At 43.0% G+C, this 144,179-nt stretch overlaps 1 long non-coding RNA gene across 1 annotated transcript; it reads right to left on the bottom strand.

Annotated features, from left to right (window-relative positions):
• Positions 1-71,120: 71,120 nt before the first annotated feature.
• Positions 71,121-125,186, bottom strand: LOC137547053 (uncharacterized). The gene is made up of 3 exons (XR_011026447.1): positions 125,101-125,186; positions 118,300-118,610; positions 71,121-71,418 (listed from the first exon to the last, which is right to left on the bottom strand). It is a non-coding gene; the product is annotated as an uncharacterized lncRNA (long non-coding RNA).
• Positions 125,187-144,179: the final 18,993 nt, after the last annotated feature.

Below are 144,179 nucleotides of genomic sequence, written 5' to 3'. Positions count from 1 at the left end.
TTCGCATGTTCATCAAAACTACTCAAGAATTGATTATTTTTTAGTCCAGCAGGATACTATATTGTCAGTGACAGACATAAAAATAGGACAAATTACGTTTTCGGACCACGCACCGATGATAGTAACTATATTAGTAGGAAAAAAACCTATTGTAAGTAAACAATGGAGATTAGATGTCTCCCTGTTAGACAGCACAGATCATATGCAACAGGTTGGGAACGTTATTAAAGACTTTATAGAGTTGAATGAAAAATCTGTCTCCTCGTATGGTATCCTGTGGGACACTCTAAAATGCGTTATTAGAGGAACCTTGATTAGTATTAAAAGTAAAATGAACAAAGAAAAAAATAACAAGATTAATAATCTATTAACATTGCTTCAACAAGCAGAATGTGAACATAAAAAATGTGCAACTATTAAAACTTTATCAATAGTGACTGAACTTAGAACAGAACTTAATGGCCTTTTGGATAGTAAATGTTCACTAGAACACAAAAAACTAAAGAAGCAATATATGTTGGGGAAAAATAAATCGGGGAAAGTCTTGGCAGACCTCCTGAAAGATAAAGGGAAATCTAGTTTTATTCATCACGTAATTGATAAAAAAGGCACAATATTACATGACACTAAACAGATTTCAAGAGAATTTTTTAAGTTCTATAACGAACTATATAATATGGATGAATCAAATTTGTTAAACCCCAAAGATTTTTTGGACAAAATAAAACTCCCAAAGATAAGCTTGAAAGATAAAATAGAACTGGAATCCCCGATCTCCCTGGCCGAATTCTGCAGGACTGTAGGGGAACTGCCCAAAAAAAAATGTCCGGGCCCTGACGGATTTAATGCCGAGTTTTATCAATCATTTACGGATATTTTAGCACCGCTATTTTGTAAACTTGTGAATAATAACGAAAACTGTACAGTTTTTTCCAATGAATCAAACCGAGCAACTATTACGCTGATTCCGAAAGGGGATAAACAGAACCCAAGCTGTGCGCAATTTAGGCCAATTTCTCTCATAAATTGTGATGTAAAAATCTACGCTAAAATATTATCAAATAGATTAAATAAAATAAATGGTAATCTCCTGGGGAATCAACAATCAGGTTTTATTAAAAACAAACAAACCAAGGACAATATATATACCGCAATTAATTTGATTCAAAAATGTAGAGTAAGAAGGGAAGGGGCAGTGGTGATCGCAGTTGATGCCGAAAAGGCATTCGATCGCATCTCAAGAGGTTTTGTCTTTGCAGTCCTGGAGGAATTCGGACTGGGACCAATATTTATTGGGAACATAAGGAAGCTGTATAGTAACCAAAGTGCAGGTGTTAAGGTAAATAATCAGACCAGTGACACATTTTCTATCTCCAATGGGGTTAGACAGGGATGTCCCCTGTCCCCCACACTATTTAATCTTGGCATTGAAACAATTATCCAAACCATTCAACAAGATAATGAAATTAGAGGCATAAAAACGAAACAAGGCGAAATGAAGATATTGGCTTATGCCGATGATCTACTTTTGACCTTGACGGATCCACTCAGCTCGACTATAAAATGTCGAGATAAGTTTAATCTTTTTGCAAAATACTCAAACTTTAAATTGAATAAAGAGAAAACTGAAATATTAAATATAGGTTGCTCTAGGAAACTCATAGTAGAGATAAAACAAACTAGTGAATTTAGATGTAATAATTGCTCGATTAAATATTTAGGCATTAATCTTACCAGTAACCCGGATTTACTTTTTAAGAGTAATTTTTCAAAAATAATGGACGAAAGTAAAAAAAAATTGAGATCCTGGGACCGCCCATGTTTCAATGTAATTGGTAGGATCGGCATCATTAAAATGCTGATCCTCCCCAAACTTATTTTTTTGTTGCAGAGTTTACCGATAGCCATCCCTACTGCATGGTTCCAGAACTGGCACAAGATATTCCAGAATTTTATTTGGAGCAATACTAAGCGTAGAATAAACTACAAATTGACCATGAAGAGAAAATATCAGGGCGGACTGGCTGCCCCAAATTTATATAATTACTATAAAAGCGTACACCTGACAAGAATCCTAGAATGGAAAATAGAGATTACCTCCGATACAAATAATAGGATTTGGCCACGGCTGGAGGAGGAGGAATCTGACTTGGATCTTGTATTTACCTGGATTCCTAAAAACATTAAAAAGGTATATAACTTATCGTCCCATCCACTGATTAAACCAACTCTAAAGTCATTGCTCTGGATAATTAAAAAATGGCAGGAGAATACGGGGTTATCTCCCCTGACAACCTTGCGAGATAATCCAGACTTTCCCCCAGGTCTTGACCCAGCCTGGTTTGGCAAACATAATATAAGTCGGGAAACACGCTTTATTGATATTAGGGGTAGCCGTGTTCTGGGAATTAAATCGATTTTTGAAGATAATAATGAGATCAGTTTATGGGGCTCTGCTCAGATTCACAGTTTTACTCGAAAATGGATTTCACTGTGTGCCCAAAGGGTGGAACTTAATAATTTTGAAAAACATCTTTATCTGGGGAAAAAAATGAATAAATCAATCTCTAGTCTATATTCAGATATCTGTGCTGCGGATCATGGCCAGGATCTCCCGGCGTATTGTAAGAAATGGGAAAGAGAGCTGGGGTTTAGTCTGGAAGGGTCTTGGCCACAAATATGGGCAAATAATTTTAAAATTCAAGATCCAAGGCTACAATTGATACAATTTAAAACAATTGGTAGATGGTATATCACACCACTCCGTATTAGCAAATTTGCAAGACGCAGGGTGTTGTGCTGGAGATGTGGACAGGGGGATGGAGATACCCTACACATGTGGTGGGGGTGCCCGATAGTCAAAAAATTCTGGGATGATATTTGCCTTCTGGCTGAGAGATTACTAAAAGAAAAATTTGAGCTTACACTAGAAGAAGCAATCTTTAGTTACATAGACACAAAAAAGAAAAGAAAAAAAGAAAGTCCCGGATGCTTATTGATCAAAGAATATGGCACAATAGTGGCCAAAAGCATTATTGTTAATAACTGGAAAAATTCGACCATTTTGGATATAAGGGAATGGTTTGTTGGGATGGATGAATTGTGTAAGAATGTGGGGCTGGGACACGCAGGCAATCTTGAAGAAGTGTGGAGAAGCCTCACAACTAACCTTAGTTAGATTACTTGAAGGAGAGTGATGGGGGAGAGGAGAGGGGCATGTGTAAGAGGGTGTGGTTGTATGTGTGTAGGATGTGTCTTTGAGAAAGATAGTTAAAATACCAGGCTCAGCAGCAGTCGTTTATTGGTGAGGTAGGGTGTGAAAAGAAAGACCTATGAGGCTTGTATATAGCTACTACCAAACTATGATGATCACACAATTCAGTTTAGGGGCATGGCAAGAAAGGAATGTTGCCAATGCCACATATAACTGATTACTCATGAATTTGGGTCTGTGTGCTGAGTTTGGAAAAAAAAAAAAAAAAAACCACATACATTGTGTACATAACACAAACTGCACTACTTGCACAACGCCAATTACATATTTTACCTCACTGTGTGTGCAGATCAATTTTGCTGTTTTTTCCTAACTCTGCCCAAAGGTGAGGTCAGGTTAAGGCTGGGGTCAAGGAAGGTGACAGACTAGGTGGTGTACGATGGACAAGTTGAGGTCAAAGCAGGCAGAGTAAGATCCGGGCATAGTCAGGACAGGCATAGTCCAGACAACTAACAACCACTGAGCATGTTTACAGTAACATAGCAAAATGATGCTAATAAGTTGCATACCCAAGATATTGAGGTGTTTACAATTTAGGGTAAAGGTCACGACTAAAATTAACACATAACATAGAAAGACAAGAAAAGGATAACCTCAAATATGAATAAATCAATGTCTGACCATAAATGTTTCAATTAAGGGAACTTCATGATTAAACTAAATTAGAATCAAAATAGGGAGAGGGAAAGGAACTTTGATATAGATGTTCGCAATCAAAATCAATAATATATACAACTTACCATACAACACATTTGTATGGAGAGTTGTATATATTATTGATTATGATTGTGAACACCCGTATCTGAATCCCTTTCCCTCTGCATTTTGTTTTTCATTGCTTTTAATCATGGATTAGTTTTATATTAAAGTCCCCTTAATTGAAGCACGTATGGTTGGACATTGATTCATTTATATGTGGGCTCATATTTTTATGGTCTTTCTATGTTAGGCATAGTCGAGACAGGCAGAATTTGGCAACAGGATTAACAGAAGCATATGCGGATTGCAAGCAGGTCAGATTTGCAGAAAAAAACTCAGGCACCAAGGAGCGTCAATTCTATGAGGCCTATTTAACCTTCTTGCCCCCTTCCCTTTGAGCATGAGGCACACTCAGCTGCAGAAGACATTTACCACTGGAAATTCTGCTGCACATGTCATCTGCCAGAACGCAATGTAAAACCCATATGCATGTGTTCATCTGTACTTGGCCGTGCAATGCATTTCACTTGCAAAGACACGCCTTTGGCCATTGGAACAGGTAATATAACGTCACCACAAGGAAGCTGAAAATATTCCCAATATAACTTTACCTCAACGTTGGCAAAAACATGCTGCACTTGACTGGTTAATCGCTCAGGCGTGCACCACCTCTACCCGGCTATTATTTCTAAAAATATAAACAGTCCTGGAAGCATAGCTAAAAGTCCTTGGAGGTGGTCTTTTTAGAAAAATAACAAGAAAGCCTCTGAGCTGAGGCCTTCTTGTTTTAGCCAGACCTCAGAGAAGGGGCAGAAAGCCTTTAGAGGGACTTTAAAATAAAAAATAAAAAAGAGCTAGTCCTCAGAGTGCAGAATAGCACTCTTGGAGAGAGTCAAAAGGAAAGTTCTTCCTAAAAAAAAATAGTCAAGCTTTTGTGCAGAGGTGACAAGCTTTGACTGGACCCCTGGCTGTGTGATACTCCTGTTGTTTATTGCCCGAGGAAGCGGGGCTACGCGAACATGTTGCCAAATGTTTACAGGAGTTTGTGTATAAATTATTGCAATGACTAACAGCATCGTGTCTGCTTTGGGTGGATTGGCCCACCACCGCCTCCCAAACATTTTAAACGATTTTATCAAATTTTATCCTTTTGGCGCCTCTGTACTTGTCTACAAATTAAGATATCCACCCCTGGTGGAGGGGTGTTACACCCTCTTTTCCTCCTATCCACAGAGAGTGACAACTTAGTCCTGAGTGGGGACAGGCTCAAACTCCTCACCTGCCTCTACAGTGGTTGCCTTTGTGGTAACCCTGGTTTGTAAGTATAAATACTTATGATTCATATATTCTCTTAATTTCCAATACATACTACACTATATTGGGCTCTCGGTTTTCTGTTCTACTTTCTACAAAATAAGCCATGCTTCAAAACACAGGCAGGAAAATTGTGAAGGGTATATATATCTACACACACGCAAACACTCAAACAGCCTACATATCAGCCCTTGTATGGAACAACCAACCAATCTTTAAAAATCTAGAGTTTATTTTAAAATGTTAATAAAAAAAAGAACATAAACATAGTTAAAAACATGCGTAACTTATCATTTTATATAATGCGCCTTGACCAGTATTTGTTTCTTGGCAGAAAAATTAGTGTTACATATGTATATGGGGGCCCATTTTCCCACAGGCCCCCACCAAACTGCTTGTGGCTTGGCACTGGGGATGTAACAAATTACAGGACCTAAATATCAACTGTATGCATTCTTGCCAAATCTAATGGAACAAGCACATGTATTTCATAAATATGGGCACAATTTCACTTATATGATACAATTTAAAATTCAATGCTTGGTGTGATTTGCCTACTTACAATAGAAGGTACTTGCAATAATAAAGCTTTAAGTGAACAGCTGTGGTTACCCACAATGCACCGTTTCTGAATATGCAATTTTTTTCAGAAAATACAGAAGGCTACATTTTCTATCCACTCTTTTGATATGTGATCCAGTAGACCTCCATTCTGCTGCTTATAAAAAAAGCCATTACATTTTTGTACTTCTAATAAAAAATGCAATTTTTGCAATGGGTTGGACGCAGTAGCTTGTTCTCTAATAGAGCATAGAAGTAGTTACACTGCAGATTGTATGAGAGATATCTTGCTCCCCCACCTGTTTCAGCGTTCTGTATGTTTATTTTTGTGTGCACTTCCTTTAAAGGAAATCCCTGCTATTGCCTACTACTTTTCTGTGCAAACGCGTACTGTAAACGAAGTGTCCGGATCTCTCCTGTAGCATGTTCTGTCGCTTGCAGTGGAGCTGCAACTGGGCAGTTCTGGCTTGTCTGCTTGCATTCGGTTGCACATTCGCAGTGAGTCTTATTGTCATTTGCAATCACTCTGCAGCTCAGAGCAGTTCAGGATGCTGCTGTCAGGATTCTTCCTATGGTTTGCTGCAGTTGAGCTGCAGCCAGACAGCCCTGGATTTCCTACATGCATGTTGTTGCATAGTACTGCATGCATTTGTTATGGTAGTTTTTCAGCTAGCAAATGGCAGTCAAGCTAGCTCAGGATTGAATGATTACCATTCAGCTGTGTGGAAATTTGCATACCTGCATCCATTAGCTGATGCCGGCATAAAAGTCTGCCTCCCATTTCAGACTCTGCCCAACATAGCGGTCAGTGCGCTGGTCTGCTGGGCACTTTGTTACTTTGTAATAGATCTCTTATTATAGTTCTATGCAACCTTATTACTTGTGCTTTAGCTAGTTTCTTGATAAATATATATGCAGACTTGCTAATATACTGTATACTTATCCGTTAGTTGAGCCGTTTGTTATTTTTCTGTATTATTGTTTATTGCCTTGTTTCCATGCCTGATGGACGTTTGCTGCATCCGCGGTGGGTCAGTGAAGTCCACTATCCTGATAGCTTGGATTCTGCCATCACCACGTTGGTGACTGGTAGTATTCCTGCTACTCTAGTTTCTGGGAATGAAACTATAGGCTGCGGATGCTATTAGTAACGTTCTTTCCTGTAGTCTTGCCTGTGTGGATGCTTGCTGGTGACTGGTTGTTAACCTGCTTGCTCTGCTTCTGTGGACGTGACTGTAAGCTGCGGTTGCTACTAGTTACGCTCCAATCTATAGTCCTGTCTTGTACCTGTCCGAATGCTTGCTATCGCTAAGGCAGTGAAACATCGCACTGCGCTGCCATTGTGTCTTATTTGTAGCGATATCAGAAGCCCAGAGCTGCAGTTGCCCTAAGCAACCTGTGTAGCTTCTTCCATTATTCAGCCACTAGCCTTGTTGCTCTGGGTGGTCAGAAAGTATAACCCCCACGCATCACACTAAGCACATCAGTGTTAAAAAATAAAAGTGAAAATGGGAAACCTTACAGATCAAAACCCCTTTACGTGCACCAATACATAAAAGAAAGATTCATGTAAAATATTGACTTCACTGCTCATGTTGTTTCCTTATATGGTTCCAATCGACATTCCTAAGCTTTATTATTATTATTTTGTCTTTGGCTGATCTGAAATGCTGAAAGGTTGATGAACATGCTGAGAAAGAGTTTTGCGGAGGATTTGGCCCAAACTGTTAGTTAAAAATGCCCAGAAATCAAGTGAGACTGGAAATTCAGGACACCAGTCAGTACATCAAGTCCTGTTACTTCAATGTTCAGGACTTCGTGGAAACACAATGGAAGGGTTACAAGCTACACTAAACAGTGTACCCCATACTGATTAAGGCTATTAGTGGATCTATGACATTAAAGGAACTCTACCAAACCATGTGTTTGGTACATGACAATGTACAAATAATGTCTAAGTAGCTGTGTAAACATGTTCCTACTTTTCATGTTAAACATCAGAGGCAAAGCTTTAATTCATTGTGTGTAGATTTTAGCTGTCTTTGGAATGTCTCATTTGCAGAGGTATGAATCTGTAAGATTCTCTGCAACCTGACATGTTATAAACAGTGTAATATTGTAGCAGATTACCTGACAGGCTTTTGTTTTCATATATCAGGTGTCACACACACAAATACAGATTTCATCTGCTCTCTGTGAGAGAAAGCTATGCCTGTCTCTGACTGAGCTCTCTGCACACTGAGGCCTGGTGCACACCAAAAACCGCTAGCAGATCCGCAAAATGCTAGCAGATTTTGAAACGCTTTTTCTTCTTTTTCTGTAGCGTTTCAGCTAGCATTTTGCGGTTTTGTGAAGCGTTTTTGGTGTAGTAGATTTCATGTATTGTGACAGTAAAGCTGTTACTGAACAGCTACTGTAACAAAAAACGCCTGGCAAACCGCTCTGAAGTGCCGTTTTTCAGAGCGGTTTGCGTTTTTCCTATACTTAACATTGAGGCAGAAACGCATCCGCAATCCAAAATCTGCAGCAGCCCGGGAGTATGCGTTTCTGCAAAACGCCTCCCGCTCTGGTGTGCACCAGCCCATTGAAATACATTACCCTAGCGGATCCGCACCCGCAAGCCGATCGCAAACCGCAGCAGAACCGCTCTGGTGTGCACTAGGCCATAGAGCTTGATTCACAAAAGGGTGCTAAGTGTTAGCACGCCAGTGAAAAGCCACTTTGCATCTGCTAACATGCTTTGCACATGCTAACTAGGGTGCTTAGTAGTTAGCACATGCAAACTACTAAGCACCATAGTTAGCACATGAAAACTACTTAGCACCGTAGATAGCACATGCAAACTACTTAGCACAGTAGTTAGCACATGCAAACTACTTAGCACAGTAGTTAGCACATGCAAACTACATAGCACCCTAGTTAGCACGTGCAAACTACTTAGCACCCTAGTTAGCACGGTGCTAAGTAGTAGTTTGCATGTGCTAACTATGGTGCTAAGTAGTTTGCATGTGCTTACTACGGTGCTAAGTTTGCATGTGCTAACTACAGTGCTAAGTAGTTTGCATGTGCTAATTACTTAGCACCCTAGTTAGCACGTCCAAAGCTTTTAGGTGTGCTAACTATGTTAGCACCCATTTGTGAATCAAGCCCATAGAGTTAATGATGCACTGTGAAGGGAATCCCCCCTCCCCTCATGGCTGAGTCTGCTGTCAGAATTTCAGCAGACTGTCCTCAGAAAAGTGTGAAAGGAGTTAGATAACAGTAAGCACAGAGATAAGGGTTCAGATGTATACACCAACGCTTAGCAGAACTTTCCAAACATTTCCTATCTCAATTGAAAAAAACATATCAATCAATAGTGTCCCTTTAGGCTGGTTTCACACCAGGACGTTGCGTTTTAGGGGACGTTATGGTCGCATAACGTGCCCCTAACGCAACGCCTGGTGCTCTCTGCTGTGGACGTCAAAGTGAGCTGCATTGTGCAGCTCACTCTGGCGTCCGTGATGCCGTGATGCGTACTCTTGGACGCATGCGGCATCACGTGGTCCCGCCCAGCCAATCGCCGCACAGAGCGGCTGCTCCAGGAAGTAAACACTGCACGTCACTGAGTGCAGTGAATATTAATTAGCCATGTGCCTGGCCGCTCTCCGCTCCTCCCCAACGTTACTGAGCATGTGCAAGCAGTCTAACTTATAAAGTACTGCATGCAGTACGTTGTCTTATGGCGCAGCGTTACTAAGTAACGCAACGTGGGCACTGTGAACAGCCCATTGATTTTTCACTGCTGTGCGGTGGGGTGCGTTACAGGCTGCTCTAACGTGCGCCTGTAACGTCCCACTGTGAAACCAGCCTTAATGTAGATTATATGTATATATGTATATTACATTACTTTATTTTGCTACATTTCTCATCCATGCTCAAAGTCTGTGACATTTTTTTAAGTCAGTTTATACCTTTTAGAATAATACATTAAATGTTTGAGATCGATTGATAAATAGACCTCCCAATCAGATTTATTAATGTTGTACAGAAAGATAAAGTTACTAAGCAGCCACATTGTAACGAAGATGCATTGTATATGTCAACATCTTTGAAAAGACTGGAATATGAAATTAAAGCTAAATTAATTTGGCACAGATTAAATTAAAACAAAATTGATACAATTGAAACCATACACATATTTGATAATCATGTTACAGAATATGCTGCATTAAACATATGCTGCTTATATTCTCGCACTTTAATATATCTGAGATGTCACATTCAGAACAGTTATAATTGTTATAAAGTATTTTTCCGGTGGATGCTTTTAACTAACCGCAAGCAACTAGAGACAGTGTGTAGCATATTTGGTGATTATAGCATGTATGGGCTTTGCAATTAACTACTAAATTCAGCACCACTTACTTCAACGCAATTCCCAAAACCGTTTTGTAAAAAATTCACTGAGCCATCAGAAGGTCGAGGAAATTCTTGTGACACTGCCAGAAGCATAGTAAACATAAGAAACATGGCAGCAATCGCTCACTAGTAACTGCTTGCCGACCGTGTCACGCAGATGGGCATGGCTGCAGCGGCAGCCCCAGGACCGCCTAACGCCGATCGGCGTAAAGTCCTGGGGCTTCGTTTTGCAGGAGATTGCACGCAGGCTGCGCACACATCTCCTGCTTGGCAGGCGATTGCCGCTCGGAGACTGTTAGACAGCGAAACTGCCATCTAATTAGCATGTACAGCGCTGCGATCTACAGCAGCGCTGTACTGGGGACAGCCGTGTCACACGGCTGTCCCCTCCAGAGGCTCAGGGGTGATCGGCTGTCATAGGCTTAAGCCTATGACAACTGATCACGGGGATTGGCTGGCGGGGGTAGAGAGGGAGGGGGGAGTACATAAATTATAAAAAATACTCTTTTTTTTTATTATAAAATATAGAAATAATTATTGACAAAAAAATAAACATTGGGGGAGCGATCAGACCCCACCAGCAGAGAGCTCTGTTGGTGGAGAGAAAAAGGGGTTGGGGGAATCAATTGTGTGCTGTGTTGTGTGGCTCTGCAGCTTGGCCTTGAAGTTGCAGTGGCCTATTTTACAAAAAATGGCCTGGTCTTTGGAATGGTTAAGTTGGTCCATGACGTGCGCAATCACAGCAGCTTTTAGTGCTGGACTCATGTCATGGAATCTGAACTAGTTTAAGGAATACTATCAATACCCAAGTGTTATAAAATGACAATGTACAAATAATGTACCTGTTTAAACAATTTCCTATTTTTCATATTAAATATCAGAGGCAAAAGCTTTAACTACTTAGTCCTCCTTGACGTATAAATACGTCAAGGACGACATGTGCGCTCCCACGGCCGATCGCGCACGTGCACGCGCTCCCAGCCTCGGATTCGTTAGCCCAGGAATCAATTAATCGGGCCATGGTGCCCAATCACTGATTCCTCTCCCCTGCAGAAAAAGCTTCAGCTTGTCTCGGAAGCTTCGCTTTTTCTGACTCCTATGTCCCTCTAAGCGTACATTGTACACTTAGAGTTACATCATGTAAATAAACTCAAGGTGACCAAAAAGTAAAACTACATCTAAAAGTACATAAAAAATTAAAATACACATATATTTCCCCAAATCAAACACTATTTACATCCCACCCTCCCAAAAATACCCACATAAAATGTTTAATAATAATAAAAAAAAAACATTACAATAAAAAAAAAAACATAAATATTTACCTAAGGGTCTAAACTTTTTAAATATCTATGTAAAGATGAATTTATTTTTTTTTATAAGCTTGTAAATCGTGATGGATGCAAAGCGGAAAAAATGCTCTTTTATTTTTAAATAAAATATTGTCGCCATGCATTGTGATAGGGACATAATTTAAACTGTGAAATAATCCGGACAATGGGCAAATACAATACATGGGTTTTAATTATGGAGGCATGTATTATTTTAAAACTACAATGGCCGAAAACTGAGAAATAATGAATTTTTACATTTTTTTTCTTATTCTTACTGTTAAAAAGCATTTACAGTAAGGTAGCTCTTAGCAAAATGTAACCCCCAAAGAAAGCCTAATTGGTGGTGAAAAAAACAAGATATAGATCAGTTCATTGTGATAAGTAGTGATAAAGTTATAGGCTAATGAATGGGAGGTGAACATTGCTCGGATGCATAAAGTGAAAACAACTGAGGGCTTAAGTGGAAAATTCTTTGTGCATAGGATTTAGCTCTATTGGGGCAAATCATTCACAAAGGGGTGGTCTGTTTCAATGCACAGCCAGTGTTGTTTTTTGCATATCAGACTACAGAGTATTTTTCCTTGAAAGCCAAATAAATATGGAAAAGCTGTGCTGCCATAGACAATTACACGTTTAAAACAAGTTTCTCTTGCAGACAGCTCAGAAACATGCAGCTTCTTCTGAGAGCTTTCTCCCACACACAGTTACACACAGAATTAACTACACTGTGAGGGAAACTCTCCTCCCCTCATTAAAGGGACTCCGAGCAGTGCAGTAACTATAGAAAGATGCATACCATTTTGAAGCTCTCTTTCTCCTCTTTCCAATGATATATAAACCGCCACCCTACACCTTTTAGTTTTCTCTATTTTCGCGAAATCACAGCCGCCATCTTGAATTCCTTGTTCAGCATTGTATTCCACAGGACGACACTTTCCCTAGTGTCGGCAGCTCCATTCAGCACAATGCAATGAAATACAAGGAACCCAGGGGTATATAATTACAAACATCATGCTGGTAGGTGTGAGTATATAATTAATTAGTTGTGGGTATGCTTAACCTCCCTGGCGTTCTATTAAAATCGCCAGGGAGGCTGCGGGAGGGTTTTTTTTAAATTAAAAAAAAAGTATTTCATGCAGCCAACTGAAAGTTGGCTGCATGAAAGCCCACTAGAGGGCGCTCCGGAAGCGTACTTTCGATCGCCTCCGGCAATCGAAAGTAACAAGATAGGCCGCAATGAGCGGCCTATCTTGTTTCGCTTTCCTCGTCGCCATGGCGACGAGCGGAGTGACGTCATGGACGTCAGTCGACGTCCTGACGTCAGAGCCGCCCGATCCAGCCCCTAGCGCCGGCCGGAACTGTTTGTTCCGGCTGCGCTGGGCTCGGGCGGCTGGGGGGACCCTCTTTCGCCGCTGCACGCGGCGGATCGCCGCGGAGCGGCGGCGATCGGGCAGCACACGCGGCTGGCAAAGTGCCGGCTGCGTGTGCTGCTTTTTTCAGACTGCAAATCGGCCCAGCAGGGCCTGAGCGGCGACCTCCGGCGGCATACCCCGAGCTCAGCTCGGGATTACCGCCATGGAGGTTAAAGGCATGCCCACAGGCACTGCTCGGATTCCCTTTAAAGAGGAGCTGTTAGGTATAAGGTCTCAGAGAAAAAAAACACATATATCAGTAGCTAAATATTGGCTGTACTTACATTACATATGCATTTCACTGTCCACGTTTGGATTTCACAGAATTTTTATATAGTATTTGCAGAGAATGATGCTCCTGACAGCTCATGGCAGGTTACATGTTTGTATGTCTCCTATGAAGCCAATTGTGTTCTGTCATGTCCTCCCTGCTTCCTGATGATTCGACTCACAAAAAAGATCCTAATGGACAACACTACTGTGCAGTGAATATTGATTAGCCATGTGGCTAGGAACAATAGCGGACTCATGCAGTATACTCTAACGGAACACATGCCGTGATTTTTCAGTGCTGTGAGCTGGGCTGAGTTACAAGCTGCTGTAACTTGAGCCTGTAACTTCTCACTAGCAGCCGAGGGGAGGACCCAAGGTGGGAAGAAGCAGCCCCAGAATGCTTTGCAGTATGTTATGCGGCCTCTCGTACTTTTAAGAGCTTGGGAATAACAGCCTTGCTGTTCAGCACACATCAAAAGTAAGAGAGATTTTTAACTTCAGTATTGGCTTTTTGGCTTCCTTCTAAACTGTTTAACACAGGAGAATAGAGGTTTAAATTAGCTTTTGCAGCCTGACAGTTACTCTTTAACTCTCCTGTCAGAAATGAGCAGACAGCACTGTCAGTTCAGAGTGAAAGGAATTTGTTACAGTAAACAAAATAGATAAGCAAATGAAATGTATACATCATTATTTACCAGCACTTCAGGAACTCTTTCTAACTCAGGTTAAAAAAACACATGTTAATCCATAGTATGCCTTTAAGTAAATTAGTAGACAATGGTACTACAATCAATAATGCAGTATAATAAGGGTACAGGTATATTGGAAGTTTGTATGTACAGATAAGATCACTATCTTAAAGGGGAACTGAAGAGAGAGGTATATGGAGGCTGCCATGTTTATTTCCTTTTAAGCAATGCCAGTTGCCCTGCTGCTCCTCTGCCTCTAATACTATTAGCCATAGCCCCTGAACAAGCATGCAGCAGATCAGGTGTTTCAGACTTTAAAGTCAGATCTGACAAGACTAGCTGCATGCTCGTTTCTGGTGTTATTCAGATACTACTGCAGTGAAATAGACCGGCAGGGCTGCCAGGCAACTGGTATTGATTAAAAGGAAATAAATATGGCAGCCTCCGTATACCTCTTACTTCAGTTCCCCTTTAACATTCCATGGCCCATATGCAATTAACTGTATCTCCTGATTTTTTTTCTAGGTGATAATTTTTCATCTTCTCTTTAAAACAACTTTCCAGCCCATTTCTATTGAAAAAGTTCCAAAAAGTTGGTGGAAAAAGAGCTATCAAATTATTTTGAGTATTTTCTTGCTTGGTGGTGATTTAAAAGGAATCTGATTGATACGGTGTGAAAATATCACCTCGGAGAAAACTCAGGAAAAAACATAAATTGCATATGGGCCCATGGGTCTGATCTAATTCACTTTTTCTTCTAAGTTTTCTCCTCTGTGATATTTTCACAAATCATCAATAAAATGCCTTTTTAGCCACCAGCACCAAAAAAATACTCAGAATATTTTTGACGGTACTTTTCACTAAATTTTTGGTACTTTTTCAATTGCAGAGTGCTGGAAAATTTTTTTAAGAAAAAATGAAAAATGATCTCGTGGGAGAAACCTAAGGAGAAAAAAGTGATTTGAATCGGACCCCATGGACCATATACAATTATTTTTTTCTCCTGAGTTATTTTCTAGGAGATAATTTTCATATTCTCTTTAAAATAACTTTTTAAGCATTTTACCATTGAAAAAGTTACTAAAAGGTGTGAAAAATAACTATAAAAAATATTTTTAGTATTTTCTTGCTTGCTGGGGGTTTAAAAGGCAGTTAAGGGCAAGGTGTCATAAAAAAGTGAGTTGCATATGGGCCCATATGTCTGCTTGTTGTAACGTTCTACTAATGTGCGACAACTGAATTCATCATTTATTCAATAAGTTCATAGGTACGTGGTTCTGTATCATGCCTGAAGAAGACACTTAAAGTTTCAAAAGCTTGCAAGAAAACTATGTACAGTTAGTCATTAAAGCAAATCTGAAGCGAAAATAAACTTATGAGATAATGAATTGCATGTGTAGTATGGATAATAAATAGAACATAGCAGCAAAAAAGTCTCATATTTTTATTTTTAATTATATAGCTATATTTATTAAGTTGCATCAGACTATCACAGTTGAAGTTTAGAATCCCCACTCTGTGTTTTGAACTTTACTGCAGTAAAACCTTATCTCTCAAGCTGTTTGTCACTGTTTCTTGGTTGGACTCCTCCAAAGGACCGGCACCACACGATCAGTCATTGTCGTCATTCTGCACATGCTTTAACCATTTCAGCCGCGGGGATTTTTCACCTTATGCATCAGAGCAATTTTCACCTCCAATTCATTCGCTAATAACTTTATCACTACTAATCACAATTTATTGATCTATATCTTTTCTGCCACTAATTAGGCTTTCTTTGGGTGGTACATTTTGCTAAGAATTATTTTTTTATAAATGCATTTTAACAGGATTAATAAAAAAAAATGGAAAAAAATCATTATTTCTCAGTTTTCGACCATTATAGTTTTAAAATAATCCATGCTACCCTAATTAAAACCTATGTATTTTATTTGCCCGTTTGTCTCGGTTATGACACCATTTAAATGTTGTCCCTATCACAATGTATGGCGCCAATATTTTATTTGGAAATAAAAGTGCATTTTTTCCATTTTGCATCCATCACTATTTACAAGCTTATAATTTAAAAAATGTTCGTAGTTTACCCCCTTCAAATGCATATTTAAAAAGTTCAGACCCTTAGGTAACTATTTATGTCTTTTTTTTCCATAAAAAAAATTATTTGGGTAATATTTTGGTGTGGGAAATAAACAGTCGATTTTTAATGTTATTATATGTGTAAATTGTTATGTAAAAAATATGTAGATGTAGTTTTACTATTTGGCCACAAGATAGCCACACTGTAACGATTGGTGTCAGCAACAGCTTTTCTGATTACTGGTGATCTGCAGTATCACCACTAATACAGATGCTATATCTGATTATATGGTGATCTGCAGAATCACCAATAATGCTGATATAGCGTCACCAAGGTACTGGATATGTGTAGGGTGTTTGGTGCAACAGTAATAAAAAGAGCACAGGCAAAAGATCAGGATCCCCTGAGGAGCAGGATACTCTGACTGCATCAATGTAATTCACAAGAATGATTCAGATACTACTGCAGCCGAGGATCTCAAATGTTCGGAGAACACGGTCTGCAAGGAGATTGAATCACCTGAGTGAGGGAGGTGATTCAGACCTTACTGCAGAAGTATATTCCCGAGGAGCAGGAATAACAAGAACCCCTCAGCCTGGGCTAGACCCAGTGCTCAGGGTAGAGTAGTCAGGCAGGCAGATTCTGTAACACACGGACAGAGGCAGTACAGGAGCAAGAGGCAAGATCAGAGTAGTTTCACAGGCAGAGTTCGGCAACTAGATCAGATAGGCAACGGCACAGAATCAGAAGACAGGAGAGTAGTCAGGCAAGCAAGAGGTCATAACATATAATACAGTTCAATAGTACTTTAAGCTATCAAGGAATCTGACTAAGTGTGGATCCCCAGCTCCTGCTGGTTCTAGCACACTGTGGGATCTGACTCAGGTCTGAGAGCTAACACATATAGTATTCGCAACAGCAGACAAGGATCAACTGACAGGCAGGGTCTATATATACTTGGAGCACTCCTTAGCTCCACCCCAATCACTCAACCAATCAGAAGGGCGGCTGGAGTCAGCTGACTGGCTGGTCAGCTGACTGCCCTTCTACTTGCACAAAGGTCCTGTCGCCTTGCGCGCGCGCGTGACCCTCAGCCTCTGTGTGGCAGAGAGTCTATGCACAATGTCAGAATGTGAATGTGTGTTAAAGGCTGCCGGCTGGGTTGTGGGAACCGCCGCCCTGTCGCCGGCGGTGTCCCTGCTGCCCTGCGACACAGGCGCTGTGCTGGCAAATGACTGTGCGGTGGAAACCGCCGGCTGAGATGCAGAGACCGCCGCCATGTTGCTTACCGCGGCGGCAGTACTTCTGCTAGCCCTTACACACACCTTGAGTTTTTTTTTTCCTCCTTGTGCTTCTCGCTAACCAGAAGCACAAGGGGGGCATGGAAAATTTTACGTGCTGAAAGACTGAAGCCTCTTGTAAGAGCACTTGGGTTTTTCTGCTGGGGACACAGATCGGTGATCGGGAACCATGTTCCCGTTCACTGATCCCAGGGCTACCGGGGACATCACGGGAGTACGGGGGCACGCCCGCGATTGCGCATGGGAGCGCGCTGAAGTGCGGCACCACAGCAGAGCAGCCGCCCGGACGTGAGCTTCACGTCCGGGCAGCAGAAATGGTTAATAAAAGTAATTGAGCTTTAATACTGATCGTGTGGTGCCGGTCCCTTGGAGGAGTTTAAGTGTTGGTGACCCCTTGGTACAGGGGTGAGGACCCAGGCACACCTCATCATTTACGCCCTTGGGTGCCCCTGGACTTTTCATTCTTATACTGTTTCTTGGTTGGTTAAGCTCTTCAGAAAACAAGACTGAGTTTGCCCAAGTTGTTCAAAAAGCTCAGAGAAGCTCTCTTCTATAGATAAAAAACACACGTTTTTTTTTACTCTCCCTGTACTGGAAAAAAACATGAGACTCTTTTCTTTGCCACTAATGTTCTACTTATTATCTGCTCTACACAATCAATTCATTATCTTATTAAGTTTATTTTCAGATTTGCTTTAAAGGTATCACCTGAATCAAGAGTCCTTCTCATTAAGAACACAAAAGCTACTAAAACCTCAATTACCATGGTCTCTGTAATTCTATCCCCCAAAGCATAGCTGAAACAGCTACCTGTAAAGATAAGTAAAGGAGAAAGGACATGACCCTGTATTGCAATATGGGCAATGCGAATGGTTTAGGGATTGGAATTATCAGCACTGTTGCATTTTCTCAAGCTCAGTTAGAAACAATGGGAAGCATAAGGCTGGTGGCTGAAAGAATCTACAGAAAGTGAACTGGAAAATGACTGGCACAGTGGAATCACATTCACAGCAATCATGGAATGCCACATAGGCTTGAGCTTTGAACTGGCCATATCAAATGTCAAAAGTCAGTTCAGAAAAGTGTGGCATGTGTTTAATTTTTATTCACTCTAGGCAGACAGTTTTCTTCAACTAGTTTTTGAGGTTGGAAACACTGGAAAAGAGCAAAATGTGAAACTTACACTTTCAGAAACAACTCAATAAAGCTCAAAGGAAGTGAAACAAGGAATGGAAGAACAGTAAATGTTGGTGTTGCTGGCATATAAATGGTTGATGAAACACCTCAGATGGAACTCAAATAGGTCTTTTTGTTCTTTTTATCTTTACCCTGACCGTCTTTAACTTTATCAGATTTCTGTGATGTATTGTAATTATGTACATATTAATACTCCCACCAATTGGGACTAGTACCACCAAAGAAGCAAAAGAATGCTATTTATTAGCAATGAAACGGCTAAATATGTTGGTAATCTATATGTAAAGTTAACATGCGTAGAAGCCAGGAGTAGCAGTTTATTTGCTAGCCTACTCTATAGTCCATTCAGGAAACTAAAAATCAACGGAAAGTAACCAAACTACATAATTGTACATATTTGCCTGCTGTCTTTTTTTTTTTTTTTTTTTCTTTCGAAAACAGCTTAGCTTAACCTTGCCCATGCCAGACCATAATTCAGGCTTCATTGAAAGACTCCATATGTCCGGCTAGTGATTGCATCATAGTTCGAAAATGTATCTATTTTTATTATCATCAAGTAAACCAAATTAATATCGTAAAATACTTTTCTAGGGCTTGGAATGCTGTAAACCCCAAAACAAAACTACCTAAATTACCCTCCCACTTATCCCCCCCTCCCCTCTCGATCATTCACACCCGTTTTAGACTAAACATACAAACCAGATTCAAAAACCAAATTTGCCATTCATCCCTTGTCCTTTCATCCCTCCCCCCCCCCCCCCCCCTCATTCAATCCACAATCTACTCATTTGCCTGCTGTCTTTTGAGCTAAAAAAGAAAACACAATTCCCAGTCTCAGACTGCAAATCCAATAGTGGTTCTGAGAATAACACATGACTGGATTTTTAAAGAATTCTATAAGCTACTGTTCTAACCCTACTACTTCAATAAAAGTTGGTTAAAATTCAATCTGTTATGCCTAATCACAGAATCATAATTGTGCACTACAGATCAAAAAATAATTTAAAAAAAGGACCGCAAAATATTCTACAAAAGAACTGGAACTGTACACACTGTAAGTAATTCTTGAGCCAAGGGCTAAAGCCTCATACACACTTGAGGCATATCGTCCTACGAGGATTGGAACAGGCAACATTACAGGGTCAAGGGTGTATAGACGCACCATTAACCTATAATATAGGCTAGCAACGTGTTCAGCACAGGAGCGACATCATGTGGCTGGCTGGGTAAGTAGGGGGTGGCTTTGCACACCCTGGATTCATGACAGAGGTGGTTGTTATTGGCCGCCTAGACCAAGTTTCATCTAGGGTGTATCTGGGGCTTAAGTGTTGTATGTTTATGTCTATTTACCAAAGGTGTTAAACCCCTGGGTGGAGGAAATTGAGTATGTGATGACTTATTGCTTTCTGTACTGTACATGCAGTATAAGTACTGCATCAATCTTATGGCATTGCAGTGATGTCAGATTCATTCCCTGTCTACTGTCCTTGTCAGAAAAATTAGAAAGCCACAGCATAATGTATGACCTTGCTTTTTCCCTGGATGTGTTAGTTTGTCTTGGGTCTATATATGTGATTTACCATTTTCCTCGTTATTTGTCACCTGCAAATATTTTTAATAACACTTTTTAACTTGTTTTTTACTTGTTTTGTCATTAAATTGCAATTAACTACTTCACAACCACAGTTTTTTCCCCTTAAAAACCAGAGATATTTTCACACCACAATCTATTCATTTACCAATACCTTGATTGTTACTCATCACATCAAAATGATCTTCTGTATATCTTGTTTTATTCACCAAAAATTAGGCTTTCTTTGGGTGGTACTTTTTGCTAAGAATTATTTTATTTTATATGCATTTTAAAGGGAATGATAAGAAAAAAAAGGAAACAAAAATCATTATTTATTATTAGTTTTCAGCCATTATAGTTTTAAAATAAAATGTGCCTTGATACATAAACCGCATACGTTTAATTTGCCCATTTGTCCCATTTTTTATTACACCATTTAAATTGTGCCCCTACTACAAAGGTGTATTTTTTTTCTGTTTAGTGATTTTTAATACTTTATCACTAATTACAAGCCATTATTTGCAAAATTAACAGTAATATACCCTCATGACATACATATTAAATCATACGTTCAGGCAGATTAAAAAATCAAAATCCACTTACCTGGGGCTTCCTCCAGCCCCTGGCAGCCGTCCTCTGCACTCACCGCAGCTCCAGTGGCTCCCGGTGTCCTCCACTGCAGAAACCAACCTCGCCAGGTCGGCTTCTGGGTTGCCTCTTGGTCTGGCCGACATCATCAGGACTGTACTGCACAGGCTGACATCGGTCAGGCCACATGACCCACATGGTGGGGCGCACAAGAAGCCGACCCAGAAGCCGACCTGGCAAGGTCGGCTTCTGCAGCTGAGGACACCGGGAGCCACCGGAGTTGCGGTGATGGCACAGGACAGGTGCCAGGAGCTGGAGGAAGCACCAGGAAAGTGCATTTTGATTTTTTAATCTGCCTGGACGTATTCTTTAAGAAGTTAATAGGGTAAGTATTTTTTTGTTTGTTTTAAAGGTGTCATTTTTTTTACAGGTGTTTTATTTGGTATCTATAGAGTAGGGGTGTAAGGAGTTTAAATTTAGTAAAAATGTATGTATGTAAATGTAATTTATGTATGTTTTGATGTGTTAACATGCATTTTACGTTTTGGCCACAAGATAGTGCTTCACCTAACTTCCATGTTCTATTAAAAGTGTACAGAAGTACTGTTTACATTCTGTGTACATTTAATAGAACATGGAAGTTAGGAAGTCAGTCCTTCAACAAATACATGCTTCCCATTAGGCTTCAAATACAGACTAAGGGCTTGTGCATACCAGAGAGGTTTTGAAAACGCTAGCGATTTGAAAACCGCTTGGGTAATGTATTTCAATGGGATGGTGCACACCAGAGTGGTTCGTTTTTTCCACAAACGCAAACTCGGGAGCTGCAGCATTTTTTTAGATTTCTGAGGCATTTCTGCCTCAATGTTAAGGTATAGGAAAGTGGAAAACCGCTCTGAAAAACGCTAGATCAGAGCAGTTTTCTAGGTGTTTTTGTTACAGAAGCTGTTCAGTAACAGCTTTACTGTAACAATATATGTAATATGCTACACAAAAATGCTCCAAAAAACGCTAGGCATGTTTAGAAAAATTCTCTAAACATGCCTAGAATCATTCTTAAAATCTGCTTCAAAAACCTCTGGCGTTTTGCGGATCTGCTAGAGGTTTTTGGTGTGCACTGGCCGGCGAGCAGTATTCTGTGAACATCCACTGTTCGCATTTGCGGTGAACAGTGAACATTTGGCGTGTTCGATTCGCCCCCTATACATTAACATTGAGTGAAACTTTGACCCTTTACCTGACAGTCAGCAAACACATAGCAACCAATCAGCTACCCCCTCCCCCCATCTGGACCCCCACCCCCTTATCAAAAAGCAGTTGCGGTGGCCATATTGGATTAATTCTCTGCTGGCTGCTGACTGTTAGTGAAAGCAGGGTCAGACTTGCTGCAGATAGGTAGGTCTAGCTAGGCCTGTGTTCTCGTTCCTCACTTGCTGTGAAAGCATCCCAAACAGCCCTTTTGAGGGCTAGCACATCTGTCTCCTGTGTTGATTTATTTTGTGTGTGACACTCCACAGCCCACTGACACCCAGAGCTGTGTACACACTACTGCTGTTGCCTCATTAAGTTGCAGGTACAGAACCACTCTCCAGTGCATTATTATTTCACTATACTCTGATAGTACTATTGCATTTCTCTGTGTGAGACACTCCACAGCCTACTGACACCCAGAGCCACGCATAATGTGATTTCTGCCCTTTAAGGATTAAAACCAGAGTTTGCACCAACTAATTTTTGGTGGGATTTTTGGCATGGATCCCCCTGACATGCCCCTGTCCAGGTGTTAGACCCCTTGAAACAACTTTTTCATCACTTTTGTGGCCAGAAGCAGTCTTTACAGGTTTTGAAATTTGCCTGCCCATTGAAGTCTATAGCGGTTTGCCAGATTTGCTTGTTCGTGAACATTTGCGAAAGTTTGCATTCGCCACTTGTGAACGGAAAATTCTATGTTCGCGACATCTCTAATGACAGCTGAATAGTGATAGATAAACATGTTTTTGCAACGTTTGCTTTCATTCTTTACTTTAACCTGCCATTTTTTTACCCTTCAACCTTAAGTCAGGTGGGACAGTTCAACCAATTAAGCATTTTTGCCACACAGAGAGCACAGAACCAATTCAAAGTGTAAAAAAAACATATGTGTGCTGAGTGCTAAAGACTGAGCATGTGCAAGATGTGACATCATATGTGTGAGACTTTGAAGCCAAAATGTCAGCCGTGACTATTTGTGCAATATTATTGGCAGCAGTAAGAGAATAGGCCTGGAAATAAAGTAGAAAATGAATGCTTGTGTGTGTTATACACAATAAGGGAAAGTTTAATGGGTAACGTAATTATACATAAATTAGAATCTGCATGTGAGCTAAAGGCATGTTTGGAAATTCAACCTTAATTATGGGTCTGAGAACTTTTTTTCTGTGCCATTGCAAAAGTAGCTATACACCGCTTAATTAAGAGATACTCAAACTGTTTTGGGACAGTAATCAGTGGTAGGCATGACCACAAGGTCATAACTGATGTGGCAGCCTTTGTACTTTTGTCAAAACTCCTAATTATGGACCTAGCACTGATTTCCTGTCCTTTCTTCTGTACATCTTTGGTGTGCAGCATTTGGAGTCCTGCCAGTAGTCCAAGTGTTGCTGTGCATTTTGTTCAATGCATACATTGTTAGTGGCCACCCTGAAACGTTAACCACCTTAGCGGTACTGACAAGCTCAGCTCGTCCATTACCGCCGCAGTGGATATCTCCGGCCCCTGTGGGCCGATTTTGATAATTTTTTTAAAATACACGCAGCTAGCACTTTTCTAGCTGCGTGTGGGGTCCGATCGCAGCTGCTCCAAGGCAATTCGGTGTAAGGGAGCCCCCCCCACCCAGACCCCTTGCACAGCCTGGCAAATCAGTGCCAGGCTGCGCTATGGGGCTGGATCGGACACCCCCCGGCGCCATGACGCAATGACGTCATCCCGATCGTCGCCATGGTGACGAGGGAAGCCAAGCAGAAAATCCCATTTACAACTGCATTTTCTGCTTGCTGTAAAAGGCGACGGTGATCGGACTAGATGGGCAGATGCGCCATCTAGTGGTGAATCATGTAGCTAACTTTCAGTTAGCTACAATGATTCAGAAATTTTTTTTTGAAAAAAAACTGTCCGCACGCCACCCTGCCGATTTTAATGTAACGCCAGGGTGGTTAAAGAGTCTTGCGCAATGTCTCCCTACTGAATAGAGTATGGCTCCAACCTGGATTCAGAGCTTATATTGTCAGGAATTTTGTATTGCTGTCTGTGTCACTGCTAAGCTTTCACACTAAAGCTAAAATGAGTTTTAAAAATTGTATTCTGGAAATGTGTGTGAAATTGAGGTGCATGGGGAGATATCTGTGTGTTTTTTCTCCTACAGGCCTGAAAGCACTTGAGAGCTGCAGCCACTAATGCACACATAGTAAGGCCATCCTGGAGCTCTGCCAAAGCCTCCTGACTGAAATAAGACTAGCTCCAACCACGATTCAAACCCTGGTCTCCTATGCCTAAGGTGATGTCTTTAACAAGGACACTATTTAGCCCTTGCTCATTTGCAGCACAGAAAGGGGTGGTGTTAGTCTGTGGGTGGGTGAACAGTGGTGGGTGGTGTAGCTTTCTAGAGGCATAGACTGTAGGGGAAGATGGGAGTTATTGACATCATAAGCAGATGTATTCTAGGTGTCCACTATATAATGAGCTTAAATATATGTACCATCAGAGCTGGGACAAGGTCCTCCAGTACCCAAGGCTGAGACACCAAAGTGCGCCCCTTCATCCCTCCCACCCCAGCTGTCACACACTGATTGCTATTAGACTAAGAGGGCCACAGGGCCCACAACACCCCAAACACCTTAATATCTAATTATCTGGCTTGCAGACACTGCTATGTATCCTCTTTTCTTATTTATTTCTGCTTCAAACACAATTAGGAATGACAGCTGTATTAATTGTGCGCCCCCTCCTACACTGCGCCCTGAGGCTGGAGCCTCTCTAGCCTATGCCTCGGCCCGGCCCTGTGTACCATATATGGATATGTAATATTAACAGCCCAAGCTTATGACAAGTCTGTATAAAAATAAGATTTTCCATTCTAAACATCATTATAGGGATCTACATTTACTATTTGGTTTAGCCATTCAATCATTTGTGTGTCGTTGAATAGTGAATAATCAGGAGACAGTTTAATAAATCCCTATTTGCTCAGTTTCCAATGTGACTGGCACTGACACCAACCACTGGCTGTTTTACATGGCTCTTACAGCAGAGACTGGATTAAAGCAGAGAATGGCTAGTAAATCTTCCTTTTAAAAACTGTAACAACTTCTGGATTTCATCAGTTTTAGGGGCGGTGGAAAAGTGTCTGCGTGTCTAGCATTGTAAAGTGGCTTGTGGTTTCATCCCAAGTACACAAACCCTGTATGCTCTATAAAATGTGCACCTGGCATGTAACCACAGACATCTTCCCACTCTGCTTTCTAACCAGCCGCACACTTACTCCAAATAGCAGTGATTGCGAAGCTATGTAAGATTAAAGGAAATCACACTGTGAATGGGAAACAAAAAGCCATTTGCATGTCATTAAATAAAACTGCACATGGCAAAAGGACGCAGTATCAATCCTCGATAAATGGAAGCGTGCTTGTAAGCAGCATAGCTTTTTATCACTTCTTTTTCACATTGTATGGTTGGATGCTTGCAAGTGAGACTTTTGTACCAAATTAAATTCACACAGATAAAAGGAATGGCATTGCTGCTCCCGGGATGAGACGTGAATGAGTTATGAAATGATGATTGTAGCGCGAAGCTTCTGGGAAAGAAGAGAGGCAGTAGATCTTACAATGTAAACCTAATCACAGAAATGGGACAGTACTGCTTCCAGCACTGCCACGCTGATATATCCACTGTGAGATAAAATAAAAGAGACTGCCACAGAAACAAGAGAATGCGTCCATAAATGAAAAACTCTCCATCCAAATGTGTTACATATAAGTTTTGAGGTCTGTTAACCACTTCAGGACCACAGGCTTTACCCCCCCCCCCCCTAAAGTTCAGGCCATTTTTTACAAAATAGGCCACTGCAGATATAAAGGATACCAAAGTGACATGTGACATGATGAGATAGACATGTGTATGGACAGTGCCTAGCACACAAATAACTATGTTGTGTTCTTTTTTTTCTTTCTCTGCCTGAAAGAGTTAAATATCAGGTATGTAAGTGACTCAGTCCTGACTCAGAAAGGAAGTGACTACAGTGTGGCCCTCACTGATAAGAAATTCCCCTTTTTACCTCTTTCTTGCTTTCAGAAGCCATTTTCTGCTAGGAAAGTGTTTTATAGTTGGAATTTCTTATTAGTGAGGGTCACACTGTAGTCACTTCCTGTCTGAGTCAGGACTGAGTCAGAGGCAGAGAAAGAAAAAAACAGGAACACAGCATGGTTATATGAGCGCTAGGCGCTGTACATACACATGTTTATCTTATCATGTCACATGTCACTTTGGGTATCCTTAAAGGCCTCACTGCAGTGCCATACAACTCAGCACACAAGTGATTACCCTGCCCCCCCCCCCCCGTTTCTGCCCATCAACAGAGATTTCTGCTGGTGGAGTCTGATCGCTCACCCAATGTTTATTTATTTTTATACACGTGTTTTTGTTTATTTTTTAAATAAATTCTTCTATATTTTTTACTATTTTTTTCCCTTGCCTCCCTCCCTCCCTCCCACGATCAGCCAAGACAGTGATCATCTGTCACATGACAGCGGATCGCTCCCGAGTGTCTCAGTGGGACAGCCATGTCACACCGTTGTCCCCAGTACAGTGCTGCCTTAGATCGCAGCGCTGTACAGTGTTATTAGACGGTGGTTTTGCCGTCCAACAGTCTCCTAGCAGCGATCGGCGCTGGGAGACTGATGGCGGAGCTCCATCATCCAAGCGGAGATGCACGCACACCGGCGCGCACAATCTCCTTCAAATCATCGCCCCAGGACTTTACGCCGATCTGGATTAGGCGGTCCTGGGGCTGGTGCTATATCCACACCCATTGGCGTGATGCAGTCGCCTACAGGTTAAAGGACCACTAACATGAAAAAATGTAATATGGTAATTGAGCAAACAATGAAAATTCTGTTCATTCATAAAAGTAGTTTTGATTTGGAAAGCTACCAAGCATCTTTTTACATATGATGGCATTTCATGGGGCAGAAAACTGTGACATTTTGTGTCAGAGAATGGCTGTGGGCACACTCAGATCTGTCTCCATGGGAGGGGCTCTCCATTACCCATGCTGAGTGCTAGTACCTGCCTGGCTAGTGCATGGGAGCAGTTGACAGGCTGTGAATTCACCACCTTCAGCCTTACATGTGAAAGAGGCCTTTGCCTATGCAGGAAGGATCACATACCTAGATTAACACTATAGCAATCAGCTGTTTATCTATAGTGAACATTTCTCCAGTAGACTTCAGTTCAAACTGCTGTTTGTGGACATGGGTATGAGTCATTTGGTTTCTATTTTGTTTTGAAAATTAGGGATGCTCACCGCGTTCCGCAGAATTCATTTTTCTGCGATTCCGGATGGAATTTGGTGGTTCGGTTCTGTCGCATCGGAACGGAATTGCCATAGCGCTATAGCGGACATTCCGCGGAACGATGCGTAATTCCAGCGGAATGTGGAATTTTGTAAGCCAATCACAAGGAAGCCCCTAGAAGAAATTTAAAGTGAAAACAACAGGATTTCTTCATGAAAATAGGAATTTCTGCACCAATCAGAGGCTTATAAAAACCACCCAAACGGATTTCTGCATGAAAATCGAAATTATTTCAGCACCAATTACAGTGTTAACAAAAAACAATCAATCCTTTGTTAGCAACCAGCTCCCTAGCTATCTCACCTATCCCAACCATTTTGTATAGGTCCCATAACTTACACGACACCTCCTGCGGCGCAAAAACCACCGCCATGGGACCACCGCCTGGTCCCAAAGCTTACACGACACTTCCTGCGGTGCCACAACCACCACCATGGGACCAACACCAGGTCCCAAAGCATACGGGACACCTACTGCGGCGCCAAAACCACCGCCATGGAACCACCGCCAGGTCCCATAGCTTACGCAGCACCTCCTGCGGCGCCAAAACCACCGCCATGGGACCACCAGTAGGTTCCAAAGCTTATGCGACACCTCCTGCGGTGCCAAAACGACCACCATGGGACCACCGCTAGGTCCCAGGGCTTAAGCGACACCTCCTGCGGCGCCAAAATGACCGCCATGGGACCACCGCTAGGTCCCATGGCTTAAGCGACACCTTCTGTGGTGCCAAAACGACTGCCATGGGACCACCGTTATTTCCCATGGCTTAAGCAACACCTCTTGCTGCAAAAAAAAAAAAAAATTAGAGAAAAAAAAAATCAAAAAACAAAAATGTACCGGGGGAACAGCCACTAGGTCCCATGGGCTACCATTTAGCATAAACAAGGTTTCATTTGCGATTACTTAAATTTTTCCACCAAAATTCCACGGAAATGTAATGGCGACGGAATTTAGCGCTGGCGGAATTCCGCAATTCCGGCGGAACGGAATTTGCTCATTCCGATCATCCCTATTGAAAATGATATACATATGCTTTTTTGTCAGTTTCTACATTATGCACTTGTTTACACATATTGATAAAGTAGAGCACACAGCTTAAATATGTCAGCTTCTTTTCTTTTTTTTGGGGAGGTGGGCAGTTGCTTTGCATACATGTCAGTTTGCCGAGTCGAATGACAGCTCACCCTGCTGCTGGTGAAATTCCAGAGGGTGTTAATTGCTATTACCCCTCCGATTCTTAGCAACTTGGTGGGAGAACTAATTTGGGGTCAGGCAATCACTGGAACACCAAATTATGGCAATGCAGGCCATGCACTAAAGCATCGTGGCTATAGCAGCAATGCCCAATTCAGGCGCTATGCGGCGTGTGCTGTGCGCCAAGAAACCCCGCCTTGAATTACATTCTGCAATCCTTCAGACTTATTCAGCTGTGATTGCCATAACATCCAGTGAGATACCCATAGGGCTCGTTTCCACCATAGCGAATCCGCATGCGGCGCCGACATGCGGATTCGCTTGGTACATTGAAGTGGCTGGGGCTTTTTCCATATGTGCGGCGTGCGGGAGCGATTTGGCGGTGGGCCAAATCTGCACGACGGGACCCACAGAATTCGCCTGCGTCGGGAATGCATGCGAATCGCCGCTAATGTATTTAATAGGAAAACCGCATGCGTTTTTTACATGCGTTTTTACCCGCGATTTGCGTGCGATTTCGCACCTTTTTCAATGTTATTTTGCCCTGGCAGAGTCATGGTTAATTTCGCATGGCACCCTGCCATGCGAAATTGCACGCGAAATCGCGGGTAAAAACACATGCGGAAACGTATCCGCATGCATTTTTACAAGTGTCGGGATGCCGGCGAAATCGCGTCGCAACAGTGGAAACGGGCCCTTATATTTAGGAACCATGAATTGCTGCAGTCCTCTGAACACCAGAAGCTGTGTACAGCCTGCACTGGGCTAGTGGGCATCTCATGGCTTGTTTGGAAGATTTTTAAGCCCTGCAATATTATTGACCATTCATTTTATATCTCATAATATTTTTTTTATTAAAAAAAGTAAGAAAGAAATGTAGCTTCCACCTCTTGAGCCCTGTTAGCCTGCTAGCTACCATGTAAACTAGGTAGCCAGGAAGGAGTAGCCAACAGGCAATACCAAACCATGACTTTGAGTTACCTTACAGAGGGAAAATCACAAAATGAGAACAAATACAGTAATCACTCTTGCCTTGGTAAATAGATGAAAGAGGTATTTTGTGACCTTTTACCTTTTCATCACAAAGAGTTAACAGAAAAACACAGATCTGAAAAAGTTTAATACAACAAATTTTAGCATTTTAAAAAGTATATTATTAAAGTGCAGTGTTGTACTAATTGAACACTGACCAATAGCCAAGAGCTCTGTCATTAATAGGGATGAGCTTTTCAAAGCAGAACACTGTTCTGAAAGAATCAGATAAGAACTCATTTTTTAAGCACAGCGGATTATGGCAGGGAGGGGTTAATCTTTAACTCTGCCTCCATGCGCAGCCCTCCATGCGCTGCCCTCCATGGTGTGATCCAGCTCTCCAGCTGCTTCCTCCTTCTGGCTGTGAAGGAGGAAGTATTGATAGCTGCAGTGCACAATGGTGGGCAGGGCATGGAGGCTGCATCAAAGGTAAGTTAATCCCTCCTTACTACCATTCACTGTGCTTAAAATTCAAGTTCTGATCCAATTAATTTGGAATAGTGTTCTGCTCCGGAATGCTCATCCCTAGTCATTAACATAATAACATATTTCACACAATAACATATTTCACGCTGGTCCAATTGCTCTGGATCATTGGGAACACTCAGTAGTGCAGGCAATTAGTGCAGTAAATGTGATAACTTTACATATGCTGTAACGTGCAATGAATATTTTATATTGTTTGCAACTTTATTGCACTTTGTATTAGCAAACCGCAAGCACTGTTGGTACATTTGGTCAATCTATTAAAAAGGGACATTTGCTAAAACTATGTTTCTTAGCTACAGAAGAACAGGAGGATAGAACCAGGGCCGGATTTGTACTCTTTACCGCCCAAGGCCGCTGTCAACAGCCGCCCCCCTTTAGTAAAGGTAGCCTGATGACCGCCTCCAGTATAGGTAGCCAGATGACTCCTCCCCTGTTTCCCTCTAGTATAGGTAGCCAGATGACTCCCTTAATACCTCCTTTTCCCACTTCCCCCCTTTCAGTATAGGTAGACAGCTTGCCTTCACACCACAGCAGCCATCAGTGACACTCATTTCTCAGCTCGTCTCCAATGCGAAGCTTCCTCTTCCCCTCTGCCTCCAACTCTGCCCAAGTCCATAGCCGCCCGCCACAATGCAAACGTGCACACAGAGCAAGGTGGCCGCTGCACAGGCGGCTAGTAGCACAATACCATGGACAGGTGCTCACTTGTTCTCCCTGCATTCCAACATTTGCAAGTTTTCAAATGCTGCATAAGTTCAGCGTGCTGCTTTGGTGCCCTTGCTCCAGTGGTGCCCTAGTCCATGGCCTGGGCGGCCTTGGCCTAAATCCGGCCCTGGATAGAACACATATACTTGCTGTCAAGATTTGATGAGCTTTCTTAAAGAACAATTGAGGTGATGTGGTATAATGAGATAGACATGTGTGTATAAAGGGCAAAACACAGAAATGACCGTGCTGTGTTCCTTTTTTTCTTTCTCTGAAAGAGTTAAACATCAGGTATGAAAGTGACAGTTTCTGTCTGGGTTAGGACTGGGTCAGACTATAACCCTCACTGTAACCCTCACTGATAAGGAATTACAGCCATAGAACACTTTCCTGTCAGAAAATGGCGTCTGAGAGCAAAACAGAGATAAAAGGGTCAATAGTTCATAGATTTGTGCTCTGGCATACTTCAATACATGTGTCATTGAGCAGAGACAATGAAACAGTACAAATGTAAAAATTAGATTTAACTATAAAATAAAACTGTGGGATATCTAAAAAAGTCATTTTTGGGAGAAGGAGAATAGATGCAATTGTTTATCTCATCAATTAATGTTCCCCTCGGATGTCCTTTAAGCACAAGACATTCTGGATATTAATACCAATAGTTCGGCAAGTTAGACATATTTTATATTTCTTTCACAGTATATATATTGATGTCTATCTGGAGTTTAGATTTAAATTTCTTCGTAAAGTTTGCAGCAAAAAAAGAAAAATAAATCTGTAAAAATGATTTTAGAAATAAGCAAACTACAGTGTACTTACAGAATATTATTTTAATGTATGCTTGAATGTGCACAAGTGAGTTTCCAACTATACAGTAAAAAATGATCTGTAGGTTGTATAACATTCTTCAGCATGAGGCTAAGTTTCCAAAATGTTGCTTCTACAGGACACACATGATTGTTAAGGTGTAAAATTACCATTAATATATAACACAAAAGTAATTTTGAAGTTTAAGGGACCGCGTCACGCCGACAGGCGTGCACACGGCGCCAGCCCCAGGACCGCCTAACGCCAATCGGCGTAAAGTCCTTGGGACGTGGTTTGCAGAAGATCCCGCGCGCTGATGTGTGGGCATCTCCGCTTGGATGACGTAGCTCCGCTCCGCCTTCAGTCTTCCAGGGGCTTCGGAGACTGTTAGTCTATTTACTTAGTACAGCACTGCGATCTATGGCATCGATGTACTGGGGACAGCCGTGTGACACGGCTGACCCCCTGGGCGACAGGGAAGCAATCCGCTGTCATAGGCTAAAGCCTATGACAGCCGATCGCGCTGATTGGCTCGTGGGGGACTATAAAAATACAAAAAAAAACGTAAAATGTATTATGAAAATAAAGATGCAAATATTTGTAAAGAAAAAAAAAATAAACAATGGGGAGCAATCACAGCCCACCAACAGATAGCTCTGTTGGTGGGCAGAAAGGGGGGGGGTATCACTTGTGTGCTGAGTTGTACGGCCCTGCAGCGAGGCCTTAAAGCTGCAGTGGCCTATTAAGTGAAAAATGGTCTGGCCTGGTCTTTAGGGGGCATTAAGCCTGTGGTCCTCAAGAGGTTAAAACCTTGAAAAATTGTATTCCATTTCCATTTACAATCACCTTTGAAATTTGTCAGGAAGTTCCCTGCTTTGCAACTATGGCAGTTGTTTAGTAAACAGAACACAGTATTGGGTATGCCACTAAGGAAGATTTGTATTGCTTTTTATCCCCCTAAGTTAGCAATCTATAGCTGTCCCCACTAAAGTTATCTGTCTATAGACACTATAGTATAGGTGCCTCCCAGCCCCTGAACTTCCCCCTGCAGAAATCCCTAGCGCAATTACTCACCAAGCCTCTTACCCGCGGCAATTGCAGCAGCTCCGATCGCTGCATCCCCGCTGCTCACAGCCCTGGTCTTCTCTGTATAGAGCATCTGACGTCATGACGTTGATGATGTCATGAAGCCGGCTACCGATGCTCCATACAGTGAAGACCACGGCTGTGTACGATCGGAGCTGCTGCGATCACCGCAGATGAGAGGCTGGGTGAGTTATTCTGCTGGGGATTTCTGCTATAGTATCTATAGATAGATACTTTTAGTGGGGACAGCTATTGATCGCTAATGTAGTCTGGGGACACCTATACCTTGCTAATCTATACCTGACTACCTATTTTGGTGGCACATATACCTGGCAACCTATACTGGGGGGGGGGGGCTATACCTGGATACCTTTATTGGTGGCACCTCTACTTAGCTACCTATACTGGAGCACCTATACATGGCTACCTTTACTGTGACACCTATACCTGTCTATTTATATTGGTGACACATATACCTGGCTACCTACACTGGGGGAACCTATACCTGGATAACTTTACTTTTGGTGGCACTTATACCTAGCTGCCTATATTGGTGGCACATATAATTGGCTACCTATACTAGGGAGATCTATACATGGATAACTTTATTGGAGACACCTATACCTGGTACTTAGCTATCTATACTAGAGGATGTATACATGGCTACCTTTACAGTGGCACCTATACCTGGCTACCTATATTGGGGGCACATATACTGTCTACCTATACTGGGACTCCTATACTGGGACTCCTATACCTGGATACCTATATTGGTGGCACCTATACCTGGCTACCTATATTGGGGCACCTATACTTGGCTACCTATACTGGGGGACCTATACCTAGCTACCTATACTGGGGAGACCTTTACCTGGCTACCTATACTGGGGGCACCTATAGCTGGCTAACCTGTACTGGGGCACCTATAACTGGCTTACCTATACTGGGGCACCTATAGCTGGCTAAACTATACTGGGGGCACCTATACTTGGCTAACTATAATGGGGGCACTTATACTCACTATTGGTGTGCTGATCCCTTGCTGTGTACCTCCGATAGTGACGTGTTCCCCGGCAATCAGTGTTGATGATGCCAGCTCATGCAGTGTCATCAACATCCAGCGGCAAACTAATCTGGGCACCAGATGGGCACCACACGGTGGGCGACACAGAACAGGCTATGTATAAATGCACACACCAGAGTACATTTATCCACTGGGGGACCATGGTAAGGTGGCAGACGCAACCGATTCCAGAGAGATTTCATACATCAGTATGGGCAGCTGACAGATCTCTCTCTAATTAGATATGATTAGAGAGAGATTTGTCTCTTTGTTGTATATGCCCATCATTGCTATGTATGGCCACCTTTACATTTGTATTAGTGCAGGTTGAGCAGCTGTAGCTCGGAAATGTAAATGATCAGAGATTTTGGGGATTCATTTTGAAATCAAGTTTTGATTTGATTTTGTGTTTTCATGCTTTAATTATACTTATAATATATACTAGACCCTTGCTTGACACATTTTGGTAAGTTACAGGCAAAAAAAGTTATGAAAATTAATTGGATCACTTTTTGCACAGAATTCCAGCAGCAACTGAATGCCAGGGAGGTTAAACATGGATACTGGCACAAAATACAGAATCAGTAATTACAGTGACAAATATAACATGATGGATAAAATGTATAACAAATTGCAAGATACAAAATGAATAACAAATTCCTAGACACAAAAGAGTGAGAGATGCCGCCCTTGGGGGGGGGCAACAAGAGGTGGGGTAGTATGCAGTATTCATACAGGCAGTGCGTTTAAAGAGAAACTGAAGTCTCCTGAAAATCATCTTTTTATTTAAAAAAAAGGAAGACTGAGAGGGGCTGGGGAGAGGCGGCGGTCTAGGCTGACAGACGCACTGAGAGGCAGAGCTGCAGCTCATAGCTCTGCCTCTCACGGAAACGCTGCCCGGATTGTCCCTCGGGGAGTTTGGGGGGATTTAGTTAGATTACAGCAGCGGGGATGCGGCGCTTTAGGTAGGGCTAACATGTTAAACACATTTTTTAAATAAAAAGATGATTTTCAGGAGACTTCAGAGTCTCTTTAAAGGTTATTAAGGTTAGTAAGGAGTACTACTTGGTCTAAGTTAAAGCACATGCTTGTCAGAAAAATTTAGTTTTGAGGGAGTGTTTAAAGATTTCAAAGGTTGGAGAGTGATGAATGTGTTGTGGAAGGGCATTCCAGAGGAGGGATGAAGGACGTGAGAAGTCTTGTGTACGTGGATGCGAGGAGGTGATTCTCGAGGAAGACAAAAGAAGGTCATGTGCAGATCATCATCTGAGATTGCGGTTGTTTTGGTATCTGGAAACAAGTGAGGAAATGTATAGGGGAGAGATATTTTGGAGAGCTTTGTAGGTTAGGGTTAAGAGTTTAAAATGAAACAACTTGCTATTGCTAATTGGCAGCTAATGAAAATCTTGGCAGAGAGGAGCAGCAAAAGAAAGAGCGAGAAGAGAGATGAATGAGATGAGCAGCTGAGTTCAGTACAGATTGGAGCAGTGCCAGTTGGTTAGTTGGTAGTCCACAAATAAGTATATTACAATAGTTCAAACAAGATATTTTAAGAGCATGTACTAACAATTTAGTTGTGTCCATAGTGAGAAAATGTCAGATGAGAGAGATGTTTTTGAGTTGGAGATGACAAGAGCTGTTTAAGGAGTGAATGTGAGGAATAAATGAGAGAGAAGTCAAATATTACCGGCTAAGCAATGTGCTTTGAGAACTGAAGTGGTGTTGTGTATGTATTTATATACTGTAAGTATATGGTATATATTGTCAAACAAATATAATAATAATTCTGTAACAATTGAGGAATTCTCTCCGTGATCAGCGCACAAGACGTGCGCTGACACTGCGGAAATCCTCCACAAGCGTATAATTTGAGGGAACCCAGCAAAAGGTGCAACGCACCTGTAGAGGGAATTTCCTGTCGGCAGGTGGAGCTGTGGAGTGCAGAGGAACAGCTCCTCTTCCCTGCCACAGACGCCAGACAGGAATTGTACGAAGGGAAGAAACGCAGGGCAAGATAGCCCTGAAAGAGAGAGATCAAAGCGACAGAGGTTATGTGTGTCCACCAATCTAGTCGCCACCCTGCGACGATGAACACACAACCATGAAGATCAGGTGAGAAGGCAATCGCCAGAGATGACGATTGCTAACAGCGACACAATACCGAATAAGCACAGATGAGGAATGTATGTATGTCCACCAATCTAGCCGCCAACCTGCGACGGCGGACACACAACAGAGGAAACCAAGTGAGAACGCAATCGCAAGAGAAGTGATTGCGAAAGAGAATGAGCACAGGGACAGAATGCATGTATGTGCCCCAATCTAGTCACCAACCCGCAACGGTGCACACACAACAGCAGAAACGAAGTAGGAATGCAATCGCGAGGGAGGTGATTGCCAGAGGTGACACAAGGCTTAAGCAAGACAGGGCATGAGAGTAGCAAAGGCACAGCAATCATACAAAGAGAAGATTAGGAAAATAACAAACGCTAACTAAATGCGGACACCGCACTCATTCGCAACAGCGAACGCGTTTACTGCGCGGTCTCTGCGTGTTAAGCACAACAGAGACAAGCACGCCTAACTAACCACCGACAGACAAACATGAAACAGAGGACGCGAGCGCTTGCTTAACTGTTACCTCACCGAGCCTCCAGCAAGCGTTTGTATCAGACAAGACAGATACACGAAAACAGGAATAAGTGAGAGATACGATCCACTGCTCTTTCCGCCAGAGCAAGTGCGATCCCAGTATAGCAAGTGAGCTTAGCAGGATCCACTGCTCTTTCCGTCAGAGCAAGTGCGATCCAAGTACAGCAAGAGAGTTGAAGATCAGAAGGATCCACAGTCACTTCTGCTAGAGGCTAGTGTGATCCAAGCACGACAGACAGACAGAACAGGCAATACAAATAATACAATCCTGACTGCTATAGCAAGGATGCCTAGCGCAGTCCCAGGAATTACTCTAAGCTAATCTTCAAACAATAAGCATGGCTGACACTCCAGGAGTGTTTCACAGGATAAACCCTTATGACCAGCGAAGTACTGTGGAATCACATAGTATATATAGAGCCAGCCTACAAAGGATGTGGCTAGGCAATTTGCATGCCAAACGTATTCAAATTCCTCAGCAGCAGCAAGCTGCAAAACTGACAAAAGGTCTCTTTTCCAGAGACCTGCAGAATGCAGACCTGAACAGAGGTCAAAAAGCTGCCTGCCTGCGCAGGCAGCTGAGCGGATCATTACAGTACCCCCCCCCCCCCCCCCCCCTCTAGGGTCGGATTCCAGACGACCCTCTAAACTGATATTTGCAAAAGACTCTAACTGAAGACTCATGAAGGTCGGGACAGCCCAACAAGGCCCAATTCCAGAGTCAGCCCACCCGAAACCGACCTCATCGGAAGGAGAAGCCACCGAAACATGCCCATCAGTACCACAAGTCTCAGTGTAACACCCATCAGGACTGTGAATGCCAGAGAAGAAGCCATCGACACCCACCGAGCCATGCCCATCACCTTCCAGGGACCGTCCAAAAATACCAAACCTGCCACAATACCCATTCGAAGTGTCCCTTTCCACAAATCACCCACTGCTGATCTCATCCAAGGTACCAGGAAATATTTCTCCCAGGATCTCCCAGAACACTTTGAAGCTCCGCAGAGATCCCAGGAGGGCAGAACGATCACCAGGCTCACACAGAGAACTATCAAGAACCCCTATGGAACCAATGACAATTCCGGATTCAGAATTACCAGGACAAGCCTCAAGATCAGGGCTTTAAGGGACCACCTCTGGGCATGCAGGCAGGCAGGCAGGCAGGCAACATCAGAACAAGTTTCCACTGAGGAAGCATCTGAGCAGGCTGGCAACCGAGACACACTTGGGCTTTCTGGGTCACAGAACACATCGGGGTACACTAGCCCAAGGGGAACCTCAGGACACGTCGAGGAACTGCCAACCTCAGAGTCCGTCACGACAAGACCAAAACCAGAACCGGGCAGAGAATCATCACGACCAGTGGTCACAAACACTAGACTTTCAAAAGAAGGTTTGGACTCAAACCTAGAAATTTCTGTGACTGTACTGGTATCTAACCCACATTCATCATTGACTACACAAGACTGAAGCTCCTCAAGAGCTGCAACAGTAGTCAGCACAACAGCAAGTTTTCTATGAAGGGTTCTGAACTATCCATGTTACAGGGCTGAACATTAAATACCTCCTGCAGGCAGGGCAGATGTCCCAGGAATGGTTCCACCATAAGCTGAGACTGAATTTCATCATCATGAGCGAGATGTACAGGAATATTTACTGGAACACACACTGACTCCCTAATTTCAATCTCACTGCACCCAGAATTCTGCGTAGCAGTCAAACTAGCTTGCAACTCCAAAACTGCAGAAAAGCAGGTGAGAATAGTAGCAATACCTAGACGAGCCTCTAGGGACACTGCAGGAGATTCTAAGCAAGGCCATATTGACTCATCCAGAGTACAGGGTGCAGAATCAGCAATTTCCTCAGAGCAAGAAAGGGACTCACAACTGTCAGTGCAAGTGGAAATCATGTTTTCATTCATGGTACAGGGCAGGTTCAAAGAAAGCTTCTCTGGACAAGGCAAAGAAGCTTCAGCATCAGATTCGCAAAACCGAAGCGCTGTCTCACTCTTAGATTTGGCTAACAATGACGAATCCGAGGAGTCAGAACGCAAAACTTGCGAATCCAAAATCGCTTTAGGTTGTGAAACTGACGCTTCCATAGCGCAAACTCCCGGAGCAGACTGTAAGGCGTTAAGGACAGAAACACTGGAGCAACTGTCACCAGGCAACAGGTAGAGTTGGGCCGAACGGTTCGCCGGCGAACGTGGTTCGCGCGAACTTAGGTGGTTCGCGTGCGGGTGTCGCACGCGAACGTTTTGCGGCAAAAGTTCGCAAAAAATCGGTTCGCCCCATAATGCACCTGAGGGTCAACTTTGACCCTCTACATCACAGTCAGCAGGCCCAGTGTAGCCAATTAGGCTACACTAGCCCCTGGAGCCCCACCCCCCCTTATATAAGGCAGGCAGCGGCGGCCGTTATGGCCACTCGTGTGCCTGCATTAGTGAGAGTAGGGCGAGCTGCTGCAGTCTCTCATAGGGAAAGATTAGTTAGGCTTAACTTCTTCCTGGCTGCATACCTGTTCTGTTCAGTGAGCCCTCAGCCCACTGCATACCTGTACTGTGATCCTGCCACTGCATACCTGTTCAGTGATCCTGCCACTGCATACCTGTTCATTGATCCTGCCACTGCATACCTGTTCAGTGATCCTGCCAGTGCATACCTGTTCATTGATCCTGCCACTGCATACCTGTTCAGTGATCCTGCCAGTGCATACCTGTTCATTGATCCTGCCACTGCATACCTGTTCAGTGATCCTGCCAGTGCATACCTGTTCATTGATCCTGCCACTGCATACCTGTTCAGTGATCCTGCCAGTGCATACCTGTTCATTGATCCTGCCACTGCATACCTGTTCAGTGATCCTGCCAGTGCATACCTGTTCATTGATCCTGCCACTGCATACCTGTTCAGTGATCCTGCCACTGCATACCTGTTCATTGATCCTGCCACTGCATACCTGTTCAGTGATCCTGCCAGTGCATACCTGTTCATTGATCCTGCCACTGCATACCTGTTCAGTGATCCTGCCAGTGCATACCTGTTCATTGATCCTGCCACTGCATACCTGTTCAGTGATCCTGCCAGTGCATACCTGTTCATTGATCCTGCCACTGCATACCTGTTCAGTGATCCTGCCAGTGCATACCTGTTCATTGATCCTGCCACTGCATACCTGTTCAGTGAACCCGCCACTGCATACCTGTTCTGTTCAGTGAACAGTTTGGTGTGTCAGTGTGAAGCAGTACCTTAATTACACTACCTGATTGATGTATACACCTGCAAGATGTTTTAAAGCACTTTAGGCCTGTCATTTAGCATTCAATGTGATTTCTGCCCTTAAAACGCTGCTTTGCGTCAAATCCAGATTTTTCCCGGGGACTTTTGGCATCTATCCCACTCCGCCATGCCCCCCTCCAGGTGTTAGACCCCTTGAAACATCTTTTCCATCACTTTTGTGGCCAGCATAATTTTTTTTTTTTTCAAAGTTCGCATCCCCATTGAAGTCTATTGCGGTTCGCGAACTTTAACGCGAACCGAACCTTCCGCGAAAGTTCGCGAACCCGGTTCGCGAACCTAAAATCGGAGGTTCGGCCCAACTCTAGCAACAGGCCCTTACAGGTGTGAACAGGGTGAGACAAAGACTCATTTGCAGAAGAAATAGCGACAACATCAGGAGAAACTTTATTAGACATATTCATTTTACTTTTGATGCTGCATAATTTAGGAATTTTCCCCATATCAGGATCACAGATGGAAGATCTTAAAGATCTGTTTCTAAATGACAAGGGGTCCCACACATCTTTGAGAAAACTGGCACATTCATGCTGATCACAATCTGCAGGAACATCCGAGAAACAGGCATTAGATCTCATAGATTCAAACTGCACACAGTCAGGAGAGAATATTTCAGGATTCGCACAGGAATCAACCACAGTGGTACACCCATTCATTTCAGATCGCACAATGTCAAGACTCACATGCTTTACCCCAGAAAGGCAGGAACAATCATCCGACAATGATGTCTCTTTATTGGAATCAATTGATTGGTGTGTATGCAATTCATCCAAAATCGTCTGCCACACAAACATCACTGGATCCACAAAACATTTGTTACACTCATCAGAATCTATCAAAGTGTACACGGAATTTATACCAGCGTTTAGCGTCTCTGCGCTTTCTGCGATATAGAAATCGCAAAATGCCTTCCAATCCATCTCGAATTCCTCAACCACAGCTCCAATATCCCAGGGAGCAAATGGAGGCTCAAACAGCCCGATATCTAAGTAGCTCTCATACGGGTTTGGGTCAGGTACATGCATAGACTTTCTTACTCCTTTAATATAGAAAATAATTCTGCCTATTAAAGGATCCACAAAAGCTTTAGTTTTTACCTTTTCAGCAACTTTGCATGTCTGCTGTTTAAGGGCAAGAGAGGTTTCAAAACAGTTCTCTTGCATCTGCTTAAAACCTGGAGCAGAAACATTGAACTGATTGTCATACTGAATGGATTTGCACATTTCAGACTTGACAGAAATAACCTCCTTATTTGTAGTTGCTAGAGGCAACAAACTTCTTGGCTGAAAAACCGAATCAGCAGCTTGGCCTGCAAGCACCAACTCATTAACATATGGTAATGATAGAGAGGTGTTGCATAAACTAATCTGATCAGCATCTTGCACTGCAGGAAAAAACTCATCTCTGGTTTCAGAGTCCAGCATCTTAAACCTCTTAAAGACACAGGACCCATATTCGACCAAATCGTACAAATCGGAAATTCCCTCTACACTGGGAATTTCGGTTTGGCTGGTCATACTGTAACGATTGAGGAATTCTCTCCGTGAACAGCGCACAAGACGTGCGCTGACACTGCGGAAATCCTCCACAAGCGTATAATTTGAGGGAACCCAGCAAAAGGTGCAACGCACCTGTAGAGGGAAATTCCTGTTGGCAGGTGGAGCTGTGGAGTGCAGCTCCTCTGCCCTGCCACAGACGCCAGACAGGAATTGTACGAAGGGAAGAAACGCAGGGCAAGATAGCCCTGAAAGAGAGAGATCAAAGCGACAGAGGGTATGTGTGTCCACCAATCTAGTCGCCACCCTGCGACGATGAATACACAACCATGAAGATCAGGTGAGAAGGCAATCGCCAGAGATGGCGATTGCTAACAGCGACACAAGACCGAATAAGCACAGATGAGGAATGTATGTATGTCCACCAATCTAGCCGCCAACCTGCGACGGTGGACACACAACAGAGGAAACCAAGTGACAACGCAATCGCAAGAGAAGCGATTGCAAAAGAGAATGAGCACAGGGACAGAATGTATGTATGTGCCCCAATCTAGTCACCAACCCACGACGGTGCACACACAACAGCAGAAACGAAGTAGGAATGCAATCGCGAGGGAGGTGATTGCCAGAGGTGACACAAGGCTTAAGCAAGACAGGGCATGAGAGTAGCAAAGGCAAAGCAATCATACAAAGAGAAGATAAGGAAAATAACAAACGCTAACTAAACGCGAACACCGCACTCATTCGCAACAGCGAACGCGTTTACTGCGTGGTCTCCGCATGTTAAGCACAACAGAGACAAGCACGCCTAACTAATCACCGACAGACAAACATGAAACAGAGGACATGAGTGCTTGCTTAACGGTTACCTCACTGAGCCTCCAGCAAGCGTTTGTATCAGACAAGACAGATACACGAAAACAGGAATAAGTGAGAGATACGATCCACTGCTCTTTCCGCCAGAGCAAGTGCGATCCTAGTATAGCAAGAGAGCTTAGCAGGATCCACTGCTCTTTCCGTCAGAGCAAGTGCGATCCAAGTACAGCAAGAGAGTTGAAGATCAGAAGGATCCACAGCCGCTACTGCTAGTGACTAGTGTGATCCAAGCACGACAGACAGACAGAACAGGCAATACAAATAATACAATCCTGACTGCTCTAGCAAGGATGCCTAGCGCAGTCCCAGGAATTACTCTAAGCTAATCTTCAAACAATAAGCATGGCTGACACTCCAGGAGTGTTTCACAGGACAAACCCTTATGACCAACGAAGTACTGTGGAATCACATAGTATATATAGAGCCAGCCTACAAAGGATGTGGCTAGGCAATTTGCATGACAAACGTATGCAAATTCCTCAGCAGCAGCAAGCTGCAAAACTGACAAAAAAGGTCTCTTTTCCAGAGACCTGCAGAATGCAGACCTGAACAGTGGTCAAAAAGCTGCCTGCCTGCGCAGGCAGCTGAGCGGATCATTACAAATTCCCTCTCTGTTTCACATGTTTGCAATATCTAAAAAATATTGCTAAAGTCTTAATCCACTTTTTAGTCGCTGGTTTCCCTTTTGATGTCGGGAAGTTATCATGCAGTGCTGGGTAGATGAGATTTATACAATTCATCACAGACAGGAAAATAATAAATATGGCAAATGAGACTATGTTACTCAATGGGAAAAAAAATCACTTTTACTTAATTATTTTGGTTGCTATATTTTAGTCACAGCCATTTTCCCATCAAAAATGCAGTTTTCCATTTTGAGAAAACATTAGTGAAAATACAGTGTATTTTCGGAATATGGTCATAGAAAACCAATTTTTCTTTCAGGTGCGAAAATGAGTTATATTACAGCAAAAGCAAAAATTTGAAAAATCAGAAACTTATTACAAAATGATTATCGATGGCATTTTCCGTTCAAGATTCAAATTTGTATGTTTTCGCAAACATGAATGCGGAAAAAATATTGGCATTTACACTTATCACTGGTTATTACCCATACACAGGAAAGGCCCTTAAAGCCATTGGGCCTCTGTGGGAGAACTAATAGTGCGTAATATCTTTCTAAGCAAAACTACTGTGCCAGAGACAGAGTGCATACAGAAATGCAGTCTGCTGTTCTTCTATCAGATTAAATGCTTGTTTTCTTTTTTTCTTTTAGGGAATTCCAAGACAAGTTTTCTCCAGTTTTTTTTTTTATTATCTTGTTTGTGCCCATACAGGCTTTCTTCCAGTTTTTTTTATTACTATTATCTTGTTTGTGCCCATAACTATGAGGGTTACTTTCTATGTCATAAAATACATTTAAGAGAACATTGCACAATGTTATTGAAGTGATCAGTTAATAGCAGTTCAGGGCAATATAACTCACATTCTTCCAACTGATGAGTGCCAGAAATGTTATTTATTACCTTTTGGCCTTATGATTGTCAGGCACTAGTGTGCTTTCCAAATACAATGATTAAATGTGATTTTCATTAGACATGTGCCCATGCATACAGTTCAAAACATGCACAGAGATTCAGAGGTTGTGGTTTGCTAAGAACCTTCAAGAAAAACACACAGGAACACCAGGATATAGTAGAGTATGGGTACTACTACTCACAAAAGTTCCTAGCCAGCAACCACTGTCAGCTCAAGATGGGAATGCCCATTCCCACTCAGGTATGTGGATGATCACGCTCACAAAAATAAACCAACAGTTGTAAAGACACTGGATAATTGATGAACAAAGGGGGGGGGGGGGGAGTGGGGGAGGGATAAAAACATAAAATAATGAAAAACAGTTCAAAAGTAGGTACGAAATTTCTTAACGTCAAAGATGACTCCAGCACTTAGAGCTACTAATTGATTATATAACCTGATGAAGTGGAGTTAAAGTGAATGGGAACCGCATTTAAAAAAATGAGACAGATACTGACCCAAGGAGAGGGAAGGCTCTGGGTCCTATAGAGCCTTCCCACTCCTCTCCTGGTCCCCTCGTTCCAGTGCTGGCTCGCCCAGTAGCAGTATTTGACTAATTTAGTCAAATACTGCTTTACCTGGCCGAAGCAGGCTTCAGAAGTCTTCAGGGAGCCCAAGTGCTCCTGATGAAGGGCGGCAATGTACTGCACCTGCGCAAGCACGCTCTCTTGCACACTCACGCCTGTGCAGTATGGAGCCGCACGTCTTCGGAAGGACACGGCTCTTGAAGACTTCCAAATACCCTTTCGACGGGGGATTGAAATGGGGAGGAGCCAGCACAGGATAGAGAGCACCGAGAGAGGAGTCTATACAACCCAGAGCCTTCCCTCTCCTTAGGTATTTGCTTCATTTTAAAAAAAATGCGGTTCCCATTCACTTTAAGGCCCATAAAATGTGCCACCTTTGTGCAATAAATTGTTTTTTTGAATCATAACCCTTGTCATATTTATCAGTGAATGATCTCTTACCTGTTTTTAATTACTTTATATTTTTTATAGTCCAACTTTCTTCCTTTGATGCACAGAGATGCTAAACCTTTTGCTATCAAAATTGGTATTTTTTTCAAAAGGTTTTAATGTCTTTATTTCTTGCTATTGTACTTAAAGTGACACTGAAGCAAAAAAAAAAAAAAAAATTATGATATAATGAACTGTATGTTTTTATTGGGCATAATTAATAGAACTTTTGTCACAAAGAAAAGAGTCTCATATTTTTATTGTCAGATATATTGCATTATTCTGTCATATTTTCAATTTTCAAAACCACACTATGTATTTTAAACTATAAATCAGAGCAGAGCTAATGACCCTTTGGACTTCCCTGCATTTTTGTTGCTGAATAGAGACAGTCCACAAAATTTCATTTTTCCACTTTCTGGGCCAGATTTTGTGATTCTACTCCAGAATCTAGGAATATGGAACTCACAATTTCTCTACCTTTTTGTTTGTTTGTTTTTTTGCATTGACATGTACCATGCTGCTGACTTTCAGAGTTAATTGCAAAGTCGTCCAACATCATCAAACTTGCTATAGAAGTCAAGGCCACTTGTGGGACAATGAAGCATATTTACAAAACACGGGTAAAATTAACCTGTGCACGGCACACAGAAATTTTACCTGCATTTTTGCAACTGATGTAGTGCATTTTACACATATAACACAACTTGCGTTATCTAGGTAAAATGTAATTGCTACAGGGGCGCTTCTAGCCATCTTGGCACTCCAGGCGAGAAAACCTGTGGTGCCCCCCCCCCCCATGGTGCCCCGACACGCTCCCCCATCCTTCCCCTTGTGGTGCCTCCCTATGAAAATAATCGTGATGCGGCTGCGTTTCACTGGAAAATAATCGTAATTCAGCTGCCGCCCTGCTCTGCATGCCACAGACCCCACGGGCTGAGTCCTAGGTTTGAACATTGGTTAGGGCAAAATCTGCATGGAGTTACTATCTTCCCCAGGAATTCATTTAGGCCCTTCATATTCCCCAACATCCCTAAAACACACTAAGAAGTCAACTGGTTTCCCCCAAAACAATCCTATATTGAGAATATTAGACTTTAACTATGGTGGGATTAGATTGTGAGCTCCTCTGAGGACAGTCAGTGACATGACTATGTACTGTGTAATGTGCTGCAGAAGATGTCACTGCTATATAAATTAATAATAATAATAATAATAATAATAATAATAATAATAATAATATAGTAGGACATTAGACTATGACTATGGCAGGATTAGAGTGTTGGCTCAAGATGGGAATGCCCATTCCCACTCAGGTATGTGGATGATCACGCTCACAAAAATAAACCAACAGTTGTAAAGACACTGGATAATTGATGAACAAAGGGGGGGGGGGGAGTGGGGGAGGGATAAAAACATAAAATAATGAAAAACAGTTCAAAAGTAGGTACGAAATTTCTTAGTGTGTTTTAGGGATGTTGGGGAATATGAAGTGCCTAAATGAATTCCTGGGGAAGATAGTAACTCCATGCAGATTTTGCCCTAACCAATGTTCAAACCTAGGACTCAGCCCGTGGGGTCTGTGGCATGCAGAGCAGGGCGGCAGCTGAATTACGATTATTTTCCAGTGAAACGCAGCCGCATCACGATTATTTTCATAGGGAGGCACCACAAGGGGAAGGATGGGGGAGCGTGTCGGGGCACCATGGGGGGGGGGGGGCACCACAGGTTTTCTCGCCTGGAGTGCCAAGATGGCTAGAAGCGCCCCTGTAGCAATTACATTTTACCTAGATAACGCAAGTTGTGTTATATGTGTAAAATGCACTACATCAGTTGCAAAAATGCAGGTAAAATTTCTGTGTGCCGTGCACAGGTTAATTTTACCCATGTTTTGTAAATATGCTTCATTGTCCCACAAGTGGCCTTGACTTCTATAGCAAGTTTGATGATGTTGGACGACTTTGCAATTAACTCTGAAAGTCAGCAGCATGGTACATGTCAATGCAAAAAAACAAACAAACAAAAAGGTAGAGAAATTGTGAGTTCCATATTCCTAGATTCTGGAGTAGAATCACAAAATCTGGCCCAGAAAGTGGAAAAATGAAATTTTGTGGACTGTCTCTATTCAGTGACATCTTCTGCAGCACATTACACAGTACATAGTCATGTCACTGACTGTCCTCAGAGGAGCTCACAATCACTTTAAGGCCCATAAAATGTGCCGCCTTTGTAAAATAAATTGTTTTTTGAATCATAACCCTTGTCATATTTATCAGTGAATGATCTCTTACCTGTTTTTAATTACTTTATATTTTTTATAGTCCAACTTTCTTCCTTTGATGCACAGAGATGCTAAACCTTTTGCTATCAAAATTGGTATTTTTTTCAAAAGGTTTTTATGTCTTTATTTCTTGCTATTGTACTTAAAGTGACACTGAAGCAAAAAAAACAAAAAACGTATGATATAATGAACTGTATGTTTTTATTGGGCATAATTAATAGAACTTTTGTCACAAAGAAAAAAGTCTCATATTTTTATTGTCAGATATATTGCATTATTCTGTCATATTTTCAATTTTCAAAACCACACTATGTATTTTAAACTATAAATCAGAGCAGAGCTAATGAACCTTTGGACTTCCCTGCATTTTTGTTGCTGAATAGAGACAGTCCACAAAATTTCATTTTTCCACTTTCTAGGCCAGATTTTGTGATTCTACTCCAGAATCTAGGAATATGGAACTCACAATTTCTATACCTTTTTGTTTGTTTGTTTTTTTGCATTGACATGTACCATGCTGCTGACTTTCAGAGTTAATTGCAAAGTCGTCCAACATCATCAAACTTGCTATAGAAGTCAAGGCCACTTGTGGGACAATGAAGCATATTTACAAAACACGGGTAAAATTAACCTGTGCACGGCACACAGAAATTTTACCTGCATTTTTGCAACTGATGTAGTGCATTTTACACATATAACACAACTTGCGTTATCTAGGTAAAATGTAATTGCTACAGGGGCGCTTCTAGCCATCTTGGCACTCCAGGCGAGAAAACCTGTGGTGCCCCCCCCCCCCCCCCCCCCATGGTGCCCCGACACGCTCCCCCATCCTTCCCCTTGTGGTGCCTCCCTATGAAAATAATCGTGATGCGGCTGCGTTTCACTGGAAAATAATCGTAATTCAGCTGCCGCCCTGCTCTGCATGCCACAGACCCCACGGGCTGAGTCCTAGGTTTGAACATTGGTTAGGGCAAAATCTGCATGGAGTTACTATCTTCCCCAGGAATTCATTTAGGCCCTTCATATTCCCCAACATCCCTAAAACACACTAACAAGTCAACTGGTTTCCCCCAAAACACACTATATTGAGAATATTAGACTTTAACTATGGTGGGATTAGATTGTGAGCTCCTCTGAGGACAGTCAGTGACATGACTATGTACTGTGTAATGTGCTGCAGAAGATGTCACTGCTATATAAATTATTAATAATAATAATAATAATAATAATAATAATATGGTAGGACATTAGACTATGACTATGGCAGGATTAGAGTGTTGGCTCCTCTGAGGACAGTCAGTGACATGGCTATGTACTGTGTAATGTGCTGCAGAAGATGTCACTGCTATATAAATTAATAATAATAATAATAATAATAATAATAATAATAATATAGTAGGACATTAGACTATGACTATGGCAGGATTAGAGTGTTGGCTCCTCTGAGGACAGTCAGTGACATGGCTATGTACTCTGTAATGTGCTATGGAAGATGTCAGTGCTATATAAATACATAATAATAATATAGCAGGACATTAGACTATGACTATGGTAGGATTAGAGTGTGAGCTCCTCTGAGGACAGTCTGTGACATGACTATGTACTCTGTAAAGTGCTGCAGAATATGTCAGTGCTATATAAATACATAATAATAATAATAATAATAATAATAATAATAATAATAATGTAGGACATTACACTATGACTATGGTAGGATTAGAGTGTGAGCTCCTCTGAGGACAGTCAGTGGCATGACTATGTACTCTCTGATGTGCTGCAGAAGATATCAGTGCCATATAAATATACAGTATAATAATAATATGGTAGGACATTAGACTATGACTATGGTAGGATTAGATTGTGAGATCCCCTGAGGACAGTCAGGGGCAGGACTGTGTACTCTGTAATGTGCTGCAGAAGAAGTCAGTGCTATATAAATACATAATAATAATATGGTAGGACATTAACTATGACTATGGTAGGATTAGACTGTGAGCTCCTCTGAGCACAGTCAGTGACATGACTATGTACTCTGTAATGTGCTGCAGAAGATGTCACTGCTATATAAATACATAATATGGTAGGACATTAGACTATGGCTATGGTAGGATTACACTGTGAGCTCCTCTGAGGACAGTCAGTGACATGACTATGTACTCTGTAATGTGCTGCAGAAGATGTCACTGCTATATAAATACATAATATGGTAGGACATTAGACTATGGCTATGGTAGGATTACACTGTAAACTCCTCTGAGGACAGTCAGTGACATGACTATGTACTCTGTAATGTGCTGCAGAAGATGTCACTGCTATATAAATACATAATATGGTAGGACATTAGACTATGGCTATGGTAGGATTAGATTGTGAGCTCCTCTGAGGACAGTCAGTGACATGACTATGTACTCTGTAATGTGCTGCAGGAGATGTCAGTGCTATATAAATACATAATATGGTAGGACATTAGACTATGGCTATGGTAGGATTAGATTGTGAGCTCCTCTGAGGACAGTCAGTGACATGACTATGTACTCTGTAAAGTGCTGCAGGAGATGTCAGTGCTATAAAAAAAAAAACTTAATTATCACTTGTATATGAACAATTATCCATTATTGTACCTTTGTAAGAACCTTATAAACCACTGGGAGATCTACAATTACCAGCATTTCTTTGTGAAGATGAACTATAATTCCATACATGACACATACATAATCACAGTAGGACATGCTGGTACCTGTAGTTCCCCAGTGTGCACTGCAGTCTATGATGTGGTCAAAGAATAGGCAGCCTGATCAGCATCTTATACAGACGGTCACTCTATTCACATCCTGATGACCTGGTCTCCCGCTGTGCTTCCCCCCCTCCCCATCCTGAGCTGCAGCCAGAATTTAACCTTTTGTGTGCTCAATCAGTGACTAAAGCTTTTCATTTAGCTAGTAGTCCTGCTATTCACACGGTACCTTATCAGTCTGGAAGCCATCACATTCAGGTGATAGGGTCTGGTGAGGAAATACAAATGTCCCTAGTGCTGCAAAGTCAGTGCCCAGTAACGTAACTGTCTGGGGATTGATTTTCTCTAGCTGGAGCTCTGCACTCCTGGCATGTCTTGCATGCCTTGTTATTACCTCCTCCAAGGCTCCAACAGACATGCTCTTCTGCTGTGTTTACTTTTCCTCTTTGGCACACGGAGGGGCGGGAGCCTCCAGCAGTCACACAGACACTCTTGATCTGGAGATAACACTAACATTAGGGAATGCCATACAAAGTGTTGTAGACAAAAGGTTTGTAGATTCCTTATTTGAGGCTGAGCAGCAAAGACTTTCGTTAGAACTTTTTATCTCCGTTCCCTAATTTTTCAGTCTCTAAGGACAGGAAGAATAAACTTTTTCTTCCCTCAAAGCGCCTACCATAAATCTGGCGCTCTATGCAATTAGCTGGTCAGCTGGTCTCTAGGAGCGCCTCTGAATTGCTAATATGTAACTTAATGCATGTTACACTAGCAATGTGCATATTACCTGGGTAGAGAGTCCTGCTATGTGAAGTTTCTTCTAATTGCAAGGATATGTCACTTTAATAGTAGCCATACATGGTACAATAAAAACGTTCGATTATCCCGTTTATTCGATCTAAATGATCAAATCGAATGAAAGTTGAATTTTTTTTTTCGATCAAGAATTTAGAACATTTATCCCATTTTTTTTCGAGGAAAATCAGATCGGACATGCTGGAAAAATCTTTATATTCGATCTAAAGGAATAATCGAACTAAATTATCTAATAAAAAAAATGAAAAAATTGTACCATGTATGGCCACCCTAAGGGTGGCCATACATGGTACAATAAAAACGTATTGTACATGGTACAAAGTTTTTTTTTCGATTATCCCGTTTATTCGCTCTAAATGATCGAATCGAATGAAAGTTGAAAATATATATTTTTTTCGATCAAGAAATTCGAACGATTATCCCATTTTTTTCGAGAAAAATCAAATTGGACATGCTGGAAAAATCTGTATATTCGATCTAACGGAATAATCAAACTAAATTATCTAATCGAGAAAAAAAATGAAAAATTGTACCATGCATGGCTACCATACGTTTTACTCTTTCCCTAGATATTTTATAGGCCTGAGTGTAAATGGAACGTTTTTCCACGGTTTATTGTTTGTAACCTCAATGTACTTGTAGCAGTCAAATGGGTGTTAGCACTTAAAAGTAACCCCCCCCCCCCCCTCCAAAAAAAAAAAAAGCAAAAACACTGCTGAAATTTACTAAGGATGATATTATAAAACTGTTCTTTTCCTTTTTTTCTTTACCTTATTGGAATACAACATACTACAATCTAATAATATTATCTAAAATAAAAAAAAAATGACATGTTCACAGATGTTCCAGTTTAGCAGCAATTATTTTAAATAAATAATATGCCATGGAGGAAGACAGTTAAATATAACTGTGTCTTGTTCTTCTGATTGTGAGGATATGTCATTTGTTGGCTTTGCACTCTACTTGGGCATCTTGTAGGCCCAAAGGCAAAGCAAACTTGTTTATGCTTTTAGTTTGTATTTTCCAATGTTTATACTCTTGTGCCATATTGTATTTGTAGTGGTGCAGCAGTGCCAAAACATAAATATGTCTCTGCAAGGGCATTGCAGAGGAAAGTAGAGACCTGGGTGTATTTACTTAAGGTATATTTTATAAATGGATTTTGCTTTTTTTATTATTTCATTGGAAGTGGGTGGTGCAAAAACATTTTTTTAAATAGACATTTTGTCAGTTTAGCATATTTTATTTTGAAAAAATGCCACAATCATTTAATTGGAGAGCTGGATACCTCACTGATTGTTCTCCGGTCAACCACCATTTGTCAGGGCTATTCTAATCTAGGATATGTGTCCTACACCACCTCACTTATTAAATACATATGAACACAGTCTTTCTCCATTGTACGGCTTGAAATAAAGACAAAAAACAAAAAACAACCGAGAGCCCAATATAGTGTAGTAATTCAGAACAATGGTAGGTAAATATAAAAAATACAATGGTTATACTCACAAACAGAGGTCACTGCAAAGGCAACCACTGGAAAGGCAGATGGGGAGCATTAGAACTTGACCCCACTCAGGTTTAAGAAGTCACTCTCTGTAGATAGGAAAGGTATTGGGATACACCCCTCCACCAAGGTTGGACTAGACTCATTGTAGGTAGGTATACAGAGGCGCCAGTAAGAACAGAACCATTTACAGAGGCGCTTGGTCATGCTACAGACCCCCTTGTGCATTCTCCAAATATATTGCCTGATGAAGCAGGACCACGACCTGCAAAACGCGTTGTACCTTTGGAGTATCTAATTAAAGTTACTGTGATTTATAGTAACGTTTCACTGTCTTTTTTTCTACATTGGAGGTAAGTCCACCATACTTCCCCCTTTTAAACGTTTTTTAAAATGGTTTTATTCTTACTGGCGCCTCTGTATACCTACATACAATTTCTCCATTGTACCCACTAAATTCACCCAATTTATATCACTGTGTGTCCCTCTTTTAGGACCTGTCCATGTCTTAGCAAGTCCTCATATTTATTTACACACAGAAGGTTATCACTGTGCAGCATGAACAGAGAAACTTCACTGCTGCTCCACAAGTTGCACTACTCAAAAGGGCAGGCAGTCTGTCATGATGTAACGAACATAGAATTTTCCACGCGAACTTCCGAATGTTCGTGAACAGGCGAATCTGGCGAACCGCCATAGACTTCATTGGGTAGGCGAATTGTAAAACCTACAAAGACTGTTTCTGGCCCCAAAAGTGATGGAAAACTTATTTGAAAGGGTCTAACACCTGGACAGGTGCATGCCAGAGGGGGATCCATGCCAAAAGTCCCATAAAAAATGACGGAGTTGAGTCAGGTTTTAATCCCTAAAGGGCAGAAATCACATTATGCATAGCTCTGGGTGTCAATGGGCTGTGGAGTGTCTCACGCAGAGAAATGCAATAGTACTATCAGAATACAGTGAAATAATAATGCACTGGAGTGGTTCTGTGCCTGTAACTTAATGTAGCAACAGCAGTTTTGTGCACACAGCTCTGGGTGTCAGTGGGCTGTGGAGCTTCACACACAAAAAACCACAGGAGACCGATGCGCTAGCCCTCAAAAGGGCTGTTTGCTTTCACAGCTAGTAAGGAACAAGGACACAGGCCTAGCTAATGTTTTCCCTACTTATCTGCAGCAAGTCTGACCCTGCTCTCACTAACAGTCAGCACAGCAACCAGCAGAGAATGAATCCAATATGGCCACCGCAACTGCTTTTTGATAGGGGGTGGGGGGTCCAGGAAGCGGTGCTAGCTGACTGGCGGCCATGTCTCTGCTGACTGTGAGGTAAGGGGTCAAAGTTTAGCTCGATGATGTATAAGGTTAAATAGAAACCGCCAAATGGTCGCTGTTCAACGTGAATGCCAACTGCCGATGTACGCAGAGTACTGCTCGCCAGCGAACTGTTCGGGCCATCTCTATCTGTCATGTTAATGCAAACAGTTACCTGGGAGAATTGTCCCATAAGGTAGAGTGTCAATCAATTTGTCAACTTCTGCCACAGCAGCATCCAGAAAATGAGGGGAAAGAGCCTATAACAGAATAAGATTAATTGCAGGTAAGTGTGCATTGTTTGAAATGTATTCATATACCCCCAAATGTCAGTGCCCTAGAAGTGAAATCACCACAAGCCAAACCATCTTCACAAAGATAATATCTGAACACCCAAATAAGATTGCAAATTGAAAAGAAGGGCTGTTCTTCTGACCTGCTGTATTTAGAGTACCATGGATCACTAATTGGCAAACATTGGGTATTTCTATAATCAAATTATGAAAACTGCACAATTCCCTGACAATATTGAAAGCACTATAGTCTCATTTCAGAGACTTAAATTTCACTTTAGGAATCTAAAAAGAATTGCAGTGGATCTAGCAGGGATGCAGCAATGTTTTGAATACTGATAGAGATTTATGAAAACAATTTTAAATATTCTGCCTCTCAAGAAAACGGCCTTATATATCATTATTTGAATTTATTTTTTTCATATTATTGTATTTTCAAACAGGGCACACTGTATTTTAATTGACGGTTCAGACATAAATCGTGAATTCAGAGAGCACAAAACATTTCATGTTCTGCTTTGTATTACCATGAATCCACAATAATATTCAATATGATAAAATATTTCTCATATGTTTCACCGAGATCTTTGAGTAAATCAGTACTGCTAAATATGGATGAATTAATATCCTTTTGGCCTAAACTCCAAAGTAATGTTCCAGTGAGAATTTTCTTCATGCAAGTGGAAAGGTGAAGGATTCTTTTCAAAGAAGAGTACGATTATTTGGCTTACAAATTTCCCAATAAAAGGCAGATTTTCTGAAAAGCATGATGAAGACTGTGAGATCCAGCAACATTTTTATCTTTTTGGCTTGGAGTTTTCTTGGAAATTAGAATGGCATTCATGAGAAAAACATCAAACCCGTTTTGAATACTATGTTTAGTCAGACAACTTTTATGATGTTATTCCATGATTGTTATTCCATGCCATCGGAGAGAAGTAAATCAAAGTGCTTTGGTCTTCTGTCCATATGAAAATTACAATAAATTATTCTTTAAAATAATTTTTACAGGATTTCTATACCCCCATTCTGCTTCCAACAAATCTAACAAGGTGTCGGTGTTCGCTATGCAACAAGCTAAGCTAATTCCTGACCTTTCTTTTAGTGATGTTACTTCAGGAGAATTCAAAATCACAGCTGCCAATTGTACCACAACAGAATATTACATGAGGAAATAATTCCTTATTTGTTTTTATGTTGAACTTTTAAACCAGGTACATCTGATATATTACCGATACATTTTTAATATTCATTATATGCAGCAAGCTAGCAGATTTGTAGGTTTTCACATACAGTAATACTTTTTCACCTGTAGTTCTCAGATCGGATTATAAAAATTCAGCAGAGTGACTCACACAGGAGAGAGATGATGCTATATAGCTCTCGGACAACTTTGGCAAAGCAGATATTAATCCTGATATATCAAAAGGATAAACATCCTCCATTGGTAAAGAAGATATCCCAAACATGCATCTACTATAAAAAAAACAGGCCATGTATCTACTGTTAAAAAAAACTGGCTGTGCACAAGCACAATGACAGATTCAAAATTTACTATGTGATTTTACGTGTTTAATACGTGACAATGGCTTCAGCCTTTATCAGCTAATAGCTGGTAATGCTGCTGCCTCTGAAAGTTAAAACATGCAGAGATGTTTAACTAGTTAACAAGTGATTGTTTTTTCTCCTTTAGTACCAGAGCAATTTTCACCTTTCAGCGATCCTCCCTTTCTTTTGTCAATAACTTTATCGCCACTAAGCACAACAAAATGATCTATACCTTGTTTTTTTCACCACAGAGTAGGCTTTCTTTGGGTGGAAAAATTATGCTAAGAATGATTTCATTCTAAATGCATTTTAACAGTAAAAAATAAGGAAAAAAATAATTTTTTCTCAGTTTTCAGCCATTATGGTTTTAAAATAATACGTGCTACCATAATTAAAACCCACATATTATTTTCCCATTTGTCCAGGTTATTACACCAATTAAATTATATCCCTATCACAATGTAGGGCGACAATATTTTATTTGGAATTAAAGGTGTATTTTTTCAGTGTCACTAATTACAAGTAGAGATGGCCTGAACAGTTCCCAGGCGGACAGTTTCTGGCAAACATAGGCTGTTTACCATGCACATTAAACACAAATTCTTTGGGGAAAAAAATGTACGTTCACATTTTTTACATTGAAGTCACTGGCCACTGACTTAGGCGGTCAATAGCAAAGCCCCTGAACTTGTTAGGAATATCAAATTTGTAGGATATGTTAAGGAGTACATTGGGAACAAGAACAAAAAAGGGGGTTTAAAAGAGGCTCGGGAGAGGCGACCAAACATAATTGTATTTATATATTTCCCACACTCTGAATATATATATATAAAAATAATATACATGTTAATACATTATCTTATCACAGTAATTTTGCTACTTTTTTTTCCTCTAATTTTAACAGCAATTTTTTCAAAAACTATAAGGTCTTTTTGATTTTTTTTCTCTTGCTTCCAATGTCCTCCTTAAAATACCATGCAAATTTGTTTCAAGCATGTACAGGGCCATTGCTATTGACCACTAAAATCAGTGGCCATTCACCTGCCATTTAAAGGGGAACTGAAGAGAGAGGTATATGGAGGCTGTCATGTTTATTTCCTTTTAGACAATACCAGTTGCCTGGCAGCCCTGCTGATCCTCTGCCTCTAATACTATTAGCCATAGCCCCTGAACAAGCATGCAGCAGATCAGGTGTTTCAGTGGTTCAGACTTATAAGTCTGATCTGACAAGACTAGCTGCATGCTTGTTTCTGGTTTTAATCAGATACTACTGCAGAGAAATAGACCAGCAGGGCTGCCAGGCAACTGGTATTGATTAAAAGGAAATAAACATGACAGCCTCCATATACCTCTCTCTTCAGTTCCCCTTTAAGTCTATGGTGCCTGCCCTGAATAGACAGTTTTCGAACATTCGCAATTCGAAGCGAAAATTTGATGTTCGCTACATCACTAATTATATACAAGCAAGTTTTTGGAAAAACAAAAAAACAAAAAAAAAGTAATATACACTCTTGAAATACATATTTAAAAAGTTTAGTTAACTATTTTTGTATTTTTTTAAATAGCACTTTTTTATTTTTTTAAATTAAAGTTTTAATTTGGGTAATTATGGGAGGGGTGGTAAGGAGTTAACCACTTAAAGACCACAGGCTTCCCCCCTCCTAGTGACCAGGCTATTTTTTACAATTCAGTGCTATGCAGCTTTAATAGCTCACTGCAGAGCCATACATCTGAGCCTACAAATTAACCCCCCCCCCCCTTTTCTGCCCACCAACAGAGTTTTCTGTTGGTGGGCTCTGATCACTGCAGCAGCTTGTTTTTTTTTTATTAATTTAATAATTTAACAGCCAATCAGGGTGATCCTCTCTCATAGGCATCAGCCTATAAGAGGGCATCATGATCAGACACTCTCCAGGGGACAGCCGAGTGACAGGGCTGTCCACAGTCCATTGCTGCAGTAGATCACAGTGCTGTACCATGTAAATAAATCGCCGCTGGTAGACTGATGATGGAGCCGAGCTCTGTCACTCAAGTGGGGATGCACGCGCGCGATCTCCTGAAAACCACTCCCCCAGACTTGATGCTGATTGGCATTATGCGGCCCTGGGGGAGCCACCTTACAGCCGCCTTTCGGGATTAGGTGGTCGATAGTGTAGTGGTTGGAAGTGTAGTGGTTAAGGGCTCTGCCTCTGACACAAGAGACCAGGGTTCGAATCTCGGACCTGCCTGTTCAGTAAACTAGCACCTATTCAGTAGGAGACCTTGGGCAAGACTCCCTAACACTGCTACTGCCTATAGAGCACGTTCTGGTGCTTTGAGTCCGCCAGGAGAAAAGCATGATATAAATGTTTTGCGTTTGTTTGTTTTATTAAAAGGTGCTTAATCAATGCTATTTTAAATGTATTTAAAATAGCATTGAAGTTTTAAGGTGTAATTTTAATTTTTAACACTAGATGTTCCCTACACTGTGATTGGCAGTCCTTCCATGCCATGTGGTCGTTACAATAGTTGTGTTCACTATTGGTAAGGCGTCTTCTATTCCTGCCTGTCTGTACCTAACCATCACTGTGGTTGTGATTGTGGACGTTACAATAGCTGTGGTTGCTATTGATAACACTACTTCTAGTCCTGCCTGTCTGAATTTCACAGTCACTATGGTTGTGATTGGCAGATGCTCCTTCTAGACCTGCTGTGTGGATGCACAAAAGCAGCAGTTGCTATTGGTTACACTACTTCCTGTTCAGCCCAGTCTTGTTTATATTTTAAGTGGACATGATTGATTACATGTGGATCATGACTAAGGTAGCAATTGAATTGGTAAATGTTCCTTCCTGTCTGTCTTGTCTTAATATTGTGGTGACTATTGGAAGTTCAGTGCTTCAGTTGTTCTGAGCAATCTTCCTCCATTTCTTGCCTGTCCACTCCTGCTATGATCTGACTTGGCTCCTCCACAGTGTATCCTGCGCTTCTTTCTGATATTACCCATCATTGCCTGACCTTGCCTAGTGGGTTCTGGTGGTACTCCTGTCTTCCCGGCCTCAGCTTCTATACCTTGCATGCTACGTCCTGGGGTTTACCATAGTCGTGTAGGTGCAACTTGTCCCCTGTTCACTCGGGGGCTTGGCTTTAGGTAAAGAGCATGGTGTCAGATTGGGGTACATATTGCAAACAGGGTGTGTGCATCAAGCACCAAGTGAACCCTTATATACCTGGCTTTGCAGATAAGGCCTAATAGGTTTGCGCAGCATTTAGCACTTATCCAGGATCACCACGTGGAGGCCCCCCCAGGAACCCAGGAAAAGGGGGACCGACAGAGCACTCTAAGCACTCTCACTGCTCAGAGACCCTGTAGCCACCCCCTGGAGGGGAGGCTGAGAAGTGCAGGTGAACCCCCCAAGTGCTGCCACCACCAGAGGGTATTGCATCCAAGTGCATTATTATGCCAGGCCAAATGTGCGCGACTTGGGAGCACTACGACGGTGGGGGTGTAGCATAGGTCACCCCAAGCTTGGTAAAGCTCAAAGGTGGCTCTACAGCTCCACACTCCAATGGGGAAACAGGCTGTAGACAGTCCCTACAGAAAGGGTCATCCACAACCTGCTTCCAGAAGAAAGAAGCAAAAGACATATTGCAAAAAGGGTGTGTGCATCAAGCACCAAGTTAACCCTTATATACCTGACTTTGCAGATAAGGCCTAATTGGCTTATTCATGAGGCATAGCTCAAGCAAATCTGCATTTCCTTTTGCATGCCAGGATATGCAGGGTTTTGCCAACTAACTCACTGCAAATTTTATGCCCTGCGGGGGATTAGTTTGTGCAGCATTTAACACTTATCCAGGATCGCCACGTGGAGCCCCCTCCCCCTCCCCCAGGATCCTGGTGAGTTAGTTGGCAAAACCCTGCATATCCTGGCATGCAAAAGCAAATGCAGATTTGCTTGAGCAGTGTCTCATAAATAAGCTAATTAGGCCTTTTCTGCAAAGCCAGGTATATCAGGGTTCACTTGGTGTTTGATGCACACACCCTTTTTGCAATACGTTTTCAGTTCCTTTCTTCTGGAGGCAGGTTGAGCTTTACCGGGCTTGGGGGGACCTGTGCTTCACTCCCCCCCCCCCCCCCCTGTCGTAGTGCTCACAAGTCGAGCACTTTTGGCCTGGCATAATAATGCACTTGGATGCAATACAAAATAAGGTAGGTCCTATCCTTTGGGAGGTGGGTGCGGGCGGCCCTCCCTGGCGGTGGCAGCGCTTGGGGGGGCCGCCCCGCACTTCTTAACCTCCCCCTCAGGGGGGTGGCTGCAGAGTCTTTGAGCAGTGAGTGTGCTTGGAGTGCCCTGTTTGCCCCTCTTTTCCTTGGATCCTGGGGGGGCCTCCACGTGCTAATTGCTGCGCGAACTAATCCCCCGCAGGGCAAAAATTTTGCGGTCAGTCAGTTGGCAAAACCCTGCATATCCTGGCATGCGAATGCGAATGCAGATTTGCTTGAGCAGTGTCTCAAGAATAAGCTAAGTATGCCTTATCTGCAAAGCCAGGTATATAAGGGTTCACTTGGTGTTTGATGCACACACCCTTTTTGCAATACGTTTTCAGATTGGGGTACAGAGGCTGGCAAGAGATCTGCTAGGCCTTACAATTAAAATGCATACCTTTATAAATCTGCTGATAGCATATGTATGGATTTGAGTGACAACTTTAGTATTTCCTGCAAAGTACAGTAATTTGAAGTCTTTGCAAGCATGTATGTGATGCACAAGTATCTCAACACTATGTATATATTTAATTATGTTCCCTCTGAACACATTAGAAGAAGCTTTACACAAAGTTAAAACATCCTGGAAAAAAATTAACTTGTGCCCCTGGTTTCAATTATTTTTAAATCTGAGGCACAAACACTGCATTTAGAGATATGTGGCTCAAGTGCCAAACAGGGATCTTTTGATTTTTTTTAATACATGTGGTTGAAATTGGAGAAATGCTGATTGCCAAGCCACAGTACTCTGAATTGGGATTTGGCACAGGAAAATAGACCATTGTTCACAGTACAATTTCACAGGGACACTCTTCAAGGAAAACAAGATATACAAATTCAAATGAATACATTTATACTTTGGTGAAACATTAAAATCACTAGATAGCCATTTGTAGTGAATAAAGTAAAGTGATTGTATTGATAATAATGCTTATTCAAATTAGGTATGTTTGCTTTGTCTTGTCATTGCTGCAAGAAAAAGAATGGGCACCAATGCCAAAAATCAGCGGTTTTCAAAAACAGCTGGAGTAGGGAAATATATTATCTTATGTCTGTGAACATTTTAAATATGCAAAAACTTTTATTTTGAAAATGTTTGCTTTGTGTCTGTAAACAGTGGTATGATAACGATAACCTGTGAGTTTTCTTTACTGCTCAAGTAGTTTGCAGTAGGGATGTTCATGTGTATTAGAAACAAAAGTTTGCCATCTTAAAACAAAAGGTATTTGTGATTATTCAGATTGGAGTGAGCATATGATGTCTCCCACGATGCATCACTGCTGAATATGCAAATCATGGAGAAGCATGTGATCTGCTTAAAGCGGAATATAACCTTGCATTTCAACTTTGCTCTAAAACATTATTTACAGCATATTATATGCAACCAGCATTTTTTTTTTACTAGACCAGCATTGGAAGGGTTACACACAGAGCTTTAAAGTTCCTGGAGAGAACCGCAGACGCGTCCGAAGCTTACATAGATTCATTTAAGCAAAACAAAATGTAACAACTGTGGAATGTGACTCACTCTCTCTGACTGTGCAGGAGCTGGAGGACAGCCAAAGAGTGTGTAACATTCCTCACTTGTTACATTTTGTTTACGTAAATGTATCTATCTAAACTTCTGCTGCGGGGAGCAGGTCTCTCCACTGAACTTTAAAGCTCTGTGTGTAACCCTTCCAATGCTGGTCTAGTAAAAAAAATGCTGGTTGCATATAATATGCTGTAAATAATGTTTTAGAGCAAAGTTGAAATGCAGGGTTATATTCCGCTTTAATCAAGTTATTCATTTGTAATGCTCTGGTTTGTAGCCCACACTCATGTACTAAAGCAGGACGTAGCCACAACCAAGCCAATGAAAGACTTGCAAATCCATGTTATGTTCAAGCTGCTTCTATGCTGCTCCATTACTTCTCATGCAAGAAGTTTTGAATTGGGATGATACCACTTATTGATTGCCTAACTTAAAAGAAAAGAGTAAGCTTTTGGCTATGCAGCATTCGTCAAACTTCAATCCTCCTTCTCATGCACATGAGTATTGCTAGTCTGTGGAGAGAAGATAAAGAGTGGAAGAGCACCGATTCTTTTTGTAATATTGAATAAATCACCTATTACTGAGGGATCAACTTTCTAAAGGTTTATGTAACAAATTTCCAAGATTACTTAAAATAGTTAGCAAACAACAAGACATTTAATAATGCCACTTATTACTTTCGATATTTGGTTGCATGATTCAAATATGATAGGTAATATCAAAATTTTAAATTAACACGATAGCATTTGCAACAGCAGACGAGGAGCTACTGACAGGCCTGTCCTATATATACCCAACCATGCTCCACAGCGCCGCCCCAGTCACTCAGCCAATACGGACGCTGGCTGGAATCAGCTGACCGCGCGTCAGCTGACTCCCCTCCTAGATGCATAAATGTCCTGTCGCTTGGCTCGTGCATGCCTAGCCCTTAAAGGGAACCTTAACTGGTGGGGGAAAAAAATCACTTACCTGGGGGCTTTCCTGAGCCTCCTGCAGCCGTCCTGTGCCCGCGCCAGCGTCATGCGGACGCGCTTTATGGCTCTTTACGACGGGGAATGCGGAAGAAGAGGACGCTTTGCCCGAGGACGACTGGCAGTCGTCCGAAAATGAAACTTAGCCGCGGAGGGAGACCGGAGGGCACCGAAGGACCGGTGCGGGCACAGGACGGCTGCAGGAGGCTCGGGAAAGCCCCCAGGTAAGTGAATATTTTTTTCCCCACCAGCTAAGGTTCCCTTTAACCTGTGAGCATTAGAAGGACCAGGCAAAGTCTCAGCGTGCAACCGCTATCTATCTCCGCTATCTATTACAAAATCATAGTATAATATACTTTAATATTGTAAAAACATTGTAAAATTAGGTTCTGATAAATAATGCAATATATTTGCAAAAATGATTATAGCCTTGCTTTAAATAACAAGCAAAATACTTTTATGTGACTCATCTTCTATATACAGTGGGATGCGAAAGTTTGGGCAACGTTGTTAATCGTCAAGATGTTCCTGTATAAAAACGTTGGTTGTTACGATAAAAATGTCAGTTAAATATATCGTGTAGGTCTGTAGGAGACACACACAGTGATATTTGAGAAGTGAAATGAAGTTTATTGCATTTACAGAAAGTGCGTAATACTTGTTTAAATAAAATTAGGCAGGTGCATAAATTTGGGCACTGTTGTCATTTTATTGATTCCAAAACCTTTAGAACTAATTCAACTCAAATTGGTTTTGTAAGCTCAGTCACTCCTGAACTACATACAGAGGTGAATCCAATTATAAGAAAGAGTATTTAAGGGGGTCAATTGTACGTTTCCCTCCTCTTTTAAATTTCTCTGAAGAATAGCAACATGGGGTCTCAAAACAACTCTCAAATGACCTAAAGCAAAGATTGTATACCATCATGGTTTAGGGGAAGGATACAGAAAGCTGTCTCAGAAATTTCAGCTGTTTGTTTCCACAATTAGGAACATATTGAGGAAATGGAAGATCACAGGCTCAGTTCAAGTTAAGGCTTGAAGTGGCAGAACAAGAAAAATCTCAGATAAACAGAAGCAACGAATGGTGAGAACAGTCAGAGTCAACCCACAGACCAGCACCAAAGACCTACAACATCATCTTGCTGCAGATGGAGTCACTGTGCATCATTCAACCATTCGGCGCACTTTACAAAAGGAGATGTTGTATGCAGAAGAATCCTTTTCTCCACCAACAAGACAAACAGAGCCGCTTGAGGTATGCTAAAGCAAATTTGGACAAGCCAGCTTCATTTTGGAATAAGGTGCTGTGGACTGCTGAAACTAAAATTTAGCTATTTGCCATAATAAGGGGTGTTATGAATAGAGGAAACACAACACAGCATTTTAAGAAAAACTTCTGCTACCTACAGTAAAATATGGTGGTGGTTCCATCATGCTGTGGGGCTGTGGGGCTACTGCAGGGAATGAGAATATTGTCAAAGTTGAGTGATGCATGGATTCCACTCAGTATCAGTGGATCCTGGAGACCAGGAATCAGTGATAAAGCTGAAGCTGCGCTGGAGATGGATCTTTCAACAAGACAACGACCCTAAACACTGCTTAAAATCAACTAAGGCATTCAAGGAGCAACAAGTAAAACATTCCGAAGTGGCCATCTCAGTCCCCAGACCTGAATATAGTTGAAAATCTGTGGTGTGAGTTAAAGACAGATGGCCATGCTTGGAAGCCATCAAACTTGAATGAACTAGAGATGTTTTGTAAAGAGGAATGGTCCAAAATACATTCAACCAGAATCCAGACTCTCAATGGAACCTACAGGAAGCATTTAGAGGCTCTCATTTCTGCAAAAGGAAGATCTACTAAATCTTGATTTCATTTCTTTTCAAATTTATGCACCTGCCTAATTTTCTTTAAACAATTATTGCACACTTCCTGTAAATCCAATGAACTTCATTTCACTTCTCAAATATCACGGTGTGTGTCTCCTATATGATATATTTAACTGACATTTTTTATCGTAACAACCAACGATTCATACAGGAAAATCATGACGATTAACAACGTTGCCCAAACTTTCACATCCCACTGTACCATAAAAAAGTTGATTTGTCACTGGGTTCCATCCTTTGAACCTACCGTGTGCCAAAGCCAGTGCCATTCCTAGTTGTTTTAGTGCCCTAAGCAAAACAACCCACTGTTACTCTACTCTTCTTCCTCCTGCCCACTCCAAAAGGAAAAGAATGAAATGCAACTTCTGTATAGTGCTTTTGTCCTGTTGGACTCTAAGCACTTAAGTGCTGCAACCACTTAGATCACACTCAGTAGGCCACCCTGAATACTAGGAAGTTTTGAACAAGAATTGGATCCTGCAAGAATTTTTGATCTCCTATATCAGTGCTGTCCAACTGGAGGCCCACAGGTTTCACCCGGAGCTCTGCTCGTCCACTGTTTGCTTTGTCTCGCCTCCTCACAACAATCCCTGCTTTCCCCTCAAGGTCCAGCAATGTTGTGTGGCTCGCCCCCATGCTAAACTGGCTATAATGCCAGCCGGGTGATGCAGAGTGGCACACACTCCAATCATGTCACCTGGGACTTCATGCATTGGATAAGTGTGGCAGATTTGTGGCTGGAACTTCTACAATGAAGGCCGCGGTGCTCGGGTGAAGGATGGGAGAGAAATTACCTGATGGGTGAGTAAATTATTAATTTTCTTCAGGTGCTAAGAAAAAACCTGGGCTCAAATTATTATTATCATTATTATAGATTTATAAAGCGGCACTGTACCAAGCAAGAAAATCAAACCTGGGGTACACCAGATATGGACACCGGTTCAAAATACAGAATTGGTGATTACAGTGACAAATGTAACATGATGAATAAAATGTATAACAAATTGCAAGGTACAAAATGAATAACAATTTCCAAGACACAAAAGGGTGAGAGAGCCCTGCCCTTACGAGGTTACAGTTTTCTGCACTGAGAAAGAGTGCACCATTACAATACAACTAACAGCATGTGGTATCACATACTATAAGGAACTTTTATCAGAGTACTTTCATAAATGAAATGTAGAAAGGAGGCTGGCACCACCAAGTAGAAAAGTAAAAAATTAGCTCTTTATTGATCAGTCATAAAATGACAGCATGGTCAAAAGTAAAGCTTAAGCGGCGACAGCCCGCTGTTTCGAGCTGATATAGCTCTTTCTCAAGCCGAACCGCCCATAAAATGTTAACAACAATGACCACACACTTATATACTGGTCTATACATCAATTAGCCAATCATTTCAAAATCAGAAACACCAATCAGAGTACAAGGGAGTGTGGATGGACCTGATGGGGAACAGGCAGTGTGTGATGTCATCAGAACATACCTCCCAGTCAGCTGACCAAGGGCAGCCCATCACAGCATGGTAGAGAAAGCCTCCTATGTGAAAGCAGGATGTGCATTGTAAACAAAGATCACATGCACCAGTAGGGACAGGCTCAAAACAGCCCACCCTTCAAAATATGGCATGGTATACGCGTGCAAACGTCCGCATAGCACGCGTCCCATAGACGCGATAGTAATGCGTACTAGCCGCCATAGCTCGCCATCCAAACGCATTATCAAAAGGATGCGTACAAAAAAGACGCATAATGCGTAATAATGGACGCAAGGTAGCCGCATATCGCTACCAATGCAACAAATGTGTACAAACCAACGTAAAAACACCCCCTGGCCGCATAACCATATGATGGATGCGTGCAAAAAGACGCTTAACGCATGATACTGGACACCATAGTCACATACTGTTCGTACCATTGCCATATTAATGCATAAAAACCGACGCAAAAAAGCCTTCCGGGCGCATAAAAAGCGGAAGCACGAAAAAATGGCGGAACTCATATCAAGTCCCACCTTATACTAATGCGCAACACTATACACGTAGAAGTCGCATAGCTAGAAGGGACAATTCTCACCAGGCCACAATGTTCTTCCCTCCATCAGATCGCAGGGGCTAAAAAGAGAAAAATAGAAAAAACACATCACTGCAAAAATATCAAAGTGTTCAAAATGTTGTAATGCTCCCAAAGAGTGTTCCACACCCCCTAGCACAGCATAATAGCTGCCTCTTATCATAGTAAATATCCCACAACACTATTTACAGATTCAACAGGAAAATTTAAACACAAAAACTTAGATCGTATTCCCTATTAAGTCCTCCCTTTCCCATCACATGCAACTTTTTAATCCACCAAGCCTCTCTTTTGGCCAACTCATCCTGTCTATTTAATCTCCCTCGCCAATTGCTCGAAACACTGTCAATAACCTGAACTTTAAATTGGGACAAATTGTGTCTGGCTGAAACAAAATGGCTGGACACAGCCTGAGTCATATCCTTGCCACGTATGGCCGTCTTATGGCCAGACATTCTAACCTTCAGAGCATTGGTGGTCATACCCACGTATCCCAATCCACAGGGGCATTTAATTAAATACACTACGTAACTAGAATCACAGGTATATCTGTGTCTAACCGTGAATCTTTCCCCTGTAGTGGGATGCGTGAAAGACCCACCCTTAGCTATATGGCTACAAAGATGGCAATTGAGGCACGGAAAGGTACCATGTCTATTTTGTATGACTTGTGTCCTCGGCTAGCGATGATGGAAAACCTTGTCTCTAACAGTAGGGGCCCTTCTGAAAGACATTAATGGGGGGTACCTAAATTCAGGTATCGTAGGGAACGCATCTTGTAACAGATGCCAATGATGTCGAATTGCCCGTCCAACCAGTTCGCTACACGTGTTGTATGTAGAGACAAATGGCATACGAAATTGCTTAAAATCACGACAATTTTTGTGATTTATTGGAATCAGGGTCCTATCCGGATAACCCCTGTCCAAAAACGTTTGTTTCAATATATTTTTCTGAGTTACTGCCTCAGCATCACAAGAGACTATTTTTTCAACACGTTTTAACTGGCCGGTTGGAATGGCATTTTTAATTGGGGGAGGGTGGAAGCTTTGGTAGTGTAGCAATGAATTTCTATTGGTGGGTTTTACATACAAATCGGTAATTAATCTATCCTGTCTCCTAATAATGCGTGTGTCGAGAAAAGTTGCCTCACAGCTGTCCGCATGTGCCAGCATCCTTTCTACATTTGACTACTGAGGATTCTGAGGCTACAGGGGTCCAAGGCTTGGGCACACAACAGTTCCTTCCTATGGATGAGTGCTCCTCCAACTTCTGTTTTTGATTTTCATAATTGAAATGTTTTCCTTCATGCCTTGTCCCTGTAAATAACGTCATTAGAGTGCTTAATCATAACACCAATGACAAAATTAAAAAAAAAACTCTTTTTAGTACGGGGGAGATAGAGAAGGTATAAAATATTCACATTTTTAGTGCTATTCTTGTCCTCAGTGTGAAGATTCCCTTCAATTCCTGATTCTGTGGCAAGACATTATTCATGTAACTAACACTAAAATTCCATAGATACTTCAAGAAAGGAACGTATTTGAGGTTCCTACGTTATAATATTAAAGGTTGCAATTACTGACTGACCTATTCAAAATGCTACTTCTCTGGGATATGGGAGAAAACACACAAGTATACAAGAAAAATATAAAAACTCGCCAGACAGTGGCCTGTGCTGCATTCAAGCCATGAACTTCTAGACTAGAGTTCCAATCATTTACCTGTCCTGCTCTTTTCAATCGTTCCTAAAAGAGGCTGTTTTTACTCTTGATGCCGTGTGATCTTTCATGATCGCACTGCCTTGCACCCGAGAAGTCACACCGCAAGTTATAACCACAGTGCAACAAAATCAGTAAGGCATACTTTCCAATAAAAGTATGCCTCACTTCTGAGATACATGCACATGTCATCTGGTAATGTACTGTATGCACCAGGACCAGCCACACGGCGCCGCACCGCGATCACTGTGATAGCCCCATCACTGCATCTGCGACCAGATGTGGTAATTTCGTGCAACACACCGTACGGTGATGCCTGTTGTGTAAAATGGGACTCAAGGTGTTCTGCTAAAATTGCGATTCTAGTGGCTGTATGACTGTTCCATGTTCGTTATTCAGAAATCATTGAAGCCAAAAGATCAGGATGATAACAAAGCAACTGGTAGTTTCTAAATGAGAGAGCAGTGGTAATGTTTTTTACACTTCAGATATCCTTTTATCTTGGAAATTAATTGTGTAGTATAGTGCAGCTGTGGTAGTTCAGATGGGATATACAACTCCAGTGGCACCATGCCCACCACAGGATACATTCTCGAAGTGCTAGCCAATGAAATAAGCCTTACCTGAAGTTGATAAAGCTGCACTGTCACACTGTTGACAAGTTTTGGAGACCAAACAACTGCTAGTAGACTCAGAACCCTACTGGACAGGGAGCCACCCATCTGTCAACGTAGAATAACTGTAAAATTTTCCACTGGAAAGTGGTTACAATAGTATTTTGTAAATGACTATGGTTCTGCTCTAAGATTTATGTGTCCAGTGACAGATTATTACTGTATGGTATTAAAAAAGCTGACAAAACCCGATTGTCCTGTAAGTGTGTATGCTTCTAATTTCTTTTTATTCACATTTATTTTTAGAGTAATTTGGAATTCCTTTGTCTGCATTCTGGGAAATTTGAGGATGTGACAATAAGAAGTGCCAATGAATGATTTATTATAAAAATATGAATTTTCACAGACTGTCATAAAACTACAAGTTATGCAACATAATAAATCTACAAGGAAGAAAAGTACAGATTTTTTTAATAACCCTTTATATTACTAGTTTACTATTTTCCATGTCATAATGCAGTTAAATTTACATGATTAGTTATTTGTGCTGTACATTTAAGGAGTACCCCAATTAAGACACAGGAGGCACCAGAAGGCATGAGCAATGAGATGAAAATAATTTCTCCTTCAAATGTGATGTAAATGTTATGCAGCTTGACATCTTATTTGCATCTCATAAGCACCAATTCTCTTCATTATGTGACACTAGATCCTTCCCCTACTGGTGTGCCCCAATCAGCCCCTGCCTCAGCCACCCTTTGTAAAAGGAGCACCTTCCTACTGAAAAGATTAAGAAGCCAGGCAAGCCTTTAGTGTTATTTAGTGTTGCTTGGTGCTCATTTGGAAAGGGCTGGTATTAAAGGAGGCTGAGTTTTATGGATTATTTTTATTTTTTGTACTTATATAGCTCTGGCTATCCCTAGTGACGTCTCTATCAACAGCCAGAGAGGAGGTGTGTTCTATCCAAACACCTAAGCTTATGCGGAGATCCAGGATCGCTGCGTACTGAAGTATACCTAGACGCCGCTGCACCTACACCGGAGCCGGGCTGAACTGCCCGACGTTGCTGCTTGCGCATATCAGCTAGTCAGAGACTCTCCTGCATAGCCGCCGTCCGGGGCTTGCAGGATTGAGCGGCTCCGTGATCCACCACTGAGTCTTCGCATAGGACTGTGAGTACTTCACTGCCAATGTCTGCTACGAACCTTATTTTTTACAATACCAGGATTGTTTATTGATATTCCGCAACCACATTGGATCTCTAAGTGCAATATAAAGATATATCTCATTGAAGACATATGGATTTGTTCTGCTAATTTTGCACATACAGCAGGCGAAAACTACGGGATAGAGGACATCTGCTAGATAAGATCCAAATTATAGCTATTGAGCTTTTTAAATCTGACACAGTGCACAGATTTGATTTTTCGTATTTTATTTATCATTTTTTATGTATTTAAAAAAAAAATTGGGCCTAAATTCCTACTGCAGTGGGAAAGTGGGTGTGATTGGTGCGTGCCTGATACAACTTAAGGTGGCCATACACTGGCCCGATTCGCGGCCGTTTCGACAGCAGATTCGATCTTGGGATCGAATCTGCTGCCAATCGTTTGCGCTAAACGCACCCGCCGATCCGATTTCCTCCTGAAATCGGATCGGTCCGTCGATCGCGCCGTGCGGGAAATTACCCTCGATCGCCCGTGGGTAGGGAGCGCGTCGCTAGCGGCGGCCGATCCGATCAGGTATACATTACCTGACGCTGGCTCTCGGGCGTCTTCTCCGCATCTTCTCCGTGCTGCACCCGCTCCATCCCGGCGCTTCCTGTCACTGCAGTGACCAGGAAGTTCAAATAGAGGGCGCTCTATTTGAACTTCCTGGTCACAGAGTGACACAGGAAGCGCCGGGATGGAGCGGGTGCAGCGTGGAGAAGATGCGGAGAAGATGCCCGGGAGCCAGCGTCAGGTAATGTATGCGCAGGGGGGGGGGGGATAGGCGGCAGCGGCGGCTCCACAGATTGTGATCGGTTTCAGGCTGAAATCGATTCACAATCTGTTTGCAGTAAAGGCAGCCATACGATCCCTCTCTGATCAGATTCGATCAGATAGGGATCTGTCAGCTGGTCGATCTAATGGCAAATCGACCAGTATATGGCTACCTTTTAGGTTTATATCTCTTTATTTGACTTAACTCATGACTTATCTCTCCTTATCTGTTTATCTCATTAATTATCTCTCCTCATTTGTTTATCTCATGCATTATCTCTCCTTACTAAGGTGAAAAATAAGTAAGCTTTGAGAATCAACCCCAATAGATTTAAAGAATTCATCTTGATACCTAATGTAATGGCAGTCAAGGTGCCATTGTTTAGCCTGTAGAGGTCTGTGCTTCCTTCCATGGTTTTGCCTCCCCAGACCATAACTGTCACACCATCAAACCGGTCATGCTGAACAATGATACATAATGTCCTCCATGGCTTCTCCAGATCCTTTCATGCCTGTCACATCATGTGCTCTGGAAGAACCTGTTCTCATCTGTGAAAAGCTCAGGGTGCTAAACATGGAGGTCTCACAATGGGGTGGCAGATATCAAATTCTAAGACAGGTCAAACTTACACATACTATATAGATGGTTAAAATACTAGTAAACGTGCAATGGGTCCAAATACCTCCTTTGAAGTCCTCAGTTATGAAGAATGCATTTAAAATAAACATCCACCAAAATATGTGTTAAACATGTCTTCACTGGCAAATCGTAAATGCCAAGCCAGTGAATTGTAAACAGGACAGATGTTACACTTTTCTGATTATAAGGACACTACTTCTCCCACTAAACACCGATCCACATGGTGTGGTCTCCATTAATATTTATGACATTACATAGTGAGAACGTGTGAGGATTTGATGAAAAGTTCTATTATACTGTAACTAAACAACAATCAGTTCTGTGTGGAACGATATTAATTGCAAAGGATCATAATTATGTCTCATCAGTGATACAATTTCCTGTCCTGCAATGAATCTCACACGTCTTTCATGGAAAGCTCTTTATTATATTATGCCACAGCTCGTCAACAACGTAGCTTTAATGCAATACCCTGTAGACCTCCTGCTGATGTTTCATTTTGTGGTGAGTCATATAAAACCCATACTGCTCGTGGATAGAGTGAATGGCAATTTGTGTCTGAGAAGTTGCAGGAGTACTTGGGTGTTTCCTTGTCAAGAGGTTTGCACAGCTGAAGGATTAATTGTCAGAAGATGGCAGGCAAAAGCTGTGTCCAAGGCTTGGAAAAACAAAAGCCCATGTATTTGCCACATAGACTCATTTTTTTAAGTCTATGCCTGAGAGTCTGGATAAAAAAAAAAGAAAAGAAAACCTTCATTCATTGTACAACGATCTATTGTAAGTTTTACAAGTGACAAGAAATGGTCTATGTTGAACAAATTATTTGTCATTATTTTTATGCTTTAAGTTGAACAAAAGCAATCCTATCCAGGTCAGCTATACATCTTGGATTTTAGCAGGCGTTATTGCATTTCTGTACATGTTTCCTCTCTGGGGTATGATAAAAGACACTGTGGACACCTGACAGGAAGCTATCAATTGTGAAAAGTAAAATACCCCATCTTCAGCATCACCAATGTCACCTTATATGCACATTTTCATTCTTCAAATAGATGTAAAGCTTACGGTCGTAAAACTCAGCACAGCACAGATATCTGAAATATGCTTGTTTATAGGAGAGCAAAGATCCAATTCTATGGGAAGCAAACAAATATTTTAAATTTTCATGTAAAGAAGTTCTAATCTACCATTTACAGGTTCAAACCTATAGGCATCACTAATGGAAGCTGGTGCCTAGAGGCACCACTTTTAAAGGAATGCCTATTCCTGGTTGCGTAACTTGCGTACGAGAGGAATCAGCGCAGGAGACTTGGGCGCAGGATACAATCTGTATGGCTTATCCTGCTCCTGCACAAATTCCCATCAATGTTAAATACCATTCCCCCTCCAGGCCGCCATGGATGGTTGGGAATGAAATAATTTGGCTTCCAGCAATTGCTGGAGGCCGAATTATAGTGTATTATAAGTAACTTCAGCTCCGTCTTCTGACGGCGCTGAAGTAACTCACTGCTGCGCCCAAGTCTGCGCTGGAATGAAAGTGTTTGTCCTGGTTTCTTCTTTAGTGCTTTAATAAATCACTCAGTAAAATACACTCACATGAAGAGCCCATATCACAGGGACCTGTACAAACCAAACCAACTTTATGGATATGGTATGCAGGTGCAGCATCTCCTCCAACCCTGCCGGTTTCACATTTGCTTAATCAGGGGCGCGAGGAGGACCCCCACATTTCTGCCTTAATAATCTCACCTGAATTAGATGGCTGGTTCAGCAGATCAGAATGGGGATTAGCCCACCTATCTCCTGATCCGTGTGTATTTTGGCAGGAAACAGAAGTCTGCATTCCACCATCTTGCTCTAGGGCAGGCTGTTATTACTAGTGCCTACTCCTGATTCGCCACTTATTGTGTCAGCTATGGAAACAGAAGTGGCCTCGCGGCCATTTTGGAATTTGCCAAACAACTATTAAGCTGTAAACAAGATTAAGCCAGCAGCTGCGACTGACGTAAACCTTGACATACACTATATCTGACCCTGGGACATGTCAGGCTGATGCCAAATTCTGTCATTAGCTGACTGGTGCCCAGTGCCCTCCACACATAGAGTTAGTTTTTACATAATTCCAACACATAAAGGAAATCCTTCGTGTATGCTAATCCAGTCTATACCGTTTATTATTGTCACCTTGTGGCCATATTACATATTACATATTGTCCCCTGCAGATCCATAATGTGCAAACTAGCAACTGAAATATCAGCATTGCTGCACATTATGCCAATAGATATAAATACAGTGCCCTAAGCTGTAGGTATAAAATCAAGTACAATACAGTAAAATAAAAAAATAGCACTAAAATAAAAACATACAGAAATAAAATGAAAGGAAGAAATATAACACAAATAAGATCAATAAGATAGTGACAATAATTCTTTCACTAGTCCCCAATAAATAACCAATCATGAATCCTTTATGAAGCAGTTTAGATCAAGATCTATATTTAAACCCTCTGACCACAGAGTTTTCAATAGATAGATATATTTTGTCTCCATCCTGGAGAGACCCCGTTTCTAATTCAACTCTTGCAGTGCCCCTCATGTTTATCAAAATTTAAGCCCTCTTTTGAATGGGCCTCTAAGAAGTGAGTCAGCCCAGATTGCCCCTTCTTCTATGTATGTGCATTCCATTAATGGTCCGACCAATATATAGTTTCCCACAAGGGCAAGTTAGGAAGTACACTAAACCTTTTGTGTCACATGAGATAAATTTCCTTATTTTAAAACTTTGATCTCCTCTACTATTTGTAAATGCAAACTGTCTCATCTGAGTTTGGGGTCACTTCCTACAAGCATAGCACTTGCCATAGTTATACAACCCCTTTACACCATCCAAAGTTTCCCTGCTCCTTACAGGTCCATCCTGAAAGCTAGCTGTCAAACGGTTCCTCAAATTAGGAGCCCTCCTAAAAAAGCTGAGAATTTGGATATACAGTAGTACCTGTTTTGCTGTTGATGAGCAATCTCTCTGGCAGTACGTTTTTTGGGGACACACTGATTGAGCTAAATTTTTAACTTTACACTGTAGGTTGGGTAGTCCTTACAGCAAAGTAGCTGTGGGATGGTTAGGTGCTGTGGATTTAAGGAAATTACATATTGCTGTACACTTTAACATGAACAAGTAGGAGTAGAAGCCAAGCTCAGTAAATACTATATGTTGCAATAAACAATATCTAATATACATATTTGCATATAATGCTTAAATACATTTTAATAACTGTACTATTTAATGTTTATATTTAATTTTATAATAAGGTAGTACAAGTAATTGAGCTAAAACAATGTAGCAAGCATTTAGTTTCTGGTGCTATTTTACAACGGTGAAAAAAAGATCAGCTCCCTCAGTCTCCATTCAAGTCATTACTATTGGACCACAAGCCTACAGCACAGAATGTGCCTGCATAGAGGATGTAACCTAATGCCAAATTATTTCTAATAGAAAAATACAAATGACTCTGCCTTGTCTCTGGTGCTGTGAAGCATAAGCTAAATACACTGGTAATACAAGGCTTTCCTCACATTTTGAATAGACATAACAAGAATAATCATTAAAAGTTTAAGTTTTATGTTTGCATAGTTGCTTAAACTTTTTTTCGTTCCAGACACATTTATTGTAGTGCAGACAGGAAAGGCTAATATGCATTAATAGAAGCATCCAGTGTTATTACAAGACTCACAGTTCTGGAACATGAGATACACATCCAGAAAAGCCATGTAAATTGTGTGTCTGTGGGCCCGATGTGTCAACGTGTTACATGACTTGTTGAATGAAATAGGTGATAGGTTAAATAAAATTCTCACCTGTGATAATCCTGCATGATTTAAAAAGTGACATGTCTCAGGTATTATTTTTGCTTTAATATGTTATCTTATGATTTTACAGCTAACACTAAATGAAAATACAGAATTTGTTTTTTTTAGTTATTTTTTTCACAAGCATGTACCTTTTCCAAACCAATTCTGTGTGACTGCCACCACTGATGTGATAGACACAACCAGAGTCCCCAGAGGAATCCCACTCTGATACAGTGTAACAAATTATAAATAAGAAGTATGGCCATATTTATTTTTTCTGCATGAAAACACAAGACATGACAGAGGAGCAAAGGTACAACAGTATCTTCATTGAACACATACTGTACATTACTATAACACATCTTGTTATGTGTTATAGAGACCCCCTTTAAAGTAAACGTATGTCCAGTTATTTATGAAGTGAGGCTCAGTCATGAGTCGTACATTATGCCCACTCTTTCCTTCTTTACTCTAAGTTGCTCCTATTGGCCTGCTGTCACACTAGACTGATTCCTACCAAACAGATGATCAGAAGTACATGACTAGAGAAAAGCTGATCAGTGGGAGCAGCATAGTGAGGAGAAAGAAGCAGGCACAAATTATGAATCAGGGTTGAGTCTCACTCCATAAAGAGTTGGACACAGGTTCACTGAAGCTTTTGTTTCAAATGAATGAAATGTGTGGGTCATCCTAGAAGCTGCAATACAATGACCTCATACATGTAAAATTGAGTTCTTCCTGTGACTGCATCAGCCACATCAGTTTTAAAGGAACTATGTGTATGTGTATAAAATTGCATGGCTGGTAACAGATTCAGTACACTGGTAGGAAAGGAAAATAATTTCTGATCTTCATGGTAAAGGATTTATTATGTTATGGAAACATCTGCACTACTTCAGTCTGCTTAGGTTGGTAGAAATCCAACACTAGGGATTAGGTTTTCAAAAAATACATTGATCTGCAACTAATGTAAACATAACTGAAGTCAGCTCCATACAGATGTTTTAACAAGTCCTTATGAATTGTTGACACCCTCCTTTTTCTAAGAAAATAACAAACATATGCGAATCCCTGTACAGGTACTGATGCACACATTCTCAGCCAAAATGGCATTGACAAAAACATGTAAAATATATGTTGAAGGTTCAGACTGGTGCAAATGCTGGCAATCCAATCTGTAACTTTACTAGATAAACAAAGTAGCTGCACTAGATAATATACATTCAACCTCTCCACCATCTCACCTGCATTCAGTCTGCTAATTAAGATGCTGGCAGCCTGTTTGCATATAGCTAGGATAGGAGGTCAATTTTGACCACTGGTCAGTTTTTGAGCATCTGAACTCAAAGTGCATCTGTAACTCTAAGTGTAAAGAAAATACAACGACCAAAATTAGACCAGAATTGAACCAGAAGGGAATAGAAGGAACTGACAGAAAACTCTGCTTCTCTGGTTAGTTGTAAAAATGTTTAACCTAGTGTTTACTATCTGCCTGCTCTCCCCAGCCATCCTCAAATCTCTCCACACACTACATCCCCCTGCTGTCAGCTATATGCTGTACATTTCACCATCCCTCCAATCCACTCCACAGCTCACCTCTCATGAGATTTTCTTGTACTTACAACCTCACCTTCCATGTCACACTACGTCTAAATATAAGTCTACACCGCAACTTCTGCTCCGCTATATCTGCCTACTTCTCCTCCTTGTTGCTGGGGACATTTCACCTAACCCTGGACCCCCACTCCCCCCTGCTAATCACACTGTTTGCAATAAATCAAATTTCCCTCCCTCTTACTGTAACCTTATTAATATTCCACTCCTTCCCCCTACACCCCCTCCGATCTCGGCTGCCCTCTGGAATGCCCGCTCAGTCTGCAACAAACTGCCCTTTATCCATGATCTTTTCATTTCCAATGCTTTCACATTCTTTGGGATCACTGAAACCTGGCTGACCCCTTTTGACACAGTCTCACCTGCCGCCCTCTCCTATGGAGGTTTCTACTTTAGCCACACTCCTAGGAGTGGCAATAAACATGGTGGAGGGGTGGGCATTCTTCTCTCAGACAAATGCTCCTTCAAGCCTCTCACTCCTATTCCTTCTCTCTCCCTGCCATCCTTTGAAGTCCATGCAGTCCGACTATACTCACCCTCAAACCTCCAGATTGCAGTTATTTACCGCCCTCCAGGCCCTGCTTCTGTTTTCTTAGATCATTTCTCTGCCTGGCTTCTCCAGTTCCTGTCCTCTGACATCCCTACCATCATTATGGGTGATTTTAACATTCCTATTGACGACAAGAACGCTGTCTCCAAACCTACTGCTTGACCCACTGAGTTGTGCTCCCATTTTTGCCTGAGGAAGCGGAGTCACGCCCGCGAAACGCGTTGCATTTGTGGAGTTGAATAAATTATTTGTCAATTCTGTTTTATCGAGACTCGAGTGAGTTTTCTTTTTTGTAAGAGGGAGGTAAGTCCACCCTAACATCCCCCTCTGCTTTTAAACGGTTTTTAAAACGTTTTACTCTACTCTGGCGCCTCTGTATACCAAGCTTTTGCTGTCTCCAACAAACTTCTTTCACTCACTTCCTCCTATGGCTTGTCTCAGTGGTCCTCTACCTCAACCCACACTAATGGCCATACGCTTGACCTCGTATTCACTCGTCTCTGCTCTGTCACTGACTTTACTAATGATCCACTACCACTCTCTGACCATAACCTACTTAGCTTCTCTCTCTCCTCCTCTCTTCCTATCACTCTGTCACAAGCACGCTCACATATTCGCAGAAACTATCGCAATCTAGACATGCAAATCGTCTCTGATGCCCTGGCACCTCTCCTCACACAATCCTTCACTGACCCAGACTCAGCTGCTATACACTACAACAGCTTCATTACAAAAGTCATGGATGACTTCACCCCCCTCATCAATCTCCGCCCTCACCGTGTCAGTTGCCAACCCTGGATGACCAAAGTCACTAAACAGTTAAAAAGATGCTCTAGAGCAGCGGAAAGGCGTTGGAGGAAAAGTAACACCAATGAGGACTTCATCGCATATAAAATAGCCTTGAACAACTTCAGAAACGCACTCTCTGTGGCAAAACAGGCCTATTTTTCCTCCCTAATGTCCGCCCAAGTACACAATCCAAATTGCTTGTTTAGCACCTTCAACTCCGTTCTCCATCCTCCTCCTCCTCCTTCATCTTGCTTATCAGCTGAAGAATTTGCAACATACTTCACTGATAAAATTGACAAAATCAGAAGTGAATTCTCCACGCAGCCCTCAAATCCCACCTCCACACCTCTCATTGACTGCTCTCTAACTACCTTCTCTAGACTCTCTGAACATTCTCTCTCCTCTATAATATCCAAAGCTAATCTAACCACTTGTTCTTTGGATCCTATTCCCTCCCATTTCATTCTGCAGCTATCCTCATCTCTCATGCCTGCACTAACATCGCTATTTAACCTGTCCCTCTTCACTGGCATCTTTCCGTCGCCACTCAAAAAGGCTGTTGTGACACCACTACTTAAAAAACCATCTCTAGATCCTACCACACTCACCAACTACCGCCCAGTCACCAACTACCGCCCAGTCTCACTTCTCCCATTTGCATCCAAACTAATTGAACGCCACATACATGCAGAATTAAGCCATTATTTATCAGCTAACTCCCTACTTGATCAGTTCCAGTCTGGCTTTCGCTCCAACCACTCCACGGAAATGGCCCTTACCAAAGTGGCCAATGACCTTCTTACAGCCAAATCCAAAGGTCAATTTTCCATACTTATCCTTCTTGACCTGTCATCAGCATTTGATACGGTTGACCACACCTTACTCTTACAAATACTTTCAAATGTAGGAATAAAGGGCCTTGCTCTCACATGGTTATCTTCCTACCTCTCTGGAAGGTCCTTCACAGTCTCCTACTCAGATCAGATCTCTTCTCCTCATGCTTTGTCTGTCGGGGTTCCTCAACGCTCTGTCCTTGGTCCCCTCCTCTTTTCCATCTACATGCACGGTCTTGGTGACTTGATCAACTCATTCGGTTTTCAATACCACCTGTATGCAGACGATATGCAACTGTACCTCTCGGACCCAGACCTTAACTCCCTCCTCAAACGTGTTCCTGACTGCTTGTCTGCTATATCCTCCTTCATGTTCTCTCGCTTCCTAAAACTTAATATGAGTAAAACGGAACTAATAATTTTTCCACCGTCTCTGGCCACCTCTCTGCCTGAAGTAACTATAAATGTTAATAACACTCCCATAACTTCAGTTCCCAAAGCACGGTGCTTGAGGGTAATATTCGACTCTTCTCTCTCTTTTATTCCTCATCTTAACTCCATAACCAGCTCCTGCCATCTCCAACTCAAAAGTATATCTCGCATCCGCCCTTTTCTCACTCAAGACACAACCAAAATGTTAATACATGCTCTTATAATTTCTCGTCTGGACTACTGCAATGTACTACTTTGTGGACTACCTTCTAACAAACTGGCCCCGCTCCAGTCGGTACAGAACTCAGCTGCTCGTCTCATTCATCTTTCTTCTCGATCTTCCTCAGCTGACCCTCTCTGTCAAGCTCTTTACTGGCTGCCAATTAACCAGAGGATCCAGTTCAAACTCCTAACCCTAATCTACAAAGCTCTCCACAATCTCTCTCCCCGGTACATATGATCACTCATTTCCAGATACAAACCCAATCGCAATCTCAGATCTGCACACGATCTTCTGTTGTCCTCCTCTAGAATCACCTCCTCACATTCCCGCTTACAAGATTTTGCACGCGCTTCACTCCTTCTCTGGAATCCCCTCCCACAACACATCCGTCACTCGCCAACCTTTGTTACTTTTAAACGCTCTCTAAAAACTCATTTGTTCCGACAAGCATATGCGCTACCCTAGGCCACTTCCCTTTGTCCTAAGACCAAATTGCACTCCTACTAGGTATCCTAAAACACACTGCCTTTATATATTTTATCGTATACTAACCCCCCTCTTGTTTCCCCCCATTCCCTTTAGATTGTAAGCTCGCAAGGGCAGGGCTCTCTCCCCCTTTTGTGTCTTGGAAATCATTATACATTTTATTCATCATGTTTCTTTTATCACTGTCATTACCACTTCTGTATTTTGTACTCTGTATGCTGTATAATTTTTTGTATTTTGTCACTAATTATGTATCTTGTATATTAGTGTACACCATTGTCTGTATTATGTACCCCATGTTTGTTTCTTACTTTGTACAGCGCCACGGAATATGTTGGTGCTTTATAAATCAATAATAATAATAATACATAATAGGAAAAACTATGACAGATCCTTAGATTTACAGAAAACCTGAGTGCAGTGGCGTAGCAATAGAGGTTGCAGAGGTAGCGACCGCCCCCAAGGGGCCGTCCTTCAACCACAGTATTAGCTCTTTATTGGTCTTGTGCTGGTAATAAAAACTTCTACAGATGCTTTGCATAGTAATAATCATTAACAAACTATTCCCCATTCCCTTCTTGCACCTCTGACACTGTGGTTGTCCTTTGCAGGATACGGTGCGCTGTATCAATTGCTACGTATATAGTGCTTGGGGGGGCCAATGTAAAACTTGCACTGGGGCCCATAGCTTCTTAGCAAGCCACTGCCTAAGTGGGAAAAAAACTAAGAAGTTACATACTTACCCCCATAGAGGGAAGCTTTAGGATTCTCAAAAATCTTATCCAATATGTCTTGAGTCCCCTGCTGGTTGCCAAGGCTCTCTTCTTCTTAGCAGCCGAGCTTCCGTCTGTGAACCAGCATGGCTGCACTGTGCAGGCGAACTTACAGCCAATGCCTGCACAGTAGCACAAAGTCATTCGTGCACGGAGCCCCTGTCGAATAGGTTCAGAGGATTGCAATGCTGGAACGGTGTGTACCTGGGGGATGGAGCCTTTGGATTATTTATTTAAGTAAGTATCTAAGTTTAATGTCAGTTTAATGTAATTTTTCTCACAGGTACACTTCAGGCAGTAAAGTTCAAAAAGGATGACATCAGGAAAGTGGACCGCACCGGACCATGCCCTCAGCAGCTTTTTTAATAGAACCTCTACATTTGTAAGAGACACCGACATCATGCTAACACTCATCCTTAGAGAACAGTCAGCATTACACGTTTCATCCTTGTGATATCACAGGGGTCCTCTGGAGTGTTGAATTGGCGTAAACCCTATACTAATTTGCTATAGGTAGCATTGCAAGTTCACTGCCCCATCCATTGTGTTTCCTTTCCTATTGTTTACACCCCACTACCCTCTAGATTGTAAGCTCACAAGGGCAGGGACCTCCTCCTTTTTTTTCTTATTTTGCGGTAATTTAACATATGAACGTGTACCAGTTTTAGAGCTCTCAATCCACACATAATCTATGTACGTATTTGTACTTGTATTACCGAATGTCATGACTGTACAGTGTCTTGAACTTCTCATGTATATACTGTATATATTCCCCAATATTTGTTTTGTACTATGTTTTGTTATATGCACAAAGCTACGGAAGATTTTGCCACTATATAAAGAAAACATAATAATAAAAGCTTTGGGAAACGTGCCGCAAACACTGAATCTATTCAGTGACTTCTGCCCTTTTGGGATTATAACCCTGCTGTGTGTCAAACACGTAATTTTCCCCGGGACTTTTGGCATGTATCCCACTCCATCATGCCTCCCTCCAGGTGTTATGCTGGGCGAACATGGTTAGATCCGGCAGCTCAATTAGCCACCGGAACGACTCCCGCCGCGTCCCTGCTCATCCCTGCGGCCGTCCGGATCAATTCCTGCTCGTTCCCGTGGGCGCTTCCTTATCTTCCACTCGATTTCCGCTATTGTCCACCCGTGGGTATCGAGCGGGGAATCGATCCGCGCGGTGATCGGACATGTCGGAAATGATCAATCGAGCCATCAGCGGCTCGATTGATAAGAGAAAATCTAACCATGTATGCCCAGCATTAGACTCCTTGAAACATCTTTTCCATCACTTTTGTGGCCAGAAACAGATTTTCTGTAATTAGATTATTTTCTGTAAAGTACTGGAGGAGACTTGTCATTATCTCTGGTGCATTGTCTTCTGGTTATCTCCTGTTGAGTAGAACAATGCTTAATTGCTAGGCAGATAGATGGTTAGATGTTAGAAATGATCTATCTGACTTGTATGGTGTGTACTAGGCATTAGGCTTAAAGTTAATGGTCATTTAATATTCTTATATAATATAAGGAAAACTACACACAGAGAGATAAAACTTTTATGTTTAGCCAATACTGCTACTGATGAAATATCACCAATACGCCTGGCTTAATCTTTCAGCTACAGTCTCACAGGCCACTTTATGATATATCTCCACAGCCTATGACATGCAGCTAACAACAGGCTTGTAGCAGACTGTGCACGGTACATTTCTTGCAGGACAGGACACCATAGTGGGGCTGATGCATAGCAATATTCCCCCTGAAAGTTTAGAATCAGTTTAATCTGTTGGATTCCTGCAAATTTCACTTTTCACTTCATTATGCATGTACAGAACATTCTGTTGTATCCAAAGTATGGATATGTCTATAAAGTACATACTGGGGAATTGAGTTTATGAGTTCGGTTTTCCCCCGTTACATCTAACATAATACACATTTGTCTTGTATAATATCAAGATGAGTGATAAGCCCTGTAAAGGCCAAATATCAGAATACTTGCTATGCTGTTTATTTATTGTCTCTGTGTACTTTATGAGATCACTGTTGGATTCATGAACCATAAAAAAAATGTTGTCTTCTATGAATAGATTTTAATTCTTTCAATTAGTCTCTAAAAATTGCAGCAATTCATCTTGTTCTGGGACACAGTCTATTGTATGACTAGGGCTTTAGTGTTCATCTCCAAGGCAATTCTGTATTTATCTCCACAACTTCCACATGTAGTTATTGGTGCCCTGTGTCCACAATGCCTTAACCACTTTACCCCCGCGCGTACGTATTTCTCCGCCCCTTTTTCCATCCTTTAAAAACCAGGGACGGAGAAACACGTACTTTCCGCGTTCCCGACGCTGTCCGCGCTCCCGCTCGTAAACACGCCGCCCGCCGCTAGTAAAACCGCCGCCGCCCGCTCGCCCGGAGATCAATGAACGGGAAAATCCATTCCCGTTCGTTGATCTAAGCCCCACAATGACCCGCTGCTCTCCTATGGGCGATCATTGTGAGAAGAAACTCACGTGTCCAGCCTCCTTATTCTTCCTCCAAGCTTCCGGAAGGAGGCTTGGAGGTCGCAATAAAGCAAAAAGTTACTGTGGCCATCTTGTGGCCAAATAGTAAACTACACCCTACACATTTTTCACATACAAATAAATGACTTTTACACAAAAAATTAACTCATTACCTCCCACACTCCCCATTTTTTTTTTTTGTAATTAAAAAAAAATTCAAAAATTTACAATTAAAAAAAATACATAATTAGTTACCTTAGGGACTGAACTTTTTAAATATTTAAGTCAAGAGGGTATAACACTGTTACTTTATAAACTATGGGCTTGTAATTAGGGATGGACGCAAAACTGAAAAAAATGCACCTTTATTTCCAAATGAAATATTGGCGCCAAACATTGTGATAGGGACATAATTTAAACGGTTTTATAACCGGGACAAAAGGGCACATAAATTTCATGGTTTTTAATTACAGTAGCATGCATTATTTAAAAACTATAATGGCCGAAAACTGAAAAATAATTTTTTTTTTCCCCACATTTTTCCTATTTTCCCATTAAAACACATTTAGAAAAAAATAATTCTTGGCATAATGTCCCACCTAAAGAAAGCCTAATTGGTGGCGGAAAAAACAAGATATAGTTCATTTCATTGTGATAAGTAATGATAAAGTTATAGACGAATGAATGGAAGGAGCGCTGAAAGGTGAAAATTGCTCTGGTGGTCAGGGGGTAAAACCCCTCAGTGGTGAAGTGGTTAAAGGATATCTGCACTTGTACAGCTAATGTGCTTATCCTTTTTCTCCCCTCCATCCCTCAAAATAAATTGGCCAGATACAGGAAGTGGAAGTGAGGCATTAATACATGAGCACTACTGGCCGTTCAGAGATTTAAAAAGTCACCTGACCAAATTGATCACATATTGCTCTATGGATTTTCTCAAGGAGAATTTATGTAGAGTAAATTGATCATTTCTACAAACTTTATTAGCCATTTTCTAAATCTAGATGGAGTAGGCTAACAATAATGCCTACTTCTTATCAAGATGGGTTAAAAGAAAAAAACATTAAAGCAAAACAGTTGCAGTGAAAAAATGCAATTAATCAGGATTCCGTTTTTATCTGAAACAAGGATTCTGATGGGTTGATGTTTGCAATGCTTGTCTTTTGCTACATTCATTACATTCATTGCCTTTGGGATTGCTCCACAGGAGAAAGGAAGAACCAGGGACTGTAATGTGGCACTGGCTTTGGAGGTACAGGTTACAGCGGTAGTTGTAGGGACAGATAATCCATGGTCAGGGTTGACAGATATCAGGCACAAGCAAGGTCAAAAGCTGAGGTCTGGGCAGGCGTGCTCAAGAGTCATAGACCTAGGTCAGATGAGGAGAGCAGCTCAGGGATAGTCAGACAAGCTTGGTTAGGAACAGAAACACAGATCAAGGTATGTCAGGCAAGCCAGTAATACAGAGGCAAGTGTTAGGTATGGTCAGGCACAGCCACCAGCACTGACAGAACCAGCGGCACTGAGAAAAGTTTGGAGGGAGCTCTTATTAGTAATCCTTACTCTGTTACATTATACACAGGACATACAAAAAGTCTATGTAATTGTGCGAGAAGCCCTAAGATGGAATGTACACATACATACATGCACATTCCCACGCTTCCCAGGCCACACTCATAAGATCACAGCCAGCGATGCATGCACAAGCAGAAACACACAAATGTCTGTACTGGAGCAAGGGTGGGCAAGCATGATTTTAACTTCATGCTTTTTTAATTATTTTTTTTCTAGTGTTAACACACCTTAGTCTGGACAACAGGTTTAGGGGAGAAGGGAAGGCTTTGTAACGTCTCTCTTCCTAAGCCCCCATTTTAATGGCCCATAAGGTAGGTATAGGTCAGGGTGTGGAGGCTTATGCAGTCCAGGCTCCAAATTTTGGCAATACCAGCCTGCATTGGTGCCAAGGGGTTAAAGATGTTTAGGAAAGGGGGCACACTATCTGTTTTGTCTTAATGTATACAAAACTTGGAAATCAGTGTATAATAAAGTGAGCCACAGTAAAATGTCACGTATGTCAATGGCATGTATGGGGACTTTGCAATTAACTGCTTAAGTCGGTGGTATGGAATTTAATGTTTTCTAAAAAATGTCTTTAGTTATTTTAAAATTGATTTTCTCAAAAACTGTAAGGTCTTTTTGAAAAAAATGTTTTTGACTTGTTCTCACTATTCTCCCTAATATACATAGTAAATTTGGTGATAATAGCCTCTATGGGGGCTTTGCAATTAACCTCTAACAGCAGTGTTGAGTTTAATGCAAAAGTCAGAACTCGGAGTTACATGATTTGGCAATTCCTATCTTCCCTAATCTTACATATTAGATCAATAATAAGGATCAGCTTATGAATTCAAAACAAAATCAGAATATATCTGGGTCAGAGCGGGAGGTTAACACACCCTTTAGTGCTGAGGCGCTAATTACCCCACTTATGAATATATGCATTTACTGTTGGTGGCCTTTAGGGACAGGGTTGGGAACAACTGATCTAGTGTGTGTTCAAGTGTCCGACTAACATCCGCTGTCTAGATGATAATAAGACATTTTGGAAACAATCCCAATTTACATAGTTATTTGCTCCTCACTTCTGATCGCCTCCCTCCTTCCCTTTTATCCCATTCTCCATAGATTAGGCTGTTCACCAGACAGCCAAGTTTGTATGAGGATATGCCATCTTATACGATCATGATCATTTTTGGGGACAAAAGCCAAAGATGTGTACTCTCTGTACCCTCTCAGTCCTTTCATTTTGTTCTAGTGAGTACTCAGTAGTATATTTATTTACATTCATTTTGATTTGCTGCTTCTCACATTGTTTGCTGTAATCATTGCATATTGTTCTTTAAATCTACTTCATTTAACTACCTTGTGATTATAAATCCACTTCCTATGCTGAGGGCCTTATTACTATCAAAAATGTGTGCAATAAGATTTGTTACATAGACACTTTTGTTTTCATGGTCTTGTAGGTGGATAAGCTGTCTTGTACAATGATTGCCTTCATCATAACTGCCTATTTCTCACTTTTCTTTTCATAAAATACTGGAGCTAGCACTGACAAGAGATTTGCAGACAGATACATGAAAAGCAACCAGGTTTTTGGTAAATAAACACCAACATCAAAAGCTCTATGCTAAAATCACCAAAAGCAATGTCTTAGGATTGGCGATATTTCAAATCCTCAATACAAATAAGGTAGGGTTCAAATGTATTAAAAATCCTGTGCAAGTTGAAAAACTGTGAAAATGTGCTTGCGTAGATGTATCTCAATTCTATCACATTATATAATTTTTTTCGTGCGTGACGTGCATTTCATGTTTCAATGCAAGTCAATGTATATTTTACTTTTAAATCTCCATACTTTCCTTGTCCCACTTTTGCTTCTGATCTTGTGCATTTGTGACACTCATTTGTTTTGCTTCATAGCAGCTAGGAAAGACCCGAGTATTGTGCAAGAAGAAGACCATATCACAATATTTTAACAAGCCATTTAGGGATTCAATCCACTCATCTGTAATATTTCCAATAATTATATTTTCATTATTTAGAGTTTCATGTTCCCTACACATTTTCAGCAGTTTAGGCTAAAGAGAAATATTTGTATTAGGCACTAGGTGCACAGATTATTTTCTTTTATTATTTAAATGGTCATTTAAATTTAGAATTTCCAACCTAAATAACCATTTCCACTCATAATTAATAAAAATTGCTTCATCAAAGGGTAGAAACCATATGTAAAATTAAGGTTATAAAAGAATTTAAATTGCAGGCACAGATATATAGAGCCGTATTTATTTGCCCTTAACATTGTTTTTTTATCGGATTGTCGTGTCATGCAGAAATGGGTAAATAATTATATTTCAGAAAGTTAAAATAAGCTTCCATGCACTTGTTTAAATTGCAGGAAACAAAAGGAGAAACATTGGAACATTAGGTAAATGCAGCAGACATTACCCAGGAGACTAAAACAGGAACGTACTAATGGACGAGAGGCAGACAGATAAATACCATTTAAAAGCTACAATTAATCTGTAATTACAGGTATCTCTTCATAATGAAGCAGCATTCCTTATGTAGGTTGCCAAAATGTAATGTTCTATCTGTTAAAGCTACTTTTAGCAGAATAACAAAATACATCCTCAAGTCTCTATAGGACTACATATGTTTATTTACTCCTAGAGGTAGGATCTCTCTAGGAATTCACTTATTTGTATGATGACGCAAAAATATTTACACCAAGTTAACTCAACAGAAAAAAAAAATATTGATTCTTGTGTGTCTACGATGATGATCAACTATAGTAAAACCCCCCATTAACGGCGGATTGGCTAATGCCGAATAAGTGTAGTTTCTGGTTTCTTGAGAGTCAATGATAAATATAGGTCCAGCTAAGAAACAGTACTATATGCCACACTATATACTTACCAGAAACTCTGTATTAGGCCCAGTGCACACCAAAAACCTATAGCAGATCCGCAAACTGCTAGAGGTTTTTAAAGCAGATTTCAGAGCGATTCTAGGCATGTCTTCTAAACATGCCTAGCGTTTTTTGCAGCGTTTTTGTGTAGCAGATTACAATTACAAATATTGTTACAGTAAAAGCTGTAACTGGACAGCGCCTGAAAAACCGCTTTGATCTAGCGTCTTTCAGAACTGTTTTCCACTTACCTATACCTTAACATTGAGGCAGAAACGCCTAAAAAATGCTGCTGCATTTGTGGAAAAAACGACCCTCTCTGGTGTGCACCATCCCATTCACTTTCATTAGCCAAGCGGTTTTCCCCCTGAAAGCATTTTAAAAAACGCTTCAGAACCGCTCTGGTGTGCACCAGCCCTTAAAGTTGAAATACAGTAATTAAAACATATTAAGACATAGGACAAAATTAACTTAATGTAACCGAGGTTTGTTACTGTACAAAGAGCAAGGCCACCATTTTTTTTGGTTGCTTGAGACTTCTGGTTAACAAAGTTTTGGATAAAGGGTGTTTTACTAACCAAACCAAAACTATAGTTCATCACCAGTGACTGATCTTGACGGTGGATGGAGGAGCACTCCATTGCTGAAACTTAAGGTGGCCACTAACTGTCCAATTTCTATTGAAAAATCGTTTGAGCGATCAGAAATTCTGATCGGATTGGTTGAAGATAATCTCAGTTGATAGGCACAATTTATTATAAACAATTATAAAAATAGTCGTCCGATTGGACTTTTGTCAAACCAAAATTTGGATTTTCTGAAGCAAAGATTGGTTCGTTGATGGTGTAATGAACGATTTTTCGTCCGATCAGAATTTCTGATCGCTCGAACAATTTTTTGCTAGAAATTGGACCGTTAGTGGCCAGCTTTATGCTGTGCCATAGTCAATCTGGCAGCACTTCAGATAATCAGTGTCAAAAAAGAGTGAAGACCAGCACCATTTGAATTATTATCTTTCATTGAAACCACAGGTTACATAATTTTTTTGGAGCATTGCACTCCTTTGTCAAACTTTGCTACATCAATATGTCTACATCAAATATCACAAAACATTACAGTATATATACTGCACATATGACCTTTCTACCAATCAGAGGCCAGTATTTCAAATAGGCTAATCACCTAGGTCCCACCTCTGGCAGACTTGATGGAGAACTGTCTTCTCTATGTTTCTATTTGTGTCCTGACAGGGATGTCACCTCCTCTTCCTGCTTGCATCCCAGGACATCACTTGTAAGCCATGCCCCAGCACACCTGATGGGGAAATGGCGTAGGTATGAAAACTGAGAGTGGATTGCATGCCACTATCCAACCCTAGCATAATTCAGATTATGCCAGTCTTTTTTACTTCACAGTTACTGATTGTTCAAGACAGACCGCCTCCTAATAACATCACCTGTTGCTATATGCGTTAGGAGGCAGTACCACACAGTTTTAACAGCAAAAGGGAGCCAGTGGCAGCTACTTTCTGATGAAGAAAGGTGGACCTCCTGAAACATAAGCGGAAAGCTGCCGGTGATGTCACCACCAGAAAGTTTCCCAGGACTGTGCAAAGCTTGGAGTATTGCGAGAGCGCCACCATCATCCACAAGCTGCCGGTCTGACTCTGTGAACCCGCAAAGGACCCGCTCCAGCACCCTTCAGGATTCCCGGCCACTGAGATTAACTCCAGCCTTCCATGCTCGGGGTCACGTGAGTCCTTCAACTCTTGAAGTTGCATCTATATCCAATAATATCTACTTACTGCTGTCAGCTACAGACTCTAACGTGAGACATAAGTGCAGTCTTGCAACTACAGATAAAATTGTATGCACTGACTTTTTGCCAACATAGATTTCCTAATGAGGTGATACTGGGGTGTTTTTGCACAACACATTTAAGATTACCAGCTACTTCTAGGAATGACATTAAGACGTTTTACCTTACTCTGTGCAAGGAGTTTCATATCATTGATCTCCATATGGCCACCGTATATTAAGAACATAGCTACATATGACCTTAACATATGACCTATTACTCAATTTTTCCCTTTTTGGATTGCATTGTAATTTTAATGACAAATATTTTTTATTATCCATTTTTTTGGACACAATCTTGTGTTTTTTGTATGCATGGTTGATATGTGTGTTGTGTGAGAGATGACGCTGCATTGCCATTCATCCATACTAGTTTTTATGTTAAAGGTACCTTCCTACAGTATATATGTTTGCTATAATAAATGTGCAATTATATTTTAACAGGTTGCTATCCTACCATTTATTGAGTATGCAGGGTATTGTCATTATTAGGTTGATGGTATAGATAATTGGTTATCACACTCTAGTATTTTCCTTTAGTGGGTAATATTCCCATGAGCGCAGGTTAGGTATTATTCCCCATTTATTTATTGGGAGAGATTAACTCTATATCAGACATGAATAGAATAGGTTCAGGTGACAATAAGAGAATAAATAAATAATGTTTTCTAAAATGTTATGAGAACCTCCATAATACTAGGATCACAACGATTGACAACTACCTACACAATGTAGACCACCTTAACTTCTTAGGTTGGATCCAAGGGTGGTGGGGTAGTTAGACTGACCATTTATATGAAAGTTCTGGGTGTAATAATTTCTTATTTTCATTTTTTGTAAAGAAATTTCTTGGATTGGAATAATTGGATGACTTGTCAACAGTGTGGTATAGTAAGCTACAATTAAGAACAATATTGGTGCCTAAGTTGTATTCTGTAAAAATAATGTAAAACGAACTCTTATTTCAAGTGGCGGGAATCAGACTATTCTTTGGACATTGATTGACACAAACTGATGGCTAGGTTTGACCTCTGGATTGGGTAATGTGATGTTTGCTTCTTCAGTCCATGATTGGTTCTTTGAAGAAACACACCTTCTTTGGTTTATGTAAGAAGCTCTGATGTTGTGGTTCTAAAACTGTATAATCATCTCATTGAATATGAATCCTATAGATCCATTAGTTTAATGAACACAAAATGTTAAGACTTTCCCTAATATTATTTCCCTGAGAATAAATAAGCGTGTTTCTGAATTAATTAACAGTGACAAAGCTGGGTTATTGGCAGCTAAATCTATGGAATGAGTTCTGAAGTGTGTGTATACTGTATGCATCTATAATAATCACATGAAAATTGAAGACTGTAGGGAATTATTAGCATTTGTTTCCCATAAGACATTTGACTATTAAATAGCCAGCTATGTAGAAACACTACAAAGATGTAGATTAGGCCCCAATTTAAAGGACACCTAAAGTGAAAGTGATATGGAGGCTGCCATATTTATTTCATTTTAAACAATACCAGTTGCCTGACATCCTGCTGATTTTTCATGCATATTAGTGTCTGAACAAATCCAGTCAAACATCTGATCTGTATGCGTTTTTCAGAGTCTATGGCTAAAAGTATTAAAGGCAGATAGTCAACAGAGTAGCCAGGCAATTTGCATTGTTTAAAAGGAAATACATATTGTCAGCCTCCATATTCCACTCACTTTAGGTGTCCTTTAATGACGTGCATAAATTATTTCAAAAAGGTAAGCTCAAACCTCTTAGTCAAGGAGGTTAAAAGCAATACAGTGACCCTTATACCATTACATTTTCTCCTGAGTTTTCTCCAAGGAGATATATTCAAATCTTACCCAATAAAATAACTTTAAAGCTTCTACCATGCAAGATAGTACTTAAAATGAATTTGATATGACTTTTTTGCCAACTGTTTTAGTATGTTTTCTATCGCTAAGTGTTGAAAACTTATTTTTTATACGATGGAGAATTATTTCCTAGGAGAAAACTCAGGACTAAAAGTTAATTGGATATAGGCCATTGTATGCATGTACCATGCATAGAGGATCTCCATAAATTTCTAAAAAAAATCCTTCAAAACCATTTAGGGTTTATAAAAATGGACTAAACATGCCTTTTTCATTTTTAACCACTTCGCCATATCTGGACGCATATATCCGTCCAGATAGGCAGTGGTGCTGCAGCCGTGTGGTGCGCGCGCCCGCGCGTGCTCCCGCTGCCTCCCGCTGCCCCCCCCGATCAGTGAATGGGAATATAATTCCCATTCACCGATCTAAGTCCCCGGCAGAAATACCGACGCTTTCTCATCAGAGAGCGTGGTATTTCTGCCCCCAGGAAACTTCTTCTCTTCATTTTAGTTCCTAGATGCGACATCGTTCGCATCCAGGAATTTATTGATGTGGCCATTTTGTGGCCAAATAGTAAACTGCACCCACATACCTGTATTGAATAAAAAATACATTATATTACATCTAAAATTGGCTATTTACCTCCCAAACTAAAATTACCCCAATACATTTTTGTATTAAAAAAAAAATAAAAAAAATTACAATAAAAAAAAAAACTACATAAATAGTTACCTAAGGGTCTGAACTTTTTAAATATACATGTCAAGAGAGTATCTTATTAAATTTTTTAAAATTATAAGCTTGTAAATAGTGATGGACGCAAATTGAAAAAATGCACCTTTATTTCTAAATAAAATATCGGCGCCATAAATTGTGATAGGGACGTAATTTAAATGGTGTAATAAGCAGGACAAATGGGCACATAAAATGCATGGGTTTTAATTACTGTAGCATGTATTAATTTTAAACTATAATGGCCAAAAACTGAGAAATAATGATTTTTTTCCATTGCTATCTTAATCTTCCTGTTAAAATGTATTTACAGTAAAGTGGCTCTTAGCAAAATGTACTACCTAAAGAAAGCCTAATTAGTGGCGGAAAAAACGAAATATAGATCAATTAATTTTGATAAGTAGCGATAAAGTTATTAGCGAATGAATGGGAGGTGAACATTGCTCGGATGCATAAGATTTTCGAAGCTGTAGGCTGAAGTGGTTAATGACAAAACTACACCAATTATTTCTACCAAAAGCCTATTGCTGCTAGAAAATAAATATAGATATCTTGGGATAATACAAGTCCAAAGGAGATATCAAACAGTAAATTAAAGATACTTTCATAAAACCATAAAAATACTTGGAAATGTAGATGGCCACATGGTCCACATTAGCCACCATAGCAGAAAAAAAGAGTTTTCCTTTGGTTCCTCCATGATATGGAAGCAGCTCCTTGGTGGATTCCAAAAGACTGTCAAGGGCTGGAATCACACCGAGCATGTTGTATAATGCACGTGTGATCATGTGTGTGAACTGCAATGGTTACTGTGTATGTTATCACATATATATTTATTTCAAGGCCTGAATGCAGCAAGTCATAATAACATGATCTGCTGCAATGTGTAAATGTGAACAGACCCATAGAACTATATAGGTAATGAATTGATATGCAGAATTATTAATTAATGCAATGGATAAAATGTGAATGCGCCCTAATTTAATTGATGTAGTGATTGATTATTACCTACTCCATATCTATATGCATCCATCTGAAAATGGCACCTGTGAATAATGGCGCACAGTGTTACCGCTAATCTGTTTGCAGCTTATCGCTATTTAACGTTAAAGCCTTATTGTTATTTAGCGTTAACACACAGAACCCTCTCTGTACCTATCCCTGACCCCTAAACCCCCCCCGGTGGTGCCTAACCATAACCACCCCCCTGGTGGTGCCTAACCCTAACCACCCCCCTGGGGGTGTATATTGCACTGTAACTATATCTAACCCTACTCTCACACAGAATCCTCCCTGTACCTAACCCTAACCACCCCCTTGGTGGTGCCTAACCCTAAGACCCTCCTAGTGGTGCCAAACCCTAAGACCCCCCCCCCCCCCCCACAGTGGTGCCTAACCCTAACCTTGACAGTGTTACATTAAATCCATTCACCGTTTTGCAGTTAAATAACATCTGCAGTTTGGCTTAAGTAGGGCGCTATTGATAAATAACGTTAGTGTGTGCCACTATTGATAAATAGCGTTAGTGTGTGCCGTTTTTCTTCTTTTTTCCCTGTGCGCCATTATTATGCAGTACTAACGATAAATAGCGATAAGCGTATCTTTTTAATGCGGCGCCATTTTTATGCATAGGCGCTGTGTGCCATTATTCACTGATCCCATCTACTGTATATGGGGCCTCAAGATACCAAGGAGCACATTCATCACCCTTCATAAAGCAATAAACCCTAAACGCTTGGTAATTCTTAACCTATATCTTTATTTCCTTACATCCTAGTTAGTTCCAGCTGTTTGACCCCAAATTCAGGTAAAGCAGCATCAGAATTGAGGCCACAATAGTGAGCACATATGATACACTCTCTAATATTATCTACAGAAACCATGTAGAGATAATACAAGGGTACCGTAATTTGTGGAGAAAATAGTTTACTTGTGAAACAGAACTCTGTGGTATAACAGACGATGGCAAGACTATTAAACATTTCCCCAACCACAAGTATGGTCTAAATGTGGTATAAAATATCTCCTTCAATTGTATGATGACAAATGAATATTGTAAACACATAGACAGCTTTTGGAGGATTACAATGTCCCCTCTGGACATTGAAGGTTTTTTTTTTTCAGCATTTTCAGATTAGATGTATGGCTGTATCCCAAATGGGCATGGGCCAGAACACTCAATAACACAGAGACACAGAGCTGAAGAAATGACTGCTATGTTACTATGCAGGAAGGAAAACCAGACAAAACAAAAGAAAGAAGGGTGTCTCAAGTCCCCACAATAACTGAGAAGGAATGGAATGATAATCAAAGGAAATCTATCAAAATACTTTTATCTACAAAGGATAAATTTATACCGCTCAAGATCATGCATCTGTTTTATTACACAACCTACGGGCTTAGTAAGACAGGGAGTGATAAAGAGGACAAAAGCTATATATGTAATAATTCATATGCTAGTTATCCCCATATTCCAGGCTTAGATATTCCAGAGACTCCACAATTGCTAGACCCTACATTTTTTCTTTCAAAGATAATAGAGTATCATTGTCAAAGCACAGCAGTACAGTGAAGATCAGGTCAAAAGTCATGGCAGGCATTAGGCAGACATGTTGAAAACAGTTAACAGGTCTGGGCAAGTGGCTTCTTTTTCTGTTCCTTTAACTCCCAGTGGAGCATAGGGCATCAGTGAAAACTCTCCATTCAGATCTGTTTGTTAATATTCTCTTCCAGTTTTTTTTTTCTTTCTAAATTCTTCTTCCACTCATCTTCTCCGTGTTTTTTTCAAGGCCACCCCTTCTTCTTGATCCCTGTGGATTCCATTCTACAGCTCTTCTTTCTATAGATTCCGTTTCCTTTTTTGAGTGTGTGGCCTATCCAATGCCACTATCTTTTCCTTAAAGAGACTCTGTAACAAAATGTTCAGCCTTATTTCTTCTATCCTATAATTTCCAATACCTGTTCTAATGTGGTCTGGATTACTGCAGCCAACTACTTCTAGTTGCACTGTCTCTGTAATATATCTAATCTTCTTTTCTTTGTCAAGCTTTGTCGACCCAGAGAGGAATGCACTGCCACTGCTGTGATAGGGAGAAGTTATGCATGCCCCCTCCATGCCCCCTGCAGGCTGTGTGTGTGTGTGTTTTGTTTATCACTCACAGACAGGTCTCTACTCTCAATTTAAGCTTGTCTGAGAATCCCTGACTGGAGTGCAGAAAATTTACTATGTAATAAAAACTTGTAGTATACTGTAACATGATATATATATATATATATATATATATATATATATATATATATATATATATATATATATGCACACACATACACACATACATCACTTCCTGGTTAGAGGTAGTGTTGGGCGAACACCTAGATGTTCGGGTTCGCGAACGTTCGCCGAACATCGCCGCGATGTTCGGGTGTTCGCGCAGAACTCCGAACATAATGGAAGTCAATGGGGACCCGAACTTACGTGCTTTGTAAAGCCTCCTTACATGCTACATACCACAAATTTACAGGGTATGTGCACATTGGGAGTGGGTACAAGAGGAAAAAAAATTTAGCAAAAAGAGCTTATAGTTTTTGAGAAAATCGATTTTAAAGTTTCAAAGGGAAAACTGTCTTTTAAATGCGGGAAATGTCATGTTTCTTTGCACAGGTAACATGCTTTTTGTCGCCATGCAGTCATAAATGTAATACATATAAGAGGTTCCAGAAAAAGGGACCGGTAACGCTAACCCAGCAGCAGCACACGTGATGGAACAGGAGGAGGGTGGCGCAGGAGGAGAAGGCCACGCTTTGAGACACAACAACCCAGGCCTTGCATGAGGACAAGAAGCGTGCGGATAGCAATTTGCATTTTGTCGCCATGCAGTCATAAATGTAATACAGATGAGAGGTTCAATAAACAGGGACCGGAAACGCTAACCCATCACAGATGTTCATTGTTCATGTTACTTGGTTGGGCTCCGGGAGTGTTGCGTAGTCGTTTCCAATCCAGGATTGATTCATTTTAATTTGAGTCAGACGGTCTGCATTTTCTGTGGAGAGGCGGATATGCCGATCTGTGACGATGCCTCCGGCAGCACTGAAACAGCGTTCCGACATAACGCTGGCTGCCGGGCAAGCCAGCACCTCTATTGCATACATTGCCAGTTTGTGCCAGGTGTCTAGCTTCGATACCCAATAGTTGAAGGGTGCAGATGGATTGTTCAACACAGCTATGCCATCTGACATGTAGTCCTTGACCATCTTCTCCAGGCAATCGGTGTTGGAGGTGGATCTGCACGCTTGCTGTTCTGTGTGCTGCTGCATGGGTGTCAGAAAATTTTCCCACTCCAAGGACACTGCCGATACCATTCCCTTTTGGGCACTAGCTGCGGCTTGTGTTGTTTGCTGCCCTCCTGGTCGTCCTGGGTTTGCGGAAGTCAGTCTGTCGGCGTACAACTGGCTAGAGGAGGGGGGGGATGTCAATCTCCTCTCTAAAGTCTCCACAAGGGCCTGCTGGTATTCTTCCATTTTGACCTGTCTGACTTTCTTCAAGCAGTTTTGGAACATTGTGTTTGTACCGTGGATCCAGAAGGGTATAAACCCAGTAATTGGTGTTGTCCAGAATGCGCACAATGCGTGGGTCGCGTTCAATGTAGTCCTAGGCCGAAGAGGTCAAAACCTGTTTATTTGGGATATTTCAATGGTAGTGATGCTGACGTACATAAATCTCAGCCATGGCCATTAGCAACGTCTGAATTTCACGAAATGTCTCATGCAGGTAGAAGACATATTGTTAGACTTGGATTCCAAAGATGGGGTCCCTACATCTCTGCAAACCAGAGTTACAGGGGTCCAAAATTGGTAAAATCCCCCATAGGCTTTCATTGCCTCCCTATTTCACTTTCCAAAATCTCACATCTTTTCAAAGGGCAATTGCTCAGCAGTGGCAAATTTTCTAGCATTGTAGGGACCCTTAGGGGGAACATGACTGGTGAGTTTCGGGCCCCTAGGCCGAAGAGGTCATAGCCTAGGATCACAAAAACCTGTTTATTTGGGCTATTTCAATGGTAGTGATGCTGACGTACATAAATCGCAGCAATGGCCGTTAGCAACGTCTGAATCTCACGAAATGTCTCATGCAGGTAGAAGACATATTGTTAGACTTGGGCTCCAAAGATGGGTTCCCTACATCTCTGCAAACCAGAGTTACAGGGGTGCAAAAGTGGTAAAACCCCCATAGGCTTTCATTGGGCCTCCTATTTACAGTTCCAAAATCTCACATCTTTTCAAAGGGCAATTGCTCAGCAGTGGCAAATTTTCTAGCATTGTAGGGACCCTTAGGGGGAACATGACTGGTGAGTTTCGGGCCCCTAGGCCGAAGAGGTCATAGCCTAGGATCACAAAAACCTGTTTATTTGGTCTATTTCAATGGTAGTGATGCTGACGTACATAAATCTCAGCCATGGCCGTTAGCAACGTCTGAATTTCACGAAATATCTCATGCAGGTAGAAGACATATTGTTAGACTTGGATTCCAAAGATGGGGTCCCTACATCTCTACAAACCAGTTACAGGGGTCCAAAATTGGTAAAATCCCCCATAGGCTTTCATTGCCTCCCTATTTCACTTTCCAAAATCTCACATCTTTTCAAAGGGCAATTGCTCAGCAGTGGAAAATTTTCTAGCATTGTAGGGACCCTTAGAGGGAACATGACTGGTGAGTTTCGGGCCCCTAGGCCGAAGAGGTCATAGCCTAGGGTCACAAAAACCTGTTTATTTGGGCTATTTCAATGGTAGTGATGCTGACGTACATAAATCTCAGCCATGGCCGTTAGCAACGTCTGAATTTCACGAAATGTCTCATGCAGGTAGAAGACATATTGTTAGACTTGGATTCCAAAGATGGGGTCCCTACATCTCTGCAAACCAGAGTTACAGGGGTCCAAAAATGGTAAAATCCCCCATAGGCTTTCATTGCCTCCCTATTTCACTTTCCAAAATCTCACATCTTTTCAAAGGGCAATTGCTCAGCAGTGGCAAATTTTCTAGCATTGTAGGGACCCTTAGGGGGAACATGAGGTCATAGCCTAGGGTCACAAAAACCTGTTTATTTGGGCAATTTCAATGGTGGCGAGTCTGACGTACATAAATCGCAGCAATGGCCGTTAGCAACGTCTGAATCTCACGAAATGTCTCATGCAGGTAGAAGACATATTGTTAGACTTGGATTCCAAAGATGGGGTCTCTACATCTCTGCAAACCAGAGTTACAGGGCTCCAAAATTGGTAAAATCCCCCATAGGCTTTCATTGGGCCTACTATTTACCGTTCCAAAATCTCACACCATTTCAAAGGGCAATGGCTCAGCAGTGGCAAAACTCACCAGTCATGATCCCCCTAAGAGTCCCTACAATGCTAGAAAATTTGGTACTGCTGAGCCATTGCCCTTTGAAAAGATGTGAGATTTATGAAAGTGAAATAGGGAGGCAATGAAAGCCTATGGGAGATTTTACCAATTTTGGACCCCTGTAACTCTGGTTTGCAGAGATGTAGGGACCCCATCTTTGGAATCCAAGTCTAACAATATGTCTTCTACCTGCATGAGACATTTCGTGAAATTCAGACGTTGCTAACGGCCATGGCTGAGATTTATGTACGTCAGCATCACTACCATTGAAATAGCCCAAATAAACAGGTTTTTGTGACCCTAGGCTATGACCTCTTCGGCCTAGGGGCCCGAAACTCACCAGTCATGTTCCCCCTAAGGGTCCCTACAATGCTAGAAAATTTGCCACTGCTGAGCAATTGCCCTTTGAAAAGATGTGAGATTTTGGAAAGTGAAATAGGGAGGCAATGAAAGCCTATGGGGGATTTTACCAATTTTGGACCCCTGTAACTCTGGTTTGCAGAGATGTAGGGACCCCATCTTTGGAATCCAAGTCTAACAATATGTCTTCTACCTGCATGAGACATTTCGTGAAATTCAGACGTTGCTAACGGCCATGGCTGAGATTTATGTACGTCAGCATCACTACCATTGAAATAGCCCAAATAAACAGGTTTTTGTGACCCTAGGCTATGACCTCTTCGGCCTAGGGGCCCGAAACTCACCAGTCATGTTCCCCCTAAGGGTCCCTACAATGCTAGAAAATTTGCCACTGCTGAGCAATTGCCCTTTGAAAAGATGTGAGATTTTGGAAAGTGAAATAGGGAGGCAATGAAAGCCTATGGGGGATTTTACCAATTTTGGACCCCTGTAACTCTGGTTTGCAGAGATGTAGGGACCCCATCTTTGGAATCCAAGTCTAACAATATGTCTTCTACCTGCATGAGACATTTCGTGAAATTCAGACGTTGCTAACGGCCATGGCTGAGATTTATGTGCGTCAGCATCACTACCATTGAAATAGCCCAAATAAACAGGTTTTTGTGACCCTAGGCTATGACCTCTTCGGCCTAGGGGCCCGAAACTCACCAGTTATGATCCCCTAACAGTTCCTACAATGCTAGAAAATTTGCCACTGCTGAGCAATTGCCCTTTGAAAAGATGTGAGATTTTGGAACTGTAAATAGGAGGCCCAATGAAAGCCTATGGGGGATTTTACCAAATTTGGAGCCCTGTAACTCTGGTTTGCAGAGATGTAGGGAACCCATCTTTGGAGCCCAAGTCTAACAATATGTCTTCTACCTGCATGAGACATTTTGTGAGATTCAGACGTTGCTAACGGCCATTGCTGCGATTTATGTACGTCAGACTCGCCACCATTGAAATTGCCCAAATAAACAGGTTTTTGTGACCCTAGGCTATGACCTCTTCGGCCTAGGGGCCCGAAACTCACCAGTTATGTTCCCCCTAAGGGTCCCTACAATGCTAGAAAATTTGCCACTGCTGAGCAATTGCCCTTTGAAAAGATGTGAGATTTTGGAAAGTGAAATAGGGAGGCAATGAAAGCCTATGGGGGATTTTACCAATTTTGGACCCCTGTAACTCTGGTTTGCAGAGATGTAGGGACCCCATCTTTGGAATCCAAGTCTAATAATATGTCTTCTACCTGCATGAGACATTTCGTGAAATTCAGACGTTGCTAACGGCCATGGCTGAGATTTATGTACGTCAGCATCACTACCATTGAAATTGCCCAAATAAACAGGTTTTTGTGACCCTAGGCTATGACCTCTTCGGCCTAGGACTGCATTGAACGCGACCCACGCATTGTGCGCATTCTGGACAACACCAATTACTGGGTTTATACCCTTCTGGATCCACGGTACAAACACTATGTTCCAAAACTGCTTGAAGAAAGAGTCAGACAGGTCAAAATGGAAGAATACCAGCAGGCCCTTGTGGAGACTTTAGAGAGGAGATTGACATCCTCCCCCTCCTCTAGCCAGTTGTACGCCGACAGACTGACTTCCGCAAACCCAGGACGACCAGGAGGGCAGCAAACAACACAAGCCGCAGCTAGTGCCCAAAAGGGAATGGTATCGGCAGTGTCCTTGGAGTGGGAAAATTTTCTGACACCCATGCAGCAGCACACAGAACAGCAAGCGTGCAGATCCACCTCCAACACCGATCGCCTGGAGAAGATGGTCAAGGACTACATGTCAGATGGCATAGCTGTGTTGAACAATCCATCTGCACCCTTCAACTATTGGGTATCGAAGCTAGACACCTGGCACAAACTGGCAATGTACGCAATAGAGGTGCTGGCTTGCCCGGCAGCCAGCGTTATGTTGGAACGCTGTTTCAGTGCTGCCGGAGGCATCGTCACAGATCGGCGTATTCGCCTCTCCACAGAAAATGCAGACCGTCTGACTCAAATTAAAATGAATCAATCCTGGATTGGAAACGACTACGCAACACTCCCGGACCCCAACCATGAACAATGAACATCTGTGATGGGTTAGTGTTTCCGGTCCCTGTTTATTGAATCTCTCATCTGTATTACATTTATGACTGCATGGCGACAAAATGCAAATTGCTATCTGCACGCTTCTTGTCCTCATGCAAGGCCTGGGTTGTTGTGTCTCAAAGCGTGGCCTTCTCCTGCTGCACCACTCTCCTCCTGTTCCATCACGTGTGCTGCTGCTGGGTTAGCGTTACCGGTCCCTTTTCCTGGAACCTCTTATCTATATATATAATAGAGTAAGTGCCTCAACCTTCAAACAAGAAGAAGAAGTAGCGCCCTGCCCCCAGGGCCGGTCCAAGCAAGAAGAAGGGGCTGGTCCAAGCAAGAAGAAGAACTGGTGTCATATCAAACCAAGGGCAAAGAGGGATAATTTGCATATTCAGTAGCAGTGCATTGTGGGTAACCACAAATGTTCACTTATAGCTGAATTTTTGCAGATTTGCTTCTGTTTTAAGAAGGAAAATTACACCAAGCTTTGCTTTTTTTAGTAGGAGGGCTTTTTGGTCTCTTTTATCCTCCTATACATTCTTAGTAGTTTGGGTCACCCTGAGCTGCTTGGTTACTCTGTTGTACTGGTCCAAGCCCTATCTCATACAGCCTTATCAATCCCTGCTATGTACTGATAAAGATGAAATGTCTGAGATAGGCTGTCACATGTGGGTTTGATATGACTGTGTAAAACTTAAAGCTATAGACTTGCTTGACTTACTGAAGGTGAAAAGGAAAAATTTGCATATTTAGTAGTGGAGCATTGTGGGTAATCTCAATTGTTCACTTATAGCTGAATTATTGCAGAATTTCTTCTTTTTTAAGAAGGCAAATTATACCAAGCTTTGCTTTTTTTAGTAGAAGGTCTTTTTGGTCCTTTATATCCACCTATACATTCTGAGTGGTTTGGGTCACCCTGAGCTGCTTGGTTACTCTGTTGTACTGGTCCAAGCCCTATCTCATACAGCCATATCAATCCTTGCCAAGTACAGATGAGGACCAAAAGTCTGAAACAGGCCGTCGCATGTGGGTTTGATATGGCTGTGTAAAATTAATGCTATACAGCAGTGGTTCTGGATGCTTGCTTGGCTTACTAAGGTGAAAAGGAATTATTTGCATATTTAGTAGCAGTGCATTGTGGGTAACCACAAATGTTCACTTATAGCTGAATTATTGCATATTTCCTTCTGTTTTAGGAAAGCAAATTACACCAAGCTTTGTTTTTTTTTAGTAGGAGGTCTTTTTGGTCCCTTTTATCCCTCTATACATTCTGAGTGGTTTGGGTCACCTTGAGCTGCTTAGTTCCTCTGTTGTACTGGTCCAAGCCATATCTCATACAGCCGAATCAATTCCTGCTGTGTACTGATGAGGACCAAAAGTCTGAAACAGGCTGTCTACATGTGAGTTTGATATGACTGTGTAAAATTTAAAGCTATATGCTTGCTATACACCAGCAGCTCTGGATGCTTGCTTGGTTACCAAGGGGGAAAGGGGTAATTTGCAGGTTTAGTAGCAGTGCATTGTAACCACAAATGTTCACTTATAGCTGAATTATTGCATATTTCCTACCGTTTCAAAAAGGCAAATTATACCAATAAAGTGTGCGGTATTGCAGGAAGTGACGACAGTGGAACGCACGATGGAACATGGAAGGGGTGAGTCATCCCCGCCCGCGGCCTCTTACTAATAATGGCGGATGCTACTGTGCTTAAGCAGGAGGGGGAGCGCACATGGGGGACAAAGGTGAGGGGGGGGTTCCTGCTGAGCTTAAGCTGGAGGGGGAGTGCACATGGGGGACCCTAGTGAGGGGGGGGGGGTCCTGGCCGCATAGGGGTGCTATTTTGGCTGGGAACACGTAGAATCAGCCGCGATCCCCAGCCTGACGGGTCCTGACGGCGAAACCGGAAGTGGCCGCCGGTGGGACCCGGAGCATCAGAGCGACTCGTCGTGGGCACCGATCAGCTGCAGGAGGCTGAGGTAAGCCCCAGGTGAGTAAAACTCCATTTTTTTTCTCACTTAAGTGCCTCTTTAAGTAAAAATCTTTTGTAAGTTTACAGAGATTTCGTCATTGAGGTAAGATACCTCACTACCTTTTTCGTTTTAAACTGGTTTTAGCCACTTCGCATCCAGACCTTGTTTTCCCCTTATGGACCAGAGCGGTTTTGACGTTTTAGCTATGTCCCTATTTAATCGGCCATAACAATTTTAGTTTAAAAATAAAAAGTGCTACCTTATATAAAAACATGCCACCAGTATTAGCCCCCCCCCCCCCAAGGTAGATAGCCAGATGTGTCTCCAGTATCAACCCCCAGTATAGCCAGATGTGTCCCCCAATATCCACCCCCCTAGTACAGTCAGATGTGTCCCCTGGTATTAGGCTCTCCCAGTATAGATAGCCAGATGTACCCCTGGAATTAGCCCTCCCAGTATATAGCCAGATGTGCCCCTGGTATTAGGTCAGCCCCCGCCTATGTATATATAGCCAGATGTGACCCTGCTATTAGCCCCCCTCCCCCAAAGCATAGCAAGCCAGTTGTGCCCCTTGTGTTAGCTCATCTCACAGTTTAAACTAGAGAGAGATAACTTTTCTGGTCCCCCTGGTGTATGGCTAACCATATGTGCCCCCATAATTAGGATCCCCCCCAGGACTATACATTAGAAGCCCCTCACCTATTAGGCAGCCTTCCCCTCCGTGCAGAGATCTGTAAAAAAAGCAGGTCCAGCAAGCCTGGCTCACCTTTCCTTTATCTAGCGATGATCCTGCAGCGGCAGCCTCTGTATTCAGCTTCACAGCCTCCTCCGTTCTGCCCCGTACACGAGTCCCGGTTTGATGACGTCATCGAGCCAAGACTCGTGCACGGGGCAGTACGGAGGTGGCTGTGAAGCTGAATACAGGGCTGCTGCTGCAGAATCATCACTGGATAAAGGAAAGGTGAACCAGGCTTGCTGGACATGCTTTTTTTACAGATTTTTGCAAGGAGTGGGTGAGATGAAGGATCACCGCTGTTTGCTACAGCGATGATCGTTCATCCGCGGGGGTGCCTCTAATTGGTTAAAGGGATTTATTTCCCCTTAGACTAATTAGTAATGCAGCTTAACCACTTTACCCCCGCCCGTACGGATTTCTCCGTCCCTTTTTCCATCCTTTAACCCCCAGGGATGGAGAAATCCGTACTTTGCGCACTCCCGCCGCTGCCCGCGCTCCCGCTCGTAAACACGCCGCCCGCCGCTAGTAAACACGCCGCTGCCCGCTCGCCCAGAGATCAACGAACGGGAAAATCCATTCCCGTTCGTTGATCTAAGCCCCGCAATGATCCACTGCCGCTTGGCTGAGCAGCGCGATCATTGTGAGCAATAACAAAGTCCCAGCCTCTTTCTACTTCCTGCAAGCGTCCGGAAGGACACTTGCAGGTCGCATGAAACAAAAAGTTACTGTTGCCATCTTGTGGCAAAATAGTAAAACTACACCCTAACCATTTTTTACACACAAATAAACTAGTTTTACACAAAAAATTAACTCCTTACCTCCCACACCCCCCAATTTTTTTTTTTTTGTAATTAAAAAAAAATAAAAAATTTACAATTTTAAAACAATACATAAATAGTTACCTTAGGGACTGAACTTTTTAAATATTTATGTCAAGAGGGTATAACACTGTTACTTTATAAACTATGGGCTTGTAATTAGGGATGGACGCAAAACTGAAAAAAATGCACCTTTATTTCCAATTAAAATATTGGCGGCAAACATTGTGAAATGGACATAATTTAAACGGTTTTATAACCGGGATAAATAGGCATATACATTTAATGGGTTTTAATTACAGTAGCATGCATTATTTAAAAACTATAAAGGCCGAAAACTGAAAAATAATAAATTTTTTCCCACATTTTTTCCTATTTTCCCATTAAAACACATTTAGAATAAAATTATTCTTGGCATAATGTCCCACCTAAAGAGAGCCTAATTGGTGGCGAAAAAAACAAGATATAGTTCATTTCATTGCGATAAGTAATGATAAAATTATAGACGAATGAATGGAAGGAGCGCTGAAAGGTGAAAATTGCTCTGGTGGTCAGGGGGTAAATCCCCTCAGTTGGGAAGTGGTTAAAGTGTCGGGGCGCACATAGGAGTGCGCCCGATCGTGCACAGAGATACCACCAGTACAAAACGTATATCTACGTGGTTGTGGCTTGGATGAGCCCACAGAGAACGTAGACATACTGTATTGGTGGAATAAGTGGTTAAAAGCTTTTATCCTAATCAGGGCGTATCTTTCCCCCTATTGTACCCTGTTACATGTTTTTTGACTGTATAGTGTCAGCCTATATTTTTCAATATACTCCTTTCTGCATTTGAAAACTACATGGTGTACGTGTTTTATATTTCCTTGCAATGAGGTTCACAGACAGCAAACTGTCAGGACCATGACCCTGACATCACAGTGTGGGAGGGTTTTCACCACAATATCAGCGTTACAGACCCCTCCTGGTGCTCTGTTTTATAAAACGAAAATACAGGTATTTCTCATGGGAAAGGGGGTATCAGCTACCTTTTGTGATGAAGTTCAATCCTTGGGTAAAGCTCCTTTTTAATGCAGGTGGCACCAAGGCAAAAGTGAGGATCAGGCAAGAGTTGGCTACAGGTACTAGGATATTCAATTCAGGGAATTTAGGATATTCATGCAGGTATTTAAATCAGAACTCACAGTGCTGAGCTGTAGTTATAACAGGATTACAGGGCCCCCAACCATCCCGATTTCGTCGGGACGGTCCCGATTTTGGGGGGCCCTCCCGCTATCCCGCGCTGCCCCCCATTGGTCCCGGCCGCTGGGGAGAGAGGGGGAAAAACGATCGAGGCACCAGCCCGGGGATGCAGTATGCGGCATGGATGGCCGCCGCCATTAAACTTCTCCCTCCCTCCCTCCTAATATGCCCCCCAGTGTCCCCTTCCCCCTGCAGAGTAAAATGCGCAGCGGAGCGGGCTGTAAATCTTACCATTGCCTCTCCGCACCGGGATCTCATCTGGCTCTTCTAGGCTTCCTGCTTCCTGTGATGTCACAGGAAGCAGGAAGCGAGAAGACCAGATGAGATCCCGGTACGCACGGAGAGGCAATGGTAAGATTTACAGCCCGTTCCGCTGCGCATTTTACTCTGCGGGGGAAGAGGACACTGGGGGGCATATTAATTAAGAGGGAGAGAGGGAGAAGTTTAATGGCGGGGGCCATCCATTCCGCATACCGCATCCCCGGGCTGGTGCCTCGATCATTTTTCCCCTCTCTGCCCACCCACGGCCACCCTCACCCTCCTCCCCACCCACTGGCACCTTCACGCGCCTCCCCTTTCGGGAGTAATTAATATTATTAATTAAAAATATTTATTTAAAAAAACTTTTTGGTGGGCATGACTAGGGGGTTGGGGTGTGGCCAGGGGTGTGGGTTACGTGTCCCGCTTTCTATCATTCAAATGTTGGGAGGTATGGGATTACATAGCCATTCCCCATCAGGCATACCCAGATTTAAGGAAATGTGTGCATGAGAAAACACTGGTTTGTGCATAGTCCTGCCTACATATGGGAAATTTAGGATCCATGTGCATAAACACAGCCATGCAAATGCACATGAGATTATATTCCCAAACAGGCTACAGCGAAATGTGTGGTGACACTGGTGAACCAAAGCCTTCCATAATATATACTAATATAAAAGTTATGTACAGAAATAGGGGATGAAAGAAAATAAAATAATGACAGGTATCTAGTAAAGAAAGGCATGGAGTGTCACGAATAGTTTTCCAGATGATCTCATGCTTTGGCTTTTTGAAGCTGTCAGGGATGTTTTTTCACTATCAAGCCTTTGGTTGTCTTAACCTTACCAGTCCTCCTAACATTAGTTTCCTCACCAACAACTAACCATAGCCCTCCCTCTGTTAACCACATAGGGATCATAGGGATTTCCAATTATGATTCAAAACATTTTGAGTTACAAAACTAGACCAAGTAGCAGACATGAAAAATCTACCTACGTTCTGTAAAGGTCAGTAAATCATAAACTAGGCTCAAGAGATGGTGAATTGAAGTACAGTTATTACTCTAATGACAGATTGTCTCAGAGTAAAAACAATTTTTTAAATATTTTCACTCCAGTGGAGCACTGATGAAGTGATTACGAGACTAGGGAGTATCCTATTAACGTATTCATTGGACAGTCCTGCTAAAGTAGCCACTATGAGAACATGTTTTACTAAAGTCTACACTCATCTATTCTGAACTCTAATTATCCAAAACTTGAAGACAAAAGGGCCACTATAATGTTTGATGCTGTAATTGGTACATCAAATCCAGTATTTGTGTAGCAAAAGAAGAAGTTCAGTTTAAACACAAATGACCTTAATTGCACAGGATTATTTTTATTATTGATTAGAGGTTGGCATATTACATTATGCACAGCACACCAGTCATTTTTGCCATGACTAGTAATTATGACGAGTACAGCCTTTGGTGAATTATTCCACTTCACAGCATACATGACAGGGAATATAAACAAATATATGGCTCATTTCCTCCAAAGCTAAGCAGTTATATCCATCGCAGGTTGATGTCAATGGGCCACTGTAAAGTTTCACATTAGTCGTGTTTTTGTGCGTACCACTGAGAAATTAATGTCCAGTGAATTCCCAGCTTCTGCCATGGGTTTTTTTGTTTTAATTAATTAATAATAGAAATACATGTAGAGACAACAAAGCTTTCTCCAAATAATTACAATATTTCATTAGACCGTAAATTTGTACTATACTAGTGCCATGTAAGATTCAAGGAAGCTTGTAAAAACACATCTGCAGTTAGTAAGCTCTGTTTTTAAGACTAGAAAGCAAATAATCAATATTTGTGGTCACATAATTAACATCTTAAATTGAGAATTACTTTCTGCGGAATCAGACTCTGGAGGCCGTAATAGCAGCATAGGGGGCGATATACAGGCTGGGAACGCGAACAATCACTCGCGTTCCCATGCCTGTCGGCCGGTGACGGCGAAACCGGAAGTGCTCGCCGGCAGGTCCTGGGACATCGGAGCGGAGCTGCGAGGGCACCGATTAGCTGCAGGGGGCTGAGGGAGGCCCCAGGTGAGTTAATCTCATTTTTTTACCGGCTTTAGGTTCACTTTAAAGTGTACATGAAAAGAAAGGATGAAACAGTTTTATACATACCTGGGGCTTCCTCCAGCCCTGTCACAGGAGCCCCACTGGCCGTGAACACGCAAAACCGTCCGATCCGATTCTAGCACACAGATTGAGAGCTATGGACGCAATCTGCGTAGAATTGGCGGAGTTTGAGCGTCACGACGCAGTAGGGAGCCTGTGAGGTTACGAAAATACACTTTTACTCCAACCCAGGGGTAGATTTGCCACCATCTCTGTTTTCTATCAGCCCAGAGATAACTGCTAACTGGCTATAGACCTGTGAAACAAACAACCGGTTAAAACTGTGCAATTCCTATCTATCTATCAAAACAGTAGCGTCCCTTCGGAAGTTTAGGTCTCGTCTGTGTATACTGAATAGAAGGTTTTACTGAGAGGTAAAGACCTTTTAAAAAGCCTTTATTTGTTACAATATAAATAATTAATATATACAGACAATCGTGAACAATTAAACGATGAGAGACAGTGATAACACAGTACATAAAAGAAAAAGGGATAAAAAGAACGAATACTTATGATTCTGTGGAAAGTCCGTTCGGGAAAAGACAAAGTTCCTTTGTTGCAGTTAGTTCGCAATATGGCCGAACCACATGGCCGTTGCTCCGCCTGCAAGATGGCCACTGCTATTTCCCCAAGCAGTGGCAGTCTTTTCGGTATGATGGAAAGTGGGGGAATTGGCTGGGGGTCCTCATGCAATCAGTTTTGAGCACTGACATTTCTGGGCGGAGTCTCAAGCTCAGCCCAGGGGCGTGTCAGGCAGTGAGTTCTCAGGGGAGGAACTTCCAGCCATCCACAAAATATGTCCAATTTCATACCCCGCCGGGGTTTTGTCGCACATGCAAACCGATTTCATATTCAGATTGGGCTGAGAATACACGTTCATAGGACATCAAACTTGCAATATTTGGGGCGCACGGGGACCCCATTATTCATATCTCAGCCCCTGCTCGGGTTACCTGGCTATGTCTAGTATCACCATATTCTACAGAATTAGGGAAACAAAATTATGTAATTTTCATATTCCTCCCATGGATGGTATTTGCAAAATGTGACAAAGTTATCAACACCATGCATTCCATACTCAGTTTAGTCGGTGCCGTCAAGACTGGGAGGAATGTAGGTGTCAATAGACCTCATGCTGTGCTAGCTTCCCCTGTTGAATAGACTCTGTTGGTATTTCAGCTCTGCCCAATTAGCACATTAGTGTCACCAGAGCTTTTCCGGGAGCCTTAACAGGATTTCTTGCTAAACCAGGTTGCTTTAGCCATATGCTAACGCAGGCCCATTCAGCCCTCATGGCAAAAGGGGGGGGGGAAGGCAGGAAGGAAAAACTTCTATTTTAAAAATAAAGAATGTCAGTTTTCCGATCACGGTTGCGATCGGACAATCGGCCGCGAATCCTCGGACGACTGGGCGTCGCCCGGCGTCACACCTCCCCCTTCCCGAGCTCTGCTCAGGGAGGTGTCAACAGGACGCCTTCCGTAGCAGCTATTGGCGCTGTTGGGTCGGGTTCCCCCTGACACCGCGACAGCCCATCAGCGTTTTGGTGTCGGCTGCCTGCTTTGTGTTGGATCGTAAAGTCGTACTGCTGCAATGACAGGCTCCACCGTAGGAGCTTGCCGTTGGTTCCAGCAGCACGGTTTAGCCAACTCAGGGGATTGTGATCAGTGACGATCGTGAAGGAGCGGCCGTACAGATACGACTGCAGTTTCTGTAGGGCCCACACGATCGCCAGGCACTCCTTTTCAGTTGTGGAGTAGGCTACCTCTCGGGGCAGGAGCTTCCGGCTCAGGTAGAGGATAGGGTGTTCATCCCCCTTTCCATCCACCTGGCTGAGGACTGCGCCGAGACCGTAGTCAGAGGCATCGGTTTGCACCACAAACCGACGACTGAAGTCTGGGGCCTGAAGCACAGGGGCGCTTGCGAGGGCCTGCTTCAAGGCCTGGAAGGCATTCTCGCAAGCGGGGGTCCAGCTAACAACCTTGGGGTGCTTCTTGCTAGTGGCATCGGTCAGGGGCTTCGCCAGTGTACTATAGGCGGGAACAAATTTCCTATAGTAGCCGGCGGTCCCCAGGAACGCCTGGACCTGCTTTTTCGTGATAGGTCGAGGCCATGCCAGGATGGCGTCCACCTTTCCCGTGTCAGGTTTCAGGGTGTTACCCCCCACCCGGTGACCTAAGTACTGCACCTCGGTCATACCAATCTGACACTTACTCGGCTTAACTGTCAGATTGGCTGCGGCCAGCCTCTCTAGTACCTGGGACAGGTGTTTGAGGTGTTCCTCCCAGGTGGGGCTGAACACCGCAATGTCATCCAAGTACGCTACAGCGAACCCTTGCAGTCCCTCCAGCAGGTCGTTTACGGCCCGCTGAAACGTGGCAGGAGCGTTCTTCATCCCAAAGGGCATCATCGTGAACTCGAAGAGGCCAAAAGGGGTGATGAAGGCCGACTTCTGCCTCGCGTCAGGTGCAAGTGGTATCTGCCAGTACCCCCGGCTCAGATCCATGATTGATAGGTACCTGGCGGACGCCAGCGTATCCAACAACTCATCGATGCGAGGCATGGGGTAGGCGTCTGTAGTGGTGATGGCGTTCAACTTCCTGTAGTCCACGCAGAACCGAGTTGTCTGGTCCTTCTTGGGGACCAGGACAACAGGGGCTGCCCAGGCACTACTGGACTTTTGAACCACCCCTAACTCCAGCATCTCCCTCACCTCCTTCTGCATGTCCGCCTGTACCTCGGGAGAGACACGGTAAGCGGACTGCCTGATGGGGGGATGGGTACCTGTATCTACCCCATGCACCGCCATACTGGTCCGCCCCGGGATACCGGAGAAGGTGTGCTGGTACTGGCCCAGCACCTTCTGTAACTGCTCTTGCTGGGCTGAGGCGAGCTGTGGATTGACGTTTAGGTCGCCGTCCACATCTCGTACGTCAGCCAGCAGGTCTAACAGGGGGTCTGCCTCTCCCTGCTCTAACCGGCTGCACACTGGCAGCGCATACTGGGTCCTGTCATGGTGGGCCTTCAGCATGTTTACATGAAAGCTCTTCTGCTTCCTGCCCCCCATGCTCACTAGATACGTCAGAGGGTTTAACCGCTGCACTACAGTAAAAGGCCCCTCCCAGGCTGCTTGCAGCTTGTTCTGCCTCACGGGAAGAAGGGCATATACCTTGTCACCCACATCAAATGACCGCTCTCCAGCCAGCTGGCCCGTGGCATATGCAGTTAGTGGCTGAAGGCTACCATCCCTGTGGTCAGAGGAGGGGGAGGAGGCCGGAACCTCTTCCACCTGCTCTGAGCCCAGGTTCTGAGCAGCGCGGCTGCGTGTTACTGCCAGTACAGGTACACCTTCAGACTGGCACATACTGGCATTACTCACACCCTGGCTGCATGCATGAATTACAGTGACAGGTACAACAACATTTTCATCACAAACAATCGGTATATCAAACACAGGTACCTGTGACACAGGTACTATTGGACTCGGTACCCCTGGACTGGGCACATTCAACCCACCTCCCCCCTGTTCTTGCCCCTTGGTGCAAAGTACCTTAGTGTGGGCGGAGAGTCCGTCTCCCTCCTGGCAGTCTGAGGGGCTTGGGGCAGGTTCATAATAGGACACAAGCTTGCCCAGGTCGGTCCCCAACAAAACTGGGACCGGCAGTTGGTCCAGGACCCCAACAACCTTCTCTTGAACCCCCACCCCCCAATCGATGGACACCCGAGCCTGGGGAATGCGAGAAAGAGTGCCCCCCACTCCAGTGAGGGTAAGGTATTTGTCAGGGAGGATATTTTCCGTCGGGACCAGGTGCGCACGCACCAGGGTGACATCCGCTCCAGTGTCGCGGAAACCGGTAACAAGCTGGTCGTTCACTGTAACCAGCTGGTGGTTGCTCGTAGCGGAGTGGATCCCTCTCCCACCTGCGAACATGACGTTGTTGGGTGCTCCCGGCTGGGGTGCGCTGGCTGGCGGCAGTTGCCGTGGGCGAGGTGTAGGTGGTGCAGGAGCTGGCGCGGTCTGCCTCCGCTCCGGGCAGTTAAACTTCATGTGTCCGGGCTTGCGGCAAAAGTGACAGGTGATGCCCTCTGTTACTGCAGGCCTGGACGCAGCAGCTGCGCTGGAGGGCCTCTGGGGCGCACGGCTCACAGAGGTAGGAGAGTCTGCAAAATTGTGGGACTGACCTCCTCTCCAGCTAGATGGGGCAGTCCTGCGGGTCTCCGGCACCCTGGTCGTTGCAAAGGTCTCAGCGAGGTCTGCAGCGACCGTCGCTGACGCCGGTCGGCGCTCCAGCACAAACTGGCGTACATCAGCCGGGCAAATGTTTAGAAACTGCTCCAGGACGATTAAGTCCTCCAGGACACCGTAAGACCCTTTAGTGAGGCCTAGCGTCCACTGGCGGAGTGTGGTGAGCAGACTGCTGACCACATCTTGATAAGAATCAGTAGATTTTTTCTGCCAGGACCTGAACCTTTTCCGGTAGGCTTCTGGCGTCAGCTGGTACTTAGTGATTATAGCCTCCTTTATAGCGGTATAATCATTGTCCTTTTCCACAGGCAGCTCTGAGAAAGCATCAAGCGCTTTGTAGCGCAGCAAGGGTGTCAGATGTCTGGCCCACTGGTCTTGGGACAGACGATACTGACGGCAGGCCTTTTCGAAAGACCGCAAAAACAAGTCAATGTCAGTGTCTTTTTCGATAATAGCAAATTTAAATTTTGCACTTACTGGAGCGGCAGTCCCTTCAGCAGGGAGGCTGGGCGTTGAACTCCGGCTGGCTTGCTGCACTTTCGCCATGTTCAGCTCATGCTGTCGTCTCTCCCGCGCCTCTGCAGATTGGCGTTCCTCTCGCTTTTGCTCCGCCATGTACTGCAGGTACTTGTCCACATCAGTTTCCATCAGCTTTTGCAATGCCTGCTGCATTACTGGATCAACATAACTGGACAGTCCAGTACTGGCCGGTTCCAGGCGAGTACTTTCAGGGGTTCTGGGGTCGGGGATCACACTGACAGCCTCCTGCGTATCTGTTGCCGCATTGCCCGCGGGTTGCTCAACCTCGGTACGCACAGGATCTTCAGTCTCTGGTTCCCCTCGACTTGCGTTAGATGAGCCGGTGTCCTCCACAGTGGACACCTCCAGCGTCCGCAGATTCTGGCTATCCCATCGGTACAAGTCCGTTATCAGGTCCTGCTGTTTCTTGCCGCGGATGTCCATGCCTCTCGCCTCGCACAGACTCTGCAGGTCGGATAGGACCATGACCTTGTAATTCCCGGACATTTCCATGCCAAATAAAAGAAAACTTAGGGGAGGGGTACTGGTTACACAGTCTCTCTGTATATATGAAAAATATATTGCACTCAGTCACTACCAACGAATTAGTTCGTTTCTCGATAGGGCTAATTCGATAGCCCTACCTGAGATACTATCAGCACACACAGATCCCACCACTGCCACCACTGTCACAGGAGCCCCACTGGCCGTGAACACGCAAAACCGTCCGATCCGATTCTAGCACACAGATTGAGAGCTATGGACGCAATCTGCGTAGAATTGGCGGAGTTTGAGCGTCACGACGCAGTAGGGAGCCTGTGAGGTTACGAAAATACACTTTTACTCCAACCCAGGGGTAGATTTGCCACCATCTCTGTTTTCTATCAGCCCAGAGATAACTGCTAACTGGCTATAGACCTGTGAAACAAACAACCGGTTAAAACTGTGCAATTCCTATCTATCTATCAAAACAGTAGCGTCCCTTCGGAAGTTTAGGTCTCGTCTGTGTATACTGAATAGAAGGTTTTACTGAGAGGTAAAGACCTTTTAAAAAGCCTTTATTTGTTACAATATAAATAATTAATATATACAGACAATCGTGAACAATTAAACGATGAGAGACAGTGATAACACAGTACATAAAAGAAAAAGGGATAAAAAGAACGAATACTTATGATTCTGTGGAAAGTCCGTTCGGGAAAAGACAAAGTTCCTTTGTTGCAGTTAGTTCGCAATATGGCCGAACCACATGGCCGTTGCTCCGCCTGCAAGATGGCCACTGCTATTTCCCCAAGCAGTGGCAGTCTTTTCGGTATGATGGAAAGTGGGGGAATTGGCTGGGGGTCCTCATGCAATCAGTTTTGAGCACTGACATTTCTGGGCGGAGTCTCAAGCTCAGCCCAGGGGCGTGTCAGGCAGTGAGTTCTCAGGGGAGGAACTTCCAGCCATCCACAAAATATGTCCAATTTCATACCCCGCCGGGGTTTTGTCGCACATGCAAACCGATTTCATATTCAGATTGGGCTGAGAATACACGTTCATAGGACATCAAACTTGCAATATTTGGGGCGCACGGGGACCCCATTATTCATATCTCAGCCCCTGCTCGGGTTACCTGGCTATGTCTAGTATCACCATATTCTACAGAATTAGGGAAACAAAATTATGTAATTTTCATATTCCTCCCATGGATGGTATTTGCAAAATGTGACAAAGTTATCAACACCATGCATTCCATACTCAGTTTAGTCGGTGCCGTCAAGACTGGGAGGAATGTAGGTGTCAATAGACCTCATGCTGTGCTAGCTTCCCCTGTTGAATAGACTCTGTTGGTATTTCAGCTCTGCCCAATTAGCACATTAGTGTCACCAGAGCTTTTCCGGGAGCCTTAACAGGATTTCTTGCTAAACCAGGTTGCTTTAGCCATATGCTAACGCAGGCCCATTCAGCCCTCATGGCAAAAGGGGGGGGGGAAGGCAGGAAGGAAAAACTTCTATTTTAAAAATAAAGAATGTCAGTTTTCCGATCACGGTTGCGATCGGACAATCGGCCGCGAATCCTCGGACGACTGGGCGTCGCCCGGCGTCACAAGCCCCATCCACACACATTTTTCCCTTGCCGCTATCCTCCACCTCCTGGATGTTCCGAAAGATGCCCCATTATCTTCGGCCGGTCAGCACAGGCACAGTCTGCCCACGCATGCTCATCCATTAAACTCCCATGGCTGGGAGAGTTCTGCACCTGTGCAATAGTACTGCAAAGGCGCAGAATGCTCCTAGCGATGGAAACATGGCTGGGTCACGCATGCATAATACACCCAACTGGCCAAAACTAACGGGGCATCTACCAGACCATGCAGGGGGCGGAGAATAGTGGCGAGGGAGTGATCTGTGTGGAGGGGGCTGCAGGAAGCCTCAGCTATGTATAAAACGTTTACACTCTTTTGTCTCAGGTTACTTTAATGTTATAAGATATAGCTGAAACATTGTCCTAAAAAAAAAAAAAAACCTTTGGACTTTATCAGTAATCCTAATGAGTATCTTTGCAAATTGCAAACTCAGCACACTGGTTTACTCCACTCTGTTACTCCACTCTGTTGCTACTTAATGCTAAATTGGCTAAATATTTCACTTAAAGGAATACTATCGATGTATACATTTATTTTTAAATGCTGTATGTTGTAGCACACATTAGGGCAAGTACTAGGAGCCATTTGATTCCTCACACAGCTGTTCCTCTCAGCTGTAAAATCCTCCATCAGTTTTGGCGTCAGTGTTGGATACAAATGTATCTAATACTGAGCTCCCAGAGGGCTAGACCATGTATCTGCAAAGGGGAGATGCTATCAACTCCTCAGTTTATAGTTTAATTATCACCTTGCTGAAAGAATCTTGTTGGTATGGTGGTAAGGGGTTAAAGATTCTAGCAATGTGTGTTTATTATCTTTGTTTCTCTTTACTGATAAAGATACTAATAATGCTAATTGTAGACAGTGGTCTGCCCCTCTCAGCAGCTTGTAAAGTGGATGCAGCCTGGAGTGAATCGCCTCAAGCAGGCAGCCAGTCTGAGTGTAAACACAGACTATTGTTACAGCTAGTTATATTCCAGCAATATTCTAGCTCATTTAGTTACCTGTTACCACCTCAGATCAGCCTATTTCTCCTCAGCTCTCCTGCATGCTGTGAGTGACACAGTGAAATATATTTGTGAGCTGTGTGACAGAGTAACCAAGCAGCTCAGGGTGACCCAAACTACTATGAGCTGGGTGAGAAATGAATTTTTAAGCAGGGATAGTGAGAGAGAGACCTGGGTGAATAAATAAAGTGCCCCTAGCACTAGTGGTAATGGGTACACTAATATAGAGTATTAAAAAAAAAAGTCGTTTCAATCGATAGTACTCCTTTAAGGGACACCTTGTAACATCCATAGTCATTATCATTCCAAAATAACAGTATCAGCCTTAGACAAGGTACTAGAAAAAGTCACATCATGTCATCATGATTGAGGAATAACACTCCAGTTCATTTCCTGTTGTACTTAAATATTACAGTGAACAGTCAATGCTATATAAGGAAAAATGCACAAAACATTGACTCTTTTTTATATATACAGAACATTTTATTGATTAGATGTGAAACTATCACCTTTTCACTTTTTTTTATAATGCATAATACACAAATTACTTTTTTTCCCACGTTTTCTCCTGGGTGAGAGTTTCACATTGAATCAATACAATTTTTTTTTGAGCCATAAACAAGAACATTCTCAGAATCATTTTGATAATACTTTTCTACCTACTTTTCAGCACTTTTTCAATTAGAGGGGGTTGAACAGTTATTTTAAAAAGAAGTTGAAACATTATCTCCTTGGAGAAAACTTAGGAGATAAAGTGAATTTCACAAGAGCTAATATGTTATGTTGTAAGTAAAATGTTTTTCTTTGCAATGATTATGCGTAATTTTTTTTTCTCACTTAGAAAGTAAACAAAACATGTAATTTGCAGTGTGCATCTGCGATTTTGTCTCGGGAGAGGGAATCCCCAAACACAAGCCTAGGCTATGCCAATGTATGTTGGAGCATGCTGGTCCACAGTAAGAAGCTGATGGGCAAGCAGACCTGCTCTCCATAAGCAAAATCATTTGCATTCAATTCTAAATGTGTCACTGGGACATATAAATATGCACAAAATAATTTTACATTTGTGTAAGTGATATGTTATATGAACATGCATTTTCTAAACCGGAATTATATGCTGCTGCACGATTTCAGTAACAGAGTCTCGGCATTGTGCACTCTTACTGTATGTTTCTGTTATTCAAACTCATAGACCTAATAGATTTTAAATATATGTGCTTCTAAGCAAAACACAAGCTGTATTTAGACTGGCCAGGTATGTTGCATTGCCATTAATACCGCAGGTCCTGCTGTGTCTGATCAGGAACCCAGACGTAGGATACGTTACAGGTCATTAGTGAACTATATTGATTTAATCCTGGTCCATTAACATGAGATTTAACAGGACACCCTTAAAAATGTAATATGTGTTTTCTTTCCGTAAAACATGCCCCATTTCACATACACTTTTTGGTGTTACACACGTTAACAAGGATTCTAACACCTGCTAAATGTATATCAGCATAAATCCTTGCAGAAATTATGACAAGATGACAACAGGCATCTGTCTTCCAGGTCAGTTTTTGCCTTTTTTAGCTGCTACTTGGCTGTTTTCCAGATTCCGAAATGGAATGACAAATCAAATGCAACACTGTCTTCCCTGCTATAGTAAAATGCATTTGTACAGTAGATGGCAATGATATACAATGCTGCAGCAAAATGGTTAAACTACGTGGGTGATGTTTAAGCTCATGCCATTAAGTAGTTTAACCTTTCCATGGCAACCACCTCATTTGCTGCTATGAATGAAGAAATGTTTAAAAATCATGAAGGAGTAGTCTGCTTGGATACATTATTTGATGGACAAAAAGAATATATATTTTTTAGGTTATTTTATAAGCCACCACATATAAGAAACCCAGAGTCAGTAAAAGTACTACAGCAGATTGAATGATCTACAAGGAAAACTGGGGTCAAAGTTATGGGTTATTTCAAATATCATAACATTAACTAAAGCTCCACAATCTACTAAAGTCATAGATTTTTTTCATAAATAATATTGACAGACAATCACTTCACTCGATTGGTAGCTGACCCATTCAGGTTCTGTTACACACTGTCCAATTTTCACTTAAAATCCTATTACCGATTGGGGAAATGATCAGATCGGGCAAAACACATATACAACCTACTGATTGCCAATGACCCATGCAAAACTCAAAATCGATCCCTTTATCGATCGGAATCAGATGGGACATGCTGGAAAAGATTGCTTGAAACACTGGCTATCATTCCATGTGTATGCCTTTTTGATTCATCTTGCATTGATATCCAATCAGTAAAATCATTGGAAATCTGATCAAAATTTGAAAAGAAAAATCATACATGTGTATCCTAGATTTCTTTCATATTTGATGGAAGTCAGATCTCATAGTCAATCTGAAAGCTCACTCGAATATGATATGGAGATAAAAAAATGTGCATGGTTTTAGATCTGGTGGGTTAAGACAAATTAATTATTGTATCTAATGTAAATTTTCAGAAACACTTGAGCCATAGTGATCACAATATATAGCATTTAACAAATCATTTATCAGAGTTTTAAAGAGAATCTGTACTCTAAAATTCTTACAATAAAAAGCATACCATTCTATTCATTAGACGACCTTGGTGTCGGCTTCCGGACTGAGAATGGAGACCAGGACAGCGGCGGGGATCGGAGGTGACAGCGCGGGACAGTCGGCTGCTAGGGGCTGGAGAAAGCCCCAGGTGAGTAAAGCTTTTTTCTTTTTTATTCGCCTGATGACTCCTTTAAACATCAAGTATGCAAGTGACAGTTTCTGTCCAGGTCAGGACCAGGTCGGACTATAGCGTGACCACTGATAAGTAGTTACAGCCATAAAACACTTTCCTGTCAGTAAATAGCTTCTGAGGGCAGGAGTTCATAGATTTGAGCTCTGGAATATGTCAATGCATGTGTCATTGGACAGAGAAAATGAAACAGTAAAAACTTAATAACTAGATTTAAATATAAAATAAAACTGTGGAATATCTAAAAAAAATTCACTTTTAGGAGAAGGAGGATATATACAATTGTTTATCACATCAGTTTATGTTCACCTTGGATGTCCTTTAACATTATCTCTTCATCCCTAATACTTCCTTGTCTTGCACTGATACCCCTTTTTCTTCTGCAATCCTAAAACTACTTAAAATTGCCCAAGTGTTGCCTTCACCATTAGATGCTTAAGGTGGAGGGAGGTACCCTACAAATCACAGACAATATCAAGCCCATTGAATTCTTAAGATACCCTTAAAATTACATGGATTTCACCTTCCTTGTTGACTATCATTTATTTCAACTATTCAGTTTTCACAAATATTCAGGCAAATGAGAATTAGACCATTATAAGACCCCTTGGAAATACCGTGTTTCCAACCAAAATAAGACACTGCCTTATATTAATTTTTGCTCCAAAAGATGTGCTAGGGCTTATTTTCAGAGGATGTCTTTTTTGGGGGGAAACATTGGTAGTTTTCCTATACAAAATGTATATACTGCACGCCATGCTGAAACACAGAGCTTGTGGTAAATTGAAGATACAAGCTCTCACTTACAAGAAATTGATTCTGCTGATCATGTGGGTAAGAGTCTATTTCTTGCAGGCTCAACTCTCAGTCTGGCTCAGCTGTGTGTCCTGGGAAAAGGTGAAGAGGTGAAGTGCTGCTGATGCTGATCACGACAGATAGGAGGGCTGGCTCCAACAAAAACACACATATACAGGACTGTATAATTCACATTATACTGCTGCTCTCCTGTATCCAGGCTTTGTATTGAGCGTGACTTGCTGGTGTCATGTAGGCTGCTGCTAGGGCTTACATTCAGGGAGGTCTTATATTTCAAGCAAGCAAGCTAGGAATTCCTGCTAGGGCTTATTCTCAGGGGATGTCTTACTTTAGGGGAAACACGGTAGCACACAGCTTGTCACCCCCACCTAATATGTAATTAGCTGGTAATCAGAACTCCTACTGAATTTCTAGGCAACAGTACCTTTCAGTTAAATTTCCAATAGAGTTTATTTTCTTGTGTGCAGGGAAATTTACTCTTCTAACAATGAACTGGAAGTAAGGACAATATAAAAGTATTTTGTAGGGAGATATACAGTAGTGTATACTGACCTCATCCTTGACAGTCTCAATACTATTGTCTTGATATATATGTACCATGCAACTGACAGCCACTGGCCCCACTAACTATTGCTGTTAGTGATGAAATAGTGTCTGCAAACTCTAATCCCAGACACAAGCTCATTTACTCCATACAGAAGTAGAAATTGCAGCACTGTCTGTGCACTGTGAAAGCATTACTGTCCTTATTCTGATTGACTCATTGATTATGACTGAGCACAGTATGTAAAGGTGGATGTTTTATCATTGTGTCAGAGGTATTGCAGGCTTGACAAAGGGAGGGTGTCCTCACAAAATATTGCTTTTGGATGCACTAGCCTCTTTTTATGCTGTATCCTGCCTTTAACTCATGATGCTTCAATAAAGAGCTTATAATACATCATCAAGATGGTGCTGGGTCATCGTCTGGCTTTCCAGTGTGTTACAATCCCCAAAGGCTGAGTGACCTACGAGCATGTCGGGTTGTTTGATGGGTGCAACCTGCATCTTGGCTGTTCCATATTCAATGAACCAGAGACTGTCATTGGTATGGAAAAAGGATATCATGGCATTGAGACTGCATTTATAAGAATTGACTTTTAATGATGTTGTAGCTATAAAATGTAATGATCATCTTTGTTTTCTGGTCTATGCTGTTACTACATTTAACTTTATTGTATTACTGCTTTCTAACTAAAGCCGCATCTACACGAGTAGATGCGGCCGCGATGCTCCTTATCAATCGAGCCGCTGATGCGGCTCGATTGATAAGATCCGACAGGACGGATCTCCGCACCGCCGATTCCCTGCTTGATCCCCACGAGGGGACAATGGCAGGGAATCGTGCGGGAGATAAGCGGCGCTGGCGGGGACGAGCAGGCACGAGCGGGGAATCGAATGCGGCGCACGCGCGGCGAGCGGGGACGCGGCGGGCACGCGCGGGGACGCGCAACAGGCCGCCGAACGCCACAACATCTCCCCAACATCTCCCCGTGTAGACGGGGCTTAAAAGGTAAAGAACACATCAATCCACAATCCAACTTAAAAAATGTTATAATAGGCTGTGGAGTCATCTCTGAGCAGGTCTCCATCTTTTCCTATCGTACACTATGTACAACCTCCTTTCGAACCCTGGCCCTCCTTCAATACCTTATCCTACCCCCTGAAAGATACTGGACCACCCAATGACAACTCTTTAAAATTACTGATAACCAAACACTTGGCATTGATAAGACCACCACTTCCAATAAATTAATATTCATTCAACGAGTTATGTTTAATCTGCACCACAACCTTTGGTAATTTGTATGCACTGAAATTAACCTTAAAATGCCTTGTTAATGTAAATGTAATATGGTATGTTAATACGCGTAGGGAGAAACGCGTAGGGCGGAGCCAGGTGCATCTGACGTCAGCTTAGCGCTGAACGAGGATCTTGGAAGGAAGCGCGGGTAGGAGGTAAAGGGACGCCCGGACCTGACCTTACCACTGCAGCAGTTACAAGCTGGGCTTTTGAGCCCGAAAGGCCTGAAAACTGCGTAGATACGTGAGTGCGCTAAAGAGGCACGTGGCTATATTAGCCGATTTTAAAAGGTTTTATGCTATGTTTTTTATTATTGTTTTTTACTTATGTGCATCGGAATAAATTATCAGTGAAGATGAAGGATTGGTTGAGGAATTATTGACACTAAGAGTTAGACCCAGAGGGAGCCACTCTCTGGCGAGAGATGGATCAGTAGCGGAAGAGGAGCGCTGTCTTTAAAGTTTGTCTTAGTTTTTGCATAGCTGAGTACATTTGCAATTCTCCTTTTCCTTGTTTGTTTTAAAAAGAACAGTTCTCTTTCCCAAAATAAAGTATCTTCAAGGAAAAAAATATTTTTATAAAATTTAAAATAATCACGATAATCTTTTATTTAAGAGAAAAAAAATGTTTAAAAGAGGATTTAAAATATAAAGGGAGACATTTATTTTTACAAATAAATAAGACTTGATCCTTCTTGACATGTGCTATCACTAGTTAGTCAATGTCTTTACTTTATTTGATATGTCCAAAAATATTATACAAGCTAAATGCTTTGTCCGTTTACCAGTTCCAAAGCAAATATATTTTTTCCAGCAGAGTAAAGCTATGTATTGACAATCTGTCATTCCAATGAAAGCCCACGGTGCAATGAGAACAGCCCTACATGAAGCTATGTGAGTCAGTGCTTGATCATTGCTGACAGAAAGATGATCACTACTACATTCAATAACGCTACAAAAAATATACAGCAGATAACAGTTTACACTGAGAAAGCGCTGAAATATATATATGTATATATATATATATATATATATATATATATATACAGGTCCTTCTAAAAAAATTAGCATATTGTGATGAAGTTCACTATTTTCTGTAATGTACTGATAAACATTAGACTTTCATATATTTTAGATTCATTACACACAACAATCTTCCTCGGGGTCCGGTCACCTCTTCTCGTTGTGCAGCATTTTCGGCCACACTTTTTCCTTCCCACAGACTTCCCACTGAGGTGCCTAGATACAGCACTTTGGGAACAGCCTATTAATTCAGAAATTTCTTTCTGTGTCTTACCCTCTTGCTTGAGGGTGTCAATGATGGCCTTCTAGACAGCAGTCAGGTCGGCAGTCTTACCCATGATTGCGGTTTTGAGTAATGAACCAGGCTGGGAGTTTTTAAAAGCCTCAGGAATCTTTTGCAGGTGTTTAGGGTTAATTAGTTGATTTAGATGATTAGGTTATTAGCTGGTTTAGAGAACCTTGTCATGATATACTAAATTTTTGAGATAGGAATTTTGGGTTTTCATGAGCTGTATGCCAAAATCATCAATATTAAAACAATACAAGGCTTGAACTACTTCAGTTGTGTGTATTGAATCTAAAATATATGAAAGTCTAATGTTTTTCAGTACATTACAGAAAATAATGTACTTTATCACAATATGCAAATTTTTTTAGGACTTGTATATATACAGTATATATACACACACAGTATCTACAATAGTAACTACACCTCTCACATTTTTGTAAATATGTTAGTATATCTTTTCATGGTGCAACACTAAAGATATGACAATTTAGGACTGCTGTACTACACTGCGGTAAAGCCCCTGTGTTACCGTTACTAACGCTGAGAGAGCATTGCACATTAACCCTTTAGTGCTGCAGGTGTTATTGGGTCAACGTGCGTGTTGCTGTGGTAATGCACTCACTATGCAACGTACGTGTTACCTTCTGCAGCGTTAAAGAGTTAACATGCAGTGCTTCCTGCCGTTAGTAATTAAAAAATTACTGTGCTATTCCTATGCAGACAACTTTACTGCAGTGAATGCATCAGGCACATTGATACAAAGTCAAATAGCCAGTGCACAGATTGTATAACAGTGAAAATTTGCTGTTCCACCAAAATAACATAATACAAACCCATTAATGTCTGAGCAACTCCCTAAGACAGCGATGGTGAACCTATGGCACGCGTGCCGGACCCGGCACGCGTAGCCGAATCCGCTGGCACGCCATTGCTGCTGCGCTATGTCCTGCATGAACTGGCCACAGCGTCTACTGTACTAGACGGTGAGCCAGTTCATAGCCCGCAGCCCCGCTCCAGCCTGCGTAGTCTTCCGGCAGGCAGAGCAGGGCTACGGGAGATGGCATCCGAAGCCCTGTACTGGAAACTATTTATGTCTCCAGTACAGGGATTTGGGCACCATCTTCCTGTAGCCCTGCTCTCTGCCTGTCAGCACAGGAGACTGCAGGAGGATCGTCCGGGGAGCTGCGTGCCAGAGGCCGGCCGGGAGAGGAGACTTCTGTCAGGTGAGTAAATTCCTTTTTTCGCAGGTAAAATGTGGCCCACATTGCGTTATTTTCAAGTGAAATGTGGCCCACTGCGTTTATTTTCTGGTGAAATGTGGCCCACATTGCGTTATTTTCTGGTGAAATGTGGCCCACATTGCGTTATTTTCTGGTGAAATGTGACCCATATTGCGTTATTTTCTGGTGAAATGTGGCTGACTGCGTTCACTTTCTGGTGAAATGTTGCCCACTGCGTTTATTTTCTGCTGAAATGTGAAATGTGAAAGTGTGGGATTCGCAGCCTCCCACGTGAAATCTGCGGGCAGTGACGGCTGAATCGATTTGGCCGGCGGTGCCATAGTTTCCTATGGCAGACTTTCCCTACGCGAATTGCCTGCGGGGAAACTTTGCGGATTCTGAGCGGTTTCCGCTCCAGTGAAAACGGGCCCTACAGGAATTTTATTTTATTTTAGACACTCTGGGCCTGATCTAATTCACTTTTTCTCCTATGTTTTCTCCTAGGAGATAATTTTTCATCTTCTATTTAAAATAACTTTTCAGCACTCTGCAACTGAAAAAGTACCAAAAGGTAGGTGAAAAGGTACAGTCAAAATTATTCTAAATATTTTCTGGTGGCTTTAGAGGCATGTTATTAATAAGATGAGTATCACTTAGGAGAAAACTTAGGAGAAAAAGTGAATTCTATTAAGCCCACTGGGTCCTATGCAATTCCTGGATTCACAAACGTCAAGTGCTGAGGGCTCTCTTGCCTAATTCAATTTTAGTTAGCACCCAGGAGGGTAGAAGAAAAAGCTTGGAGACCCCCATATGCCCGCATTTTATATAGGTAAAGGGGGTCACTTTTGCTGGGCACCGCTGGCCCAGTCAATGGAGTACCGGCAAGGAGTGGCAATGTGACAGTGGTCCCAACGGTGGGGCGCGATGGTGCTGTGGGTGCTCACCAGAGTAGCGGCATTGCAGGGGCAGGGCCATGGGTTCCAATCATAGGAGCACCAGGCAGCAATGCGTTGCTTAAATAACTATCTTTACCTGCATGGTGGTATTTTTACTTTTTAGCGATTCAAATTTTTCACAAATAAACCATACATTTCTTGTGTCACTGGCAGGACATACAGTTAAACTCTTTTTCTTAAAGCTCATGGCACTGGTGATAGGTGACAGGAAGGCACAGAACCAAGCAGGGTACAAACATAATAGGGTGGAGTAAAGGATAAGGTGTAGACTGTGGGTAGAGCTAACAAGAGCAACAATTGAAAAGACAAGCAGAAGACAGACAATCAGGAATCAGGATCAAGCAAAAAACTGGATGCTACACTGAAGTTCAGTAATCTAGTACAGCACCAGTAAATGTAAATTCCACATAAGAGCAGCTTGAACAACAATAAATAAGACTTGAAGAGGAACTGTTTGATCATTGTAAAATCTTTCCTCTCCCTGATTTACCTTCTGAAATGTATCGCTGGTGGTGGCATCTTTAGTCCTGCCAGGTGATCTATATGGAAAGTCTTTGCACAGAGGGAGATATTGCTTGCTTGGCAGTTGGAAAAATACGTTATTTCCCACAATGCATTGAGGTTCATAGTCAGCAAACTGTCAAGAACTTGGTCATGACATCACACTCTGGGAGGGATCTCACCACAATATTAGCTATACAGACAGGTAAAGATTTCCCATGGGAAAGGGGTTATCAGCTACTGATTGAGATGAAGTTCCTCTTTAAGCCATGCTGCATACATTAACCCAGACTAATCATTAGTTTAGTCATCAGCACAACATGAGACCTTGCTTGCCTAATTTACTAACCTCAGAGTAATCAATAGTTGTTCTTGTGGTGTGACAGCTCTCCGCATCCTGGTATCCTTCTTCCTGAGTTCATCCTTCACCATGTCCAGGAGGGTATCAAACCTATGACAGGAGATGGAAAGGAAGAATAGAGTTTGCTGTGGGACAAGGTGTTGTGGGGAGGGTGGGGGTGGGGTGTTTATACAGGGATATGGGTGTTGTGTGGGTGTGTAGTTTAGGTATGGATAAAGAGGTTGGGGTGGGGTGTTTAGGTATGGATGAAGGGGTTGTGGGGGTGGGGTGTTTAGGTATGGATACTTACAGGGATATGGACATCCTGCAGTAGCTGTAGAGCTTTTCTGGGTGTCGTCTCAGGTCCCGGTACAGCATCTGGAACTGTCCCTTCCTCTGTCTTTTCATTAGTAGAGGGTGCACCCACCATCTCTTGTGAGTAGCACGCTTACGTCCCACATAGTAGTAGGTAAATATCATGAACGATGCTATTCCAAGCCAGAAGCTGTATAGATAAACTGGATCCATGGTCCACACAGCAGTCTCTGTCTCCAACGATGACGTCCACACAGCAGGCTTTCTCCAACAATGACCACAGTGCATTTCCACACCTTCCAGACCTCAGGTATATATACAGTATCTTATCTCTTTAAAAAATGGAAACTGATCTAAAACGTATGCAGAACGTATGAAAAACCGGATACAAACAGAAAGGAAACTGAACGGAACCGGAAGGGAGCCGAACCGGGACGGACTTCAACGGATCCGTTTCAACTGACAGTTTAGGCTGCAAACGCAAGTGCGAACCGGGCCAACACACAGCACATAGAAAAAATGTACGAAATATTGAAATAAGTAGTGAAATGGATTTCATTCTAGTGATGAGCAGAAAATTCCGTAATTTTTGTGTAATTTCATGCTGACTTTAGCAGTTAATAGCAAAGTACAGTGCTGCCCATAATTATTCAAGTTTTGACTTAAAGTTACTTTTATTTAACCAGCAAGTCATTTTTTGACAGGAAATGACATAGGTGCAGGCCCGTTTCTACAGTCATGCAAGGCGGGCGACCACACGGGGCGTAGGGTTGGAGGGGGGCACAGCACGGCAGCTTTACTCTGAGCTCAGGTAGCTCTAATTGCCATTTGATGTTTGCAGCATTCTGTCCCTCAATTGTCCCATAGCTGCGTCCATAGTTGTGTGTGGGAGTCCCCCCCCCCCATCCCCACACACACATGGTGCATGCCACTGGGCTTGATGGGGTTGAAGATCAAAGACCTGCAGACAGAGACGCGTACTGTCTGTGTGTGCAGGAGAAGGACAGTCCCTGCAGTTATGCCTCATACTCACGAGAAACATTTCTGGCCTGTCGCTGGCACACGGGAGCGTGTGCACGACAGGCCGGCGACAGCTTGTCGCCAGATCCCTCCGCATACACACGGTGGAGGGACCTGGCAACTGATGCGGCGGAAGCTGGCGCTGTTGCTCCTCCCCCTGCTGGAAGCCCAATGTATTTCTTTCTTGTTCCTGTCGCTAGTCCGCATACCCACGCGGACTAGCGACAGTTGCGGCGGAGTTGCGGCGGCGACTGTCGCCAGGCGATTGAGCAGTTCAATCGCCTGGCGACATCAGCGACTAGCGACAGTTCGGGGTGCGCGCCCGTGCAATGCCTCATACTCACGGGCGACCTGTCGCCGCAACACGCGCGCGCCGCGTGTTGCGGCGACAATTTTTGCCCGTGAGTATGGGCCATTAGAGGCAAAGAAGCGCTGGCTGGCTGGCTGGGTGAGGAGGAAGAGAGATTTAGCTGCAGCCAGAGGACTGGACTCGGGCATCTGAAGAATGTGTGAAGGTCTGCAGCAATGTTCCTATCTATGCCCCTCCGACTTGCTGTCTCTCTCTCTCTCTGTGTTGTGTGAATGATATCTGTGTGGTTTTATACATGTGAATGTATTTTGCTTTAGTGTGTGTGTGTGTGTGTGTGTGTGTGTGTGTGTGTGTGTGTGTGTGTGTGTGTGTGTGTGTGTGTGTTTGTGTTATTCCATTTTAGTATGATTGAAAAGCAAAAATTGCATAGCAAGTGTACGTTAAAACTGTTATCTCGTCTGTAGGTACCTCTCCTCTTAGGCCTCGTTCCCATTGTGTTCCACTCGCATGTCCGTCCGCTTTGGTCTTTTTTTATAGGGCGTTTTTTTTTTCCTCACCCGGCGCTTCGGTGGGCGATGCGGTTTTGTTAAAAGCACTTTTCTAAACGCTTTTCCGTAGCGTTTTTTTAATTCACTCCCTGACGCAAGTCAAGAAGTGAACTGTTTGACACGGAAAAGAATAAATACAATGTATTTATTCTTAAAAATGCAAAAAACTATTTGTTGAGCGTTTTGCGTTTTTCCTATACCTTACATTGAGGCAACATCACCTCAAAAATGATACAGGCAGTGCTTTGCTAGGCGGATCAGAAACAAACTGCTCAGATGTGAACTCTCTCATAGAGAATCATTGCACAAGCGCTTTCAGGGCAATTTTGAAAATCGCCAGCGCTTAAAGAAATCACAAAATGCTTTCAGTGTGAACGAGCCCTTACAGTGTTGGCACAGATTTTAACATGATGCACAGACTCAATTCACATGACCAGCACGGGGGTGTAGTGGTTAGCACTCTCGCCTTGCAGCGCTGGGTTCCTGGTTTGAATCCCAGCACTATCGGCACAGCATCTGTATGTTCTCCCTGTCTGCTTGGGTTTCCTCCATTTATTCCAGTTTCCACTGACACCCCAAAAACATACAGATATGTTAATTGGCTTCCCCCTAAATTGGCCCTAGACTGCAATGGGTAATATTAGATCTACTAGTATTAATCCTACTAGTACTATGGTAGGGATAAGATTGTGAGCTCCTCTGAGGACAGATAGTGACAAGTCAATATACTCTGTACAGTGCTGCGGAAGATGTCAGCGCTATATAAACATTAAATAATAATAATCGTGTGTGTGTATCTGACATATGGGGGGAAGGATGTTTGTGTGTCTTTTTTATGATGTAATGTAGAGGGAGGAGCGCAACTGGCTGCCTATACTAAGGGGACATCTATCTACCTATATTGCAGGGGTCATCTGGCTACTCTACTGGGGTAGAGGTGAGAGGTAAATTTGGCTACCCAACACCCTCATGCTGGGGTGCACCTCTGTCTACCACATCACAACAGTGTGCTTGAGTCGGGAAAGGGGGGGGGGAGATTTTTATACCCTCGCCCCTGGGAACTATTTAGCCTACAAACTGCCCTGCATAGGTGTCTACCAAAAGATAATAAGACAATGTACAAGAAGCATTATTTTGAAAAAAAAATGTCTCAGCTTTTGTTTACAATTGAGCAAAAAGTGTCCAGAATGTCCAAAATTATTTATACTCTTCACAAACTGTCACAGTCCATGGAACAATTCAAAGTTCTGTACGATTCCCAATAGTCCAAGCTGTTCTAATTACCCTGATTAATTGGGAAAAGCTGTTTTAATCAACTCAACAGGTAAAAAACAGCAGCTCTCCGCAATTGGCTTGTGGAAAGTCATGGCTAAGACAAAGGAGCTCAGTAAGGACCTGCGGCTGTGCATTGTGGCTGCTCACAAGTCAGGAAAGGGCTACAAGGCTATTTCTAAATGTTTTCAAGTTCCAGTGGTTACAGTGTAATTTATTATTAAAAAATACAAGATGTTCCACACTGTGGGAAATCTCAGAAGATGTGGTCGGAAGCCAAAAGTGACACCTATGCCAAGAGGATAGTGAGAGAGGTGAAAAAGAATCCAAGTGTAACGATTGTGGAATTATCTCCGTGGTCAGCGCACAAGATGTGCGCTGACACTGCGGAAATCCTCCACAAGCGTTTGAATAACAGAACCCAGCTTTGGTGCAATGCACCTGTAGAGGGGAATTCCCACCGGCAGATGGAACTGTGGAGTGCAGAGGAATAAACCCTCTGCACTGCCACAGATAGGAATTGTACGAGGGGAAGCAATACAGGGCAAGATAGCCCCTAGTGAGAGAGAGTGAGACAGAATGTATGTATGTCCACCAATCTAGTCACCACCTGGCGACGGTGAACACACAACATCGAAGACCAAGTGGGAAAGCAATCGCAAGAATTGCGATTGCTAATTGTGACACAAGACTGAGTAAAGACAGAGCATAAGTGTAGTAAGAAAGACACAGCAAACAATAATGATCAGAACGCCAAGGAAAATAACAAACGCACTAACTAAACGCGGTCACCGCACGAGAAGCGCAACAGCAACAAAACACGTTAATGGCGCGGTCTCCGCACGAGAAGAGCAACAGAGATTAAACGCGCCAACCCTGTCCCTGACTAACGAATGAACCCAGAAACACAACCAAATAAATAACGGAAACGCTTGCTAATCGGTTGCCTTTCCTCAGGCAAAAGCAAGCGTTTGCTCCGGACAAACAGACAACAGGAACAAGTCAGATAGCATCCACTGCTCTTCCGCAAGAGCGAGTGCGATCCATACACAGGAACAGGACTGAAAAGTTCCACTGCTCTTCCACAAGAGCGAATGCAATCCGCACAACAAGACAGACAGAAGGAGTAACCAGCAGCAACCGCAGCCGAGGTTAAACTCCACGATAGAATACAGAGAGATCCAGAGGGATTCACCGCCTCTAACGCTAGGGCGAATGCGATCCAAACAGACAGAGCGATTTCCTGTCAGCAGCCGCTGGCGACAGAACAATCGCAACAGAAAGACAGAACAAGGCAATACAGATAATAACGACCTCACTAAGCTAGAAGGAATGCTAGTGCACACCCAAGGAACTACTCTAAGATAGCAATATTAGCAAACAATAAGCATAGGGCTGAGACTCCAGGTAAGTTAGCAGGAACAAACCTTCGTGACCAGCAGGGAATTCTGGGAGGAAATGGTATTTATACTGCAAGCCATCAAAGGAAGCAGCTAAGCAAGTTGCATGACAAGTGGATGCAAATTCCTCACCAGAACAGCAACTCTGAAACTTGCAGAGTGAAGACAGGTCTCTTTTCCAGGGACCTGCAGCACTCAGACCTAAAAAATGGTCAAAAAGCTGTCTGCCTGTGCAGACAGCAGAGCAGATCATTACACCAAGGATCATCACCAAGGCCATCCTGGTGAATCTGAGCTCTGCTGGTGGCAATGTCTCAAAGCTGACAGTACAACGGACACTTCACACTGCTGGGTTCCACGGATGCAGACCAAGGAGGACGCCACTTCTCCAGATAAGGCACACAAAAGCTAGCTTGGCCTTTGCAAATGCTCATCTGGACAAAGAAGAAGACTTATTGTCTTGTCATGGTCAAATGAAACATAAATGTAATTGTTTGGTCGCAATGATGTTTCCTTCAATTGGTGTAAACAAGGAAAGCCTTCAACCCAAAGAACACCATCCTGCCTGTCAAACATGGTGGTGGGAACCTAATGCTTTCGGGTGTTTTTCAGCCAATGGACCAGGGAAACTAATCACAGTAAACGGCATCATGAAAAAAGAGCAATACATGAGGATTCTTAACCAAAACAGGCAGTCTGCAAAGAAACTTGGCCTTGGGCACCAGTGGAAATTTCAGCATGACAATGACCCAAAACACACAGCAAAAGTTTTGGAGTTGCCCAGTCACAGTCCTGACTTGAATCCAATTGAGAATCTGTGAAGTGAGCTAAAGATCAGGGTGATGGCAAGGAGACTTCCAACCTGAAAGATTTGGAGCTCATTGCTAAAGATGAATGTGCAAAAATTCCTGTGGAGACATGCAAAAAGCTGGTGTGCAATTATAGGAAACGTTTGGTTGCGTAACAGCCAATAAAGGCTTTTCTATTGATTTTTGAGAAGGGTATGAATAATTTTGTACTGGACACTTTTTGCTCAAATGTAAGTAAAAGCTGAGAAATTATTTTTTCCCACAATAATGCCTCTTGTACATCGTCTTATTATCATTTGGGAGACACCTATGTCATTTTGCGTTAAAAAAAAAAAAAAAAATACTTGCTGGAAGAATTACTTGCCGGTTGAATAAAGTAACTAATAGTAAATAGTAATAGTAATAAAGTAATAAAGTAAGAGTGTAAATAATTATGGGCAGCACTGTATGTTAATGGGAGTTGTGGAAATAAGGCAAAACATTTAAAATAAAATTCTAAATGACCTTGTCGTTTTTTAAAAAATAGATTTTAAAAATGCAAAAGAAAAATGTATTTTAAACTGTCATGAACTTTGAGTTTAAAAATCATTTTTCGATTTTTTGAAAAATTGGGGGGGCGGCGGGGTTGTCTTGTTTCCACCATTCTCCTTAACTTACGTAACAGTTTTGGTAATAATAGAATGTATGGGGGCTTTGCTATTAACCACTAAAGTCAGCACTTAATTACACAAAAATGACACAATATTACGCATGAATTACTCAAAACCAGTTGAATGTCCAAATCATAATTACGTATGGCTATAATTGCGAAAATTTACACCCAGCCAGAACCACCCAGCCAGCTGTACTGTTGACATGGTGGATCACTGTGGACCCGGTATTTAAGAATGTAAATCTGGGTGAGGTAGGATTTTACAATGGCAAAATGGCTAACTTTTTATAAATGATAACTGTAAAAATAGACTATTTTATTCATTAAGTTTTATTCCGTAAAGTTCCTCATTAATAGTAATGTTGAAATATTAATAGATACACCAACAAAGTGCTACAAGGAGTTCAGCAAATCAATCTGTAAATAAACATAGATTGAGGACTGTGAAAAATCTAAACTTTTTTTATAAACTGTAATTTTTTTTGTCTTTAATATGTGCACATTTCTCCAGACTGTGAAAACTCGTTAGTTCATGGGTAACGATTGTCTGCTGTGTTCATTAATCACATATTTCCATCCACATAGCAGATAAAATTTCATGAACATTAGGACTCTTTCCAAAAATATTCAAAATAAATTTACTCACATTGAGCTTAGCATTATTTTACTATTACATTAAGTGAACATACATTTATCCTAAAAAGACCTGGGGAGGTTTTATCCCCTGTGCTTGAAATTTGGTATCAGGTTTGCTATAAGCTCACACTATCCAATTTATTTTTACTCATAAAGAAACACGCATTAGCTAAAATCAGTCTAAAAATACGTACAACTCAAAAACAATCTTGACAAAGGAAGCATCAACTTCTGCTGTCTAAATTAGCAAAAACAATCACAATTTTTTTTCTTCCAGTTTGTTTTAATAAACAAACTGATTCTGCTACAAACATAAAAAAAATGATTTGGAATAAAGTTCCAAAGAAGAATCTTAGCAAGACAGTGGAGCATCAGCTCATTTAAAGGGTATGGTTATGTGCCAATAAATGATAACCCAAGCCTTACAGACCTGCATATTTTTATGAACAAGGTATCTGTGAAGTGTCTATACATACCTGCACCTTGAATTTTTTACGTAGACAGTTCATTAGCTGAGATGTTTACAATGGCTTTTTCTGGTTGACTGCCAAGCTTACAGCAGTTTTCATTATGTTACCAGAACCCATATCAAAATACAGACTTCACTTTTAGAGTAAAGTTTACATTCCTTAAAATGTATTTTTTAAAAATGGAAATTTGGACAGTTTCCCACCCCACAGCTCACCTGGATTCTAAGGAGGGGCAAATTAAGTTAAAGATTTCCATTGCAGTAGTGCTTACTAATGGTTTCCAGGATCATGGCACAGCTGTAAAATCCAGAGATCTTTTGCATTAGCTATTGTATTTCACCAACTGGAAGCCAGGTAAAAATAATGTAATAGGCAACAAAATTATGGTCTAAATCAATACAGAAATGTCATATTTTTATAAAACAATGTCTGTTGCATTTCACTATCCAGTAAAGTTTTGAAACTAAAGAATTTGATTTTGAGCTTTTGTTTCAAAAGTATTACTGGGATAATTTTCATTTAACAATTAAATCTCATTTTCGTGTGATATAATGAAATATGTACTATGAAGTATTATTGTCATGATTTATACATTTTTAGCATCTTCTGTGGCACTGTACGGTAGAAAATACATTGTATAAGCAGTTGTATAACTAAAGATTAGAGATGGCCCGAACCTCCGATTTTTGGTTTGCGAACTTCGGCAAAAGTTCGGTTCGCGCGAACTTTCGCGAACCGCAATACACTTCAATGGGGAGGTGAACTTTGAAAACTAGAAACACTTATGCTGGCCACAAAAGTGATAAAAAAAGATGTTTCAAGGGGTCCAACACCTGGAGGGGGGCATGGCGGAGTGGGATACATGCCAAAAGTCCCAGGGAAAAATCTGGATTTGACGCAAAGCAGCGTTTTAAGGGCAGAAATCACATTGAATACTAAATTGCAGGCCTAAAGTGCTTTAAAACATCTTGCATGTGTATACATCAATCAGGGAGTGTAATTAGAGTACTGCTTCACACTGACACACCAAACTCACTGTGTAACGCTCCGCAAACAGCTGTTTGTGTAGTGACGGCCGTGCTGGACTGGTGCGCACTATGGTGAGAGTACAGGCCGTGGCGGTTTTCAAGCCCATATGGTCGCCGGGCTGTGGTAGCTCAATGATAGAACAACACCATATGGTCGCCAGGCTGTGGTAGCTCAATGATAGAACAACAGTGACTTTCCAGCTGATCAAATTTAATCTGTCCACAATGAAGCAACGACCTTATTATCTTGGGTGTGCCCCCCCCCCCCCCCGAGACACTCATATAGCCGGCGGTCATTTCTTCATTGTGATACGCAAGCCCCTTCACCGTGGCAAGGTAACGATCACGAAGGGGAATTGACACATGTACATGCCTTTTGTTTTGTTGTTGCAGAAAAATTAGGCAGGCATGTACACACACCAGAAAAATTAGTATAGCAGCCACTGCTAGCAGTTGCCTTAAAAATTCAGGAATCAGCCTGGAGTCCTGGACCCTGTTGGTGGTGGCGGAGAAGGCAGTCAAGCAGCCTGCAGGCAGAAATGCTGTGTGGGGACTGACTTAGTCTTGGGGCAGGCAGTCACACAGCGTGCAGGCAGAGATGCAGTTTGTGGGGACTGACTTAGTCTTCGGGCAGGCCTGACGTGCTTTCCAGACCAGGCATGCGTGGTAAGATGGACCCTTGACCCAACGCTGTGTGCCAGAGATGTCAGCACTTGCCTTTTAACATCACGGTACAGTTTAGGTATCGCCTTTTTTGAAGAAAAAATTGCGGCCTGGTATTTTCCACTGCGCTGTGTGGCTTTGCTTTTGTGTGCTGCTTTTCCTCAGGTGGTCGTCCCATTGCAGTTTGTGCTTTGTAATCATGTGCCTTCGTAAGGTAGTTGTCCCTACGCGGGTCTTAGTCTTTCCACGGTTCAATTTTCAGTGGCAGAGAGTACAGATGGCATTGCTCTCATCTGAGGCAAAATGTCCACACCGCTGAGCCCTGGGGTGATGGCACTTTGGTGGTGGCGGCCGACTGAGTGTTAAGTGGGGTGCCAGAATCAGAGCAGGAGGAGGAAGAGATGTCACCCTTCCATGCGGAAGCTGAGAAAGATGAGGTGTTCTGTGTTAAATAGTCAACTACGTCCTGACAATATTGGAGGTTGATGGCACGTGCCCTCTTCTGAACACTGTACTTTGGTCGAGGGCCGCATGAAATCACGACAACGCGACCTCGAACAGACCTGCCAGGTGGCCTGCCTCTGCCTTTTGTTTTGTCCATATTGGGGGGATGAAGTGAAAGGTATGCACTGACTTGACTAATACAATGTGCAGTCACACAGGTGCAGTTAACAGGTATGCATGGAGTGGTATATCACACTGCGTGCACTCAAGTAGGTAGGTGTATATCACACTGCGTGCACTCACATAGGTAGGTGGGTGCACTGTGAACAACAGGTAGGTAGGCATATGCAGTGATGGGTATTACAATGTGCACCTGTTACACACAGACAGGTACTGGACAGGCACAGTGACACTGTGTGCGCTCACATAGGTAGGTGGGTGCACTGAAGTGAACAACAGCAGGTAGGTATATGCAGTGATGGGTATAACAATGTGCACCTGTCCCACACAGACAGCTACTGGACAGGCACAGTGACACTGTGTGCGCTCACGTAGGTAGGTGGTTGCACTGTGACCAACAGGTAGGTAGGTATATGCAGTGTTGGGTATTACAATGTGCACCTATCACACACACAGGTAGTCACTGAATGTGCTTGGCCTGGCAGTGGCACACACAGTAGGAATTACCAAGGCTGTCTATGCAACGCTAGTGTCAGTGGGACACACACACACACACACACAAAAAAATGGATCACAAGAACAAGATTAGCTCTCAAAAGAGCTGTTGAGGGGTGCTTTTTTAGCAATAAGAATCAGCAAGGAGCAAGCTAAGAAGCCTACAAGAGCCTAACTAAGCTTTCCCTATGAGAGTCTGCAGCAGCTTTCACTTCTCTAATTATTGCAGGCACACGAGTGAGTCCAATGCCTGACGCTGCCTGCCTTTTATAAGGGGGGGGGGGGGAGTGGCTCCAGGAGGGAGTGTAGCCTGATTGGCTACAATGTGCCTGCTGACTGTGATGTAGAGGGTCAAAGTTGACCCTAATGATGTAGTATAGGAAGCGAATCGAACCGCCATAAAGTTCCTAAAGGGGCATTCCTACAGGGTGGAGAAACTGTAGGAATGCCCCTGGTGGGCATTTTGAACAAGGAATCCCTCTCCTCAATGTTTACCATCAAGATAGTGAAAAATATTGTCGCTAATCTTGGGGGGCTATAGCGGGGCAGAGAGCAGAGGTGTGGGGACACAGAGGCATGCCATGAGGCAGATAACATGCCTCTGTGTCACATCTGCCCCCCCCCCCCCCAAGAACCACTTTAGGTTCTCTTTAAGAGATAGCAACAGTAGGAAAAAGAAAACTGTTTAAGGTGATAGTGTGGTGGATGGTGACTGATTAGTGTGTTCTAGGTAATATTATGTTTGCCTAAGGACATGAGTTTTTAGTTGCACTTAAGTAAAGTAAGGATGGGTGATTGCCAAATAGGCTGTGAAAGGAAGGGAATTTCAGAGGAAAGGAGACATTCGAGAAAAGACTTATATGCGAGAATGAGAAGAGATGGCTAGGGAGGATGAGAGGATTCTATTGCTAGAAAAGGATTCATGTAGGATGGTGAAGTTATGTAGGGTAAAATTTTATTGTGAAGGCCAGCTTGCCCCCAGGCTGAACTCTTTCGCCCCTTGTGCGGATCCTCCAACCTGCTTGCTACTCTTGCCTTCAGGCTGAAATTTTTTGCCGCCGACACTGCTGGACCTACTGCTGCTTGCTCCAAGCCTCACCTCCTGTTGCACACCCCGCTGGCTACACCTGGCCCCACTGTTCGCCCTGGGCTGGGTCTGGCCAGCTTGCTCTGTGCTGAACTCTGCTCTGCTCTGAGCTCAGGCGTTCCCCCTCTTTCCCTCTCACCGGAGACCGGGGCCAACTCTCACCACTCCCCGCCACACGCACTACATACACCAGGGAGCAGCTCCTACAGTGGGAACCCTGTGGCCCCTCTCCCCCCTTTAGCCAGGCTTCTGTCCAAGCTGGTCTGGAACCACATCCAACTGGTCCTGGACCCGACCTTTGGCCCTCGTTCAGGCCCAAGGCGGAGAGGCTGTCGGGCAGGCGCCCGCGAGAGACTTAAGAGGAAGGGCCTATGATCAGCTATGTCCTCCTGGCGAATGTGCGCTCCCTCCCCAACACGCTGGACGAACTGAGCCTCCTCTGTGACAGGAAGGACCTCAGCAGTACGACGCCAGTCCTCTGCTTCACGGAAACTTGGTTACACAAGGACATCCCTGAGAACGCTCTGCACCTCCCAGGTTTCAGCCTCACCCGTGCAGACTGGGACCCTGTCCTCTCCGGGAAGAAAAGAGGCGGCGGTGTCTGCTTCTATATCAGCTCCTCATGGTGCACCACCACAACAGTACTCTTCAGGAAGTGCTCCCCCGACCTCGAACTCATACTCATCAACTGCAGGCCGGCATACTCGTCACGTGAGTTTTCCTCCTATGTTCTTGTCGGGGTGTACATTCCCCCCGACGCTGACGTCAGAGGTGCCTTATTGGACCTCAGCGAGACCATCTCACAATGGGAGACGTCCCTCCCTGACTTCATTGTTATGGGCGATTTCAACAAGGCAACTCCTGTCAAGGTTAAGCACCAAGAAAGCCTCGGGACCAGACGGCGTGTCTTCAGCCTGCCTGAAAACCTGTTCCAGGCAACTCGCTCCCATCCTCGTGCCTGCCTGAAAACCTGTTCCAGGCAACTCGCTCCCATCCTCTTCGCCATCTTCACCAGATCACTAAGTGAAGGCACAGTCCCCAGATGCTTCAAGAGGTCGACCATCATACCTGTCCCAAAGAAACAGGGAGTCAACGACCTGAACAACTTCAGGCCGGTAGCCCTCACGTCCATCATAATGAAAACTCTGGAGCGAGTAGTCCTATCCAACCTCAAGATCTCCACCTTGCCCCTTCTAGACCCCCATCAGTTCGCGTATAGGGCGAACAGGTCCACTGACGATGCTATTAACATCTGCCTGGAGTCCATTTATGACCACCTTGACAGACCAGTAGAGTTGGGCCGAACGGTTCGCCTGCGAACGGTTCCATGCGAACTTCAGTGGTTCGCGTTCGCGTCCCGCAGGCGAACCTTTGCGGAAGTTCGGTTCGCCCCATAATGCACACCACTGCATACCTGTGCTGTGAACCCACCACTGCATACCTGTTCAGTGAACCCACCACTGCATACCTGTGCTGTGAACCCACCACTGCATACCTGTTCAGTGAACCTGCCACTGCATACCTGTTCTGTGAACCAGTGGTGCTCAGCAGAGCTCGAATATTCGAGTAGCTCGAATATTCGAGCTCTTTTCCAGCTATTCGAGCTCGGTATTCGAGCTCCGAATAGCTGTAGCTATTCGAATGGGCTATTCGCGTACACTCGAATAGCCCATTCACTATTCGAGCTATTCGAGCAAACGGCGCTATTCGAGCTCGGTACCGAGCTCGAATAGCGTCATAGCCCAGATTGATGTCCTTAGAGCCAATCAGAGGGCTCCCAGGCCCTCTGACGGCAGCCAATCACAGAGGGGGACCCTGGCCAGCCCCTACCCTATAAATAGCGGCCGCCATGTTACGTTTCTCCGTCCTTGCCTGAGACTTGCATAGAGAGAGAGTTGCTCCTTTGTGCTTTGGCTTAGCAAGAGCTTTATTGTGGTCATTTACCTAGCGTTTTTGCTCACATACACCTCCTATACACACCTATATTGTTGTTAGTTAGTTAGACATTGTATTTTAGTTAGTAGCTTTTGTGTTACATAGAGACAGGCCAGCTGCTGCAGGCTTACAGCTTTAGGCCTCAGGGCCTGCCTGTGTGGGCAGCTGTCCTCCTGTCCTCTGTTTATTTCTCTCTATTCTATACCAGTATTTCTGCTGTCCTTTACTACTGATTGTATTAGTATTGTAGTTATATGCTGTAACTGTACTAGGACACTCACTGTCACTGTTCATAGGCTACTAGCTGCTCCTGCGTGTGTGCACTCACTGTCTGTGTACACACTACACACACTCTATTTCCAAGTTCTGATAACTGATTGATTATTGTAATTGAATATTGTAATTAGTTAGTTGTACTCACTGTTACTACTTACTGTACTAGGAGTCTAGGACACTCAGTCACTGTTCATAGGCTACTAGCTCCTGCGTGTGTGCACTCACTGTCTGTGTACACACTACACACACTCTATTTCCTTCTGATAACTGATTGATTATTGTAATTAGTTAGTTGTACTTACTGTTACTACTTACTGTACTAGGAGTCTAGGACACTCAGTCACTGTTCATAGGCTACTAGCTCCTGCGTGTGTGCACTCACTGTCTGTGTACACACTACACACACTCTATTTCCTTCTGATAACTGATTGATTATTGTAATTAGTTAGTTGTACTTACTGTTACTACTTACTGTACTAGGAGTCTAGGACACTCAGTCACTGTTCATAGGCTACTAGCTCCTGCGTGTGTGCACTCACTGTCTGTGTACACACTACACACACTCTATTTCCTTCTGATAACTGATTGATTATTGTAATTAGTTAGTTGTACTTACTGACTGTTACTACTTACTTACTTACTGTACTAGGGACACTCACTCAGTCACTGTTCATAGGCTAGCTCCTGCGCGTGTTTGCGCGTGCGTGCACTCACTGTCTGTAGTGTACACACACTAAATTTACTTGTGATTACTACTGATTATTGTAACTGCTAGTTGTACTTCCTGACTGTTACTACTTACTTACTGTACTAGGGACACTCACTCAGTCACCTCACCCACCAACCCACTCCATTAAAGTACCCCACTTTTCACCCGCCCTTTTAAAAAACTTTTGTCTATACGCCCAAAACATCGAAGATGTCTGGAAGTGGCAGCCAGCGCGGTTTGGGCAAGGGGAAGGGCAGCAAGGGAATCAGGAGGAGAGGGAGCAGCATTGTGGCAAGCCGCGGGCGCGGGCGCGCCACCATGCACAGTTTCGCAGCAGCAGCGTCAGTGGCTAACATTCCTCCCATAGCCACTGGCCGTGGACGCCTTGGGCGCCGCCCAGCAGGAGCATCTGCAACTCACGCTGCAGAGACACAGCAGCAGCAGCGTGTAGCACCTGCTCCGATTTTCCTCCAGCCGGGTCGGAAACGTCCCATTGAGGAAAAGCATGCAGACACTGTGGTGCAACTCATGACGGAGGATGAGCAGCCCGCCATCAGCTCTGCATCTGAGGCCTCCACCCTCACCACCACCACCACCACCCCTGTTCGCAGCAGCCGCCCAGCAGGGTCTGGGGAGGAGGCCAGTTCACCGTCACTCGCCGACCTGTCATTCAGCAGTCTTTTGACCCCAGGCATCATGAGTAAATTGTCTGCTGTTGTTGGCGATCTTGAGGAGGAGATGCTGATGGGCACTTTGGGGGATGAGGGATTGGACAGCAAGACTGTGGCGACAGTCAAGCAGCCCATCCATGCATCAGGAGAGGAGTTTGGGGGGTCCTCATCCCAGCAGGACATGTTTCAGGAGGGGGAGGATGTTGATGACCCGGTGACAGACAGAGACTGGGTGCCACCACCTCCAGGGGATGTCGTCCTCAGCAGCTCTGAGGAGGAGGAGGAGGATGCTCTTGTGGGCCTTGCAAGGAGGCGCATCATTGCAAGCATTGGCAGCAGCAGTAGGCAGGTCCCACAGCCTGCTGGTGTCTCAGGCTCAGCAGCAGCAGCAGCAGCATCTGCCAGTACCACCACCAGCCGCACCCAAGCCCCCCAAGCCCCACCCCCAACCACCACAGGGAGACAGGCAGCAGCGCTTCCATGCCGTAGGGGGATGTTTCTGTCACCAATCTGGCGCTTTTTCACCATGCCCACAGTGTACAGCAAGTACGCCACTTGCAACCACTGTCAGCGGAAGTTGAGCAGAGGTGCAGACCCCTTAAAGTTCTGCACCAGCTCGCTCATCAACCACCTTGCTGCGAAACATTTCCACCAGCATCAGGAGTTCCAGAGGCTGAAGGCATCTGGTGCTGGCAGTGGCACCACACCCATCACTGCACAGCCTTCAGCAGCAGCAGCAACAGCAGCCACCCGCCCTCCTGCTCCTCCAGCAGCACCAGCAGGAGTGCGGAAACGCACTGCTCCTCCCCCCTCTGCAACTCCTGCCGCCGACACTGAGGCCTGTTCTGGCAGCCAGTCCTCAGTGGCCTCCTCCGCTGTGTCTGCTGATTCCCGTGCCAGCAAAAGGCCACGCCAGAGCCTTTTGAGCGAGTCCTTCCAGGGGGTGGTTAGGGCTCTGCCTCCCAGCAGCCGTCGCGTGCGGCAGCTGAACGGCTTGCTGGCACGGGCCATGTGCTCCCAACTCCTGCCGTACACGCTCGTGCAGGAGGGGAGCGACATTCGTGCGCTGCTTGCTTGCGCAGCCCCAGACTGGCAGCTCCCCAGCAGACACTTTTTCTCCCGCAAGGCCATTCCTGCACTGCACCGCTTTGTGATGGCCAATGTGGAGCGAGGGCTGGAGCACGCGGTTGGTGAAAGGGTCCACGTCACCATGGACTCCTGGAGCAGCCGCTTCGGGACAGGCCGCTACCTGTCCTTCACTGTCCACTGGGTCAGCTTGGTGGAAGGGGGTGAGGATGGGAGAGCAGCAGCGGGCACAGCAGCAGCAGCAACACAGTGGGTGGTGCCACCCCGCAGGGTCAGGGGAACTGCAGCAGGTTCCTCCGATCCTCTGCCATCCTCCGGCACACCTGGCCAAACCCCCCGCCTCAGCAGCAGCGTGAAGGCCCGCCACTGCCAAGCGCTGCTGCACTTGGTCAGCCTTGGGAAGACCAAGCTGACGGCAACCTATGTGTTGGCCAAACTCCAGGAGCAGGAGAGGATTTGGCTGACCCCCAGAGGCCTCAGAGTCGGAGAGGTGGTGGCCGACAATGGGGCCAATCTGGTTGCCGCAATAGACAGGGGAAACCTGACCCACATCCCTTGTCTTGCCCACGTGCTGAACCTGGTAGTGCAGAAGTTCTTGCGCACCTACCAGGGGATGGGCGAACTGCTGGAAACGGCAAGGAACGTTGTGCGTCACTTCCGGCGCTCGGCTGCAGCCTGTGCGAGCCTGGAAGACGTGCAAAAGGAGCTGGATCTGCCACGCCATCGGCTGATCCTTGACGTTCCGACTCGCTGGAACTCCACCCTGGCGATGTTGGAGCGTCTGGTTAAACAGAAGCGCGCTGTCAAACAGTACCTTGCCCTGGCCACTGTTTGCGCCGCTCAGAGAAGGGACAAGACCAGCAACATCCCGTCCATCGTCCCCGATGATGACTGGAGGCACATGCAGCAGGTGTGCTTAGTGCTGGCTCCCTTTCTGCAGGCCACTAACATGGTGAGCAGGGACCATGCTATGGTCTGCGAGTGGGTGCCCCTGGTTTGTCTGCTGAACAGGGCCCTCGATGCTTTGCTGGAACAGGGAGCGGCAGCCTTGGACCAGCAGGAGCGGCAAGCAGCTGCACAGTCCACCTCTGAGGGGGAGGAGGAGGAGGACTTGGTGGAGGTCCCTGACCTTGCTGCTGATGAGGGGGAGCAGCACAGTGCAGCTGAGTTGGTGCGGGGGTGGAGAGAGGATGAGGCTGACGAGGCAGAGGAGGAGGATGAGGACAGCAGCACTGCCGTCGATGTGCCAGCAGACGTGGCCTGCCTCTTCCCAATGGCAGCGCACATGCTGACGTGCCTGCGCAGAGACCCCAGGGTGATCCAGATGAAGCAGAGGGAGGACATCTGGATCAGCATGATGTTGGACCCACGCCTCAAGGGGAAGTTGAGCCAGTTCCTGCCGCCTGCAGGAGGAGACCCAGCGCAACAAATAAGGAGCTTGCAGCAGGCCCTTGTTGAGCGCTTGGAGGAAGCCTTCCCCCAGCCTTCCACCCCCACTGTCCAGCAGCCAGCACAGAGGCAGCAGCAGGTGCCTGCATCCAGCAGCAAGCGCCCCACAGACCTGCTGTCTCTCAGCCACGAGCTCTACAGGACTGTAGAGGCTCCGGCAGCAGTGACTCGAGAGGAGGTGCATGCAGCAGCATCCTCCACCGGTCACAGCCAGCGCCTGACCCGCATGGTGGCTGACTACATGGGGTCCTACAGCGGGCTTGACAGCGATGCCCCTGTTGATCCCATGGAGTATTGGGTCAAGCGCCTGGAGATCTGGAGCGAGCTGGCGCAGTACGCCCTGGAAGTACTGTCCTGCCCCCCTTCCAGCGTGCTGTCCGAGCGCTGCTTCAGTGCAGCTGGTGGTGTGGTCACCGAGAAACGCTCACGTCTGTCTCACAAGTCTGTGGACAGACTGACGTTTCTCAAGATGAACCAGGCGTGGGTGGAAGGCGAGTTCCTGGCCCCTGTTGTCGGCGAGAGGGGGACATGAACTGGCTAAGAACCATCGTTAATGTGCCTTACCACCCTTTACCACCTCCTGGCTCCTGCTCACTAAGCCAGCCTGGTTCACTTTGACTATTAAGTCGCCTGCAGCCACACATTTTACACCTACAGTGGGCTGCGTACTGCCCTTCTGCTGTCTGTCTGTGTTTCCCACTGCCAGGGTACACAGATTTACCTTCTGCTGCCACTCTGCCACCAGCTATTACGTCAAACAATAGCTATATATCTGTGTAATTTGTTTTACAAACAAAACCAAAAAACCATAAAAAAAAAAAAAAAAAAGGTTTAATTTTTCTGAGGTGCCCGGGTTGAAAACTGTGTTGTCCCAGTTGTGTATTGGACACGATGTGGGCTGCACGACCGCTGTCTGGGACCTCCTGTTGTGTTCATTTACGACCTGGTATCACCGCTAGGTACCAGGGCCATTATGTCACGCTGCCTGCCTGCTGCCACACTCACACTACTCCTCCATTCCTCCTGCTGATGCTGCTGTCTGTCTGTGTTTCCCAACGCCAGGGTACACAGATTTACCTTCTGCTGCCACTCTGCCACCAGCTATTACGTCAAACAATAGCTGCTCACATTACTCCTCCATTCCTCCTGCTGCTGCTGCTGCTGCTGTCTGTCTGTCTGTGTTTCCCAACGCCAGGGTACACAGATTTACCTTCTGCTGCCACTCTACCACCAGCTATTACGTCAAAAAATAGCTATATCTGTCTGTGTAATT

The sequence above is a fragment of the Hyperolius riggenbachi genome, chromosome 1 (genome assembly GCF_040937935.1).
Source record: "Hyperolius riggenbachi isolate aHypRig1 chromosome 1, aHypRig1.pri, whole genome shotgun sequence".
Lineage (NCBI taxonomy): Eukaryota > Metazoa > Chordata > Amphibia > Anura > Hyperoliidae > Hyperolius > Hyperolius riggenbachi.
The sequence above is the reverse complement of the archived record's forward strand: the minus strand, read 5'-3'. Positions and strand labels throughout refer to the sequence as shown.